Genomic DNA, 144,179 nt, shown 5'->3' on the forward strand with positions numbered 1-144,179 from the left:
CCGCGGCTTTTGCAGCTGGACCCGCCAAGCAGAAACCGCCGTGTGAACTAACCGTAATAGCGCAAGCCATATGATAGATTTGGTGCATCTGGTTAGACACTTTCTTACGTCACCTCATGGCTGGCGTACTTTACACCAGTATATTGCGCAAAACAAAATGGTGTAAACCGTATATCAAAATCTTAGAACTCCTCTTAGCCATGCCCCGTTTTTCTAGAAACTTTACAACAAAAATAAAAATACTACGGAGGAAGGTGCAAAAAAGGTCTAAAATGCTAAATTTGGTGCACAGAACCTACACCATGTTTTTTGGTGCAATTTGTGACAGTAAATCCCCCACTGAGTCCTGCTTTTTCGGTAGGACCTGCCCACAATTTATGTACGCAGTCAGGACAACCACAGTCCCCACAGACTGTGGCTCCTGCAGACTTCTCAACACTTTACTAGATCCAAATAAACAGACCAGACTTTGGGAAGTTTCCTGGATTTTGGCTCTACAAATAGTGGATATAAAAAGTCTACACACCCCTGATAAAATGCTAGGTTTTTGTCATGTTACAAAGTCAGTACAAGATTAATCGTTTCAGAACTTTTTCCCTCTTTAACCCTTAAGGACACGGCCAATTTTGGCCTTGAGGACAAGAGCAATTTTTTTTACATTTCCCTCTTTGCATCCCGACGCTCATAATGCTTTTATTTTTTGTACGACGTAGTTGTATGAGACTTTGTTTTTTGCGGGACGAGTTGTACTTTATGTAGGTACCATTTTTTGGTACAAATACATTATCGTTTAATTTCTATAAATTTTTAATTAGATTAAAATGCAGAAAAAAAGCAGTTGTGCAGCAGTTTTAATATTATTTTTTTTACACCATACACCGATCATAATAAATAATGTTATCCATGTCTTGTACAGGTTGTTACGGTCGTGGCGATACCAAATATGTCTATATTATTTCAGGTTTTGGGACTTATATTTGAATAAGTTTATTTATTATAAAAAATTAGTATTTCTGTGTATTTTATTTACTTTTTATTTATTTATTTACCATTATTTTTTTTTTACAATCATTTAACTTTTTTTTTTAATCCCATAAAGGGATTTATCATTTTGATTTTTATTTTGTAACTGTGATGTACGGGCATAGATCTATATGCCAGTACATTAGCCTGTTACTGATCGTACACAGGCAGTTGTTAGGGCATACCTCAGTATGCCCTAACAACAGGAAATATGTTCAGACAGCCCTGGGGTCCTTCACTGGACCCTGGGCTGTCTGGCCATACGAGTTGTGGGCTTTGATCGCGTCACAGTTATTTTCTGTGACGCGATCAATGTGCAGTCCCCTCTCCTTGAACGCCGCGATCAGCTGTCATCGCGGCGTTCAAAGGGTTAACAGCGGAGAGAAGATGTTTCTCTCCTTTCCGCTGTCAGAGCGGGGCCGTGGCTGTGTATTACAGCCGTTGCCCCGCTCTCGATCGCGCGCACAGACGCGCGTAGGGACGGCTGTCACACAGGACGAGTATGCTCGTCCTAATGCGCGAAGTGCTCGCCGATCAGGACGAGCATACTCGTCCTGTGTCGGCAACCAGTTAATGTGACCCATAATCTGTACAATTGTATTGAAAAACAAACTGAAATCATTTGGGGTGTAAAAATACAAATAAACAAAAATAATGTGGTTGCATAAATCTGCACACCCTCTAACTAATACTTTGTTGAATTACCCTTTGACTTTATGAAGCATTCAGCCTCTTTGGGTAGAAGTCTATCAGCGTGGCACATCTTGACTTGGCAATTGTTGCCCACTCTACCTTGCAAAAGCTCCAAATCTGTCAGATTGCGGGGGCATCTCCTGTGTACGGCCTCTTCAGGTCACCCCACAGATTGTCAATGGGATTCTGGTCTGAGCTTTGGCTGATCTTTTGTTGCTTTGGGTCGTTGTCATGCTGAAAGGTGAAACTCCTCTTCATATTCTGCTTTTTAGCAGAGGCTGCAGGTTTTGTGCCAATATTGACTGATATTTGGAACTGTTCATAATTCCCTCCACCTTAACTAAATCCCCAGTTCCAGCTGCAGAAAAACAGCCCCAAAGCATAATGCTGCCTCCACCGTGCCCCATAATGCTGCCTCCACCGTGCCCCATAATGCTGCCTCCACCGTGCTCCATAATGCTGCCTCCACCGTGCTCCATAATGCTGCCTCCACCGTGCTCCATAATGCTGCCTCCACCGTGCTCCATAATGCTGCCTCCACCGTGCTCCATAATGCTGCCTCCACCGTGCTCCATAATGCTGCCTCCACCGTGCTCCATAATGCTGCCTCCACCGTGCCCCATAATGCTGCCTCCACCGTGCTCCATAATGCTGCCCCCCCATGCTCCATAATGCTGCCTCCACCGTGCTCCATAATGCTGCCTCCACCGTGCCCCATAATGCTGCCTCCACCGTGCCCCATAATGCTGCCACCACCGTGCTCCATAACGCTGCCTCCGCCGTGCTCCATAACGCTGCCACCGCCGTGCTCCATAACGCTGCCACCGCCGTGCTCCATAACGCTGCCTCCGCCGTGCTTCATAACGCTGCCTCCGCCGTGCTCCATAACGCTGCCTCCGCCGTGCTTCATAACGCTGCCTCCGCCGTGCTTCATAACGCTGCCTCCGCCGTGCTCCATAACGCTGGCTCCGCCGTGCTACATAATGCTGCCTCCACCGTGCCCCATAATGCTGCCTCCACCGTGCTTCATAATGCTGCATCCACCGTGCTCCATAATGCTGCCTCCACCGTGCTTCATAATGCTGCCTCCACCGTGCTACATAATGCTGCCTCCGCCGTGCTTTATAATGCTGCCCCCGCCGTGCTCCATAATGCTGCCTCCGCCGTGCCCCATAATGCTGCCTTCGCCGCGCTCCATAATGCTGCCTCCGCCGCGCTCCATAATGCTGCCTCCGCCGCGCTCCATAATGCGGCCTCCACCGCGCTCCATAATGCTGCCTCCGCCGCGCTCCATAATGCTGCCTCCTCCGCGCCCCATAATGCTGCCTCCGCCATGCTCCATAAGGCTGCCTCCAGCTTGCTCTATAATGCTGCCTCCGCCGTGCTTAATAATGCTGCCTCCGCCGTGCTCCATAATGCTGCCTCCACCACGCTCCGTAATTATGCCTCCGCCGTGCTTCATAATGCTGCCTCCCCCGTGCTCCATAATGCTGCCTCTACCGTGCTCCATAATGCAGCCTCTACCGTGCTCCATAATGCTGCCTCCACCGTGCTCCATAATGCTGCCTCCACCGTGCTCCATAATGCTGCCTCCACCGTGCTCCATAATGCTGCCTCCACCGTGCTCCATAATGCTGCCTCCACCGTGCTCCATAATGCAGCCTCCACCGTGCTCCATAATGCTGCCTCCACCACGCTCCGTAATGCTGCCTCCGCCGTGCTTTATAATGCTGCCTCCACCGTGCTCCATAATGCTGCCTCCACCAAGCTCCATAATGCAGCCTCCGCCGTGCTTCATAATGCTGCTTCCGCCGTGCCCCATAATGCTGCCTCCACCGTGCTTCATAATGCTGCCTCCACCGTGCTCCATAATGCTGCCTCCACCGTGCTTCATAATGCTGCCTCCACCGTGCTACATAATGCTGCCTCCACCGTGCTACATAATGCTGCCTCCGCCGTGCTTTATAATGCTGCCCCCGCCGTGCTCCATAATGCTGCCTCCGCCGTGCCCCATAATGCTGCCTCCGCCGCGCTCCATAATGCTGCCTCCGCCGCGCTCCATAATGCTGCCTCCGCCGCGCTCCATAATGCGGCCTCCACCGCGCTCCATAATGCTGCCTCCGCCGCGCTCCATAATGCTGCCTCCTCCGCGCTCCATAATGCTGCCTCCGCCGTGACCCATAACGCTGCCTCCGCCGTGACCCATAACGCTGCCTCCGCCGTGACCCATAACGCTGCCTCCTCCGTGCTCCATAACGCTGCCACCACCGTGCTCCATAACGCTGCCTCCACCGTGCCCCATAACGCTGCCTCCACCGTGCCCCATAACGCTGCCTCCACCGTGCCCCATAACGCTGCCTCCACCGTGCCCCATAACGCTGCATCCACCGTGCTCCATAATGCTGCCTCCGCCGTGCTTCATAATGCTGCTTCCGCCGTGCTCCATAATGCTGCCTCCGCCGTGCTCCATAATGCTGCCTCCGCCGTGCCCCATAATGCTGCCTCCGCCGCGCTCCATAATGCTGCCTCCGCCGCGCTCCATAATGCTGCCTCCGCCGCGCTCCATAAGGCTGCCTCCGCCGCGCTCCATAAGGCTGCCTCCTCCGCGCCCCATAATGCTGCCTCCTCCGCGCCCCATAATGCTGCCTCCGCCATGCTCCATAAGCCTGCCTCCAGCTTGCTCTATAATGCTGCCTCCGCCGTGCTCCATAATGCTGGCTCCGCCGTGCTCCATAATGCTGCCTCCACCGTGCCCCATAATGCTGCCTCCACCATGCTTAATAATGCTGCCTCCGCCGTGCTCCATAATGCTGCCTCCTCCGCGCCCCATAATGCTGCCTCCGCCATGCTCCATAAGGCTGCCTCCAGCTTGCTCCATAATGCTGCCTCCGCCGTGCTCCATAATGCTGCCTCCGCCGTGCTCCATAATGCTGCCTCCGCCGTGCTCCATAATGCTGCCTCCGCCGTGCTCCATAACGCTGCCACCACCGTGCTCCATAACGCTGCCTCCGCCGTGCTCCATAACGCTGCCTCCGCCGTGCTCCATAACGCTGCCACCGCCGTGCTCCATAACGCTGCCTCCGCCGTGCTTCATAACGCTGCCACCGCCGGGCTCCGTAATGCTGCCTCCACCACGCTCCGTAATGCTGCCCCCGCCGTGCTCCATAATGCTGCCTCCGCCGCGCTCCATAATGCTGCCTCCGCCGCGCTCCATAATGCTGCCTCCGTCGCGCTCCATAATGCGGCCTCCGCCGCGCTCCATAATGCGGCCTCCGCCGCGCTCCATAATGCTGCCTCCGCCGTGCTCCATAATGCAGCCTCCACCGTGCTCCATAATGCTGCCTCCACCGTGCCCCATAATGCTGCCTCCACCGTGCTCCATAATGCTGGCTCCGCCGTGCTCCATAATGCTGCCTCCACCGTGCCCCATAATGCTGCCTCCACCATGCTTAATAATGCTGCCTCCGCCGTGCTCCATAATGCTGCCTCCTCCGCGCCCCATAATGCTGCCTCCGCCATGCTCCATAAGGCTGCCTCCAGCTTGCTCTATAATGCTGCCTCCTCCGTGCTCCATAACGCTGCCACCGCCGTGCTCGATAACGCTGCCTCCGCCGTGCTCCATAACGCTGCCTCCGCCGTGCTCCATAACGCTGCCACCGCCGTGCTCCATAACGCTGCCTCCGCCGTGCTTCATAACGCTGCCTCCGCCGTGCTCCATAACGCTGCCTCCACCACGCTCCGTAATGCTGTCCCCGCCGTGCTCCATAATGCTGCCTCCGCCGCGCTCCATAATGCTGCCTCCGTCGCGCTCCATAATGCGGCCTCCGCCGCGCTCCATAATGCTGCCTCCACCACGCTCCGTAATGCTGCCCCCGCCGCGCTCCATAATGCTGCCTCCGCCGCGCTCCATAATGCTGCCTCCGCCGCGCTCCATAATGCTGCCTCCGTCGCGCTCCATAATGCGGCCTCCGCCGCGCTCCATAATGCTGCCTCCGCCGCGCTCCATAATGCTGCCTCCGCCATGCTCCATAAGGCTGCCTCCAGCTTGCTCTATAATGCTGCCTCCGCCGTGCTCCATAATGCTGCCTCCACCATGCTTAATAATGCTGCCTCCGCCGTGCTCCATAATGCTGCCTCCACCACGCTCCGTAATTATGCCTCCGCCGTGCTTCATAATGCTGCCTCCCCCGTGCTCCATAATGCTGCCTCTACCGTGCTCCATAATGCAGCCTCTACCGTGCTCCATAATGCTGCCTCCACCGTGCTCCATAATGCTGCCTCCACCGTGCTCCATAATGCTGCCTCCACCGTGCTCCATAATGCTGCCTCCACCGTGCTCCATAATGCTGCCTCCACCGTGCTCCATAATGCTGCCTCCACCGTGCTCCATAATGCAGCCTCCACCGTGCTCCATAATGCTGCCTCCACCGTGCTCCATAATGCTGCCTCCACCGTGCTTAATAATGCTGCCTCCACCACGCTCCGTAATGCTGCCTCCGCCGTGCTTTATAATGCTGCCTCCACCGTGCTCCATAATGCTGCCTCCACCAAGCTCCATAATGCAGCCTCCGCCGTGCTTCATAATGCTGCTTCCGCCGTGCTCCATAATGCTGCCTCCACCGTGCTTAATAATGCTGCCTCCACCACGCTCCGTAATGCTGCCTCCGCCGCGCTCCATAATGCTGCCTCCGCCGCGCTCCATAATGCGGCCTCCGCCGCGCTCCATAATGCTGCCTCCGCCGCGCTCCATAATGCTGCCTCCTCCGCGCTCCATAATGCTGCCTCCTCCGCGCCCCATAATGCTGCCTCCGCCATGCTCCATAAGGCTGCCTCCAGCTTGCTCTATAATGCTGCCTCCGCCGTGCTTCATAATGCTGCCTCCGCCGTGCTCCATAATGCTGGCTCCGCCGTGCTCCATAATGCTGCCTCCACCATGCTTAATAATGCTGCCTCCGCCGTGCTCCATAATGCTGCCTCCACCACGCTCCGTAATTATGCCTCCGCCGTGCTTCATAATGCTGCCTCTACCGTGCTCCATAATGCAGCCTCCACCACGCTCCGTAATTATGCCTCCGCCGTGCTTCATAATGCTGCCTCCCCCGTGCTCCATAATGCTGCCTCTACCGTGCTCCATAATGCAGCCTCCACCGTGCTCCATAATGCTGCCTCCACCGTGCTCCATAATGCTGCCTCCACCGTGCTCCATAATGCTGCCTCCACCGTGCTCCATAATGCAGCCTCCACCGTGCTCCATAATGCAGCCTCCACCGTGCTCCATAATGCAGCCTCCACCGTGCTCCATAATGCTGCCTCCACCGTGCTTAATAATGCTGCCTCCACCACGCTCCGTAATGCTGCCTCCACCGTGCTCCATAATGCTGCCTCCACCAAGCTCCATAATGCAGCCTCTACCGTGCTCCGTAATGCTGCCTCCACCGTGCTCCGTAATTATGCCTCCGCCGTGCTACGTAATGCTGCCTCCACCGTGCTCCATAATGCAGCCTCCACCGCGCTCCGTAATGCTGCCTCCACCATGCTCCGTAATTATGCCTCCGCCGTGCTACGTAATGCTGCCTCCACCGTGCTCCATAATGCTGCCTCCACCGTGCTCCATAATGCTGCCTCCACCCTGCTCCGTAATGCTGCCTCCGCCACGCTCCGTAATGCTGCCCCCGCCGCGCTCCGTAATGCTGCCCCCGCCGTGCTTCGTAATGCTGCCTCCCCCGTGCGCCATAATGCTGCCTCCCCCGTGCGCCATAATGCTGCCTCCCCCGTGCGCCATAATGCTGCCTCCGCCGTGCTCCATAATGCTGCCTCCACCGTGCTTAATAATGCTGCCTCCACCACGCTCCGTAATGCTGCCTCCGCCACGCTCCATAATGCTGCCTCCGCCGCGCTCCATAATGCGGCCTCCGCCGCGCTCCATAATGCGGCCTCCGCCGCGCTCCATAATGCTGCCTCCTCCGCGCTCCATAATGCTGCCTCCTCCGCGCCCCATAATGCTGCCTCCGCCATGCTCCATAAGGCTGCCTCCAGCTTGCTCTATAATGCTGCCTCCGCCGTGCTTCATAATGCTGCCTCCGCCGTGCTCCATAATGCTGGCTCCGCCGTGCTCCATAATGCTGCCTCCGCCGTGCTTAATAATGCTGCCTCCGCCGTGCTCCGTAATGCTGCCTCCACCACGCTCCGTAATTATGCCTCCGCCGTGCTTCATAATGCTGCCTCTACCGTGCTCCATAATGCAGCCTCCACCACGCTCCGTAATTATGCCTCCGCCGTGCTTCATAATGCTGCCTCCCCCGTGCTCCATAATGCTGCCTCCCCCGTGCTCCATAATGCTGCCTCCACCGTGCTCCATAATGCTGCCTCCACCGTGCTCCATAATGCTGCCTCCACCGTGCTCCATAATGCAGCCTCCACCGTGCTCCATAATGCAGCCTCCACCGTGCTCCATAATGCTGCCTCCCCCGTGCTCCATAATGCTGCCTCCACCGTGCTCCATAATGCTGCCTCCACCGTGCTCCATAATGCTGCCTCCACCGTGCTCCATAATGCAGCCTCCACCGTGCTCCATAATGCAGCCTCCACCGTGCTTAATAATGCTGCCTCCACCACGCTCCGTAATGCTGCCCCCGCCGTGCGCCGTAATGCTGCCTCCCCCGTGCGCCATAATGCTGCCTCCCCCGTGCGCCATAATGCTGCCTCCAGCTTGCTCCATAATGCTGCCTCCGCCGTGCTCCATAATGCTGCCTCCGCCGTGCTCCATAATGCTGCCTCCGCCGTGCTCCATAATGCTGCCTCCGCCGTGCTCCATAATGCTGCCTCCGCCGTGCTCCATAATGCTGCCTCCGCCGTGCTCCATAATGCTGCCTCCGCCGTGCTCCATAATGCTGCCTCCGCCGTGCTCCATAATGCTGCCTCCGCCGTGCTCCATAATGCTGCCTCCGCCGTTTCAAATGGGAAAAACGGCGTTCTGTTCCGACAGGCCGTTTTTTTTTTTTCAAGACTGCCGCGTTCAATAAAAAAAAAAACACGAAAAAGTGCATGTCACTTCTTGAGCCGTTTTTCATTGAGGCCGGGTTCACACGACCATGTTACGTCCGTAATGTACGGAACGTATTTCGGCCGCAAATCCCGGGCCGAACACAGTGCAGGGAGCCGGGCTCCTAGCATCATAGTTATGTACGATGCTAGGAGTCCCTGCCTCGCTGCAGGACAACTGTCCCGTACTGTAATCATGTTTTCAGTACGGGGCAGTAGTTCCACGCAGAGGCAGGGACTCCTAGCATCGTACATAACTATGATGCTAGAAGCCCGGCTCCCTGCAGTGTGTTCGGTCCGGGTCTTCAGGCCGAAATACGTTCCGTACATTACGGACGTAACATGGTCGCGTGAACCCAGCCTGACTATAGAAAGACAGCTCAAAATACAGCCACGAAAACAACGAGTTGCTTAAAAAAACGGCTGAAAATCAGGAGCCGTTTTCCCTTGAAAACAGCTCCGTATTTTGCCAAGCCGTGTGAACAGAGCCTAAGAGTTCACGCACATTGCACTCTATTTTTACGCCTCCATAAAAAATTAAGATGTAATATATGGACTTGCCCATGAGCTCTAGCCACGTGGAGCAATCATTTCTACAGATCTTTTTTCCTCTTCCTTTGGCTGCATAGCACCGACACATTCTGTAGCACTGTAGATGGACCATAATCAGTTGTCGGGAGGCTCCCAATCTAGTGTCCCCTGCACAAAAACTGAAGGGCCAATTCCATAGAAATCAAATGAACCTAACCTTATATTTTTGGGTTGAGAGGACACCCGCACAGGGAAAACATACAAACTGCATGCAGATGTTCCCCCTTTTCAGATTTGAACCGCTAAGCCAAAAAAAAATGTTACCCAAATCGGAGTCTCCTTCACTATTCAGTTCTATCGTGGACCCATTGAGTCATAAGGGGCCTTTTTTCTAAAAAAAAATAAAATATTTGGGTGTCCACATTTACGAGTTGGTGAGGTTGTGTCGATCATCCGTCAGTGACTCTTTCCTTTAGATGCTTGCAGGACTGACCACACCCTCTATGATGTCATACCCCACAACTACTGAGGTCACTGTATATAGAAAAGTAATAAAAGCTTGTAAGAGAATAATAGAAGAGAAGACCCGAACTACGAAGATGATCGTAGTTGTAAAACAGGAATCATTTGACAACATCTCGATTTTGTACTTCCGATACTGGAGTATTCATGTATTTGGTCTTTGCCGTTTTTTTTTTTTTTTATAGAACGATGAACGTACAAGAGATCAGATGTTCAGTCGAATTTTATTTATTTGTCTTCAAGTGCTTAAAAACATAGTAACCGTTCATGAACATTCTTTAATAAACATAAGCAACACTTATAAAATATAGATATACATATTTGGTAGAGCACTATATATACTTGGACTTTAGAACAGGACGTACTCAGTCGATAGTTGACCCCAAAAATTTAAAAAAAAACAGGAGCAGCACATAAGAGTGCGAATACTGGCAGAAAGTATTTTGTTTTTTGTAGTTTTTGATCTCTCGTTAGAAGACCCCCCCCAATAACGCATGGCAAAGAGCGGTATATGAAGAGGAGGATGCGCCGCTGATCTTCCGTTACAGTAGCGGCATAGACTCGCTGCCACTCACAGGAGGACAATGGTGCGTGATTGTGTAGGGTGGTTGATACGCAACTCCGTCTCGTACCTTAGGCTCGGTCACATCAGGTTTCTCATCTACGTTTGGCATATGCACTAGGAAAGCCCTTTACGTGTACTCTAAAGATATATAGGCCCCCGTTTATCAGACGAATGCCGAAAAAAAAGTGTCCTTTTGGCATCCACCTGGCCGGTGCGAGTCTACACGCCTTTGTTTTAACCGTTTAGGGAAAACATTGGTGGTTTACGTCAGGGAAAATGTGAACAGAGCCTTTACACCCAAGTCTTAGCAGTCCCCCTTCAGGATTGGGTATTACCAGAACGCCAACCCAGCTCAGCTCCAGTTTGGCAACGAGCTGGATACTTGCTAACCTGAGACAGACTGGTTGCTATGGACAACCCCATAAAAGGCTGTAGTGGTTAGTCATTCCATAGCAACCAGTCTTTCCTAAACGACTTTACCGTTTCCTGCGCTGCCAACAGAAAGGGGACAAAGTTGCATGGAGAGCATCTTCGATATAAGTTTCCGTGAGCCTCGTTATATGCAGTGTATTTACAGTCATATCGAAGAAAACAAATCCACAACTTTGACAGGTCACAAAAATATCGTAAGGGTTTCAAAAAGGCGCCCAAAGGCTTATCCCAGAGTAGATTTCAATGCTCCGAAGGAAAAAAGTAAAGATGCAACCGGAGAATGTCTGAACTGACGAAGAGGAATCAATTTTGCAAAAATGTTACAATTCGACATCGAAGATATCGCTACGTTCAGAAACATGCCGATAACAGACCTGACGACTTTGTACATTCATTCAACAGCAAGAACATTAAAAATAAAGCTGGCCAGAAGTTGAGCACGTTGTACAGTGGGTCTAATATAACGGGTGTGCTGCACCAAGTAACACCCTGCTGACTATGCTACGCACGAGTTCCGTAAAGCAGTCAAATGCCTCAGGATTGCACCCACGTTGCGACGTGAACCCAGGAGAGCTTATAGGACAACTCTGGCATTACCCCTCAAGTGATATAAATTCTCTATATTGCTTTCTGTCCACAGACTTGAGAAGACCTCTACTCTTCTCTCCATGACTTTTACACCATATATCCAGCCTTACAAGTCCAGAAGCCCAAACTCTCTTCTACCTCTAAGGGTGGCCACAGAAAGGTAGATTATGGAAGGACGGTAGGACCACCCAAAATCTCCATCGTTCGCTTTCCTATGAGCGCAATGGTATTTGAGCACCATGAAGGAGATCCTTCCGTGAAGGAGGCACCGAAGAGTTCTGGAAGTTTTACCAAGCCTCAATACAACCAATGTTCTTACTCTCTGGTCTTCGAGATAGTATAAAGTTCTGAGAGATAATTCATGGTCATTCAAAAACCTAAACCCAACTCAAAGCGGAGAGGACGTTCGAAGCCACAAGTAACAGGCCATAAACCAAATCTCAACAACCCTTTATATTGGTTGTCTCCATTCACAAAGTTACTCTGAAAGGTTAAAAGGAGGGAAGAAAGACACTGGTGGTTTCCATAAACAATATTCATGAAGATCTATGTCGAATATCCAAGAGGGACCTGAGTAGATTATGGAGACCTCTGAGTAAGAGAGCACCTCAAGACAGAACCACTGCCGAAAAGTATGTAAGAAACTCCACAAATGAAGACTCATGTGGATCTATCATCACCATCCAAAAAACCATCGGAGGCCATGACTGAGGCCGTACGGCACACAACAGTAATTCACCCCATGGGAGCTACTAGGATTACCTTTTCTTCGCACCCCGTCGACAGGGCGCATGAAATAAAATCCTGACTATAATATTGGTGGATGCGGCAAGTGGGTTGTATCACTACTGTGCAAGCATATCCTCGTGGTGACCGCGTGGCACAGCCCGAGACTAAATGGACAGGACAACTTTTTGACCTAAATTCAACTTACGCAAAAAGAACCCCCATCGGCCTTGGCATAGGTTTTCATTTTCATGGTTTACTTTGGCATATTTTCCCCCCATACACGGGGGCTCTGCACCAAACATATAATCACATATGACCTAAAACATAACCGTGGGAACAAAAATTCTATTTATTGCTAAGCAGAGCTTCCTAAAAATCAGATGAAGGAAAGTAAACTTGTAGAAAAGCTGGAAAAAAAAAACAAAACGTCAACACCGGGGTAAGAAGAGCTCAGGAGACATGACCGTCGCTTTAAGAAATGACAGATGGCTATCAATTTATAACAGAGAACATGTAATATATACCCCCTCCCCCCTATATATTGCAGTCACAATGTTAACAGCGTTTTAACGCAACCATCTACACACTTCATGCTGCGTCCCTCACCGTTCTCCAGAACGATTTTGATTAACTTCCAGTATAGTCACATCCAGAGCTGAATTCTCAATTCTGCCGGCGTCTGCTTAGAATCTGTCAGCACTATGCTGACAGACACGCCCCTAACCGCTGAGCTGGGATCAAACAATGTAGTGCACTCAGTCTGGAAGAGAAAGGTTCGCTATATCATCCAACTGTAAACCTGTATAAGAAGTACGGCTCCTAGAAAGCCCCCCGTAGAGTACGCATCGTACCGGCAGATGGCGGAGAGCCAACAGAGAACCAACGGAATAGTGATTGCAGCTTTGGATGTGACTGAAGTATAAACCTGAAGTAACTTGGGATCAGTGCCAGATAAATAAAGCAAATTATCTGCAAGACGACCAAATGTTGGAGCCACGCTTAGAAACCTGGTCATAGTCAGATCCCCAGGGTACAAGTTAGTGGGCTTTGAGGACCCCCCCCCATACCAAAAACAGACTTCTTGTTGATGGCTTCAAGGATAACTGAGGTTTTGCTTATTAATGCATTGAAGATACCGTAGCCTAAGAAATCTCCTATGTACTGATTGCAAATGGCTTTAAAGAGGCTCTGTCACCAGATTTTGCAACCCCTATCTGCTATTGCAGCAGATAGGCGCTGCAATGTAGATTACAGTAACGTTTTTATTTTTTAAAAACGAGCATTTTTGGCCAAGTTATGACCATTTTTGTAATTATGCAAATGAGGCTTGCAAAAGTCCAAGTGGGTGTGTTTAAAAGTAAAAGTCCAAGTGGGCGTGTATTATGTGCGTACATCGGGGCGTGTTTACTACTTTTACTAGCTGGGCGCTCTGACGAGAAGTATCATCCACTTCTCTTCAGAACGCCCAGCTTCTGCCAGATCACGCTGTGACGTCACTCACAGGTCCTGCATCGTGTCAGACGAGCGAGGACAGATCGGCACCAGAGGCTACAGTTGATTCTGCAGCAGCATCGGCGTTTGCAGGTAAGTAGCTACATCGACTTACCTGCTAACGCCGATGCTGCTGCAGAATCAACTGAAGCCTCTGGTGCCGATGTGGCCGTCACGATGCAGGACCTGTGAGTGACGTCACAGATTTGCACTGTCAGAAGCTGGGCGTTCTGAAGAGAAGTGGATGATACTTCTCTTCAGAGCGCCCAGCTAGTAAAAGTATTAAAAACGCCCCGATGTACGCACATAATACACGCCCCGATGTACGCACATAATACACGCCCACTTGGACTTTTACTTTTAAACACGCCCAGTTGTACTTTTGCAAGCCTCATTTGCATAACTACAAAAATGGTCATAACTTGGCCAAAAATGCTCGTTTTTTAAAAATAAAAACGTTACTGTAATCTACATTGCAGCGCCGATCACATGCAATAGCAGATAGGGGTTGCAAAATCTGGTGACAGAGCCTCTTTAAGCTGGTGAAACCTTCGGTCCAGGTCTCTGTAGGACAGATGGTGGAGACGAGAGGCATGTTGGAAAATTTAGACTGTGCTCTACCGAAAGCATGAGACTCTGGGGCGACAGCATCCGGAAGAGTCACTTGTGATGTCATTAGGGGCACAGGGTAAGGCCCCATGCACACGACCGTAAAAAAAATCTCTAATTACGGACCCACCTGGTTCTATTGGGCACGGACACCTTTCTGTATCGCTATGGATAGGTGTCCGTGCCATAGAACCGTGCCGGGAATTATGGAGCATGTCCTACTTTGTATAGGAGCACGGCCCAAAAATGCGACCCGCGGCCGTGCTCGCAATCGCGGGCCGGGAGTTCAGGCACGGCCGTGTGCATGAGGCCTAACTACTGATTCCATGTAAAATATACCCCCGTAACCATAAAACTACTGACTGCAGTTGTCTCCGTAGGTTCCCCAGCCCGACACATGAGCAGAAAACAGTGATCATATCAGAATACATAAAGCTGTAAGACGAGGCACGAAAAGCTTGCAGCACAAGCGGGAGGACGACGCCCTGGGGTCAGGTGCGCACGCACACACCACGAAGTACGGAAGTCATCCAAGATGGCTGCCCTTTGTTATATCGCATTTCCAGTATTATCTATCAACCCCCGGTATTTACTACAGCGCAGAATATTTATCCAAGTAACAGAGAAAACTGTGAGAAGCGTTGACACTCTTGACAGTACAACAAGTCTGAACTCCCTGGACCGAATCCCAGACGACAACGTCGCACTTGAGAAAGTTACTGCGAACACAAAGGATGATCTGAGAGGAGGAGGAGGAGAGCAGCAACGAAACGCAGACATGGAAATGTGGAGCGCGTCGCCTTCCCACCTTCACCACCAGAGAGAAGTTTCCATGGTCTTGGTGTTCTTTACGACGAGAGTTGTGGATAATGAGGAGACGTTGGGATCACGAGTGGTGGTAGATTTCATCCACCGCGAGTCATTCCTTGAAGCTTCAACCGTCACGTTCAACAAAGGATGCCCGATACCGGTGGAAGAAGAGTTAAGACGTACGTTGAGAAGGGTCCGTGCCAAGACTAGAGAGCCATCTGTCCAGTCTGTACACAATAGATCCAGGACGAGGTCCCCGACTGCCCCACCAGGAGCTCGGACCACTGGTGGCCAACAATGGGTCTACTTCTTGGTTTCCAGTGGGGCTTGGAGCAGAGCGGGGGCCTGGTCCATTATCCGCACCAGCAGCTTATCGATGTAGTTTTCTAACTCCTGTACGTGGTCCTGGTTTCTGGACAACTCGGCCTCACGTTGGAGCAGCATCTGGATCAGCTCATCGTGGGTAAGGTGGTAATACTTGGCCGCCTGGTCGTGTAGACCGAGATCCTGAAGAGAAGACAACAGAAGAACGTGAAAAAACAAAGAGAATTCTGCCTGATCTCTCGATCGCCGGCCACTGATTTAGGATGAAATTTACTCCTGCGATCAAACGTTACCGTCTCTTACTTCTGTCGGATACTGAGAAGTTTGGGTAAAAACCAATATGGCCTCCTGTAAGTAACTGGGAGGAGGGAGTATCACCTGAAAGTGCGGTGACCGCCCCCTCTGGGACCTGGAGCAGTGGCCATAATTTGTGTCCCCCAGATCTCACGGCAATCAATAGCGGTATTAGGCGCCATGCACACGACCGTAGTTTTCATCCGCGGACCCGTTCATTTCTATTGGCCCCGGACAACCTTTCTGTATATTTACGGATGTGTGTTCAGGCCGTAGAAATGATCCGCAACATATATAACGTGTCCTATTCCGGTCCGCAACCGTGGCACAGACTCGCCCATAGAAGTCTATGGGCGATTCTGCAATTGCGGACGGCTACGGAGGTGCGTCCATATTTGCGGACAGTAAAAACCATTACGGTCGTGTGCACGAGGCTTTACTAAGTATCGCCAGCACATTATCATAAAGGGGGTCACGATTGGGTGCGGCTTGTGCGTAGGTGGTCCGATCCTTCCCTTTTCTATGGGCGGGGGCGGGACATTGCACAGGACGAATACAAATGGAAAATACAACAAAACCTCATCTATAGGTATATACACATCTAAGGTGCACAGATTTAGGAGATGATCGTTTAGACCACGACTTGCCGCCCTCCTCATGGTCTTTTCACAATTTCTACACTGAATCATTGTGCTATACAGAGGCAGCAGAGCCGAATCTGCTAATAGAACTATAGACTATAGTTCATCGAAGTATCAAGAGGTGTAGAAAAAAAAAAAAGTTTATGTGACAAATTCAGCACTGCTACATCTATAAAAATGTACAAGGAACAGACCTGGAAAACAGGAACACGTTGCATTGCAAATATGGCTGGGACCTAAAATTCTGCTTATAGTGGGGGCAGATCCAGAGCAATGCTATGGGCGCCAAGACTTATGCAACATCGATGACCAAATAAATAAAAGGAGACTAAATCTTTGCTGGTTCTCAGCTCAGAGAATATAAAGCTTTATTGGTTGTCCTCCCTTATGTAACGCAGTCACTGCTGTATATAGAGGATGAATTACTCCGTCACCAGGGGAGGTGCGGGACCCCCCCACACAGAAATCCCCGGAGATCAGCAGTTTAACCCGACGCTCTGCGGGGACCCCTGTATTCTGCAGTGTGAGCCGGTGCTCATTAGGACTGTCACTATCTAGGACCACCAGCGGGGCACCCGGGACCAGCAGCCCCTCACCCGGGGATTGCACAGAACTCACTTTGTTAGGAGTCTTTTGGAGGGGGGGGGGGCAGAGGACACACGAGTCTTTACACAGAGGAGTAGAATGTAGTGCAGACACTGGTTACGCTCACAAGCCTAAAAAGGCTGATAACAGAGAGCAAAAATTATATTCAATTACACGGCAAATAGACTACAGTGCGTGTCTCGTTTACCTTGGGTGACCAATGGCTTGAAAGGAAAGTCCCAAAACAAAACCGCCAAAAAAAACGAAAACAAAATTACCAAAAAGAACAGACGTGCTAGGCCCAGCTCAGAGTTTTTGGGCACGGTGTTTGACGCGGAAACAGCGCCAAAAACATCTGAAATCGGAGGGTTTTTTTTCCCGCGAGTGGAAAAAACGCTTGCGGGAGAAAAAGAGAAACGTGCCCTTTCGTCAGGGTTTTCCATCTCTGACAGTGAGAAGCGGAGAAGGGTTTTCACTGTCTTTTGCCTGTGGCGCCCAATGGCCTCGGCCGAAAAAAACGCCGTGTGAACAGATCATGGTTGATATGGAGGGGGGGGGGGGGTCTATATGTAGTAGAGTGACAACACACATTTGGCCTCTGCTATATTGTAGGATGCAGAAAGTTCCCTGCCCGATGATCACTCATTTATATCACATACACAGAACATCCATGCGTGACGGACATCCTCGTATAGCGCTGCACGCCCATCAGCTGGGGGTATAAGAGGACAATGCCACTTTAACTACCTGCACCCAGCCGTATACCGCGGGACGCGACCCGCACCCAGCCGTATACCACGGGACGCAACACGCACCCAGCCGTATACCGCGGGACGCGACCCGCACCCAGCCGTATTCCACGGGACGCGACCCGCACCCAGCCGTATACCGCGGGACGCGACCCGCACCCAGCCGTATACCACAGGACGTAACAGGTCAGTAGTGCCCACCTTCAGTCGCTCCTGCTCTTGCTTCTTGTGTATGGCGCTCTGTCCACCGGTCACGGATTTGAACATCTCCAGGCCGCTGCTCAGTGCGGTGGTGATCGCCGGTCGATGCGTCTTCTTTTCGGAGGTTGAATCGGACAGCGTCGCACTGATGGGTTTCACCGGGTGAGGACTGAGAGAAGATGGAAGAAAAGGTTAATACCATTTTCTATAGAGACAATGTGATGTCACAAATCCATACGTCTCCTATACTTACTTCTATAGGTGATGACAGAATTGCTAATGAACACGACTCATAACTTTCCCATCATCCGTAACACACACAAAACACACACACCACACACAAAACACACACACAACTAAAGGGCAATTACAAGTTTAACAAAATTTAAAAATGGACAGAAGTTGAGAACATTTGCAAGTAGTTTGTTTTACGGTTTGCGTTATTTCAGGTCTTTTTCTGCATTTACAGCCAGAGCTGCTTTCAAAATTCTGCCCGTTCTGGGAAACAGACAGCGGTTTAACTCCACCCCTTGGTCAGTCATGTGACTTTACAGCAGAGCTCTGTGTAACGGTCATATAGGAGCTCCCACATTACACCGCATTCTGGTAACAAACCAGCAGAATTGTGAACACAGCTCTGGAAGGGACTGGAGTAGAAGACGTGATATAACTCAAGGTCAGTACAAGGTCAATACTAAAAGTAGTCAACGGTTTATGCAGAGTTTATCTGGGAAACGTTGCAGGACATGTCCCTTCAGGGAGCGCGCGCGCACGCACACACTATAACCCGGTCTAGCAACCTCCAGACACTATTGATACGACGCGTTGTGCCGCTATTCTGCTGTCGGAATGATCCCGGCGATCGTACGCTCTTGGATAATTAGATCAGGTAATTGTGGGTATTGAAAATGAACGCAGAAACAGCGCCTCTCTGTGGTGGCCGCTCTTGATTTTGTCTGCATTATAGTGAGAATATGAGATTCTGATCTTGAAACCCCTGACATATCCCCAAGGACTTATTTATAATTACACACAGAGATGTAGCAGAGCTGAATTTGCCATTGATGTTGCTTTCCTGGAAGTGAAGATACTGGAGCAGGTGCTGTGTAAAGTTATAGACAATGATTTGTGACATCACAGAACTTTATAGCAAATAACAAAACTAGCTCTGCTACATCAGTATCACTATTACAACAGATCATCATTATCTTTAGGTTATTCTAAAAATAATTATTTTTCATCGGTGATCATCGTCCAGCACAACTTTGCTGCGGTTTGTATGGCGTCAGGATGTGCTCCTATACAAACCCATGTGTCGCCGTGGTATCAGACTACAAACAGACCCGGTGTAGTCTGATCCTGCAGTCGTGCATTAATCCACTCCGTTTACTTGATAATCTACAGACTGTAGGAGAGAGCCAATGGAGTAACGCGTGACCGCAGGATGGACACAAATAGGTCTGCATACGAGCTGCAGACACAAAACGGCAGGAGATTTTTAAATCAAAACTATTTACGAACAATCTTTATTTACATCCAGAAACCAAGCACTTGCACTAACCGAATACTACCCACAGCTGAGGGTTTGTTACAGATCTATCCAGTGTAAACCAAAATAAACTTCAGACTGCTTCCCGATTACCTGAACTGATACATTGTAGCAAATAGGACAGAAGAAGAGAGATCCGTGCAGCTGATGTATTGAGCTCATAGAGGATTCTCTAGACTGGATATAATTGTAGCAAACCCTCCGCTGAGAGCAGGACTAGGTCTGTACATGTTTTCAGCCTCTGAATGTAAACAAGGATGTTCTGTTCACTGACAGCAAGCAGAGAGCTTGAAAAGGAAGAGGAAGTGAAACAAAGATCAACGTGGGGTTTTTGTTTAAAAAAGTAATAATAATTGAAGGGCCTCAGAAGAAGCCGGAAGTGGAGATTGTCTGGGCGCCTCTCGTAGTTTAGAATTCAGACGACTATTTTTATCTTTGATCCTTTTTGATTGCACCGCCGCAACACTTCTCCTGATCAGCGGCTCATAGCAGGAGAACTGCCCCGCGCTGACGATCCTCACCCGGCAGCGAGGATCATCCTGATGGAAACGACCATCAGATCCTCATTACACAACCTGTGTAGAGACCGCGAGTCTCCTTATGCAAATTATGGATTACAGCGATGAGCGGTCATTAACCATTAGATTACAGTTACCGGTGAGGACAAGCAAGACGCAAAACTAGGTCCTCACTGCTGCACGGAGGGTCAGACAAAAACAAACATCCTAAATGTTACATAATGACACACACTTCATAATTCTGCCTGCTGCTATAGGAAACCGTTAACAAGTCACAACCCAAAGAGCTCATCTTAGTGTCAGAAAAAGACGTACCCCCTGCCTGCATTGTAGATTGCAGTACATTACCTGTTCGGGACACTTCCCAGAATGCAAATTACAAGAGCAAGCTCTTCAGACACTGAACAAGCACGGAATGCTGGGAGATTTAAGCTCGGAGGTCTGCATTATTGTGAATGCAACTCTCTAGCATAATGCAGGATGTATGTCAGGATCAGTACAGGATAAGTAATGCATGTACACAGTGACTCCACCGGCAGAATAGTGAGTGCAGCTCTGGAGTATAATACAGGATATAACTCAGGATCAGTACAGGATAAGTAATATAATGTATGTACACAGTGACTCCACCAGCAGAATAGTGAGTGCAGCTCTGGAGTAGAATACAGGATGTAACTCAGGATCAGTACAGGATAAGTAATGTATGTACACAGTGACTACACCAGCAGAATAGTGAGTGCAGCTCTGGAGTATAATACAGGATGTAACTCAGGATCAGTACAGGATAAGTAATGTAATGTATGTACACAGTGACTCCACCAGCAGAATAGTGAGTGCAGCTCTGGAGTAGAATACAGGGTGTAACTCAGGATCAGTACAGGATAAGTAATGTAATGTATGTACACAGTGACTCCACCAGCAGAATAGTGAGTGCAGCTCTGGAGTATAATACAGGATATAACTCAGGATCAGTACAGGAGAAGTAATGTAATGTATGTACACAGTGACTCCACCAGCAGAATAGTGAGTGCAGCTCTGGAGTATAATACAGGATGTAACTCAGGATCAGTACAGGATAAGTAATGTAATGCATGTACACAGTGACTCCACCAGCAGAATAGTGAGTGCAGCTCTGGAGTATAATACAGGATGTAACTCAGGATCAGTACAGGAGAAGTAATGTAATGTATGTACACAGTGACTCCACCAGCAGAATAGTGAGTGCAGCTCTGGAGTATAATACAGGATGTAACTCAGGATCAGTACAGGATAAGTAATGTATGTACACAGTGACTCCACCAGCAGAATAGCGAGTGCAGCTCTGGAGTAGAATACAGGATGTAACTCAGGATCAAGATACTAGGGAAAATACATGCAGAGGGAGCCATTAGTGGAAGAATGAAGAAGGTGAAGCGGCTGTCCTGCTCCATTGAAGAATTCTAAAAGACAAACTGTGCATGGAGCCTGTACGGAGTCTTACACGATACCTTGGTATGCTTTTGTATAGAAATCAGGGAGGTCCAGAAGGGCTTTCCATATTACTAATCCATACAACCCATGAAGTCTAATAAGTGTTTGGAACGTCAGAACCACCACAAAAGTAAAAAAAAAAGAGCATAGGTGTATATATATATCTCTCTATCTGTAATAGGGCCTATGCTCGCTTTCTATTCATATAGCGGAAAACTGGTGTCACATCTTCAAGTCGTACATAAATGTGAAGTCATCCCCCGTTTCCGAGCTCCTCTTCACATTTTTGTAACGTGCGTGGCACCCAACGTTGACAGTCAAGTTTTATCTGCTTCGATATTGCTAGGGCAGAATAAAAAAAATTAATTAAAATTAGGGACATTTGATGGCCACCTTGCGGAGTTCATGGGCCAGTGGCCCTAAAATAAAAAAGCTCAAATGTACATTTTGGACGGTGAGAGTGCAGGTCACTCAACATTTTGAGCAATGGACACCCGAAATGACCGACATGCAATCTTTGTGACACCAGATTGACCAAACTAATGTGGACCGATCATCGAAGGACAAAGGAACATCTATACATCTTCAAGTGATTCCTGTCTAAGACTACTTTGCATGTTGTCCACATATTAAGCCACACTCCACGTCACACGCACCACCATCATCCACACATCACACGCACCGCCATCCACACATCACCATCCACACATCACACGCACCACCATCATCATCATCATCCACACATCACACACCACCATCCACACGCACCGCCATCATCCACACCGCCATCATCCACACATCACACGCACCACCATCATCATCATCATCCACACATCACACACCACCATCCACACGCACCGCCATCATCCACACATCACACGCACCGCCATCATCCACACATCACACGCACCGCCATCCACACGCACCGCCATCATCTACACATCACACGCACCGCCATCATCCACACATCACCATCCACACATCACCATCATCCACACATCACACACCACCATCCACACGCACAGCCATCATCCACACATCACACACACCGCCATCATCCACACATGACACGCACCGCCATCATCTACACATCACACGCACCGCCATCCACACGCACCGCCATCATCCACACATCACACGCACCGCCATTCACACGCACCGCCATCATCCATACACCACACGCACCGCCATCCACACGCACCGCCATCCACCACACATCACACGCACCACCATCATCCACACATCACACGCACCGCCATCATCCACACATCACACGCACCACCATCATCCACACATCACACGCACCGCCATCCACACATCACACGCACCGCCATCCAGCCTTTTCCAGAAAGCTCACCTGGTCTTCAATGGCATATATGGATGGTCAGCTGTCTGTGTCTCCAGAGGCAGAATCGAAGGGACAGTTGTTGTCACACCACCGACCACAGGAGAATGCAAGCCCGACAGAGTTGTTGTGTGGGTATTTGTTGTCGTAGTGGTACCAGGGGTTGTCAGAAGCATGATTGGAGAAGGGAAGTTTGATGGTTGAGGGTTTGGGGCAGTTGCTAGTGAAGGAGTGGAGAAGGCCAGAGGTTGGCTGCCATGCAGGTAAGGAACTTTTACATCAGTCGGAGGAACAGCAGATGGAAATTGTATTAAAGCCGCACTTGTGTGAAGGTCTTTGAAGCTCAGGTCTTCTTGTAGTGAAGACTCGGAACTCGGATTACTTTGAGAGCGCTCAATGACGAATGGGTTTTTCTGACTTATAGGATTTCGGTCAACTGGAGTAAAGGGATTTCCTGGGGATGGCAAACTTGGGATGTGATTTTGGTCTAGCTGGTCAGAATCTGTTCTCCAGAAGTCCTCATTCTTAAAGTCTACAATGATATCTGCTGACCAAGACGATTGTTGGCTCAAAGCAAAACCAGATTGGTTCTCCTTTCTTAAAGTTTTGGCATCGGACTCCCGGTTATCTTCTCGTAACAAATTAGGTGGTGGACTAGCGGGTTCTTCTCCCAGTCTGACCAGTACATTTTCATTTCTATTCTTTTTTGGCTCTGATCTTTGTTCATTACGGCAATCTCGTAGAACGCTGCTACACTGACTTTTTGGCAAATTTTTGGTATCTACTTCTGCACTCGAAGACACTCGCTCCTCTAGAGCAGACCAAAATACAAAGTCAGACTGGTCACCTTTCCTAGACAGGCTAGATAATTCAGATCTGCTTCCCTTCTGCATTTTTGACAACGGCATTGGTTTTTGGAAGTTAAAGTCATCAGGACTCGGTTTGCTGCCCCCCGACACGTTGAGCGATTTGGATGGACCGCGGTTCATCATTTCAGATTTATCAGAGCCTTCATGAAGACTCGAAAGGTCTAGTGAGACAGTCGATGGGCAAGTCCTGAACTGCTCGGTCACCGTTACCTCATTTACATCTAACAGGTGTTCCCCATTAAGGGCACCCAGCTTTGAAAAATTATTATTTTCTTCCACCACTGAGGGTTTTTTGACTAATTTAATGGATTGGGTGTCCTCGGTAAAAGCTTCTAACACTGGTCTCCTTATCTCAATTACAGGACAACAGGCCACTGGAGAGACGGGTTGTTTGCTAACCCCCATGGTTTGCTCTTGCATACGTTCCTCTGGGTTCTCTATTTGTTTTTCAGTGGTGTCCTTATGGCTTGTTTGTTTGTAATTATAATCTTCCGACTCGATCTGTTCAAAGGAAGACGACAGCATGAGCCGAGGAGGCTTGGATGGCGCTACAGACCCTACATCGACACTAATAGCCTGTTCTTTAATTACCTCCTCAACCTTTTCTTCAAGCTTGACTTCTTGCTCAACATCTATCCTTTCGGGATTGTGTTCGGTTGAGACTTGTTCTACTGACTCTTTGGACACCTGCGTGTTATGTAGGTCAATACCACTCCCTACCACTTCTAGTGTACGTTCATCTACGGGAGCCATGGAAATAGTGTTCGGTGCTCGGATTGGGGAATCTTGCCCAGTTACCTCTACCACGCTACCCACGTTCTGTTCGGTTACTACAAGTGGTTGGACGGTTACGATCCTGTTCCCGGTCGCATGGTCTAATGTATTCTGTTCTTTAAATGTATTTGTAGACAAATTAACCAATGACTTAAGACCTGTAGACCCGGGGGATGCCGTATATGTTGGAGAAAAGTTGGGCAAATGGCTTGATGGCAAGGGAGATATTTCATCAGACTTTCTTGCGTCGTTATTAAAAATTTCCGGCCAACCGGCGTCTGCGTTAGAGTTACTTGATTGAGGGTTATGCAATTCATCCCCGTTGTGAGGTGTTCTAAATAGGTCAGTCACAGATTCCTTTGTGCCGTATGGAGAAGACAATGGATACTTCTCCGAGTCACTTGAGACATTTTGGTCTTCAGGTTCTGGTGACCATTGGTAATTATTGGATACAGGTTGCAAACGACTTGAAGCAAAGGCATCAAATTGCTCTTCCCATCCTGAGGAGACCACTGGAGGTTCTGCCGAAGAGCTTCGGGTCAGATGCGAATCAAGACGATCCAAGTAACCACGTTCTCCTTGGTACGAGTAGATCTGATCATCTGTAGAGCAAGTGGTGGCCAATGGACTGTGTTCCTCCACAAGAGAAGAGCCCCTTTCAGCAGCTTCTGAGGTAGCAATAGACCCAGAGGGAAAACTAGAGAAAAAGTGAGTAGGTGAAGAAGTATTTAGTAACCGGTCAGAAAGGAAGTCCTCAAAGAAAGGGTTGTTCTGTAGGGAGTTGAGAAATGGGTTGCTGGTAGACAGGCTCCCAAAGACACCACTAGGAGAAGCTCTATGGAGGTTAGTTCTAGGCAAAACAGAAGCATCTACTAAAGATGTAGGTGAGGAAAAAAGGCATGGGGAGTAGTGGGAAGAAGCAGAGGAGCTGGTTTCTACCTGAGGAGACACATCCAGGCTGTGGAGGAAGACAAAACAGTCCTCCGGGTTAGTGCCAAACAACGACATGAACTATGTTACACTCACACAAACTCAGGACTGATTGGAAGAACATCAAATGTTCTGAAGAGAAAAGTGAGTGATGTCGGGGGCTCTGAAAATGAGTGATTGGTGTACAGTGAAAAGCGATTAGAGGAGGGGGGTCTCATTCTTCTCATTCTAACAAACATGGCGTCAAGTATAGAAATTATTTCACATTCTACTAAAAGGCAAATCATAATTAAAACATAAAAATCATACACAAGAAAGATCAACATAATACACCACGGTAACATGGTCTTCAAAGCCTAACTGTGATAGGTCAGAGGCCAATGTACGACAAGAGCCCATCCTATAGAAATCAGTGGCTACATTGGGTCCTCGCTGCATACCAAGCTAAATTTAGGAAATGTGTACAATTCCCCATCAAAAATAAAGTGGTGGATATAATGGCACCTACTATACAACCTCCAATGGTGCCAATCAGGGAACCAGCAGGGAGTCCTTCAAACCACCCCACCAAGGAAATACGCCGAAACCTGACAGACCCCAATGCGCATTAATGGGACTCGTCGGGCCCTGGTAGTATCCATCATACAATGGATCCGGCAGAGCATCACGGCTTCTGTTCTGTTGTAGACTCCATTAATGATGGTCACCAGGACAAGCCCTCTTAGATCCGTACAATGCCCCCAACTAGTGTGAGCAAATGTGCCCATCCAAGTGGCCACTGGCCGGTAAGTTGCGACACGTGAGAATTCTTGGTCTGCTAAGCACTATTTTCCAACCAATAACTGGTAAAGTGAAGTGCCATTACTCCCCTACTAGGGAATTACCTAAAGGTCTATTCCTAGTGAGCGCTTCCCATTAAATTAAGGAGTTCCGTTACATTTTTATATTATTTTTCTCCGCCGTTGTGCCAAACTTCCACTGAAAAGCTCAGTAATTCACTGCGCTTCCTTCTGCAACTAGGGGCAGGAAGTTACATTCACAGGCAGCCATTTTGGATTCTACGGAAAACTTTTTTTGTCACCATGTCACAGAAGCAACATAGTTTTTTTTTTCCACACAAATCTCCCTTATCTTTACATGATGGTCAGTCTTTGTATGCTACTCCCTTAGCCTCACCCCTGCGCCTACCTGCAACAGTACACCAAGGTAAGACACCCCAATATTAAGATAGGAAGCCCACGTGCTCCCTGGGAGAAGGCTGTAATATTGTAAGACATTCAACACAACTAGAAATCTGAAATAAAACTTAATTTAGTATATGGACTGATATGCACAGACCTCACGAACCCTGGGTTTGAAATTCTCTAATTGGTTTGCAAAAATGAAAAATTCTACTTTACAAATATCTACTCTGCATGATGGCAAGCAGAGGTCTTGAAAACCGTGAGGTACTGATAAAGAAACTATATTAGGCAATTGTACAAACTTCCATAATACAAAAAATATATATATTTTGCAAAAAAAAAACGGAATACCCCTTTAAGGATCCAGTTCTGACCTATTCAAATCTGCACTTCTAACTTTGACAATGTTCGTTAAAGGAACCTAGCCCTAAAATAATTCCAATATTGCGGATTAAAGAGGAGGTCTGGATTACAAAACCCATTTTGAAATACCCAGTTGGGGAATTAATAGGAGGTGGGGTTCCCCCATTCAGGACCCTCATCTTTAAGCAAAAACAGAGCAGCTAGAAAAATCATCTCTCTCTGGAGGATCTGGCATTTCCATTCATTACATCGACAGCCCATTGAGGTTAATGGTTCGTATGTAATGCCTTATTTCGCCTGTGGTGGCACTGCAGGGTAAGCCAACACTTGCAGCTACATTAAAGGGTTTTTCCCACAAAAGAGCCGACGATCGACCCCCGCTCCAATCAAACTTCTCCGAGACCCCCGTTCTAGTGATGATACATTTATCACTTGTTCTGTGGATAGGTTTAGGCCACAGATTTTAACACAAAATACTTATTTTTAGGAGGATCTAATTAATACAGATATTAAATTGGGCAGGAATCATGCCAGTCCTGGTCTCTTTCCTCATCTATGCTGGCACTACAAGGAGCTGAATAGTGGAGTAATTGAGACAGACTGGTTGCTAGGGATACCCTGCCTAACTACCACAGCCTGTCCCTAGTAACCAGTCCGTTTCAGAATATGAATCAGATCTAACAATGACTCCGATGAGTGAATGGGGTTTTTTAATTTAGTTTCCCCGGCCGTGCTGCCCCCAGTCCTATCTGCTTACAAAATATGCTATGATGTCACCATGGGTTAAAGGTAAAGCTGGGCAATTAAATCGAAAAAAATCCAAATCTAAGTTCAGCGCAATTAATAGACGTCATCTTGCGAATTTCGGTTTTATCAATTATTTTCTCCCAGTTTAAACTGTATCTGCATCTTCAGGACGCAGATACAGTTCAATACAATGGTAGAGCAGGGGAGTAGTGTCCGACTCTACCATTCACTATGTATCGCTGGACGCGAGGCAGCGACGTCATCGCGCTGCACGGACCAGAGGAGAGAGAGAGAGAGCTCCTCCACCCGTCATTGGAATGGGGTTAGGCAGTATGTATGTTATTAATTTTATCAGGCACTATTGGGGGCAGTTATGGGGGGTATTAAACTGCATGGAAGTCAGTTATGGGGGCATTATACTGCGGGGAGGGCAGTTATGGGGGCATTATACTGCGTGGAGGGCAGTTATGGGGGGCATTATACTGCGTGGAGGGCAGTTATGGGGGGCATTATACTGCGTGGAGGGCAGTTATGGGGGGCATTATACTGCGTGGAGGGCAGTTATGGGGGGCATTATACTGCGTGGAGGGCAGTTATGGGGGCATTATACTGCGTGGAGGGCAGTTATGGGGGCATTATACTGCGTGGAGGGCAGTTATGGGGGCATTATACTGCGTGGAGGGCAGTTATGGGGGGCATTATACTGCGTGGAGGGCAGTTATGGGGGGCATTATACTGCGTGGAGGGCAGTTATGGGGGGCATTATACTGCGTGGAGGGCAGTTATGGGGGGCATTATACTGCGTGGAGGGCAGTTATGGGGGCATTATACTGCGTGGAGGGCAGTTATGGGGGGCATTATACTGCGTGGAGGGCAGTTATGGGGGGCATTATACTGCGTGGAGGGCAGTTATGGGGGCATTATACTGCGTGGAGGGCAGTTATGGGGGGCATTATACTGCGTGGAGGGCAGTTATGGGGCCATTATACTGCGTGGAGGGCAGTTATGGGGGCATTATACTGCGTGGAGGGCAGTTATGGGGGCATTATACTGCGTGGAGGGCAGTTATGGGGGCATTATACTGCGTGGAGGGCAGTTATGGGGTCATTATACTGCGTGGAGGGCAGTTATGGGGGCATTATACTGCGTGGAGGGCAGTTATGGGGGGCATTATACTGCGGGGAGGGCAGTTATGGGGGCATTATACTGCGTGGAGGGCAGTTATGGGGGCATTATACTGCGTGGAGGGCAGTTATGGGGGCATTATACTGCGTGGAGGGCAGTTATGGGGGCATTATACTGCGTGGAGGGCAGTTATGGGGGCATTATACTGCGTGGAGGGCAGTTATGGGGGCATTATACTGCGTGGAGGGAAGTTATGGGGGCATTATACTGCGTGGAGGGCAGTTATGGGGGCATTATACTGCGTGGAGGGCAGTTATGGGGGCATTATACTGCGTGGAGGGCAGTTATGGGGCATTATACTGCGGGGAGGGCAGTTATGGGGCATTATACTGCGTGGAGGGCAGTTATGGGGGCATTATACTGCGTGGAGGGCAGTTATGGGGGCATTATACTGCGTGGAGGGCAGTTATGGGGGCATTATACTGCGTGGAGGGCAGTTATAGGGGCATTATACTGCGTGGAGGGCAGTTATGGGGGGCATTATACTGCGTGGAGGGCAGTTATGGGGGGCATTATACTGCGTGGAGGGCAGTTATGGGGGGCATTATACTGCGTGGAGGGCAGTTATGGGGGGCATTATACTGCGTGGAGGGCAGTTATGGGGGCATTATACTGCGTGGAGGGCAGTTATGGGGGCATTATACTGCGTGGAGGGCAGTTATGGGGGCATTATACTGCGTGGAGGGCAGTTATGGGGGGCATTATACTGCGTGGAGGGCAGTTATGGGGGGCATTATACTGCGTGGAGGGCAGTTATGGGGGCATTATACTGCGTGGAGGGCAGTTATGGGGGGCATTATACTGCGTGGAGGGCAGTTATGGGGGCATTATACTGCGTGGAGGGCAGTTATGGGGGGCATTATACTGCGTGGAGGGCAGTTATGGGGGCATTATACTGCGTGGAGGGCAGTTATGGGGGGCATTATACTGCGTGGAGGGCAGTTATGGGGCCATTATACTGCGTGGAGGGCAGTTATGGGGGCATTATACTGCGTGGAGGGCAGTTATGGGGGCATTATACTGCGTGGAGGGCAGTTATGGGGGCATTATACTGCGTGGAGGGCAGTTATGGGGTCATTATACTGCGTGGAGGGCAGTTATGGGGTCATTATACTGCGTGGAGGGCAGTTATGGGGGCATTATACTGCGTGGAGGGCAGTTATGGGGGGCATTATACTGCGGGGAGGGCAGTTATGGGGGCATTATACTGCGTGGGCAGTTATGGGGGGCATTATACTGCGTGGAGGGCAGTTATGGGGGCATTATACTGCGTGGAGGGCAGTTATGGGGGCATTATACTGCGTGGAGGGCAGTTATGGGGGCATTATACTGCGTGGAGGGCAGTTATGGGGGCATTATACTGCGTGGAGGGCAGTTATGGGGGCATTATACTGCGTGGAGGGAAGTTATGGGGGCATTATACTGCGTGGAGGGCAGTTATGGGGGCATTATACTGCGTGGAGGGCAGTTATGGGGGCATTATACTGCGGGGAGGGCAGTTATGGGGCATTATACTGCGGGGAGGGCAGTTATGGGGCATTATACTGCGTGGAGGGCAGTTATGGGGGCATTATACTGCGTGGAGGGCAGTTATGGGGGCATTATACTGCGTGGAGGGCAGTTATGGGGGCATTATACTGCGTGGAGGGCAGTTATAGGGGCATTATACTGCGTGGAGGGCAGTTATGGGGGGCATTATACTGCGGGGAGGGCAGTTATGGGGGCATTATACTGCGGGGAGGGCAGTTATGGGGGCATTATACTGCGTGGAGGGCAGTTATGGGGGCATTATACTGCGTGGAGGGCAGTTATGGGGGCATTATACTGCGTGGAGGGCAGTTATGGGGGCATTATACTGCGTGGAGGGCAGTTATGGGGGCATTATACTGCGTGGAGGGCAGTTATGGGGGCATTATACTGCGTGGAGGGCAGTTATGGGGGCATTATACTGCGTGGAGGGCAGTTATGGGGCATTATACTGCGTGGAGGGCAGTTATGGGGCATTATACTGCGTGGAGGGCAGTTATGGGGGGCATTATACTGCGTGGAGGGCAGTTATGGGGGGCATTATACTGCGTGGAGGGCAGTTATGGGGGCATTATACTGCGTGGAGGGCAGTTATGGGGGGCATTATACTGCGGGGAGGGCAGTTATGGGGGCATTATACTGCGTGGAGGGCAGTTATGGGGGCATTATACTGCGTGGGCAGTTATGGGGGCATTATACTGCGTGGGCAGTTATGGGGGCATTATACTGCGTGGGCAGTTATGGGGGCATTATACTGGGGGGAGGGCAGTTATGGGGGCATTATACTGGGGGGAGGGCAGTTATGGGGGCATTATACTGTGTGGAGGGCAGTTATGGGGCCATTATACTGTGTGGAGGGCAGTTATGGGGCCATTATACTGTGTGGAGGGCAGTTATGGGGGCATTATACTGTGTGGAGGGCAGTTATGGGGGCATTATACTGTGTGGAGGGCAGTTATGGGGACATTATACTGGGGGGATGGCAGTTATGGGGGCATTATACTGGGTGGAGGGCAGTTATGGGGGCATTATACTGGGGGGAGGGCAGTTATGGGGGCATTATACTGGGGGGAGGGCAGTTATGGGGGCATTATACTGGGGGGAGGGCAGTTATGAGGGCATTATACTGCGTGGAGGGCAGTTATGAGGGCATTATACTGCGTGGAGGGCAGTTATGGGGGCATTATACTGGGGGGAGGGCAGTTATGGGGGCATTATACTGGGGGGAGGGCAGTTATGGGGGCATTATACTGGGGGGAGGGCAGTTATGGGGGCATTATACTGGGGGGAGGGCAGTTATGGGGGCATTATACTGGGGAGAGGGCAGTTATGGGGGCATTATACTGGGGGGAGGGCAGTTATGGGGCCATTATACTGTGTGGAGGGCAGTTATGGGGGCATTATACTGGGGGGAGGGCAGTTATGGGGGCATTATACTGGGGGGAGGGCAGTTATGGGGGCATTATACTGGGGGGAGGGCAGTTATGGGGGCATTATACTGGGGGGAGGGCAGTTATGGGGGCATTATACTGGGGGGAGGGCAGTTATGGGGGCATTATACTGGGGGGAGGGCAGTTATGGGGGCATTATACTGGGGGGAGGGCAGTTATGGGGGCATTATACTGGGGGGAGGGCAGTTATGGGGGCATTATACTGCGTGTGGGCAGTGTCAGGGGTATAATATATACAGTAGTAAACAGCAGGCTCAGGGGAGCATTCAAATAGGGGGCGTGGCATGCAAAAGAGGTGTGGCCTAAATAGTAATCGAAGTTACATGGTCAATTAATTGTGATTTTGATCACAATTGCCCAGCCGTAGTTAACGGTCTCCGTGAAGGCGACTGCCTGCCGTGATCATGTGATGTTACATGGCGGTCGCATCATATATTCTGTAAGCATAGGAGGATCCGGAAGGGTGGACAGGCCTGAGATCTAAAAATAAATATATATATATATATATATATATATGGAAAACGCTTTCTCTGCCTCCCATTGGTTGCAATGGGAGGTCCGAGAGAGCTGCGGGAAGAAAGAGAATGTCGCTTTTATATCTTCCCTGCAAGAGTTTTTCTGTTCGTGGAAAAAACGCATCCGCCTCGAATTTAGATAAATGGAAGGCGAAATTTGATGTATTTTGGCGTGGTTTCCGCCTCAAAACCAGCGCCAAAAATCTATCCCAATAGAGGATTTCTTATAACCAGGACCCCCCCCCCCCTTAACATAATAAACAATGTGTAATAGTGAAGCTTATTACATGTAAATCATTCCTGTTCGCCGATGTACGGGCCGGACAATCACATCAGCGTCCTGCAGCCGCGCTCACCCGGTCAATAAGCTGCACGCTCAGCAGAGGCGTTTATGTAATGATTTCAGCTTATGTAGAATCAATGCGCTGATGTTTGAGGTCACTAAGGCGCATAAGCGGCTAATGATCTGGAGTAATGATGGGGAAGTGACAGAACTCTGAATATCGTCATTACTATACTTGAGAGTCGTGGTAACAGACCGGTAAGAGGGTCCGAACAGAACAAGCGCAGAAATGAAAATCCCCCCAAAAAAATTACTCATCATTAGCAGATAGAGGACAGTGGTCTATAGTACAACACCTTAAAGAAAATCTGACAGCTTGGTAAACACCTGCAGTCCCCATGACATAACAAGTCTGCACCAGAATTATTTGCGGTGTTGTTCCTCCATTATCCCTCCTGGAAATGTAGGAATAAATTGACAATGGTGCGTTATTCACCTAGTCATTAAGGTGCCTCTCTGATTGGACACGGTCAGACTGTAGATACACCCCTCAATGACAAGGGGAACGTAATACCCAGTTGGAAATGTATCAATAAATTGACAGGAGGAATAACAGAGGAACACCCCCACGCAAAGTTGGGGAATGTAAGCATTTACTAAATCAGACCCGTCAGGGGAGCAGATGGGGCTGGTTTAAAGTAGAGTGTCCCTATCTATATAGACAGAAGGATCCCAAACTCAACACCCTGATCCTTCGAGAGCCGTCTAACGGATTATGGATACTGGGAAATCTCTGCCAAAAATACCAAACAATTAGAAAATAAACCCATCTCTCTCTCTCATATGAATATTATTTATAGAATTCAACCTTTAGATATCTCCTCACATGGAGGGAAGGTCCTGAGCTAGGGACCACCACCGGTCCTCAGAAGAGAGGGTCTGCAATACTTCCATAGTCCTAGAATTGTGAAAATATTCAACCAATGACCATGGGGTACTGAAGCTTATAAAAAAAAACGGTACAACTCTTCTGTTAAAGGAGCGGGAGGACATCCTAACACAAGGACCTCCTGTGTGTGAACATCTCAGCTGTCAGGAGACCAGTGAGAAGAGGACTAAAAGGTGGAAACCCCCTTAATATCGGATTGGACAATTTAAAAGGAGAACGCAAAAGAAAATATAAACAACCCACCTTGGTTTCTGTGGAGTCTCCTTAGCATCTTTGGAACCAAACCAGGAGCCGCCCTTCCCCCTCTCCTCAGCATTTGCCAGTGTATGAGGTTTTGGCTCTACAAGACTCTTGTTACCAGGATCGGTCTTTCCGGTTCCATGGTGAGGGACTATCTTGGGTTTCTCTTCTTTGGTCTTCAGTTCTTGACTTTTATTCTTGGACACATCCTCGGTAAACACCATAGGGGATGTGATTTGAACAGGTTTGGTCTCCACTCGCGCTGGGTCGTTGGTTGGCTTAGGTTGCGCCGTTGGTTTCGAGGCGGCATGGTCTTCTTCAGGACCCGTTGGTTTACGGTCCGGTTTCTCTGAACTATGGCTTGGTCCTTTGACGACTTCTGTAACCTCCTCGGCTTTCTTTGCAATATTCTGAAATGACCTGGAGGCAGGTGAGGATTTCTCTAGGGTAGGGATTGGCTTTGGAGCAGGCACTTCCGTGTAGACATGGCTTCCGTTGATACATACAGAAGACTTGGAGATGGGGCTGCCCTTTGGCTTTAGGTTCTGCACCATCTTTGGCTCCGGGAGCAGCTTTAGTTGGCTGACCTCGTCGCTGAACGCTCTCTTGTGCGTCATCCGGGGCGACGCTTCGTGGTCTTTAACTAAGAAGACACAAGGCACCAGGACGATTAACACATTGGCTACATGTAGAGAGTTTATAGGTTTCAAACCGAGACCTTCATTTGTGTACTTTAAAGGGGAACTCCTCTATAGACCGTCAAGGACGGAGCATCAAGTAGTCACAATTCTTTATAGGTTCCGTCCACCTTTGCAACCAATTTTTTTTTATCGTCCCAATGAAAATAAATAAAAAATGGAGTTAAATTTGCTATAGGTACTAATTTAAAAAATTCCCATCGTTTTGGGTTCACAGCTTTTAGGATGGCGTATGCGTCTGCATGGTAACAAAGTTGATCGTCTGATCCTGTGGTCACAATCTCTTCCATCTGTCCCCTACTTCTTGCTAACAAACATTTCGGTAGGACAGATAGAAGGCAGATGTGACTGCAGAATCAGACTACAGTTTGTTTGTGGTCTGTTACCATGGAGACAGATCTGTATAAAAGCTAGGCTTAACGCAGTGTATCCGCTCTGAATACGTTGTGTGCGTTCCTACCCGTAATCAGATTTTCCTACAAATACTTTTTAGAGAAGAATCTCAGGCTCCATGCACACGGCCGTGCCCATAATCGCGGCACGATCAGCCACTTACATTTTCAGCCCGCGCTCCCACACAAAGTATGGGAGCGCGGCCTGTAAAAAAAGCAAAAAAGGACAGACATGTTCCATAATTTACGGTACACTTCTAGGACCCGGACACCTTCCCGCAAATACACAGGAAGGTGTCCGTGGTCAATAGAAGTGAATGGGTCCATAATGGTGGGTGATTTTTACGGTCGTGTGCAGTGGGCCTTGGTCCGTAAACCCTACATAGAAGTCATTTTACCAGTAGGTTCGGTGGAAAGGCTGCCGTTTCTGGACGCAGGTTTCTTGCCAACATCTGGCAGAACGATGGAGATTCCAGCACTGGTAGGAATGGTGCCACTTGTGGAGGAGATGGTGCTATCGGACCCCAGAGACGTATTGGACCTGGTTAGGGAGCTTTTCCTTAGACGTCCCTTAAAGAAAGCAGCCGCCTTGGACTTTGGCTTCTTCTCATCTTCGTCGTCACTGTCCAGACGGCCGATGCTGCTCGGCACGATGGCGGAGGACGACTCCATTTGGGAGAGTTTCTTGACTTTCAGCTTGTCCTTCAGCTTCCCGAAAGGAGTCTTAGGCTTGTCCTTGACTGAGAGGTCAAACATGCTGGCTGTCAGATTGTTCCTGGTGAACTGAATGGAAACTTGGATCTCTCCGCGCTCCTTCTCTTTTTTCCCAGCCTTTGAATGGAGCTTGTACCATCTGCAATACAATGAAAATTTAAAAAAAAACAAAAAAAAACTGGTTAATGGTAGGAAGGAACACATTCTCTTGGAACACTCAGATCTCTGCTTACAGTCAGTGAATGGGAACACCCAGAGGCTGAAAAACATGTAGAGAGCTAATACTTCTAATAGCGGAGAGTTTGGTGCACTTGTATCCAGTCTTGACCTGGACTCTAGGCGGATACAATGTATCAGGGTATGTAAAATGTAGCAATTAGGACAGAGATTTGCGTTACTTATAGCTTTATCTCACAGAGGCTCGTCTAGACTGGATAAGAAAAAAATAATAATAATTGTAACAAACCCTCAGCTGTGAGAAGTATTAGGTCTGTACAGGTTTTCAGCCAATAATGTCCCCATTCACTGACTGCAAGCAGAAACCCTGAAAATCGTGAGAAATTTAGATTTGATCCATGCGACCACGATGCTGTACTTAAGGTAATCCTTTTAGAGAAAACATTAACAGTACAAGGCAGCGCTACAGTAAATCAGAGTTAAAATACTTTAGAAGTTAATTTCGGAAAAAACGGTTATGTGTGCGTTGTATTTTTTTTTTTTTCCCAAAAACATTTGGCTGCAAGAGAAAATGGGAAGACTTGTGTAGAACGTGCGCACCATTTCACGCTTACATCGCTTTACATCCTGGTTGCTTCTCGTGCCGGATGTCTATAGGGTATATCTCATAGGTACAGGCCCACCCAGCAGCCACGCTCACTAAAATTCACACATGCCATTTGGAGCGCAGGAAAATAAAGACAACCCCCCCCCCCCTCCCATTAAAGGAGAGTCTAACCTCGACAGCCACTTTTAGGACTAAGGCAGACTCACGGCTTGGGGTCCATGTTCTCAAACCCCTGGTGATCGACTGGGTTGGTCAGGTATACACTTCTCCTGCAGTGGCCACTGCAGGAGAAATGTAGTATTACATAACTGCCTTTCAAGTAAATGTTACTCCATATAAAACAAGGATAGACGTTGATACTTAGCAGCCATCTTCTCTGGCTCATAGAGGGGAGGGAGGGTGCCAAGAGGCCTATAGGCTCTAATAGGCCGTAACGACAGGGGTGGTCTTGAAGCAACACCCTTGGAATGGCCTATGCGTTAAAAAATATACGTCTACTTCGCCTATTGATGTCAATGGGAAAGAATAATGTGACAAACCGAACCATGGACCTCGTTTTTACAGAACAATTACTTAGAACTACTCCTATAGAAGAAAAAAAAAGGAAAAAAAATTAATTAAAAAAAATTACCCCACAGTTGGGACACCAGCCTCCACATTAGTGTAAGGAATACATACGTGTGTGTCAGTCAAGAGGTGAAACTGGGGGGCACCGGATTACACCAGACCCAGAGCTCAGTGTGTTTGAGGGTCTTATAGGATCATACACATTTGACCACAAATGTTTGACCCCAAACTACAGCAGACCCGCATAGAGAGTATAGGGCAGCCATTTATAAGTCTGGTATTAGATCAGTCACACACACTGGATGTTTAAACTCACTCCCTCTTTCCCCAAATCTATAGATTAATAACATACATCTCAAGCCAATAGAGAGCTCCGGCCTCGGATCCGGTGGCTGCGGAGTTAGACCCAGATTTCAGGAACACCCGTATTTGCTCTAGTCTGTGGCTTAGTCTTTAAAGCCTTTCAATGTCGAGCCAAGACAAGCACAAGAATATCCTGGTAAACAGGGACACGTATCAAACAGCAGGTCGTCTCCCGGCGTATTGGACGTTCCATCCAGGAGAGGGTTAATCTGGGAGATTACAAAGAAAACTATTACGGGGTTAAGTAGAACTGCGTATTATCTGGTTTTGGCTCGCTTATTTAACAAGGTTTTCAATTCTATCAACGTGGCATTAGGAGATCCTGAGGGATCGGAGGCGATCACGGGCCCAGTCAGGGGGATGAATAAGGGGTGCCCTACCTGGGACTCAGCCGTCTACCTTGTCAGAAAGAGGGGACTGCCCTCTGATACCCCACTTATTTGATCAACAAGATTACACACAAAGCATTCCTTTCAGGCTGTCAGGTGACAGCCGATCCTTCTGTCAGGTGACAGCCGATCCTTCTGTCAGGTGACAGCCGATCCTTCTGTCAGGTGACAGCCGATCCTTCTGTCAGGTGACAGCCGATCCTTCTGTCAGGTGACAGCCGATCCTTCTGTCAGGTGACAGCCGATCCTTCTGTCAGGTGACAGCCGATCCTTCATAGGAAAAAAAAAAAAAAAAAAAATCACAGAAAACACAAACCGACACGTGGAAGTTAGAGACGTGGCAGCGAGCGAACGGTATATTAGAAGAGCTATAGGATTGGTTGATACGGGCAACATCACTATGAAAATTACTGCTAGCACTGAGCTATGGATGAAAAATGGTTCATATTTTTATCTATTTCAAAATAACCTGGATGACAGATCAGTCACACTTGTAGCCACAACTGCTGACTGCACAAGAGATAACACCACGACTTCCGATAATGACTGTATTGCTGATTCAGCGCTGCCCGTATTGTGAACTGCAGCTACGGGACTGATAACGTGAAGGCCGGGGGGGGAGGGGGGGCGATATAGAAGAGGACATCGAAGCATACAATATTATATAACACTCAGATTACATCGTCCATGAGGTTACGGTGAGGAGGGCCAGTTAATATGCAGAAGGTCATGAGGACCCTTACAATGTGGCATTGAACAGGACAGGAAGTGTTGTCATAGGAACGCTGAAGGCTTCAGGTCTGCCATAAAGAACAAAAGTAATACATAGGTTTTTCCACATAGTTGTTGGTCGACCTGACGAATACTTGTTCCTGGCTCAGATCACTGGTTTTTTTCAGCCTCCGAGCTCTCCGTGGTGTTCTGGTCGGTATCCTGGATGTTTTAATGGAATCCTCGCCCCCTCAGTGTGATCCCCACCCTGACAACCAGTATCCCGCACTCCCACACTGCTCCCGCCTTGTTAGATCTGGTCATGTACTGCTGCCATATATCTCCTCCATACACTGTGGTAGACGCTCCAGTCTCGCAAGACTCTTCTACTGGGATGAGCTCCCCGGATAAGATATTCTAGGATTTAAGGCTGGTGTCAGCACCAGGTAAATCTGAGCAGATGGCAGAACCACTGGGATTAGGGGGTGCTCGTCACGCAAGGAAGACGCAGACCGGACGCCCACTGTGACGGTCACCCTCCGACCCACCTACACCCGGTACCAGCCCCGAGCGTTGTTTTGGACATTGACCATAGGACTCTGGATGCAGTTTATTATACACTTTCCCTGTGACTTGCTGTAGCAATAGTCCAAGCTCACAGAACTCTCGAGCAGGCGTCCAATGAAAGAGATGGAGAGAAGGAAGGGGGGGGGGGGCGAAACGTAGGACGAACGCACTGGCGCCAGTTGTGACATTCAATCCACCTTTACGCAAAAACATCCAACGAGCCGTGCCCCTTCTAAAAGGCAAGATAAAAAAATAAATCTATCTTGGGCGTCATTGGCTTTCAAAAATGGAGCCCAACATCTAGGTAACGTGAAAGGAAAGCCTATAGACAAATACTGAAGACCCTATGCAGAGCTGCAGTCAATCTAGACCAACTACACAACGAGACCCTCAACATCGATCATATGCTCTCCCACGATGCTGAACCTTCTCCATAAGACTTGACCTCCCCGATCTGGACGCACAGTCATTGCCGTCCTTCACCCTTCTCCGATTAGGACTGAATTCTTGCCACCCGGGTTGCGGTCACCAAAGGGCTGAATGAACGTCCATGGATTTTAAACGGCTCCTTGTGATACTCTTTAGAATAATTCCATCACCATAAATCAGAAGAGCCAGCAAGACTTCAACGTCAATCGCTTCATGAGAGAAGATAGAATATAAGACCGGGCTGGAAGGAATGGAGAACATGTCTGAAGAGATATTGGCCTGGTTTTCAGTCTAACCCCCTTCCCCTCCTGTCTGTATGCTACTTCCATACCCCTCCCTTCCTATATTTTAAAAGAAAAAAAGTTAAATAATTCCTAGGACCAAGTGATTGCCAGCCATAAATTACCCATCATTCATTACTTGATTAGTTATCACCCTCAATGCCATCCGTCAGTAAATCTAGACTAAACCGTTACTTCCTCTTGGGGTCAGACATTCCATAGTTCGACTGCTCTAACTGTAAAGAACCCTATAGAGAATCTCATAAACCCCATCGTGGAATCACGGTGGAAGAAATGTTCTACACTGCCTGCCGGTCATCCCATTAAATAACACTACAGTCTCTCTCTCTCCAGCCTGGAATGGCTGATCACAGGGAACACTAGAGGACAGTTGCACAGCAAAGGGCGTTCAGACAAACATTAGGTTTTAATATCGAAGCAAATTGTGGGGTCTCAGCAAAGTTGAATTTGGCAAGGACTGAGCGCGCACGACATGACGGCGCGGGCGCTGTATCTGGGTCACACAGCTTGCACTTGTGGTCAGGGCCTGGCATTACACACTTCCTGCACGGTGATATAACCCAGCGCACGATTACTCAACTATCAATGACCAAGCACAGGAAACCCTGCAAGAGGTGGCGACCGACGTGTCATCAGTGTGAGGAGCGGGTCGTCCTACAAAACCGCTGTAAGGTATTCATATTCTTCATTACCGTATCTATCCGCACTCCCACCAGATGATCAGATATCCTTGGAAGATACCCTGCAGCTTTACATCCACATAGGAAACCTTCCAAGTCTACCCAACATCCACAAAGACCCGTCCTCTAATCCATGCTCAAGTGTTCTTTACTGGTTACATTGAAAGCGGATTGGTCTCCATAGTACAGAGTTTAGGGGCAGCATATTATCAGGGCAGACCCATTATACTAGTAGCCAAAAATTTTTAAAAAAATTATATATATATATATATATATATTATCCGTTGCGTAAAAAACTCACGACATGTCCTATATTTGTGCGTTTTTCATGCATCACGCACCCATTGAAGTCAATGGGTGCGTGAAAATCCACGCGCACCACACGGAAGCACTTCCGTGGGACGCGCGTGATTCGCGCAACAGCAGTTAAAAGTATGTTTGCAAACAGAAAAGCACCACGTGCTACAAACATCCAAACGGAGTGTCATAATGATGGCGGCTGCGCGAAAATAACGTAGCCACACATCCTATGTGATGACACACAGAGCTGTTAAGTGCCTTTTGCGCACGCAAAACGCTGCGTTTTTTGCGCGCGCAAAACGCACACGCTCGTGTAAATCCGCCCTCATAGTGGAGTCCGTGGACCTGCCCCCATACTATGCTGCCCTTAAAGGGGGTAGTCTCCTGAAGAAGACGTTTTTTTCCAAAAAGAAGCTGGCGAGGCAATCAGCCGATCGCTGCGGGTCCAGGTTCTCACCCCTGGTGATCAGCTGTAAATCGCTGGGGAAGCCGCGACCGGTCACATATCTCCGCTGCAGCAGCTTACATGAATGGCCGTACAAGTAACGCATGGATGTGCCGGGTCTACCGAAGAGAGAGCCACTATTACAGAGCCGTTCTCCATTCTAGGATAACCCCCTTTAAAAAGGGCAGCAAAGTAGGTTGACAGATCCGCTATAAGCCGGCTATATACACCCAACAACTTTTTCACCCGACTCCACCATAAAACATGCAGACTGGGCCGAGCAGGCTTATTTCAACCCCTCTGGCAGCGGCTTATTGAAACCTCCCCGATCCTTTTTTCCCCTGACGCTTGCCCTCAGGGGACAATCGGGAGCGGGATCATTTTATGTGTATGGCCATCCATGGCCGGAAATGCCTCAGTATTCCCAGTATATACACATTTAATGTAACCAACAAGTGGTGACTAGCTTTTCGGTCTTCCCCGATTCTTGGATGTTTTGGGCCTTGCTGTAAAGTGAGAAGCGCTGTGAACCAATTTAGAATTTTTTTTAGATTTTCCAAATAATTAGAATTTTTGAAAATTTTGAAGGACTTTTCCCCAGTGAGGCAATATGAAGAACAGTTCTATTAAATATACCGAGGCTTCCTTTTCCTCCATGAACCTTCTCTGGTAATTGGCAGAGCAGATCCAAGAAGGGTCCAGTCTCCCGGTAAAGTCAGTGATGTCACTGCCGTCAAATACAACATATTCTGTTATGTCACCCGAGTCACAAACTTCATAAAAAAGGGACGTACAATGGTTGGTGAAGGTCACGAACCAGGATACGAGGGTCATCGCTTACATAAAAATGTATATTACACTACTCCCATCATGTTACTACGCTGCCCCCGTCATATCAAAATTCAGATATGGTTCTCATTCGACTTGATCTAAATTTTATAGGAGGAAATTCCGTAAAAACGCAAGATTTCCCATTGCAATTATTACCACGCTGTCCTTTAGGTTAATGCTGTTGCTTAGCAACAAAGGAGGCCACTCCTGAGTGACAATGGGCGGCCCTACGCTCTAGTGGAGATCTAGGGTAGTCACTCACATTCGCGCTACCAGCACTTCTGGTCTTTAATGTGTGTATTTTTGGACAATTAAAAAAAATTCAGAGTACGGCCTACAACAATACGGTTAGGAAACTGTATGCCGTTGATTAGAACAATTATGGGTTAATACCGAGCATTGCATCGAAAATCAGAATTGTGCGCTGTGATGGAACGATCCTCAACATGGAAATATTTTCCGCCGGTTGCGATTAACGTATTACGTGTGCCCATTCGTCAACCAGCGTCCCAAAAATCCTGAAAGTATCCAGCCCTGGTGAAAGAGACGAAGGTCTCCTAATCCACGGTCCTGTACGTGACTGATGTTTATATATCGTGTAGTCGCTTCCTCCGGCCGTCTGAAACAGGAAGATTCACAAGCTAAATATAAGTTCCTAGAGAGACAGTGGGCGGATTTGCATTCTGGATATACCGATCTACTTATAAAGTGACCAAACAAAAAAAAAAAATATATATATATTTTTTTTTTTTTTTTTACGTGCCATTAAAGCCTATCACGGGTAAACTTCTTTAAAAGGGGCTCTCTGTTTTGGAAAACAGCTTTTTCTTAGACGGGTCCCCCAACAATAAGCGGATCATAGGGTGTACTGAAGCGGAGACCAACAGCGATCACGATCAAGGGATCGATTTGCCTCTAGCGCCACCACAGTGGAAATGAAGAATTACAGTTTAATTACATCAATGGTCTGTCCATGAAATGCAGGACTTTCTGGGTCCTCCATAGAGACGTAGTTTATAGCCCGTCTCCGACTAATAGATGATGGTCCTGAACTAGGTCCCAAACATGGTGGTCAGAGTATACATCAGAAGTCAATAGATTTTCAGAATTAAGATTCCCATTTCTGGAGGTGCAGATGTATCTGAAGGCTCATTGTGCCATACTGCAACAGGAGATCTAAAGAGGTAGAGCCATTCTGCCAGGGCGGCACCTCCACGTCTCTTTGAAGTTCAGAACAATGACCCACGGCAGCTGCCACCCCCCAATTATCACTGGGCGTCTAACTGTATTCAACGAAGGAGAGTGTTTGCTTTACACCTCAAAAGTCAGTGGCACCAAATATATTTATTTTGGCAGACACTCCAGTGATCAGGAACATGGCGATTTGTCCTCGTTGGGCGACCCTTCGCCATGCCCTGAAAATGTATGGTATACTGCCCCATAGGGAGCCATGATGGGACTTCTAGTCCAAAATTATTACAAATATCATATCACTATCACCATATACACACACACAAAAAAAAAAAAAAGTATATATAGACAGATTGCACAGCCTGGCACATATGGCACTTGGTCTATGGTGCCTCATGTAAGGGGTGCGGACTGGGCTCTGGATGAAAGAAGAGACACACTGGGGAATCCCTAATCTCCCATTAGAAAGCTTCAACATCTGTGCTGAACATACTGCACCGCACCTTATAGGGAAGGCACGAACATATGGGGAAGCCAGAAGGATATAGGATGTCACATGGCGTCTATTTATTCCTGTATTCTGCGCTTACACAATATTTCCAACCGTTTTTTAGGGACGTCATTGATCTAGATGGAGCTGTGGACCAGCAGATATATATATACTGTATACCATCAATCCACCATTACACAGAACCAAATAGTGGCATACATGACTATTATATAGGAGCACATCCTTGGCTGATAGAATAGCCTGAACGGGTCCTGGACTAATCAACCCTGACAGCGTGGACGTATTCGTGTCCTACTGACCACCCCCTCCAGAGACCTTCTGTAGGATGAAAGGTAATGCCCACCATTTATCACCAGGTCCTACATCCTGGTTTCTTAATATATCTTTATAGAAGTCAGAGCCCTATTTTTCCTGATACAGAGCTCCAAATCCGCTGCATAGACAGTTACAGTATTCTGCTGCCTGCAGCCACCACTAGGGGGAGCTTACTGCATACAGAGTTATTAAAGATGACCTGCAATTATATAGAGTAAGATTTTTCAAAATACTTATTTTTCTGTATAACTAGTTAGTGGCTTCTGCATAGAAGCAAACAGCGGCCGCGGTCCGTGCTGCTCATAGCTGATCGGTTCCACATTACCTACTGTCGAGTACGCCCATCGAACGCATGCCCAGGTCTAACCGTCAAGTCTTCGGTACGACCTACTTTCTTCTTGGTTTTTCCATTTTCCTTAAAAAGGGGTTCGCCGCTTCATACAATCCCTACTTGACAAAAAGCAGTTCACAAAGTGTTCCCCTGCTTGGACCCCCGGCGATCACGTTATCTGTGGGGAAACCTGGCAGTAAGTGTTCAATTTCCCTGCAGCACCACCACAGGAGAAACGGAGCACTACACAGTGCCAATTCACATCAATGTGTTATCTGGAGTACCTGTCCTGCATTACACAGAGCACAAAGATGCAGCATTGTAAACATTGGGCACCTGGATGCAGAACGTAAAATGGTTTCAATCAAGAGCTGGTGGAGATTTAGACCCCCTCACATTCAACATCCGTACATACACAACTCAGAACAGTCCTGAGAGTCAGGAGCGGGGGATATGGACGGTTACGGTGGGCCGTTGTCTGAGGGTTAGGCCTGGGAACCTCGGTGACACGTCCCGCCAATCACAGCCACTTTATACCCGTGTTAGGGCGGATTTACACGGGCCGGTTTTGTGTGTGGGTGGGTTTTATTAAGCAAATGTGCAAAAATGCATTGCAAAAATAAATAAATGGCACATGTAAATACACCCTAAACCTGGCCAGGGATTTTGGGTAGAAAAGTGGGCAACCCTACCAATCACATAGGAGCGCTATACAGGACTACGCATCTAGCGCCATCTACTGCACCGATTCCCTTCCGCAAACTCCTGAAAATAAATGACCCCTCCTGAAGAACCCCTATAATTACCCCCTCAGTACTGCAGAAGGCACAGCTATGGAGGCTGCGGTCGTCCAGAGAACCTCTTATTCAGTTTTCAAGGGACCATCATATATAGTAACCCCCTCCCCCCCCCGCTGTTCATCTACACGCCGGCTATGGGCCCCACCAGGCATCGAGGGGTCTCCATTGCACGGTTTGTGCCTCCCTCATGCTAGATCAGCCCCCCCAAATGCAAGAAAGACAGTTGAAAAACCGCAGCTTATAGCTCGGACATGCAGTGTGAACAGACTCCGAGTCGTATGCACAGGGGTTGTACTGATGAACTCACCAATACTCCCAATTTTAGCAGGAACCGGACCACAAAGGGTGCAGAGTTTATGCTAATTTCTATTAAAAGGCCGTTTTGTGGGCGTTCCCAGAAGTGTTAATAAGAGTGACGGGACATATAAAACATTCTATTCAGCCGTTTTAGTTCTATCCAATCCTGGGAAAGCTGGGTGACTATATGGGCGTCATACCCAGCTTTTCTAGACAGGAGAGTTTTTTTTATTTTTTACATCTCATACGATAAAGCCGCTGACGCTCCCATACGAGGCCGTACAAAGTAATTAACCCCTCGATGTACACCCCCCCCCCCCCCCCGCTGCTTAGTCATATTCTGCGTGAATCCTGGAGGGGGAAGTTCTCGGTTCATTATATGTAATATTAGAGGCAATTCCTCCCCCCTCAGAGGTCATGCATTTCACGTTAATCCCATATTTTGGTGGAGGATGCGGGCACAATCAATCATCAGGGTTGAGATGAAACCAAACCCACTGCATTACAGGAAGGTTATGAGGTCTCATCTATTTCCACAGAATTAACCCTCCTCCCCACCATTTCCAAGATCCCTGCTTACTGTCAGTGAAAGGGAACATATGACCCAGTTCTTCTTACAGCTGATGGTTTGTTACAATTCTATCCAGTCTAGACAACCCTCTGAACTAAAACACAACAGCACAGATGCGGAGGTAGAAGCGATCAGACATTGTATGCAAATATACTTTGTTTTACCATCCAGCACCATTTTTTTCTCCAATATCCATGTTTGCTGTCAGTGAATGGAAACAGGTACTTTTAAAAAAAAAATACAATTAAAAAAAAAAAAAAAAAAAAAAAAAGAGGATACCGTCCTGACCTTGTCCTGCATACACAGCTGATGAGCTTGTTACATTGTACAGAATACAAATCGAGCTCTGTCAAAAAGCGATTACAGAAAGGGTTACCAATCTGTTTTTTTTTTTACTGACGGACATTATCATCATGCTCACAGGTAAGACCCCTTTGTTTACCATACTGTGTACATCGGGGGGGGGAGCAGAAACTTGGGTTTCCTAATTCCTCCTCACGTTTTCCCCCAGTAGACACAATGTTATCAGTGGTGATCTTGCTGGGTGTACAGCGCTGCGGCTGAGTCACATCCCCCTCCCCTCACCCAGTGGCCTTACTGTCAGCACAATGTGATGTGCCAGAACGTATTTTTTTTTTGCACTATGCTACGCTCGAACAAAAGGTTTTCATGATTGTCAGTGCCAGCATTTCTGAAGCACAAGGTTAAAAAAATAAAAATAAATCCTAACACCTCAGCAAAGTCAATGACTAGGAAAAGCAACAAAACGGCATCTTTGGGGTCTCAACAGCGGCTCCCATATTAAAGGGGGTTATCTGTGCTGTGACAACCCTCTAAAAAGGAGAACTTCTGCCCCCCCACTTATGCCAAGGACAACGAGCCTTACTAGAATCTGCAGTTCTTGAGCTTGCCCTTTTGTACATCACTCAGGCTCTGTTCACACACAAACTCAAAAAAGTCTGAAAATACAGAGCCGGTTTCAAGGGAAAACCATTTCTGATTTTCAAGACGGCCGCGTAAAAAAAACGGCCCGTCGGTACAGAACGCAGTTTTTCCCATTGAAATCAATGGGCAGATGCTTGGAGGCGTTCTGCTTCCGATTTTTCGGCCGTTTACGGCCTGAAAAACGGCCGAAAATAGGCCGTGTGAACATACCCTCACTCTGAACAAGCAGAGCTGCAGTGTAAAGCATGGGGAAGGGACAGAGCAGCAACCATAGTCCTTGATGAGACAGGAGGTGGGATTTAGACTACCGCAAACTCCGACCGACAGTGCAGATCAGCTGGAGTCACTAATAAGACCACAGACCAGGACTTTACAAACATCTTCTCTGCTACAATTTGGTCCCTAAGTGATGATCCCGAGGTCCGTGGCTGGGTGCGAGAGGGGTGGGGGGGGGATTGTTTGCTTACATTCATCTCCATGGACACGTAACATCTTTGAAAGATACATTGCTGCAGTCACAATTATTCTGGTTTCCCGTTACCAAAGAGCAATGAATTGTGTTACCAAAAAGCAACTAGCAAAACTTTGAGAGCAGCTCTGGATGTGAATGGAGGAAAACCTAAAATCAGCCAAAAACCAGTACAAAAGAAAAAAAACAAAAAAAAAAGTAAAAGCAAAAGTTACTCCACATTTGTGAAATAACGCGCAGACTGTCCGCGCCGGCTCGTGTGTGTGCGCAGATTAGAGCACTGATACGGAGGACTCCCTTTTACTGGGGAACAGAAATGCCGGATTACCAGCTAGATTGCTGCAACTCTGGTATAAAACTAATTTTATGCCGTATTAGCAGGATTTCCAGACCATCGGATTAAAGACGACCTCACCTGACCGGTCCGTTTACTTGTATTACCAAAGAAACAACAATTCCGAGGCATTTTTTCTTAGAACTCTGAATTGTACCGTTCCTCTATTATTCCTCCTGGAAATGTGTGAATAAAGTAACAACTCTGCGTTAGCTTTCCCCATGTCAATGGGGTCCGTCCCTACACAATCTGAGCACTTAAAATCGACTACTTTCACCCCCACCGTTTAAGATCTCTGCTTGCTGTCAGTGCGCCCTCAGATTTGAAGCATCTGTGTATTCCTGTGCATTAAACACAGAGAGATTCTATTCTGAACCCTGCTGCCCACCCCCCAAATCAGACCACCACTATAGTCGGCAGCCTTGCTCTAACGGCTATGAGTGCAGATCTTGAAGGGCATGCTTAGACTTGTAGTTCCACAGAATGCCTGAAGTAAAAATAAACCTTGTGGAATTCCTCCCAAAAGGAGACGACCTTTCTGACAGTTGTTTTTTTGCACTTGCACCACGTGGTCAAACCAGCTCTATACCCCCCCCCCCTGCAGCGAGCCGATGCTTAAAGGGCAGCTCCACCCACAATGTATCATTTCACTTCTACTCCGGTCTATTTACTTTATTTTTTTACAGGTGTTCATGACATTTGCACACTTTATTCTATAGTTACAGGGTGGTGAGGATGTGAGAAGTTGTCACAGCCCCGCCCACAGACACCACTTGTGTAATTATATGCACAACACTGAGGGCTTATCCACACGTAACGGAATTGCGGCGTATTTTCTGTTCGGAATTGCGGATGTAAAATACACACGCTGCGTAAATTGACCTGCGGTGCGTAGTTTTTCGGACTGCATCGTGTCAATTCCTGCTGCGGAAAGTGGACTGAATTGCTGCGGTCTTGAAAGGAGATGTCACCGTCCCCCCAATATTGTGAAGAATGCAGCAAAATACGCACCATTTTCTGCAGTAAAAAAAAAAAAAAAAAAAAAAAAAAAAAAAAACAACACGCAGGAAACGGTGCGGTTTTTCCGCAGCAGAATGTCTGCTAGTTTCGACGTAAACGCTGCAGAAATTCTCCGCAGCAATCCCGTCACGTGCGGACAAGCCCCTGCAATTAAAGGATAAATCCACATATGAAAAGAAAAAAAAAACAGCAAAACTCTATTGGAACCTATAACTATAAGAAGCCTTTGTCTACGCATCATTAGGACATATGGTTGACAGGGTAGTGCCCAACTCCGGACCCCCTCAGACAGAACAGAGCGGACCCTGTATTACATGGACAGACTTTCATTTAAATGGCTGAGATGTAATGCTACATTTCTCCTGCAGGTGATGCTGTGGCTTTTCTTGGGGGTAGAGATGCCGATCGTGTTGTGATCACCCGATCGCTTTGCACTTTTTTTTTTTTTAAATGGGGTTGTCTTCATGAGACAGCACCAGCAGGACCCCACAGGTATTGTATTATCAGATTCCCAGAAACTTTTCTAGACTCCTGATTGGCAAATATGCAGCGATATGAGAACAGGGGGGTGGGGGTGAGAGGCAGATCTACCATCAGGAATCCTGGATGGCTGCATTACTGGATCGAGGACGTCCAATCACTGGGGACGTCGGGTGAAAACTAGTATCATTTTAATCCGGCATCCGATAGTCTGAAAATTCCTGAAATACTCATTTTATTTAGTTCAATTTTCCTGGAAACGGTCCAATAATCCAGAACCGGCCGGATGACTGGAATTGTACCCCACATATTTGTGAGTTTCTGCCTCCGGCTCTCCAGATTTTTTTCCTTCCGTGTTTTTAGGCCGAGATGAAATGTTTTCTTTGGCTGGTAGTTGATGGAAGGGGCCTGGGAACGGTTTACGAGCACTGACCATTATTCAGCAGCTGGAACCTAAATAGGAAAAACCTGCAGAGACAGCTGAAAAAGTAACTGCGCCCTCCTAACCTATCAGTACCCAACACCTGGCCATCCAGGAGGTGACGGCGGGCGGGGGCGCAGGAATTTTCCAGAAATTCCCACATTTCACATCGCAGCTGCCAGAAAGTAGCAGACAACAGAGATCCCAGATAATTCTACCGATCAGTGATCGGCAGCGGGGGAGGGGAGTCCGTCCAGATTTGCTGTATTTGTCGGAGTCACGTCAGGCGAGTCTCGTGGCCTGCAGCATGTAGGGGCGAGTACGGTGTCATTTTACCCCATATGACGTAGATCGGACTGCAGGATAAATCCCTTCCTTTATGTACTTAAAGATGCGTACAGATGTAGCAGAGCCGAGTTCGGAGTTGGTCATTAAACTGCTTCAATAGCTCATTGAGTTGCAGTGATTTTATTTGCAATCCTACAAATAACACATGGTGGTGATCTCCGAGTGCAAATAACGCATTAGTAGTTTTAAAACGACAAACTCAGCTCTGCTACATCTGTACACATGTATTAATCACATCCGAACGCAGGCCACACATCCTATTAACTAGGTGGACAGAAAGAGAAGGGGATGAGCGTCGCAACACAGAAAACGTGTAAAAGCTGCATGTACCTTGTGAATTTCTCTTGGATTAAAACTACTTTAATCTAATTTCACTGAACCGGACGGGTGTCAAAAAAAACCCGAAAAAAAATAAAATATTTTTTAGTAAGTTAAAGGGGTATTCCGTCCATTGCAATGCATGTCCGATAGGTGGGGGTCCTAATGGAGGTGCTTTAAAAAAAATAAAAAAAGTCAATTGTCGGAAACGATGCTGGATTATCGGACGCCGGATTATCAGACGCCGGATTATCAGACGCCGGATTATCAGACGCCGGATTATCAGACGCCGGATTATCAGACGCCGGATTATCAGACGCCGGATTATCAGACGCCGGATTATCAGACGCCGGATTAAGGGCTCCTGCGCATATTTTCTAGGTTTCAGGTAAACCGTCCTCGACTCAAACTCATTCCACAAACGAAAACCATTGCAGATTCCTTCCAGAAGTAACCTGGCCACCGGCGGCTGCGTAAAATCGTGAGGAAATGAGAAGGAAAAACGGAAACGTGGAGATCTGCGCGCGTATAATCACAGCATGAGGTATGAGGCACAGGGCACCATTGTATTTCTGAACGGACAACTAAAAAAAGCGGATACGCGGTGTGACGGAATTTTTAGGTCGGAACCACCGCCGCAGGATATTCGGTTCATGTCCCAGATCAGAATTCAGGCTGTGAGATGAACAGCTGACATTCCAGGGAGCACCAAACACCCCCGCCCCCTCCGCGACAATCCCACGGCGTGTCTTTACAGGTCGGGAACGGTATGTTTTTCGGAAGGCGCAGTCTAAATACTGAGAATGTGAGGCCAAAGGGAGAAGGCGCCGCACAAGAGGAAAATCTCGCAACACAGAGTGGAATTTCTCAGGAAGATGTCAATGGATATAAACTGGAAAATTCCAGCGAGCGAGCGGCCATGACGCATGCCGAAAGTCCCAGCTCTGACCGACCATGAAGAGGGGAGCGACTTTCTCCACCACTGTAGGAAAATGCTTAGATAACAGTCCCCTAATATATTATAATCAGAATAAAACGTCCCCATCGCTTGGTGCACATGATCTACACTGGAAGATGAGAGTAGTGATCCAGCCGGTGGCTTTGCTTTGGACAACTGGTCAAATTTTTCCAATTGCTCCGAGGTCACACTCGATAATACCAGTTGACCTAAATATTCTCCCTACAGAAGGGCGCAGTGGCCATCTTGGACTCTGCTGCTATATCAGAAATGTTGGTGGTGGGCATAGTCAAGCGCCACGTGTAGACCTGAACAGATCATGGCCTTCATTTCTACGTAATGATCCCGACTTATTGGAGAGTTTCCCCAGTTTCTCACAATTTTTTCAATCTCCTGTTGACCCAAAACTACGGAGGGGCTGGCCCATAGACACGTCAGAAGAGTTTCCACTAATTTCACCCATCAATGGAGTTTCCATGATATGTAGATTTCCAAACAAAGTCGGAGATTAATAAAGCTTAGTAGAGCGCTGTGGGACCCCTCATCATGACAATCTGTGAGGACCACCACCAACGGTAGACGCACGGCCAATAAAAGTGCCATAGACTTCAAAGAACCTTCTGTCAATGGAGTTTCCAAGAGATGGAGATCTCAAAAAACACCCAAAGGCTCGTGCTGTCGGGCTCCCATTATTCGGACTAGCTAGGAGGACCTCCACCAATGCGATCTCCTCACCGACACTAGAAACTTGTCCAATGGACCTTCCATCGATGAAGTTTCCAAGATACGGAAACTTCGGAACAAAGTGGAAGGACGGCGTAGGGTCGGCAGAGTGCTGCGGGCGCCATCATCCTGACGGCCTGTGGAAACCTCCAGGGATAAAACCGGTTTAGGAAAACTATATCAACAGAAGGGAAAATACCACCATTTACGGTTACGGCAAAATTCCATCAATTCGGCATCAGATTTCTGATAGTTTGGCACAGAACTGAAGGATAATCAGGAATCTCTCAAGACCTGGAGCAGAAGACGGAGCAAAGGGAAGCGATTACGAGACTCCCCGCAAAAACTAACAGCGGGTTTTATGACCGAGCCGTCTTTCTGGATGTGGTTCTTTTTTTCCCCATGACCATCTGATAATCCAGAGGCGCCATTGATGCCGGTTTAAAGCAATGTTACTGCAGTACTGGAAATATATAATTCACAGTAGATGAGCCTTAACCCCTCCTTCACCAAACAACTGGTTGTACCGCTTTCATGTGGTTGTAGCCCGACTTCAGCTGAGTAAATGAAGAAAAGATTTAGAGGTGAAGATGAGAAAACAGACGAGCGCTTCTACCACCTCGAGCGTAAAACTAGCAGCAGGTTAAGATGAAAGAGCGTTCTACAGCAGACGAGAAAATCCTCCCAAAGCCCAGCACTAATGAGACGCGCCAAGATCAAACACTCACCGCAGAACACTCCTCCTGTAAACTCCAGATACAAGGGTGTCCTACATGTACAGGCATCCTCCAAACCCTGAAAATATTATCAAGGAAACCGGAATCACGCAGACTAGATAGTAAGGAGTAACAGAGTCTGCTGAATACTGCCCCCTATATACAAGAATATAACTACTATAATACTGCCCCCTATATACAAGAATATAACTACTATAATACTGCTCCTATATACAAGAATATAACTACTATACTACTGCTCCTATATACAAGAATATAACTACTATAATACTGCCCCCTGTATATACAAGAATATAACTACTATAATACTGCTCCTATATACAAGAATATAACTACTATAATACTGCCCCTTATATACAAGAATATAACTACTATAATACTGCTCCTATATACAAGAATATAACTACTATAATACTGCTCCTATATACAAGAATATAACTACTATATTACTGCCCCTTATATACAAGAATATAACTACTATAATACTGCTCCTATATACAAGAATATAACTACTATAATACTGTCTCCTATATACAAGAATATAACTACTATAATACTGCCTCCTATATACAGGAATATAACTACTATAATACTGCCCCCTATATACAAGAATATAACTACTATAATACTGCTCCTATATACAAGAATATAACTACTATAATACTGCTCCTATATACAAGAATATAACTACTATAATACTGCCAGTATATACAAGAATATAACTACTATAATACTGCCCCTATATACAAGAATATAACTACTATAATACTGCCCCTATAGACAAGAATATAACTACTATAATACTGCCCCCTATATACAAGAATATAACTACTATAATACTGCCCCCTATATACAAGAATATAACTACTATAATACTGCTCCTATATACAAGAATATAACTACTATAATACAGCCCCCTATAGACAAGAATATAACTACTATAATACTGCCCCCTATAGACAAGAATATAACTACTATAATACTGCTCCTATGTACAAGAATATAACTACTATAATACTGCTACCTATATACAAGAATATAACTATTATAATACTGCCCCTATATACAAGAATATAACTACTATAATACTGCTCCTATATACAAGAATATAACTACTATAATACTGCTACCTATATACAAGAATATAACTACTATAATACTGCTCCCTATATACAAGAATATAACTACTATAATACTGCCCCCTATATACAAGAATATAACTACTATAATACTGCTCCTATATACAAGAATATAACTACTATATTACTGCCCCTATATACAAGAATATAACTACTATAATACTGCCCCTATATACAAGAACAGTGGCGTAACTACCGCGGTAGCAGCAGTGGCGGCTGCTACGGGGCCCGGGGCTTGAGGGGGCCCGGTGGCGCCGCTAGCAGCCGTTATGGCTACTACAGCGGTAGCGCCGCTACTGTGGGGCCCGCGACGCCGAGCCTTACACAGGCCCTCTCATGCCTGTAGGTGTCGCTAGCACCGGAGGGGGCCCCAGTGCTAGCGGCAGCCAAATACATGTATTAGCACTGAATGGCCGGGCATGTTCCGTGCCTGACCATCCAGTGCCTTACAATGACACTGATTGGCTAGCGGCGCGATGACATCATCGCGCCGCTTCCATGCTTGGAAGGTGCTGATTGGCGGGGCAAGTCATTCTGCCCCGCCAATCGGCGTCATTGGAGGACGCTCGTTCAGCTCCTGCAGACATGCTCAGAAGAGAGCATGTCTGCATCGCCAGTGAACAGCGTGGGAACCGGCGAATGTGAGTATGTCAAGTTTTTTTTTTTCCCCTCATAAAAATGTGAATGGCATTATCTATAGTGGGGGGGGGGGTCATCTTTATGTGGGCTATTATATATAGGGGGTCTATATGTGGGGCAGTAGCTACAGGGGGGTCTATATGTGGGGCAGTAGCTACAGGGGGGTCTATATGTGGGGTAGTAGCTACAGGGGGGTCTATATGTGGTTGTGTGGGCCATTATATACAGGGGGCTCTATATGTGGGCCATTATATACAGGGGGGTCTATATGTGGGGGTGGGGGCCACTATATACAGGGGGCTCTATATGTGGGCCATTATATACAGGGGGCTCTATATGTGGGCCACTATATACAGGTGGGGGTCTATATGTGGGCCACTATATACAGGGGGGTCTATATGTGGGCCACTATATACAGGGGGGTCTATATGTGGGACACTATATACAGGGGTGGGTTACCTGTGGGGCACTATATACAGGGGGGTCTATATGTGGAACACTATATACAGGGGTGGGTTACCTGTGGGGCACTAGCAACAGGGTGGCTATATGTAGTGCACAGTCTACAGGGGTGGGCTATATGTGGGACACTATATACAGGGGGAGCTATATGTGAGACACTATATACAGAGGTGGGCTATACGTGGAGCACTAACTATAGGGGAAGCTATATGTAGGGCAGCACGGTGGCTCAGTGGTTAGCACTATTGCCTTGCAGCTCTGGAGTCCATATGTGGGCACTATCTATAGGGGCTTCTATGTAGGTCACTATCTACAGGGGGCATGTTGTGTGTTTGTGACAGTTATATTTAGATGTGTTGAGAATTTTAACTTTGTTTATAGGAGCAGAAATGTTTTAAAAGTGAGAAGCTGAAGACATCTGAACGGAAAACTGCAGAAATGGGTCATGGCCGGGAGAAATCCATCATAGATGTCTGAACCGGAGGGAGAAGAAAAGAACTACAATCTGAGACGTCACCGGTGAGTCACTTAATGTAAATGTTTATTCTGCCTCTAATCAGTATTGTAGTCACTGTATGATCTGCAGCGAGATGATGGTGATAGGATTTTTTTTGTGAAACCGCATCTCCCAGCATATCCTTACCATTGTTCAGGCCATGCTGGGAGCTGTAGTTTTCCGCCGTACAAACCTATACGCAGTGGCGTAACTACCGCTATAGCAGCCGTAGCGACTTCTACAGAGCCTGCAGCATGAGGGGGCCCGTGCCACCCGCCGGCACGGCCCCCTCCCATGGCCGCAGGCTCCGCTAGCAGCCGCTATAGCTGCTACAGCGCGACGCCACTGAAGGGGTTGTTCCTACATAAGACATGTATCCCCTATCCACAGGATAGGGGATACATGTGTGATCGCTGGCAGGGATGAGGAGAACAGGGGACCAAAAGTCCCCCCTAAGTTCTCCATGACAAACCTCAGACTTCCGGGGTCTGTGTCGGCAGCTCCGTAGAAATGAATGGAGCGCCGGTCGCGCTTGTGCGCATGCGTGACTAGCGCTCCTTTCATTTTTATTGAACTGCGCAGACGCCGGAAGTCCGAGGTTAGTCATGGAGAACTTCGGGGGACTTTCGGTCCCCCGTTCTCCTTATCGCTGCCAGCGATCACACATGTATCCCCTATCCTGTGGATAGGGGATGCATGTCTTTTGTAGGACAAACTATAGGCCGTTTTTTTTGGGGGGGGGGGGGGGGGCTATATGGCGTTATCTACAGAGGGGTTCTGTATGGCGTTATCTACAGGGGGGGCTGTATGGCGTTATCTACAGGGGGGGCTGTATGGCGTTATCTACAGGGGGGGTCTGTATGGCGTTATCTACAGAGGGGGTCTGTATGGCGTTATCTACAGGGGGGCTGTATGGCGTTATCTGCAGGGGGCTGTGTATGGTGCTATCTATAGGGGGGCGCTGTGTGGTGGAATCTATAGGGAGGCACTATCTACAAGGGGGGGGGGTTGTGTGATTCCCAGCAGAGGGGGGGCCCCAGTCAAAAGTTTGCTATGGGGCCCAGTCTTTCCTAGTTACGCCCCTGTACAAGAATATAACTACTATATTACTGCCCCTATATACAAGAATATAACTACTATAATACTGCTCCAATATACAAGAATATAACTACTATAATACTGCTCCTATATACAAGAATATAACTACTATAATACTGCTCCTATATACAAGAATATAACTACTATAATACTGCCCCTATATACAATAATATAACTACTATAATACTGCCCCCTATATACAAGAATATAACTACTATAATACTGCTCTTATATACAAGAATATAACTACTATATTACTGCTCCTATATACAAGAATATAACTACTATAATACTGCTCCCTATATACAAGAATATAACTACTATAATACTGCCCCTATTTACAAGAATATCACTACTATAATACTGCCCCTATATACAAGAATATAACTACTATAATACTGCTCGCTATATACAAGAATATAACTACTATAATACTGCCCCTATTTACAAGAATATCACTACTATAATACTGCCCCTATATACAAGAATATAACTACTATAATACTGCCCCCTATATACAAGAATATAACTACTATAATACTGCCCCCTATATACAAGAATATAACTACTATAATACTGCCCCCTATATACAAGAATATAACTACTATAATACTGCTCCTATATACAAGAATATCACTACTATAATACTGCCCCTATATACAAGAATATAACTACTATAATACTGCCCCCTATATACAAGAATATAACTACTATAATACTGCTCATATATACAAGAATATAACTACTATAATACTGCCCCTATATACAATAATATAACTACTATAATACTGCCCCCCTATATACAAGAATATAACTACTATAATACTGCTCCCTATATACAAGAATATAACTACTATAATACTGCTCCTATATACAAGAATATAACTACTATAATACTGCCCCCTATATACAAGAATATAACTACTATAATACTGCCTCTATATACAAGAATATAACTACTATAATACTGCCCCTATATACAAGAATATAACTACTATAATACTGCCCCCTATATACAAGAATATAACTACTATAATACTGCCCCCTATATACAAGAATATAACTACTATAATACTGCTCCTATATACAAGAATATAACTACTATAATACTGCTCCCTATATACAAGAATATAAATACTATAATACTGCCCCTATATACAAGAATATAACTACTATAATACTGCCCCCTATATACAAGAATATAACTACTATAATACTGCCCTCTATATACAAGGATATAACTACTATAATACTGCTCCTATATACAAGAATATAACTACTATAATACTGCCCCCTATATACAAGAACAGGATTGCTGGTAATGGAAGGGGAACCAGAAGAAATCAAGTTTTTCTCTTAATTTTTTTTTAATCGTTTTATTCCCCGCGACCTCAGAGGTAAAAGCGTTGGCATTACGCAGATCACATTAGGTAATTCGGTTAGTACTAAACAGACAAGTGATTGTTCGGTGCAGATTATTTCTGTATGTGTCATAAGAACGGCTGGTAACGGACCGCACTATAATAAAACCTAAGTGTGTCCCTGAGGAAAGCAGGATCAGACGAGGGGGTTTATAAGCGATCAGCTGACTTCGGAGCAAGACTTCTAGAACAAGACGGCACAAACCGTAACTCACGGCAACCAGACGTTGGGCTGTAGTAGCACAGCGCTAGACTTCTGCCATGTCGGGGGTCGCACACCGCAGGCTAGCGTTACTGCACGTGAGTCAACGTGGAGGCCGCAACGTCGTGGTAGATGGTGATCTGCACGGTCACACTATCGAGGTCTGCGGAAATGGTGCGCGACTGATGGTCACATGACATTTCCAACGCTTTTAATAGAAATAAAAGATGGAATACGTGACATGCGACACCTTTTGGCGGAGTTCGGACGTGGCGCCATTTTGCACCGCCAATCAACTGTACACAAATATGCAGAAAAATCTGCCACGTCTGAACTCAGCCTTCAGGTATAAGTAAACATAGACCTCTCCCTGAGGCCCCAAGCACACGACCGTAAAATTGTCCGTAATTACGGGCTCATTAATTTCTACGGCTGACTGACACCTTCCCGTATACTTACGGAAGGTGTCCGTGCCGTAGAAAGTTTCAGTAACAAATAGGACATGTCCTATTTTTTTATGTTACGGACTGCGCTCCCATACTTTATAATGGGAGCAGGCACGTAAAAGCGGACGGCTGGCCGTGGCACGGGTCGTAATTACGGGCACGGTCGTGTGCATGGTGCCTTAAGTCGTCTTCTCCTGCCGCTACTATGTGTTTCTGGGAATTTAGCCGCCATTACAGCTGTGACAGGACCGGTCGCCCAACTTTCCTGGAAAAAAACCTACCTAGCCTAGGAGATTTGAGGTTCCATATTGAAAAATCCTCGTTATCTGAATCATCCCAGTACGAGGAGCTGTAATAGCGTCTGTATTGGCCGTCACCCAGCTTTCCTAGATACAGATCGCGCTTAGCACTGAGCAGGAACATAGGGGTCGGTCTTGTGAGCGAGTTGGCTCAGGCCTGGCAGGAGACGCATTCCTGGCCGCATACTGCGCCCTGTCCTAATAAATAACCCAGACCAAAATAGACCGCGCAGCTTCTTGGCGTTTCCTCCCCGGGGCACATTACACAGGCCAAAGAAAAAAGTAAACATGGCGCAGGCGGCGCAACGAACTGACACCAGGAAAATAAAGACTCCGTTATCTCCAGGTTCCTCAAAACTTTCCCAAAACAGCCGCCTGCCGATAAATAACCCCTAGGCCTGGCTGTGACCATGAGGGAGCGGGCCAACCCTGAGCAAAGGATTCTGGGATGAAGAGTCGGAACCTTCCCTTAAAACAAAACATGCAATCAAAGAATAAAATATCGTAATATATAATAAAGAGTAAGGCTCTGTTCACACTTGCAAAGCCGAATCAAACGCGTGACATACGACCAGCGCACGTCAGACACAATTAGATTACAAAGGGGTCCGTCGGGTTTTGCGGAGGTTTTGACAGGAAAACGAGCGCAGCTCACAGCACTATTATTCCCATCAATTACGACGGAGTTTACCACAGAGACTCCGAACGGCGCCTCCGACGCATATGTGAACAGAGCCTAAAAAAAATAAAATAAATGAAAAACATAAAATAATGGAGAAACAATAATATTATAGAAGGGGCCCCTACACCTAGTGATAGCGAGCGGCGTAATTCATATATAAATACCAAAAAATGCACCGAAAAACTTCAGCAATGCTCGTTAAAACCGCGTGCAGTTTTGCTGTTCGAGGATAGGTCACGTGGCACGCTAGGTGTACGGGCACCTTCACATAATAATGACGACCGCGATTAATCAGGTCATCAAAATGGTCTCTTAAAAGGAAAATTCCAGGTAAAACTGTTAGGGCTCATTCGGACGAGCGTAAAACTCGTCCGTGTGATGCGCGTGAAAATCCCGCACGGCACACTGACCCATTGATTTCAATGGGGCCGTTGCGTAAAACTCACTGCATGTCCTATGTTGGTGCGTTTTTCACGCACCTATCGCCCATTGAAGTCAATGGGTGCGTGAAAATCACGCGCAGCACACGGACGCACAACCTTGTGCCGTGCGTGATTTACGCATCAATTCAATTGAAAATAAAAAAAATGATGTGCTTTGCGAGCGCGTGAAGAACGCCTGCCCCTCGCAAAGCACACTGATGCAGAACGGACCATAAAACGCGCGTGAATCGGATACGCTCGTGTGAACGTAGCCTTAGACATACGCAGGACCTGAAGGGGTGGAGCATGACTATTTTTGGTGTTCTTTGAGTCATGCTCCGCCCCCTAAGGTCCTGTACTAGATACACTGGAGAGATCAAAACCGTGTAAGAGGGAGGAAAAAAAAAAAAAAAAAAAAAAAAAAAAAAAAAGGGCCTGGTTGCTCATAGCAACCAATCAGAGCTCAGCTTTCATTTCTGAAACGGCTTTAGGAAAATTAAATCTGCATTGTGATTGGTTGCTACAGGCAACAAGGCCATATTTTCTGTTTGATAAGCGAGACCCATGTTCCCTGCCCTCCTCTCTGCCCGGCCACCACCCCAGTGTCACCATTAAAAATAAAAAACTACGACAATGTAGTCCAGTATTTTGCACCGGGTTGTGCCCACCATCTTTCTGGGCACAAGCGCATGGAGATATGAAGTAGTCACCCTCCAACCACACTATCGTTATTTAGCAGTAGACGGAACATATTTGGGTTGATACTCCGCAAACAGCGCAGCGAATAAATTATTCATGGGGGGGGGGGGGGTGGTGACCGTTAGGAATAATTAAATATTGTATCTGGAGTTCCCCTTTAAGCTGGGGGTCATATAGTGACTTATTGCCGACAGCCCAGCGTGGGTAAAGAGTCCACTACTTATATGCAAATGAGACGCAAGTCCCAGTAGGAGAGAGGCGCCCATACAGCCTGTGGTCACCCCTGGTATAGCGACAAACTCAGCTCCACTACATCCCCAGTTAGATTATACTACTCGGATACAAACGATTATGTGTCTATACATCGCCCCTCCTTTACTGGAGAAGATTTAGCAATGAACAGCGGGCATGGCGACACGGATCACCGAAAATCAACCGCAATGATCTGCAGCGCACGTATATATGGAAACATCGCCAGTTGGGAAATCACCAATCTCTAAATAATCCAGCTAACCCGTCTGCATAAGAGTTTAAAGGGGAACTCCACCCAACCAAAATCTTCCAACTCACACGGGAGAACTTAGGGGTGCCAAGATCAATGTGGTCACCTCGAGAAGCGGTGGTGGTGGGTTTTGGGGATGCCCTACCAGCCTTTCCAGATGGTCAAAAGTCCTGCGAGATGGTTGGAGTATCAGGTAAGTACTCGTTACGGGTCCAACGTGGAAGAGGAAGGAGCCTGAAATCTGCACTAGTAGAGGGCAATAGGGTAATTTTTTTTAGGCCACACGGCTCAGGGTACCGCAATCTTGGTGGAACTACAAGGCTGGTTTTCTTTTGGGCATGACGTTGGCATTACAAGATTTTAGATACCATTTGGTAAAGAGCGCCATTAATGAACGCCCACTTACTGGTTCCTCTGCGAGCGGCCCTCCTGGTACATGTTCTGCAGCGGTACTCCGACCTGTCCTAGAAACTGGTCCAGGCCAATGAGGGCACGATGCATGACGATAAGCTGAAGCTCGCAATTCTCCCCTCTTTCCAGCGCTCCGGGGGACAGCTCGAAGGAACATTCCTCCTTCCATTCTGGAGATCCCGGGGTCTTCTCCACCACCGAGGTGCTGTACTTCTCCCGGCCGACCTGGATCAACGTGTAGGCATCGCTGGTGCCATGCTTTCCCTTGGCCCGCAGACTTCTGGCTTGTAGGATGGTGACCTGGACATGGGTGGGAATCCAGCCCAGTTCGGGTTCAGGCCGAAGAAACATCTGGAAGAGGGGGGCGTAACTGGCGCCAAGAACCACACGTATCTGTAACAGGAGAGGACAGAGGTAAAGAACACGACATGAGCAGATACGAGGGCAGACGGACCAGGAGATTCAACCATCGCCCCCTAAGTTATGGGAGTTTATGGAAAACGCATGGACCCGGATCATGGGAATCCCACCTTGTACTTTTATGGCCATTTGCAATTTATGATTATCGATCACTGTGGTAAAACCTTCTGAAAGTCTCACCATACCCAACCAGAGGAGCCCCCAACCCTGCCCAACCAGAGGAGCCCCCATCCCTGCCCAACCAGAGGAGCCCCCAACCCTGCCCAACCAGAGGAGCCCCCAACCAGAGCAGCCCCCATCCCTGCCCAACCAGAGGAGCCCCCAACCAGAGGAGCCCCCATCCCTGCCCAACCAGAGAAGCGCCCAGCCAGGGCAGCCCTCAACCCTGCCCCCACTCCCATGTCCAGCACTGCAGACTGCACCACCTACCTACTGTGTATAGCAGAGCTGAGTCCAGATCCCCCCACACTGAATGATGCAGCACTTATCCCAGCCAGCAGAGCAGGCAGCACCCTCACCACAATGCAGGCAGCACCCTCACCTCTCAGCTGATGAGCATTGTGCTGATATAATCCCAGGGGCTGCAGACATTCAGGGGTCCTCCGAGCCTGCAGCAGGGGGAGAGCAGAGCAGGCGGGTCCTGCAGCTCCTACTGCAAAGTAACTTTGTTGTGTGTCTGCTGCTCAAAGAGGAGGAGAGTGAGAGTGAGGGGAGGAGATCCTGCAGCAGAGGCAGCCGGGCACAGGGAAGAGCTCTGCAATGCTCTGCAGACATACTGAACAACACAGGGAAGAGCAGAGCAATGCTCTGCAGCCATACTGAACAACTCAGGGAAGAGCTCTGCAATGCTCTGCAGACATACTGAGCAACTCACAGGGAAGAGCTCTGCAATGCTCTGCAGACATACTGAGCAACTCACAGGGAAGAGCTCTGCAATGCTCTGCAGACATACTGAACAACTCGGAAAAGCTCTGCAATGCTCTGCAGACATACTGAGCAACTCACAGGGAAGAGCTCTGCAATGCTCTGCAGACACTGAGCAACTCACAGGGAAGAGCTCTGCAATGCTCTGCAGACATACTGAGCAACTCACAGGGAAGAGCTCTGCAATGCTCTGCAGACACTGAGCAACTCACAGGGAAGAGCTCTGCAATGCTCTGCAGACATACTGAACAACTCACAGGGAAGAGCTCTGCAATGCTCTGCAGACATACTGAGCAACTCACAGGGAAGAGCTCTGCAATGCTCTGCAGACATACTGAGCAACTCACAGGGAAGAGCTCTGCAGACATACTGAACAACTCACAGGGAAGAGCTCTGCAATGCTCTGCAGACATACTGAACAACTCACAGGGAAGAGCTCTGCAGACATACTGAGCAACTCACAGGGAAGAGCTCTGCAGACATACTGAGCAACTCACAGGGAAGAGCTCTGCAATGCTCTGCAGACATACTGAGCAACTCACAGGGAAGAGCTCTGCAATGCTCTGCATACATACTGAACAACTCACAGGGAAGAGCTCTGCAATGCTCTGCAGACATACTGAACAACTCACAGGGAAGAGCTCTGCAGACATACTGAACAACTCACAGGGAAGAGCTCTGCAGACATACTGAACAACTCACAGGGAAGAGCTCTGCAATGCTCTGCAGACATACTGAGCAACACAGGGAAGAGCTCTGCAATGCTCTGCAGACATACTGAGCAACACAGGGAAAAGCTCTGCAATGCTCTGCAGACATACTGAGCAACTCACAGGGAAGAGCTCTGCAGACATACTGAACAACTCACAGGGAAGAGCTCTGCAATGCTCTGCAGACATACTGAACAATTCACAGGGATGAGCTCTGCAATACTCTGCAGACATACTGAGCAACACAGGGAAAAGCTCTGCAATACACTGCAGACATACGGAACGACTCACAGGGAAAATGCTCTGCAGACATACTGAACAACTCACAGGGAAAGTGCTCTGCAGACATACTGAACAACTCATAGGGAAGAGCTCTGCAATGCTCTGCAGACATACTGAGCAACACAGGGAAGAGCTCTGCAATGCTCTGCAGACATACTGAGCAACACAGGGAAAAGCTCTGCAATGCTCTGCAGACATACTGAACAACTCACAGGGAAGAGCTCTGCAATGCTCTGCAGACATACTGAACAACTCACAGGGAAGAGCTCTGCAGACATACTGAACAGCTCACAGGGAAATTGCTCTGCAGACATACTGAACAACTCACAGGGAAAGTGCTCTGCAGACATACTGAACAACTCACAGGGAAGAGCTCTGCAATGCTCTGCAGACATACTGAACAACTAACAGGGAAGAGCTCTGCAATGCTCTGCAGACATACTGAACAACTCACCGGGAAAGTGCTCTGCAGACATACTGAACAACTCACAGGGCAGAGCTCTGCAGACATACTGAACAACTAACCGGGAAAATGCTCTGCAGACATACTGAACAACTCACAGGGAAAGTGCTCTGCAGACATACTGAACAACTCACAGGGAAGAGCTCTGCAATGCTCTGCAGACATACTGAACAACTAACAGGGAAAATGCTCTGCAGACACACTGAACAACTAACAGGGAAATGCTCTGCAGACATACTGAACAACTCACAGGGTAAGTGCTCTGCAGACATACTGAACAACTCACAGGGAAATTGCTCTGCAGACATACTGAACAACTCACAGGGAAAGTGCTCTGCAGACATACTGAACAACTCACAGGGAAGAGCTCTGCAATGCTCTGCAGACATACTGAACAACTCAGGGAAAATGCTCTGCAGACACACTGAACAACTAACAGGGAAGAGCTCTGCAATGCTCTGCAGACATACTGAACAACTCACAGGGAAAGTACTCTGCAGACGTACTGAACAACTCACAGGGAAATGGCTCTGCAGACGTACTGAGCAACTCACAGGGAAAGTGCTCAGCAGACGTACTGAGCAACTCACAGGGAAGCGCTCCGCAATGCTCTGCAGACATACTGAACAACTCAGGGAAAGTGCTTTGCAGACATACTGAACAACTCACAGGGAAGAGCTCTGCAATGCTCCGCAGGCATACTGAACAACTCACAGGGAAAATGCTCTGCAGACATACTGAACAACTCACAGGGAAAGTGCTCTGCAGACATACTGAACAACTCACAGGGAAGAGCTCTGCAATGCTCTGCAGACATACTGAACAACTAACAGGGAAAGTGCTCTGCAGACATACTGAACAACTCACAGGGAAGAGCTTTGCAATGCTCTGCAGGCATACTGAACAACTCACAGGGAAAATGCTCTGCAGACATACTGAACAACTCATAGGGAAGAGCTCTGCAATGCTCTGCATACATACTATATGACTCACAGGGAAGAGCTCTGCATACATATTACACAACTATCTGTGCAAAAGCTCTTCAATGCTCTGCATACTTAGTATACCACTTACAGGGAAAAGTGCTCTGCAGTGATCTGCATACATACTATACGTTCTACTCTCCTTACTACTTTCCTCCCTGTACGCCCAGTCATTGCATCTGTCCTCATTGTACCCCCAGTCACTGCACCTCTTCTAATTGTACCCCCAGTCACTGCATTAGTCCTCCTTGTGACCCTAGTCACTTCATCTGTGTTCTCTGTTCCCCCAGTCACTTTATCTGTTTTCCCTGTACCCCCAGTCACTTTATCTGTTTTCCCTGTACCCCCAATCATTGCATCTGTTCTCTTACCCCCAGTCATTGCATCTGTCCTCTTACCCCCAGTCATTTCATCTGTCCTTTTACCCCCAGTCATTGCATCTGTCCTCTTACCCCCAGTCATTGCATCTGTCCTCTTACCCCCAGTCTTTTCATCTGTCCTTTTACCCCCAGTCATTGCATCTGTCCTCTTACCCCCAGTCATTGCATCTGTCCTCTTACCCCCAGTCATTGCATCTGTCCTTTTACCCCAAGTCATTGCATCTGTCCTCTTACCCCCAGTCACTGCATCTGTCCTCTTACCCCAAGTTATTGCCTCTGTCCTCCCTGTACCCCCAGTCGCTGCATCTCTCCTCCTCGTACACAAAGTTATTGCATCTGAACTCCCCGTACCCCCAGTCGCTGCATCTGTCCTCTCCATACCCCCAATTCACTGTATCTGTGCTCTGTTCCCCCAGTCACTGTATCTGTCCTCCCTGTGACCCTAGTCACTGCATCTGTTTTCTCGGTACGCCCAGTCACTCCATCTGTTCTCCCTGTACCCCTGGTCACTGCATCTGTCCTCCCTGTGATCCTAGTCACTGCATCTGTCCTCCCTGTGATCCTAGTCACTGCATCTGTCCTCCCTGTGATCCTAGTCACTGCATCTGTCCTCCCTGTGATCCTAGTCACTGCATCTGTCCTCCCTGTGATCCTAGTCACTGCATCTGTCCTCCCTGTGACCCTAGTCACTGCATCTGTCCTCCCTTTACCCCTTGTCACTGCATCTGTCCTCCCTGTGACCCTAGTCACTGCATCTGTCCTCCCTGTGACCCTAGTCACTGCATCTGTCCTCCATGTAGCCCTAGTCACTGCATCTGTCCTCCATGTGACCCTAGTCACTGCATCTGTCCTCCATGTAGCCCTAGTCACTGCATCAGTTCTCCCTTTACCCCTAGTCACTTCATCTGTCCTCCCTGTACCCCTTGTCACTGCATTTGTCCTCCCTGTGACCCTAGTCACTGCATCTGTCCTCCCTGTGACCCTAGTCACTGCATCTGACCTCCCTATGACCCTAGTCACTGCATCTGTCTTCCATGTAGCCCTAGTCACTGCATCTGTCCTCCATGTGACCCTAGTCACGGCATCTGTTCTCCCTTTACCCCTAGTCACTGCATCTGTCCTCCCTTTACCCCTAGTCACTGCATCTGTCCTCCCTGTGACCCTAGTCACTGCATCTGTCCTCCCTGTGACCCTAGTCACTGCATCTGTTCTCCCTGTACCCCCAGCCCTTGCATCTGTCCTCCCTGTACCCCAGTCCCTGCATATGATCTCCCTGTACCACCAGCCCTTGCATCTGTACCCCCAGTCCCTGCATATGATCTCCCTGTACCCCCAGTCCCTGCACCCCTTCTTCCAGCACACAGATCAGGAGTAGTGGTAATGTGTGGTGCCTTTAGAAGTAAGGGTATGTGCACACACAAAATCAAAAAAGTCATAAAATACGGAGAGGTTTTCAAGGGAAAACAGCTCCTGAATTTCAGAAGTTTTTTAAGCCACTCGCGTTTTTCGCTGCGTTTTTCACGGCCGTTTTTGGAGCTGTTTTTCTATAGAGTCAATGAAAAACGGCTCCAAAAACGGTTCAAGAAGTGACATGCACTTCTTTTTCGCGGGCGTCTTTTTACGTGCCGTTTTTTGAAAATGAGGCGTAAAAAAACCACCGTCGGAGCAGAACGCCGTATTTCAATGGGCAGATGTTTGTAGGCGTTCTGCTTTAGTTTTTTCAGGCGTTTTTCAAGGCTCAAACGCCCAGAAATACGCCTGAAAACACTATGTGTGCACATACACTACCGTTCAAAAGTTTGGGGTCACCCAGACAATTTTGTGTTTTCCATGAAAACTCACACTTATATTTATCAAATGAGTTGCAAAATGACTAGAAAATATAGTCAAGACATTGACAAGGTTAGAAATAATGATTTTTATTTGAAATAATAATTTTCTCCTTCAGACTTTGCTTTGGTCTTGGAATGCTCCATTTGCAGCAATTCCAGCATTGCAGACCTTTGGCGTTCTAGCTGTTAATTTGCTGAGGTAATCGGGAGAAATTTCACCCCATGCTTCCAGAAGCCCCTCCCACAAGTTGGATTGGCTTGATGGGCACTTCTGGCGTACCATACGGTCAAGCTGCTCCCACAACAGCTCTATGGGGTTGAGATCTGGTGACTGCGCTGGCCACTCCATTACAGATAGAATACCAGCTGCCGGCTTCTTCCCTAAATAGTTCTTGCATCATTTGGAGGTGTGCTTTGGGTCATTGTCCTGTTGTAGGATGAAATTGGCTCAAATCAAGCGCTGTCCACAGGGTATGGCATGGCGTTGCAAAATGGAGTGATAGCCTTCCTTATTCAAAATCCCTTTTACCTTGTACAAATCTCCCACTTTACCAGCACCAAAGCAACCCCAGACCATCACATGACCTCCACCATGCTTGACAGATGGCGTCAGGCACTCTTCCAGCATCTTTTCAGTTGTTCTGCATCTCACAAATGTTCTTCTGTGTGATCCAAACACCTCAAACTTCGATTCGTCTGTCCATAAAACTTTTTTCCAATCTTCCTCTGTCCAATGTCTGTGTGCTTTTGCCCATATTAATCTTTTCCTTTTATTAGCCAGTCTCAGATATGGCTTTTTCTTTGCCACTCTGCCCTGAAGGCCAGCATCCCGGAGTCGCCTCTTCACTGTAGACGTTGACACTGGCGTTTTGCGTGTACTATTTAATGAAGCTGCCAGTTGAGGACCTGTGAGGCGTCTATTTCTCAAACTAGAGACTCTAATGTACTTGTCTTGTTGCTCAGTTGTGCAGCGGGGCCTCCCACTTCTCTTTCTACTCTGGTTAGAGCCTGTGTGTGCTGTCCTCTGAAGGGAGTAGTACACACCGTTGTAGGAAATCTTCAGTTTCTTGGCAATTTCTCGCATGGAATAGCCTTCATTTCTAAGAACAAGAATAGACTGTCGAGTTTCACATGAAAGCTCTCTTTTTCTAGCCATTTTGAGAGTTTAATCGAACCCACAAATGTAATGCTCCAGATTCTCAACTAGCTCAAAGGAATGTCAGTTTTATAGCTCCTCTAAACAGAAAAACTGTTTACAGCGGTGCTAACATAATTGCACAAGGGTTTTCAAGTGTTTTCTAATCATCCATTAGCCTTCTAACACAGTTAGTAAACACAATGTGCCATTAGAACACTGGAGTGATGGTTGCTGGAAATGGGCCTCTATACACCTATGTAGATATTGCATTAAAAACCAGACGTTTGCAGCTAGAATAGTCATTTAGCACATTAACAATGTATAGAGTGTATAACTGATTAATTTAATGTTATCTTCATTGAAAAAAACTGTGCTTTTCTTTCAAAAATAAGGAAATTTCTAAGTGACCCTAAACTTTTGAACGGTAGTGTACTCTAAGGGGTTCCTTATAAATAAATATCTTCGTCCCTTTTCCAACATGATACATTATATGCCTCTGTAATACATTATATGCGTCTGTGATACATTATATGCGTCTGTAATACATTATATGCCTCTGTAATACATTATATGCGTCTGTGATACATTATATGCGTCTGTAATACATTATATGCCTCTGTAATACATTATATGCGTCTGTGATACATTATATGCCTCTGTAATACATTATATGCGTCTGTGATACATTATATGCGTCTGTGATACATTATATGTCTCTGTAATACATTATATGCGTCTGTAATACATTATATGCGTCTGTAATACATTATATGCGTCTGTGATACATTATATGCCTCTGTAATACATTATATGCCTCTGTGATACATTATATGCGTCTGTGATACATTATATGTGTCTGTAATATGTTATATGCGTCTGTAATATGTTATATGCCTCTGTAATACATTATATGCATCTGTAATATGTTAAATGCGTCTGTAATACATTATATGCGTCTGTAATACATTATATGCCTCTGTGATACATTATATGCGTCTGTGATACATTATATGCATCTGTAATACATTATATGCGTCTGTTATACGTTATATGCGTCTGTGATACGTTATATGTCTCTGTAATACATTATATGCGTCTGTAATACATTATATGCATCTGTGATACATTATATGCCTCTGTAATACATTATATGCGTCTGTAATACATTATATGCGTCTGTAATACATTATATGCGTCTGTGATACATTATATGCGTCTGTAATACATTATATGCCTCTGTAATACATTATATGCGTCTGTGATACATTATATGCGTCTGTAATACATTATATGCCTCTGTAATACATTATATGCGTCTGTGATACATTATATGCCTCTGTAATACATTATATGCGTCTGTGATACATTATATGCGTCTGTGATACATTATATGTCTCTGTAATACATTATATGCGTCTGTAATACATTATATGCGTCTGTAATACATTATATGCGTCTGTGATACATTATATGCCTCTGTAATACATTATATGCCTCTGTGATACATTATATGCGTCTGTGATACATTATATGTGTCTGTAATATGTTATATGCGTCTGTAATATGTTATATGCCTCTGTAATACATTATATGCATCTGTAATATGTTAAATGCGTCTGTAATACATTATATGCGTCTGTAATACATTATATGCCTCTGTGATACATTATATGCGTCTGTGATACATTATATGCATCTGTAATACATTATATGCGTCTGTTATACGTTATATGCGTCTGTGATACGTTATATGTCTCTGTAATACATTATATGCGTCTGTAATACATTATATGCATCTGTGATACATTATATGCCTCTGTTATACATTGTATGCGTCTGTAATACATTATATGTGTCTGTAATACATTATATGCCTCTGTGATATGTTATATGCGTCTGTGATACATTATATGCGTCTGTGATACATTATATGTGTCTGTAATACATTATATGCGTCTATTACGTTATATGCGTCTGTGATACATTATATGCCTCTGTAATACATTATATGCGTCTGTGATACATTATATGCCTCTGTAATACATTATATGCCTCTGTAATACATTATATGCGTCTGTGATACATTATATGCGTCTGTAATACATTATATGAGTCTGTGATAAATTATATGCGTCTGTAATACATTATATGTGTCTGTAATACATTATATGCGTCTATTACGTTATATGGCTCTGTGATACATTATATGCCTCTGTTATACATTATCTTCGTCTGTGATACATTATATGCCTCTGTAATACATTATATGTGTCTGTAATACATTATATGCCTCTGTGATACATTATATGCGTCTGTAATACATTATATGTGTCTGTAATACATTATATGCCTCTGTGATACATTATATGCCTCTGTAATACATTATATGTGTCTGTAATACATTATATGCCTCTGTGATACATTATATGCGTCTATTACGTTATATGGCTCTGTGATACATTATATGCCTCTGTTATACATTATCTTCGTCTGTGATACATTATATGCGTCTGTAATACATTATATGTGTCTGTAATACATTATATGCCTCTGTGATACATTATATGCGTCTGTGATACATTATATGTCTCTGTAATACATTATATGCGTCTGTAATACATTATATGCATCTGTGATACATTATATGCCTCTGTTATACATTGTATGCGTCTGTAATACATTATATGTGTCTGTAATACATTATATGCGTCTGTAATATGTTATATGCGTCTGTAATACATTATATGCGTCTGTAATACATTATATGCGTCTGTGATACATTATATGCGTCTGTGATACATTATATGCCTTGTTATACATTATATGCGTCTGTGATACATTATATGCGTCTGTGATACATTATATGCCTCTGTAATACATTATATGCGTCTGTAATACATTATATGCGTCTGTAATACATTATATGGCTCTGTGATACGTTATATGTGTCTGTGATACATTATATGCCTCTGTAATACATTATATGCCTCTGTTATACATTATATGCGTCTGTAATACATTATATGGCTCTGTTATACATTATTTGTGTCTGTAATACATTATATGCGTCTGTAATACATTATATGCGTCTGTAATACATTATATGCGTCTGTGATACGTTATATGTGTCTGTGATACATTATATGCCTCTGTAATACATTATATGCCTCTGTTATACATTATATGCCTCTGTTATACATTATATGCGTCTGTAATACATTATATGTCTCTGTTATACATTATTTGTGTCTGTAATACATTATATGCGTCTGTAATACATTATATGCGTCTGTAATACATTATATGCGTCTGTGATACATTATATGCGTCTGTGATACATTATATGTGTCTGTGATACATTATATGCGTCTGTGATACATTATATGCGTCTGTAATACATTATATGTGTCTGTGATACATTATATGCGTCTGTAATACATTATATGTGTCTGTAATACATTATATGTGTCTGTAATACATTATATGAGTCTGTAATACATTATATGCCTCTGTGATACATTATATGCGTCTGTAATACATTATATGTATCTGTTATACATTATATGCGTCTGTAATACATTATATGTGTCTGTGATACATTATATGCGTCTGTGATACATTATATGCGTCTGTGATACATTATATGCGTCTGTAATACATTATATGAATCTGTGATACATTATATGCGTCTGTAATACATTATATGTGTCTGATACATTATATGTGTCTGTGATACATTATATGCGTCTGTAATACATTATATGCCTCTGTGATACATTATATGCGTCTGTGATACATTATATGTGTCTGTAATATGTTATATGCGTCTGTAATATGTTATATGCGTCTGTAATACATTATATGCATCTGTAATATGTTAAATGCGTCTGTAATACATTATATGCGTCTGTAATACATTATATGCCTCTGTGATACATTATATGCGTCTGTGATACATTATATGCATCTGTAATACATTATATGCGTCTGTTATACGTTATATGCGTCTGTGATACGTTATATGTCTCTGTAATACATTATATGCGTCTGTAATACATTATATGCGTCTGTGATACATTATATGCCTCTGTAATACATTATATGCGTCTGTGATACATTATATGCCTCTGTAATACATTATATGCCTCTGTAATACATTATATGCGTCTGTGATACATTATATGCGTCTGTAATACATTATATGAGTCTGTGATACATTATATGCGTCTGTAATACATTATATGTGTCTGTAATACATTATATGCGTCTATTACGTTATATGGCTCTGTGATACATTATATGCCTCTGTTATACATTATCTTCATCTGTGATACATTATATGCGTCTGTAATACATTATATGTGTCTGTAATACATTATATGCCTCTGTGATACATTATATGCGTCTGTGATACATTATATGTCTCTGTAATACATTATATGCGTCTGTAATACATTATATGCATCTGTGATACATTGTATGCGTCTGTAATACATTATATGTGTCTGTAATACATTATATGCGTCTGTAATATGTTATATGCGTCTGTAATACATTATATGCGTCTGTAATACATTATATGCGTCTGTGATACATTATATGCGTCTGTGATACATTATATGCCTTGTTATACATTATATGCGTCTGTGATACATTATATGCGTCTGTGATACATTATATGCCTCTGTAATACATTATATGCGTCTGTAATACATTATATGCGTCTGTAATACATTATATGGCTCTGTGATACGTTATATGTGTCTGTGATACATTATATGCCTCTGTAATACATTATATGCCTCTGTTATACATTATATGCGTCTGTAATACATTATATGGCTCTGTTATACATTATTTGTGTCTGTAATACATTATATGCGTCTGTGATACGTTATATGCCTCTGTTATACATTATATGCCTCTGTTATACATTATATGCCTCTGTTATACATTATATGCGTCTGTAATACATTATATGTCTCTGTTATACATTATTTGTGTCTGTAATACATTATATGCGTCTGTAATACATTATATGCGTCTGTAATACATTATATGCGTCTGTGATACATTATATGCCTCTGTGATACATTATATGCCTCTGTAATACATTATATGCCTCTGTGATACATTATATGCGTCTGTAATACATTATATGTATCTGTTATACATTATATGCATCTGTAATACATTATATGTGTCTGTGATACATTATATGCCTCTGTAATACATTATATGCCTCTGTGATACATTATATGCGTCTGTGATACATTATATGCCTCTGTGATACATTATATGCCTCTGTAATACATTATATGCCTCTGTGATACATTATATGCGTCTGTAATACATTATATGTATCTGTTATACATTATATGCATCTGTAATACATTATATGCGTCTGTAATACATTATATGCCTCTGTGATACATTATATGCGTCTGTGATACATTATATGCGTCTGTGATACATTATATGCGTCTGTAATACATTATATGCGTCTGTGATACATTATATGCGTCTGTAATACATTATATGTGTCTGTGATACATTATATGCGTCTGTAATACATTATATGCCTCTGTGATACATTATATGCGTCTGTGATACATTATATGTGTCTGTAATATGTTATATGCGTCTGTAATATGTTATATGCGTCTGTAATACATTATATGCATCTGTAATATGTTAAATGCGTCTGTAATACATTATATGCGTCTGTAATACATTATATGCCTCTGTGATACATTATATGCGTCTGTGATACATTATATGCATCTGTAATACATTATATGCGTCTGTGATACGTTATATGCGTCTGTGATACGTTATATGTCTCTGTAATACATTATATGCGTCTGTAATACATTATATGCATCTGTGATACATTATATGCCTCTGTTATACATTGTATGCGTCTGTAATACATTATATGTGTCTGTAATACATTATATGCCTCTGTAATATGTTATATGCGTCTGTGATACATTATATGCGTCTGTGATACATTATATGTGTCTGTAATACATTATATGCGTCTATTACGTTATATGCGTCTGTGATACATTATATGCCTCTGTAATACATTATATGCGTCTGTGATACATTATATGCCTCTGTAATACATTATATGCCTCTGTAATACATTATATGCGTCTGTGATACATTATATGCGTCTGTAATACATTATATGAGTCTGTGATACATTATATGCGTCTGTAATACATTATATGTGTCTGTAATACATTATATGCGTCTATTACGTTATATGGCTCTGTGATACATTATATGCCTCTGTTATACATTATCTTCGTCTGTGATACATTATATGCGTTTGTAATACATTATATGTGTCTGTAATACATTATATGCCTCTGTGATACATTATATGCGTCTGTGATACATTATATGTCTCTGTAATACATTATATGCGTCTGTAATACATTATATGCATCTGTGATAAATTATATGCCTCTGTTATACATTGTATGCGTCTGTAATACATTATATGTGTCTGTAATACATTATATGAGTCTGTAATATGTTATATGCGTCTGTAATACATTATATGCGTCTGTAATACATTATATGCGTCTGTGATACATTATATGCGTCTGTGATACATTATATGCCTCTGTTATACATTGTATGCGTCTGTAATACATTATATGCGTCTGTAATACATTATATGCGTCTGTGATACATTATATGCGTCTTTAATACATTATATGCGTCTGTAATACATTATATGGCTCTGTGATACGTTATATGTGTCTGTGATACATTATATGCCTCTGTAATACATTATATGCCTCTGTTATACATTATATGCGTCTGTAATACATTATATGGCTCTGTTATACATTATTTGTGTCTGTGATACATTACTTGTGTCTGTAATACATTATATGCGTCTATTACGTTATATGCGTCTGTGATACATTATATGCCTCTGTAATACATTATATGCGTCTGTGATACATTATATGCCTCTGTAATACATTATATGCATCTGTGATACATTATATGCGTCTGTAATACATTATATGAGTCTGTGATATATTATATGCGTCTGTAATACATTATATGTGTCTGTAATACATTATATGCGTCTATTACGTTATATGGCTCTGTGATACATTATATGCCTCTGTTATACATTATATGCGTCTGTGATACATTATATGCGTCTGTAATACATTATATGTGTCTGTAATACATTATATGCCTCTGTGATACATTATATGCGTCTGTGATACATTATATGTCTCTGTAATACATTATATGCGTCTGTAATACATTATATGCATCTGTGATACATTATATGCCTCTGTTATACATTGTATGCGTCTGTAATACATTATATGTGTCTGTAATACATTATATGCGTCTGTAATATGTTATATGCGTCTGTAATACATTATATGCGTCTGTAATACATTATATGCGTCTGTGATACATTATATGCGTCTGTGATACATTATATGCCTTGTTATACATTATATGCGTCTGTGATACATTATATGCGTCTGTGATACATTATATGCCTCTGTAATACATTATATGCGTCTGTAATACATTATATGCGTCTGTAATACATTATATGGCTCTGTGATACGTTATATGCGTCTGTGATACGTTATATGTGTCTGTGATACATTATATGCCTCTTTAATACATTATATGCCTCTGTTATACATTATATGCGTCTGTAATAAATTATATGGCTCTGTTATACATTATTTGTGTCTGTAATACATTATATGCGTCTGTAATACATTATATGCGTCTGTGATACATTATATGCCTCTGTGATACATTATATGCCTCTGTAATACATGATATGCCTCTGTTATACATTATATGCCTCTGTTATACATTATATGCGTCTGTAATACATTATATGCCTCTGTAATACATTATATGCGTCTGTAATACATTATATGCGTCTGTAATACATTATATGCCTCTGTAATACATTATATGTGTCTGTGATACATTATATGCCTCTGTAATACATTATATGTGTCTGTTATACATTATATGCGTCTGTGATACATTATATGTGTCTGTAATACATTATATGTGTCTGTAATACATTATATGAGTCTGTAATACATTATATGCCTCTGTGATACATTATATGCGTCTGTAATACATTATATGCATCTGTTATACATTATATGCGTCTGTGATACATTATATGCGTCTGTAATACATTATATGCATCTGTTATACATTATATGCCTCTGTGATACATTATATGCGTCTGTAATACATTATATGCATCTGTTATACATTATATGAGTCTGTAATACATTATATGCGTCTGTAATACATTATATGCGTCTGTGATACATTATATGCGTCTGTAATACATTATATGCGTCTGTAATACATTATATGCGTCTGTGATACATTATATGCCTCTGTAATACATTATATGCGTCTGTGATACATTATATGCGTCTGTAATACATTATATGCGTCTGTAATACATTATATGCGTCTGTGATACATTATATGCCTCTGTAATACATTATATGTGTCTGTGATACATTATATGCCTCTGTAATATGTTATATGCGTCTGTAATACATTATATGCGTCTGTGATACATTATATGTGTCTGTAATACATTATATGTGTCTGTAATACATTATATGAGTCTGTAATACATTATATGCCTCTGTGATACATTATATGCGTCTGTGATACATTATATGCGTCTGTGATACATTATATGCGTCTGTAATACATTATATGCGTCTGTGATACATTATATGCGTCTGTAATACATTATATGTGTCTGTGATACATTATATGCGTCTGTAATACATTATATGCCTCTGTGATACATTATATGCGTCTGTGATACATTATATGTGTCTGTAATATGTTATATGCGTCTGTAATATGTTATATGCGTCTGTAATACATTATATGCATCTGTAATATGTTAAATGCGTCTGTAATACATTATATGCGTCTGTAATACATTATATGCCTCTGTGATACATTATATGCGTCTGTGATACATTATATGCATCTGTAATACATTATATGCGTCTGTGATACGTTATATGCGTCTGTGATACGTTATATGTCTCTGTAATACATTATATGCGTCTGTAATACATTATATGCATCTGTGATACATTATATGCCTCTGTTATACATTGTATGCGTCTGTAATACATTATATGTGTCTGTAATACATTATATGCCTCTGTAATATGTTATATGCGTCTGTGATACATTATATGCGTCTGTGATACATTATATGTGTCTGTAATACATTATATGCGTCTATTACGTTATATGCGTCTGTGATACATTATATGCCTCTGTAATACATTATATGCGTCTGTGATACATTATATGCCTCTGTAATACATTATATGCCTCTGTAATACATTATATGCGTCTGTGATACATTATATGCGTCTGTAATACATTATATGAGTCTGTGATACATTATATGCGTCTGTAATACATTATATGTGTCTGTAATACATTATATGCGTCTATTACGTTATATGGCTCTGTGATACATTATATGCCTCTGTTATACATTATCTTCGTCTGTGATACATTATATTCGTTTGTAATACATTATATGTGTCTGTAATACATTATATGCCTCTGTGATACATTATATGCGTCTGTGATACATTATATGTCTCTGTAATACATTATATGCGTCTGTAATACATTATATGCATCTGTGATACATTATATGCCTCTGTTATACATTGTATGCGTCTGTAATACATTATATGTGTCTGTAATACATTATATGCGTCTGTAATATGTTATATGCGTCTGTAATACATTATATGCGTCTGTAATACATTATATGCGTCTGTGATACATTATATGCGTCTGTGATACATTATATGCCTCTGTTATACATTGTATGCGTCTGTAATACATTATATGCGTCTGTAATACATTATATGCGTCTGTGATACATTATATGCGTCTGTAATACATTATATGCATCTGTAATACATTATATGGCTCTGTGATACGTTATATGTGTCTGTGATACATTATATGCCTCTGTAATACATTATATGCCTCTGTTATACATTATATGCGTCTGTAATACATTATATGGCTCTGTTATACATTATTTGTGTCTGTAATACATTATATGCGTCTGTAATACATTATATGCGTCTGTAATACATTATATGCGTCTGTGATACGTTATATGTGTCTGTGATACATTATATGCCTCTGTAATACATTATATGCCTCTGTTATACATTATATGCCTCTGTTATACATTATATGCGTCTGTAATACATTATATGTCTCTGTTATACATTATTTGTGTCTGTAATACATTATATGCGTTTGTAATACATTATATGCGTCTGTAATACATTATATGCATCTGTGATACATTATATGCCTCTGTGATACATTATATGCCTCTGTAATACATTATATGCCTCTGTGATACATTATATGCGTCTGTAATACATTATATGTATCTGTTATACATTATATGCATCTGTAATACATTATATGTGTCTGTGATACATTATATGCGTCTGTGATACATTATATGCGTCTGTGATACATTATATGCGTCTGTAATACATTATATGCGTCTGTGATACATTATATGCGTCTGTAATACATTATATGTGTCTGTGATACATTATATGCGTCTGTAATACATTATATGCCTCTGTGATACATTATATGCGTCTGTGATACATTATATGCATCTGTAATACATTATATGCGTCTGTGATACGTTATATGCGTCTGTGATACGTTATATGTCTCTGTAATACATTATATGCGTCTGTAATACATTATATGCATCTGTGATACATTATATGCCTCTGTTATACATTGTATGCGTCTGTAATACATTATATGTGTCTGTAATACATTATATGCCTCTGTAATATGTTATATGCGTCTGTGATACATTATATGCGTCTGTGATACATTATATGTGTCTGTAATACATTATATGCGTCTATTACGTTATATGCGTCTGTGATACATTATATGCCTCTGTAATACATTATATGCGTCTGTGATACATTATATGCCTCTGTAATACATTATATGCGTCTGTGATACATTATATGCGTCTGTAATACATTATATGAGTCTGTGATATATTATATGCGTCTGTAATACATTATATGTGTCTGTAATACATTATATGCGTCTATTACGTTATATGGCTCTGTGATACATTATATGCCTCTGTTATACATTATATGCGTCTGTGATACATTATATGCATCTGTAATACATTATATGTGTCTGTAATACATTATATGCCTCTGTGATACATTATATGCGTCTGTGATACATTATATGTCTCTGTAATACATTATATGCGTCTGTAATACATTATATGCATCTGTGATACATTATATGCCTCTGTTATACATTGTTTGCGTCTGTAATACATTATATGTGTCTGTAATACATTATATGCGTCTGTAATATGTTATATGCGTCTGTAATACATTATATGCGTCTGTAATACATTATATGCGTCTGTGATACATTATATGCGTCTGTGATACATTATATGCCTTGTTATACATTATATGCGTCTGTGATACATTATATGCGTCTGTGATACATTATATGCCTCTGTAATACATTATATGCGTCTGTAATACATTATATGCGTCTGTAATACATTATATGGCTCTGTGATACGTTATATGCGTCTGTGATACGTTATATGTGTCTGTGATACATTATATGCCTCTTTAATACATTATATGCCTCTGTTATACATTATATGCGTCTGTAATAAATTATATGGCTCTGTTATACATTATTTGTGTCTGTAATACATTATATGCGTCTGTAATACATTATATGCGTCTGTAATACATTATATGCGTCTGTGATACATTATATGCCTCTGTGATACATTATATGCCTCTGTAATACATGATATGCCTCTGTTATACATTATATGCCTCTGTTATACATTATATGCGTCTGTAATACATTATATGCCTCTGTGATACATTATATGCCTCTGTGATACATTATATGTCTCTGTAATACATTATATGCGTCTGTAATACATTATATGCGTCTGTAATACATTATATGCCTCTGTAATACATTATATGTGTCTGTGATACATTATATGCCTCTGTAATACATTATATGTGTCTGTTATACATTATATGCGTCTGTGATACATTATATGTGTCTGTAATACATTATATGTGTCTGTAATACATTATATGAGTCTGTAATACATTATATGCCTCTGTGATACATTATATGCGTCTGTAATACATTATATGCATCTGGTATACATTATATGCGTCTGTGATACATTATATGCGTCTGTAATACATTATATGCATCTGTTATACATTATATGCCTCTGTGATACATTATATGCGTCTGTGTCATGGGGTTCGTTACGTTAATACACGATCAACAGAGCCAGTGACGACAGGGTAACTCCAACAGGGTTTATTGCATCCAATGTTGACAGAACAAGTCACGTTCAATGCAGGAACAACACACAGTCCACAAAATAAGTAATCCCAGGAATATCTTCAGAGTGCTGGCCTCAGCTTCAGCTCTCCTTCAGGTCTAAATCCAGAAGATCTCCATCCTCCCCAAGACAAGCCCTTATATCTCCCCAGGGGGAGGAACATCTTGGCAGTTTCTAGTCACCATCATTATAATGGCTTTAGTTTCTATATCTACTGTCTGTAAGTGAGTTATGGTCCTTTGTTCTATCATGTGTATTGCCACAGCCGGGATGAGGACACAATGGGGAAGATAATTCGATCACCTTTGTTTGCTGGTCTGCACCTGAGCTGAATATAACTGTGGTGTCTCCTGATGACCCCCTGTGGAGCCCAGACAATGAGAACACTTTATGTCTTGTGGACTTCACCTCTGACTCGTCTGATTGTCCATAGGCTGGAGACACGACCTATAGTACCTCAATACAGAGTCATCCCTCTCTGCTGAGGACTCACAATAATCCACACATAATGCACCATCACAGTCTGTAATACATTATATGCATCTGTTATACATTATATGTGTCTGTAATACATTATATGCATCTGTTATACATTATATGCCTCTGTGATACATTATATGCGTCTGTAATACATTATATGCATCTGTTATACATTATATGTGTCTGTTATACATTATATGCATCTGTTATACATTATATGCGTCTGTGATACATTATATGTGTCTGTAATACATTATATGTGTCTGTGATACATTATATGTGTCTGTGATACATCATATGTCTCTGTAATACATTATATGAGTCTGTAATACATTATATGCGTCTGTAATACATTATATGCGTCTGTGATACATTATATGCGTCTGTAATACATTATATGCGTCTGTAATACATTATATGCGTCTGTGATGCATTATATGCCTCTGTAATACATTATATGCGTCTGTGATACATTATATGCGTCTGTAATACATTATATGCGTCTGTAATACATTATATGCGTCTGTGATACATTATATGCCTCTGTAATACATTATATGTGTCTGTGATACATTATATGCCTCTGTAATATGTTATATGCGTCTGTAATACATTATATGCGTCTGTGATACATTATATGTGTCTGTAATACATTATATGTGTCTGTAATACATTATATGAGTCTGTAATACATTATATGCCTCTGTGATACATTATATGCGTCTGTAATACATTATATGTATCTGTTATACATTATATGCGTCTGTAATACATTATATGTGTCTGTAATACATTATATGCGTCTGTGATACATTATATGCGTCTGTGATACATTATATGCGTCTGTAATACATTATATGCGTCTGTGATACATTATATGCGTCTGTAATACATTATATGTGTCTGTGATACATCATATGTGTCTGTGATACATTATATGCGTCTGTAATACATTATATGCCTCTGTGATACATTATATGCGTCTGTGATACATTATATGTGTCTGTAATATGTTATATGCGTCTGTAATATGTTATATGCGTCTGTAATACATTATATGCATCTGTAATATGTTAAATGCGTCTGTAATACATTATATGCGTCTGTAATACATTATATGCCTCTGTGATACATTATATGCGTCTGTGATACATTATATGCATCTGTAATACATTATATGCGTCTGTGATACGTTATATGCGTCTGTGATACGTTATATGTCTCTGAAATACATTATATGCGTCTGTAATACATTATATGCATCTGTGATACATTATATGCCTCTGTTATACATTGTATGCGTCTGTAATACATTATATGTGTCTGTAATACATTATATGCCTCTGTAATATGTTATATGCGTCTGTGATACAATATATGCGTCTGTGATACATTATATGTGTCTGTAATACATTATATGCGTCTATTACGTTATATGCGTCTGTGATACATTATATGCCTCTGTAATACATTATATTCGTCTGTGATACATTATATGCCTCTGTAATACATTACATGCCTCTGTAATACATTATATGCGTCTGTGATACATTATATGCGTCTGTAATACATTATATGAGTCTGTGATACATTATATGCGTCTGTAATACATTATATGTGTCTGTAATACATTATATGCGTCTATTACGTTATATGGCTCTGTGATACATTATATGCCTCTGTTATACATTATATGCGTCTGTGATACATTATATGCGTCTGTAATACATTATATGTGTCTGTAATACATTATATGCCTCTGTGATACATTATATGCGTCTGTGATACATTATATGTCTCTGTAATACATTATATGCGTCTGTAATACATTATATGCATCTGTGATACATTATATGCCTCTGTTATACATTGTATGCGTCTGTAATACATTATATGTGTCTGTAATACATTATATGCGTCTGTAATACATTATATGCGTCTGTAATATGTTATATGCGTCTGTAATACATTATATGCGTCTGTAATACATTATATGCGTCTGTGATACATTATATGCGTCTGTGATACATTATATGCCTTGTTATACATTATATGCGTCTGTGATACATTATATGCATCTGTGATACATTATATGCCTCTGTAATACATTATATGCCTCTGTGATACATTATATGCGTCTGTGATACATTATATGTGTCTGTAATATGTTATATGCGTCTGTAATATGTTATATGCGTCTGTAATACATTATATGCATCTGTAATATGTTAAATGCGTCTGGAATACATTATATGCGTCTGTAATACATTATATGCCTCTGTGATACATTATATGCGTCTGTGATACATTATATGCATCTGTAATACATTATATGCGTCTGTGATACGTTATATGCGTCTGTGATACGTTATATGTCTCTGAAATACATTATATGCGTCTGTAATACATTATATGCATCTGTGATACATTATATGCCTCTGTTATACATTGTATGCGTCTGTAATACATTATATGTGTCTGTAATACATTATATGCCTCTGTAATATGTTATATGCGTCTGTGATACATTATATGCGTCTGTGATACATTATATGTGTCTGTAATACATTATATGCGTCTATTACGTTATATGCGTCTGTGATACATTATATGCCTCTGTAATACATTATATTCGTCTGTGATACATTATATGCCTCTGTAATACATTATATGCCTCTGTAATACATTATATGCGTCTGTGATACATTATATGCGTCTGTAATACATTATATGAGTCTGTGATACATTATATGCGTCTGTAATACATTATATGTGTCTGTAATACATTATATGCGTCTATTACGTTATATGGCTCTGTGATACATTATATGCCTCTGTTATACATTATATGCGTCTGTGATACATTATATGCGTCTGTAATACATTATATGTGTCTGTAATACATTATATGCCTCTGTGATACATTATATGCGTCTGTGATACATTATATGTCTCTGTAATACATTATATGCGTCTGTAATACATTATATGCCTCTGTTATACATTGTATGCGTCTGTAATACATTATATGTGTCTGTAATACATTATATGCGTCTGTAATATGTTATATGCGTCTGTAATACATTATATGCGTCTGTAATACATTATATGCGTCTGTGATACATTATATGCGTCTGTGATACATTATATGCCTTGTTATACATTATATGCGTCTGTGATACATTATATGCGTCTGTGATACATTATATGCCTCTGTAATACATTATATGCGTCTGTAATACATTATATGCCTCTGTAATACATTATATGCGTCTGTAATACATTATATGCGTCTGTAATACATTATATGACTCTGTGATACGTTATATGCGTCTGTGATACGTTATATGTGTCTGTGATACATTATATGCCTCTGTAATACATTATATGCCTCTGTTATACATTATATGCGTCTGTAATACATTATATGGCTCTGTTATACATTATTTGTGTCTGTAATACATTATATGCGTCTGTAATACATTATATGCGTCTGTAATACATTATATGCGTCTGTGATACATTATATGCCTCTGTGATACATTATATGCCTCTGTAATACATTATATGCCTCTGTTATACATTATATGCCTCTGTTATACATTATATACGTCTGTAATACATTATAGGCCTCTGATACATTATATGCGTCTGTGATACATTATATGTCTCTGTAATACATTATATGCGTCTGTAATACATTATATGCATCTGTGATACATTATATGCCTCTGTTATACATTATATGCGTCTGTGATACATTATATGCGTCTGTAATACATTATATGTGTCTGTAATACATTATATGCGTCCGTAATATGTTATATGCGTCTGTAATACATTATATGCGTCTGTAATACATTATATGCGTCTGTGATACATTATATGCGTCTGTGATACATTATATGTGTCTAATACATTATATGCGTCTGTGATACATTATATGTGTCTGTGATACATTATATGCCTCTGTAATACATTATATGCGTCTGTGATACATTATATGTGTCTGTAATACATTATATGTGTCTGTAATACATTATATGCCTCTGTTATACATTATATGCGTCTGTGATACATTATATGCGTCTGTGATACATTATATGCCTCTGTAATACATTATATGCCTCTTTAATACATTATATGCGTCTGTAATACATTATATGGCTCTGTGATACGTTATATGCGTCTGTGATACGTTATATGTGTCTGTGATACATTATATGCCTCTGTAATACATTATATGCCTCTGTTATACATTATATGCGTCTGTAATACATTATATGGCTCTGTTATACATTATATGCCTCTGTTATACATTATTTGTGTCTGTAATACATTATATGCGTCTGTAATACATTATATGCCTCTGTGAAACATTATATGCCTCTGTAATACATTATATGCCTCTGTTATACATTATATGCCTCTGTTATACATTATATGCGTCTGTAATACATTATATGGCTCTGTTATACATTATATGCCTCTGTTATACATTATATGTGTCTGTAATACATTATATGCGTCTGTAATACATTATATGCGTCTGTAATACATTATATGCCTCTGTAATACATTATATGCCTCTGTTATACATTATATGCGTCTGTAATACATTATATGGCTCTGTTATACATGATATGCCTCTGTTATACATTATTTGTGTCTGTAATACATTATATGCGTCTGTGATACATTATATGCCTCTGTTATACATTATATGCGTCTGTGATACATTATATGCCTCTGTTATACATTATATGCGTCTGTAATACATTATATGCGTCTGTAATACATTATATGGCTCTGTGATACGTTATATGCGTCTGTGATACGTTATATGTGTCTGTGACACATTATATGCCTCTGTTATACATTATATGCCTCTGTAATACATTATATGTGTCTGTGATACATTATATGCCTCTGTTATACATTATATGCCTCTGTAATACATTATTTGTGTCTGTGATACATTATATGCCTCTGTTATACATTATATGCCTCTGTAATACATTATTTGTGTCTGTAATACATTATATGGCTATGTTATACATTATATGTGTCTGTAATATATTATATGCCTCTGTTATACATTATATGCCTCTGTAATACATTATTTGTGTCTGTAATACATTATATGGCTCTGTTATACATTATATGCCTCTGTAATACATTATTTGTGTCTGTAATACATTATATGGCTCTGTTATACATTATATGCCTCTGTAATACATTATTTGTGTCTGTAATACATTATATGGCTCTGTTATACATTATATGTGTCTGTAATACATTATATGGCTCTGTTATACATTATATGCCTCTGTAATACATTATTTGTGTCTGTAATACATTATATGCCTCTGTTATACATTATATGTGTCTGTAATACATTATATGGCTCTGTGATACGTTATATGCCTCTGTAATACATTATATGGCTCTGTGATACGTTATATGCCTCTGTAATACATTATATGGCTCTGTGATACGTTATATGCCTCTGTAATACATTATATGGCTCTGTGATACGTTATATGTCTCTGTAATACATTATATGGCTCTGTTATACATTATATGCCTCTGTAATACATTATATGGCTCTGTGATACGTTATATGGCTCTGTGATACGTTATATGTCTCTGTAATACATTATATGGCTCTGTTATACATTATATGCCTCTGTAATATGGTGACCATACAATCTTTGTGCCTATAGTTATGAGCCTCAAATTTTCTAAAGACGCACATATGTGTGTTTTTTTTCTCTAGGTTTTCATGAACATTTGTGACAAATAATTAATGGCGTGCTCCATCACGTGTCGTATTACAGAGTTCTTCTCCCTAGAAGCATGATGGTGGTGAACCCAAAAAACTGCAGCAATAAATAAAAATGTATATTAACCAAGAAATAGGTGAACTCAGTGCAGGGGAGCAGGGGCGGCCATCTTCAGACAACGCTATGTCACCCACAGGACAAGGCCGGTGCTGACCAGTAAATACTGAGGATAAAGATTTATCAAAACTGTCCTTGTTACCCATAGCAACCAATCACAGCTCAGCTTTCCTTTTCCCAGGGTAGTTTAAGCAATGAAAGCTCATCTCTGATTGGTTGCTATGAGCAACAAGGCCGGTTTTACTCTTAGACAGTTCTGATAGATGAGGCCTAATGATTATGATTATATAACTTATGCCAAAATTTGTTGCGCCCCCTGTCACTTCTACCCATGCCCTCACATCCCCACCCTGGAAACTGCCAATCAAACCTTCTAAAGCTCTCGATTTGACAGACCTCCATGAACAATTGAAGCTCCGCCCACCGTTTACAACCCCAAACAGCAACCAACAGGCACCTCCTTGTGCCTCATGGGCAGTAAATGCTGCCAACTCACTGCCCACGAGGCCCAGGGAAATGCATCTTATTATATGCACAACAAACACTATGGGTCTTGTGGTCCGTCAGTTTGCCAGCAGAGCAACAAGTCTGTTCCACACTGGCGGGATGTGTAATTTCATGTGACCACTTTAGTGTTATTACACCCCAGTTTACATATATACAGAATGATAACATACCCTTCACGTGTCCCGATTGTGGCAGTAAAGTACCAAATCTCTACAGTGTCTAACAAAGAAGGGATCACAATTTTCTGATATGTGTTCAAGCCTTGAAATTGCCTTCATTGAGGGGGTGAAACGTATGTACAGAATAATACAGATACTGAGAATTACACCCAGTATACAGGACAGGAGAAGTGGTACTGTGCAGTGTACATATATACAGAATATTACAGATACTGAGAATTACACCCAGTATACAGGACAGGAGAAGTGGTACTGTGCAGTGTATATATACAGAATAATACAGATACTGAGAATTACACCCAGTATACAGGACAGGAGAAGTGGTACTGTGCAGTGTACATATATACAGAATAATACAGATACTGAGAATTACACCCAGCATACAGGACAGGAGGAGTGGTACTGTGCAGTGTCCATATATACAGAATAACACAGATACTGAGAATTACACCCAGTATACAGGACAGGAGGAGCGGGTGTGTGCTGTCTGTGTGTTGGAGGAAGCTCTTTCCGGGTGTCGGCTCTTTCCTCTCCAGGGAGAGAGTTTGCTGCTTGGGATGAGAGGAAGTTCTTCCCAGCCAAGTGCTTCTCAGCCTCCTGTTACCCGGTCTAGGCCGGCGGGTAGCGGGAGCGTTCAGCAACCGGCCGAAGTTGTGGGGGTGAGAAGATCTAGTCGGGGTCACAGCGATGTGGCCCCGATCCTGCCCCCGCCTGAAACCAGGACAGAAAGCCAGGAAAGCCGCAAGGTTCCTGGTGTTGCAGCCAGCAGGATCGCTCCTGGAGATGTGCAGCAGAGCATGCATGATGGTGTGGAGGCAAATTGGGGTGAACTACGTGCCACGGAGTCAACAACCACCTTTAGCTCCCGTGTTGCGGAGTGCCTCCGTGGGTATGAGGACGCCGGGAAGGCCATTCGGAAGCTCCAGGAGGAGCTGAAAGCAGCCCGGGTTCGGTCGCACGTCACTTCTGGAGCAAAGAGGTTGGTAGTAATGGCGACTATCAGGGATCTCAAATCTGAGGTGGATGCCCTGAAAGAAAAGCGCAAGTTTATTTTGGAGAATAGTGGACCTTTCAAGGAGAAACTCCTTAATGATGATCGGTTCCGGGCAATGAAGGGTGTCTGTGACCCTGGAAAGCAGACGGATGATGAGGGTGAGGAGGAGGAAATGTGTCCGGGTGCGTCTGGTCAGCGGAGTACGTGCAGCGAGCTGCCTGCAGAGCAAGTGGCTTTACCCATGGACTCCAGCTCAGCTGGTGAGGGGGACACCTGTGACCAGGACATCAGCAGCAGCAATTCAGGTGGGAGGCTGATGGCGGAAATACGGCAGCTCCAGTCTCCGGTGAGCCTGCAGCATTTTTCTTTTGGCGCGGACTTGGGTCCAGAGGAGAAAGTTAATGCCAAGCGCACAGCAAAGCGCAAAGCCCGGCGGCGACTAAAATCAAGAAAGGCTGGAAAAATCGTGGAGGAACAGGTCCGTTTTAAGTTTGTTCCCCACCCAGTGCTACCCAAGCTGGCCGCAGGGTCAGCTTGCTGCACAAGCCCCGTGATCCAGCCTAGCCCGGGCCCTGAAGTGGGTCCGGTGCAGGAAAGCGGGGAGATTAATGATGGCGTAATAATGGAGGCTGATGTCCCTGCTTGTCGTAGTAGCGGTGGCGTTTTTGGTGGCGTTTTTAAGGCGGCAATAGCGCCAGATAATGTTGGTGGCCCAGCGTTGGGTGCAGAACAAAGCTCTGGTGCTCAGGTTTCCTCCTCAGTAATGGGGGGCGGCTCGACACCAGAGCTGGCAGCGAATATTCCAGTGTCCCTGGAACCCGTTGGTGCTACTGAGCGGCGGCAGCATGAAGGGGCTGCTGGGACTGACGGCACGGTTGAATGTCCCCCCAAGCTTGCGGTCATTGGGTGCGGTGGCGCAGTCACTAGTATTCCTTTGGTGGCTGCGTCACATGAATCCCAAGCCCGGGAGCCAGCTTTGCCAGGGGTGAGGGCGAGTCTGGGCATTGCTGGCTCTAAGAAGGAAGGATTGTCTCAAGTAAATAAATGTCACGCTAATGAGGTGGAGGGGAAACCTGATGACACCAAGGCGATAACATCCGGCCCAGAAACACTTTTTACTGCTGGTCCAGAGGGTGAGGGTATGAATGGTGCCGGTACAAGTGCTGTTAATAATGGTGAGGGTATGAATGGTGCCGGTACGAGTGCTGTTAATAATGGTGAGGGTATGAATGGTGCAGGTACGAGTGATATTGATAATGGTCCCTCTCCTGTGTCTGGGGCCGGGGTGAGTGGTGGGAATGTTACTGCCAGGGGTATGAGGTCTAGTGAGGCCGGTCCATCTGCCCCCCCAGGGGTGACTACTCGCAGTTATGCCAGTGTCACTGCTGGGGCCTCCTCCTCATCTTCAGGCTCTGGGGACGGTATTTTACAGCGGCGCCTCCTGGAGGCCCTTAAAAAGGGTGAGAGAACAATAATGGTAGAGGGCCGAGCGGTTGATCTGTCCTTCTGGATAGACAGGCATGGCCTGACTGCTTTCCGAGAAGAAAGGGAAGGGGAAACTGTGTGGACCCTTCCGACAGCCGGGCCTGGGGGGGCTCGTAGGAATGTTGTTCGTCTTCGCTGGAGAGGCAATGATACGTGCCCACCTAGGGCAAAAATAGTTGAGCTTCTCTTGAAGATGAATTTCAGGGCGATCGACATCTTTGCCCTGATACATCCCTATGGCACCCCAGTATTTGACATCAGCTTTGTTCGGCCGGAGGGCCTGGAGCTCTTTTGGTCAAATTATGAGCTGGTGAAGAATGAACCCGGCTGGCGAGGCTTCGCTGTACAAGCGTTGTCTCGTCAGAGCGAAATCAAGAAGGTGACCGTCCTAACTTGCAATGAGTGTCTTTCTTGTATGGACATTATGACCTGGCTCAGCAGGTACGGGGAGGTAACGGAGGTCCCCAAAAAAAACAGGGATGAATTTGGCATCTGGTCAGGGGCCTGGACCTTTATGGTTAAATTAAAGCGTTCAGGAAGTACTGTCACCCACATCCCTTCCTCAGCCTTTTTAGGAAGGGACCGAATCCTGGCCTTTTACCAGGGGCAGCCGAAGCTCTGCCACAGGTGTGGTGACCCCACGCACTTCAGTGCCCACTGCAGAGTGCAGAAGTGTGCGTTGTGCGGGGGGATAGGTCATCTTGCCGCATCCTGTGGGGATATTCGGTGTCATCTGTGTGGGGATCTAGGTCACCCATTCAGTCGCTGCCCTCGTTCCTTTGCCAACGCCATGGCGGGACCAGCGGGAGAAAGCCGAGAGGTTGCTCCTGCCGTGGTTGGCACTGGTGGAGGTGAAGGGGCTGAGGGGCCAGGGAAGAAAGGCAAGTCACCCTCCAAGTTAAGGCGATTGGAGAACCGTCGAAGGAGTAGGGAGCTCGGGGAGCCCCAGGCAACTGGGGTAACCCTTGGCCCTGCTCCGGGGGCGAGTGTCATTGCTACTGAGGCCCTGGGGGAACAGGACTTGAATGAAGAGGTCAGGAGGTTGGAGAGGGAGGAGGAAGCCGCTTCTTCATGTTCCTCGCTATATGAAAGTATGGATGAGGACAGTAGACGGTGGCTAGATGAAAAGCGCAAGCAGGGTGCTAAAAAGAAAAAAAAGGGAGATAAGAAATCTTCTCCTCCCCTGGTCCAGGTGCCTAAGGAAAGCCCAACCGACTCACCTCTTGTTGTTCTCTCAAACCGCTTTCAAACCCTCAGGGACATCTCCTCTTCAGATGAGGAGGGTGGGGGTGAGGATGTGGGGAAAGTGACGAGGGGGTCTGTGGGGGGCGTCCAGCTTCTTGCCTCAGGGCATGCGGAACCCTCAGGGAGAAGCGCTGTCCCAGAGACTGGAGGTCAGGTTGATAGTGGTGCTGGTGAGGAGGTGGAGGAAGGGAAGGATATGGACACATCAGCATCCCTCAAAAGGGCCCTCGGCTCTTCATCAGACAGTGATAAAAACCAGGGGAAGGGCAAGGGGAAGGGGAAAAAGGTCATCTAATTCAATCACCCAGGATGGCGGCACCCACCCCGTTGACGCTGGCATCTATTAATGTCGCCAGCATTAAATCTGACAAGGCTAGATTTGCGGCCTTTGATTTTCTCGGCCGAATTGAGGCCGACATTTTATTTTTGCAAGAGACCAGGCTGACAGACTTGGCAGCCATACATAAAGCGAAAAAGGAGTGGAGGCGTGGACCATCTTATTGGTCTCTTGCGGCCGAGCCGGGTAGCGGGGTGGCGGTTCTTTTCACCGCATCGGTAGAATGCAGACGGGTTATTGAATTAGAAATGGGGAGGTGCCTGATCTTGGATGTCCTCATGAAGGGACAGGAGCTCAGGCTCATTAACATCTATGGTCCCCAAACCAGCTGGGACCGGAAAAGTCTCTTTATGAGGATCAAGCCCTATCTTTTTACGAGTCGGCAGGTGGTCTTTGGAGGGGACTTCAATGCTGCCACGAGGTCCCAAGATAGGGGAGGTTCCAGAGACAGGCTGACTTATGACTGTGTGGCCCTAAATAGGATAGCTAGTGAGGCTCGCCTGGTGGATGTCCACATCCGGCACACCCCAGGCCACGCGGGATTCACCTTTTATCGAGGTAGTTGTAGGTCTAGAATAGATAGGTTTTATTTAAAGGAGGATGCCATCTCTTCGGCAGTGTCCGTCGTTGAGGTGGAGTTCTCCGACCACTGTTTAATTTTATTTTCTCTGAATGTTGCAGAGACCCCCCGGATGGGAAGAGGCTTTTGGAGGCTCAATTCGTCTCTCTTGGAAGAAGCGGAGATAAGACGGTCCTTTGAGGATTTCTTTCAGAGCCAGGTACCATTACTGGATCTTTGTAGCAGTAAGTCGGAGTGGTGGGAGATGTTCAAAAAAAGGGTGGCGAGTTTCTTCCGCCAGCTCTCGAGCCTCAGGAGCCTGGACAGGTATCGCCTGTATCAGGGCCTGAGGAGGAAACTCGAGCATCTTGTCTCGACTGGAGGTGACCGCGAGGACATTTCCAGAGTGAAATCTTTGCTTAAGAGTTGCCAGTATGATAGACACGCATCTTTAGTTTTTGAGAGGGATTTTGGGAAGTACCGCTCGCCCGACCCCTACAAGAACTGCAAGATGTCAGTAAATAGTAAAGTGGTTTCAGGACTGATGGACAGTACAGGATCCCTGAAAAGGTCCAGATCAGGGATCTTGGAGGTCGTCAGATCCTTTTACTCGCACCTCTTGGGAAAGATGGATCTTGATCGGGATGCGATGTCGGCTTTCCTGGCTGAAACTGTCCCCGAACCAGGAGTAGACCCCTCTCTTGGTGTCTTGGCAGAGGCGATCAGGGAAGAGGAAGTGAGACTGGCGATTGAAGGGCTTGCCCTCAAGAAGTCGCCGGGTCCAGATGGCTTAACGTCTGAATTTTACAAGACCTTTAAGGACATTTTAGTTCCCCTGTTGACTGAGGTGTTGAATGAGTGTCTTTCCTCGGGCACTTTGCCGAAGTCAATGAGGAGGTCGGCCCTGATCATCCTGTCAAAGGGTAAAGACCCATCGCACATTGAGAATTGGCGTCCCATAGCGCTACTCAATGTGGACAGAAAGGTTCTGGCAAAGGTGCTGTTTAATCGGCTGGTGAAATTTGCACCCCGGCTCCTTTCGGGGGCTCAGCATTGCTCTGTTCCAGGCCGCAGCGCGTTTAGCGCTGTACTCGGTGTCCGAGAGGCAGTGGAGCAGAGTAGGGCGGGCCGTTGGAAGGGGTACTTGCTGTCCTTGGATCAGGCAAAAGCGTTTGATCGGGTTGATCACGAGTATCTCTGGTCGGTCCTTCTGAGGTATGGTCTGCCGGGGGGGTTTGTTGATTGGCTTAAGATCTTGTATGCAGGGGCAGAGAGTTTTCCGCTTGTGAACGGTTGGATTGGCCGCTCTTTTGAGGTTGGGTCTGGGGTTCGCCAGGGTTGCCCGCTGAGCCCGCTTTTATACGTGTTCGCGATTGACCCCTTCCTTAGGAGGGTAGATCGTGGACCGTTGGTGGGAGTCAGCATGGACTTGGCAGCCTCGGAAGCCACTCTGAGAGTGGTGGCGTATGCGGATGACGTCACCGTCTTTGTGTCCTCGAGAGGGGAGGCAGAGTGGGTGATGTCTGAAGTTGACCGCTACTCGGAGGCATCCGGGTCCATGATCAACCAGGATAAGTGTAACAGTCTCTGGCTGGGAGGGGGAGATCCTACCTTTGATCTCTCGGACACTCTTCCAGGGCCTCAGGAGTTTGTAAAAATTCTCGGCATCGAATTTGGCCAGGGGGATTACCCCAAACAAAATTGGGACAGCAGGCTAAAGATCGCCGCTCAGAAGGTCGACCAGTGGAAGGGTTGGTCTTTGACCCTCAGGGAAAGGGTCAACTTGATCAAAACTTACCTGCTCCCTTTGTTAATCTATTTGGGCAGTGTCTGCATCTTGCCAGAACCTCTCTGGACTCGGGTCTACAGCTTGTTCTTCCAGATGTTATGGGGGAATAAGCTGAACCTAGTCAAGAGGGAGGTGACATACCGTACGAGGAGACTAGGGGGGTTGTGTATGGTCAACCCTGTGGTATTCCTGGTTAATACCTTTGTAAAGATCAACATGTCAAACCTCTGGCAAGAGAGGGCTCCTCCGTGGGTAGTCTCCTGCAGGGGGTGGTTTCGGCCTTTCTTCCAGGAATGGGAGACAGGAGGGCAAGTGAAGGACCTTCGCACGCCGCATGGGCATCTTCCGGCTTACGCTACCGTGGTTCTGAAAACAATTCGCCGGTGGGGTCTGGGGATGTGGGAGATCAGGACTCTGTCAGGGAGGCTCCTTGACAACAGAGTTCTGTTGACCCATTTCCAGAAGCCCCTGGCGCTCAGGGACTGCCCAAGTCGGGATCTGGAGGTTGGTTTGAGGGTTTTAAATTCTAGTAGGATCCCTTTAAAGTTTTGGGACTTGGCTTGGCGTTGCTTCCATGGGAAACTGTATGTGAGGGACAACTTGAAACACAGGAACCCTGAGGAAAGGGGTTGTCCCCGGGAGGAGTGTGGCGGCGTGCTGGAAAGCATGGAGCACTTCCTGCTTCATTGTCCCCTCAATACAGGGGTCTACAGCAGGGTGGGTGCCTCCATTGGTTGGCCTGGTCTGACCGGTCTCTCCTATGCGGAATGGGCCTATGGAACATTCAGACACCTGGGTGGTCGAGATCGGGGCACTTTATTCTTAGTCAGCTTAGCGGTCAGGTACGGCACGTGGAACGCACGGTGTTTTGTATCAACCAGACAAAAAACCCTCCCGGAGGAAGAGGTGGTGAGGAACATTCTCGGTGACCTGGGGAAGGTTCGTTCTTTGGAGTTCGAGAGACTGGGCACGAGTAGGGCCTCCATGCTTTGGAGGGGTTTTTCCTTCAGCGTGCCCTAGTCTAGTCGTCTCTATTCCTGGTGGGGGGCTAATGCTGTCACTGTAGCTTTTTGTTTTCTTTATAGTTGATGACGGATATAGGGCTTGCAGGTACCGAACCAGGGCCTTGTGGGTAGGATTTGTTAAGGATGTGTTATGTGTTATGTCAGGTAATGTATGCCATTGTACAGGCTGAGTCTTTACTTACTATATCTTGTAGAGTGTAGTATTTTTGTATAGATGTGAGGGGGTTAGGTGTTAGGTGGGGAGGGGGGAAAGGGGGGGAGGGGTGGTACAAATAATAAGAAAAAGCCGGGCCCGATCAAAGAGACATTGAAGGATGGACGATGGTGTCGGTCGGAGCTTAAAGGTACGGACTTTGGACTGGACATTGGTCTTGAATTGGGTATAATGTAGATATTATATATATATGTATGTTCAGTATTGTTTTGTATATATTGTATATATTGGTTACTAATTGGTATTCATATTGCGGATTTGTGGTTAAGAAAAAGGGTGGAGGGAAAAAAAAAATAAATAAAAAAAAAAAAAAATGTAAAAATGTAAAAAAAAAAAAAAAAATAATAAAAAAAAAAAATGTAAAAATGTAAAAAACAAAAAAAAATTATAAAAAAAAAAAAAAAAAAAAAAGGGGGGGTTATTTGCCGATTAGGCTCATGTTGTGTTTTCTCATGTAGGAATTTCTCATTTTTCCTTGGTAATATATTTTGATGGGCACATGGACCGGTTAGGGTCAGTTTTTGGTTTTATTGTGGTTTAACAATTTTATTTATTTTATTTTTTAGACTGTTACTGATTTTGTTCTTTTGAGGCGTCTGGATTGATGTTGTGACTATGAGTTTTGTGTATTTGTATTTATACTGATGTGAGTGACGTGTGGATGATGAGAGTGATGTGTGGATGATGTGAGTTATAATACAGAAGACTGAGTGCTGGTAGGAATGTGATCTGGACCAGAGAGGAGACGGCCGAGATTCATAATGTGTTTAGAACTTGTTCGTTTTGTGTTGGTTTATGACCCGTGTATTGTATGTGCGGATTTATGGCATGTGTATGTTTAACATTTATTAAAAAGATGAGAAGTGGTACTGTGCAGTGTATATATACAGAATAATACAGATACTGAGAATTACACCCAGTATACAGGACAGGAGAAGTTGTACTGTGCAGTGTGAAGGTAGCAGGTCTAGTTGGGGTAGGCCCTGGTCGTATCTTTATAGTTTTATCTTCTCAGTTCATGGTAATCCTCATTTGTCGGCGCACTGACCTTCATCGGCGTCACGTGTGAAACAGAACACAGGCACAGCTGTTTGCTGACTGAACACAGCAGCCCCTTCCGTCTTATACTGTACATGCTGCAGATCTTGGCTTTGGCTAACCTAGATCTAAAGAGGGAGACTCTTCCCCATGCGTACATTTCAGACCATATAGGGTTGACTACAATAGAAACCCCCCTTTGAAACAGATTAACAAGCCCCATTTTAAAAATGGTCTTCGCTGTTCGTGCTAGATTTATAAAAGTTACGATTACATTATTTCATATTTTGCACATAACCTGCTCTGTATTTTCCGTAACAGTTGCGTCAGTCCAGCCCAGGAGTGGAAAGACTGAAAAGCCATATAGAAATAACTTGAGGTCCAGTTTACCACCATTAGTACAGTGGAGATGTCCCTACTGGTGCCCAGTGCGTGATTCTCCCTCGGACCAGGATCATGTGGCAGCCGTCAGATTTCATAGCACTGCCCGTTATTCGCCCACATGTGACTATGTGGAAATATTGCGCCAACAACAACCGATACCCAGCAATCATCTGCTGAAAATTGATTCATATTGAATTTCACAGAGCGTATATTTGACGCATATTTTGGCGCATTTTACGCACCAAAAAACGCGTCAACAATCCCTTGATTAATCTTCCTACGCAAATCTATGGAAAAACGCCCCGTTATTACATACAACCATTTGTTTTTTAGGCAAACGTTGTTAAAAAATGCGTTGCATAAAAAAAAGCATCAGGTCAATTCATTGGCGCGTAAAACGCGTCAAAAACACCCCAAATGTTTCCATAGTCAATGGGAGTCCTAACTACGCAAAATATATGCTTTCTGTCAGTGAATGAAAACATTCTAGTTTACTTTCGGAGGCTGTACAGACCTGATGCTTCTTACAGCTGAGGGTTTGTTACAATTGTATCCAGTGTAGACAATCCTCTCTCTTGTCCTGATAGTTTGCTGCGACATCTCAATCACTAATGGTTTTAGGGGGTGATAAGCTGGGTTATAGATCAGGGTCACCTTTTCTTAGTGGACAAAACTAAAACCACCCATTATTATAAGGCCATGTTCACACGGAGGAAAATTCGCATGAATTTCAATGCGTTTTCCTCATCGGAGTTTGAAAGAACTCCGCTTGTAAAATGCCTCCTATTGTTTTCAATGGGAAACCGCCCCTGATAGGGTGGAATTTTCAGTGCTCGAAATTCAAAACCGCTTAGCTGGAAAGTATAATTTGGATGCTAAATATTATTTGGGCACTGTATGATGGTATTATGTGGGGTGTATATGGCACTATTGTATTGAATCCATATGGTGGTATTATATGGGGTGTATATGGCAGTAGTCTATTGAATCTATATGGTGGTATTATATGGGATGTATATAGCAGTAGTCTATTGAATCTATATGGTGCTATTATGTGGAGTGTATATTGAATTATTGTATTGAATCTATATAGCGATATTATATGGGCTGTATATGGCAGTAGTCTATTGAATCTATATAGCGATATTATATGGGCTGTATATGGCAGTAGTCTATTGAATCTATATAGCGATGTTATATGGGCTGTATATGGCAGTATTGTATTGAATCTATATGGCGGTCGTTTTTGGCCTGTTTATGGCAGTATTGTATTGAATCTATATGGCGGTAGTATTTGGACTGTATATGGCAGTATTGTATTAAATGTATTGAATTTATATGGCGGTATTATATGGGCTGTAAATGGCTGTATTGTATTGAATGTATTGAATTTATATGGTGGTATTATTTGGGCTGTATATGGCAGTATTGTATTGAATCTATATGGCGGTATTATGTGTGGTTTATATGGCACTATTGTATTGAATCTGTATCGCAGGATTATTGTATATGGGATGTATATAGCAGTAGTGTATTGAATCTATATGGCGGTATTATGTGGAGTGTATATTGAAGTATTGTATTGAATCTATATGGCGGTATTATATGGGGTGTACATGGCAGTGTTGTATTGCATCTATATGGCGGTATTATATGGGGTGTACATGGCAGTGTTGTATTGCATCTATATGGCGGTATTATATGGGGTGTATATGGCTGTATTGTATTGAATCTATATGGCGGTATATATGGGTGTATATGGCAGTAGTGTATTGAATCTATATGGCGGTATTATATGGGGTGTATATGGCAGTAGTGTATTGAATCTATATGGCGGTATTATATGGGGTGTATATGGCAGTAGTCTATTGAATCTATATAGCACTGTTATGTAGACTAAACTTATGAGAAACACTGTGTTACAATGGCATGAAGAGGGGCCCTACTTCTTCTGTTACCCATAGCCCCATTTTCTATAAAACTGTCCCTGGTATAAGTACCTGTAAATTGTATCAATCTGACTATCAGGCTGTTTAGCTCACTGGTTCCAATTGCAACAAACTCAAGCCAGGTTTTCCGGCGCTGGATAAAAACAAGAGTGTTACCATTTACTGACAGCAAGCATGGATCTTGAAAATGGTGAGAAATGTAAGCATAAAAAAGTTGCAGAACAAAAAAGCATTTAATCATGGACAAAGAAAGCAGGTCGAGTTTTTCAAAGAAGATCAATATGACCAATATACCGAAAACGCTGCCTATGTGGCGGCACACGTTACTCAATAGCGGTTTTCTTCTTCCCGTAAACGCGTGCGTTTACTATCTATGTTTCCTATACCTCCTCCCAACAGCTTGAAAACAGCCCCAAACAAATCTGTCGGCTCAGTTCGAGGTAATTCGAGGTGATGGAGACAGAAGTTTGTGATGAAGTTCTCGGCGCGCGCTCCCCCTCTTATTACTCGCATTATTTGTATTCCTTCCTTCCAGAAGATGAGTATTTAGCCAATAATCTACTGTAATGAAGAGAGTTATTTCATTAATATGGGTGGAGTGCACATAAAGCAGATGGCTCTGTAGACTTGACACATTCTCTCAGTTATAAGTGTGTAGGAAACACAATCAAGGAAATGATCGGCGGTTTCGTCACCTCTTTATCGTCAGGCCTGGAGACGGTGGGGTAACGTCACGGGAGGGTTTGTATGTGACCCCCACATGGCAGATTATCCACCACACAAGATAGAACCAGAAGAGACAGAAAAGCGTCCTGTAACTTTAAGAGGGTCCTTTTTAGGGTGTGTTCAGCTATTAGGGGGTCTTCATGAAGCTGCTGGCAGGGAGACGTGTAAGTAACTGTATTTGGTGACCATATGGGGCAGTACATTATTCGTTTAGGTTTCATCAGTTGGACCATTGAGGAATATCACAGCAAGAAAACAGAGAAAGTTATAAACATTTCCCAAGAATAGCGGGCGAGGACTACCCAGGCAATGTGACGACTGCAAACATCTAGTGCTGATGTAGAGCTGTGGAGCTGGAACTATAGAACTAAGGAGCAAGGACTGTAGGAACTATGGAGCAAGGACTGTAGAACTATGGAGCAAGGACTGTAGAACTATGGAGCAAGGACTGTAGAACTAAGGAGCAAGGACTGTAGAACTATGGAGCAAGGACTGTAGAACTATGGAGCAAGGACTGTAGAACTATGGAGCAAGGACTGTAGAACTATGGAGCAAGGACTGTAGAACTATGGAGCAAGGACTGTAGAACTATGGAGCAAGGACTGTAGAACTATGGAGCAAGGACTGTAGAACTAAGGAGCAAGGACTGTAGGACTATGGTGCAAGGACTGTAGGACTATGGAGCAAGGACTGTAGAACTATGGTGCAAGGACTGTAGGACTATGGTGCAAGGACTGTAGGACTATGGAGCAAGGACTGTAGAACTATGGAGCAAGGACTGTAGAACTATGGTGCAAGGACTGTAGAACTATGGTGCAAGGACTGTAGAACTATGGAGCAAGGACTGTAGAACTTTGGAGCAAGGACTGTAGAACTATGGAGCAAGGACTGTAGAACTATGGAGCAAGGACTGTAGGACTATGGAGCAAGGACTGTAGGACTATGGAGCAAGGACTGTAGGGCTATGGAGCAAGGACTGTAGGGCTATGGAGCAAGGACTGTAGAACTATGGAGCAAGGACTGTAGAACTATGGAGCAAGGACTGTAGAACTATGGAGCAAGGACTGTAGGACTATGGTGCAAGGACTGTAGGACTATGGAGCAAGGACTGTAGAACTATGGTGCAAGGACTGTAGAACTATGGAGCAAGGACTGAAGAACTATGGAGCAAGGACTGTAGAACTATGGAGCAAGGACTGAAGAACTATGGAGCAAGGACTGTAGGGCTATCGAGCAAGGACTGTAGGGCTATGGAGCAAGGACTGTAGAACTATGGAGCAAGGACTGTAGAACTATGGAGCAAGGACTGTAGAACTATGGAGCAAGGACTGTAGGACTATGGTGCAAGAACTGTAGGACTATGGAGCAAGGACTGTAGAACTATGGTGCAAGGACTGTAGAACTATGGAGCAAGGACTGTAGGGCTATGGAGCAAGGACTGTAGGGCTATGGAGCAAGGACTGAAGAACTATGGAGCAAGGACTGTAGGACTATGGTGCAAGGACTGTAGGACTATGGAGCAAGGACTGTAGAACTATGGTGCAAGGACTGTAGAACTATGGAGCAAGGACTGTAGAACTATGGAGCAAGGACTGTAGAACTATGGAGCAAGGACTGTAGAACTATTGAGCAAGGACTGTAGAACTATGGAGCAAGGACTGTAGGGCTATGGAGCAAGGACTGTAGGGCTATGGAGCAAGGACTGTAGAACTATGGAGCAAGGACTGTAGAACTATGGAGCAAGGACTGTAGGACTATGGTGCAAGGACTGTAGGACTATGGAGCAAGGACTGTAGGACTATGGTGCAAGGACTGTAGAACTATGGAGCAAGGACTGTAGAACTATGGAGCAAGGACTGTAGGGCTATGGAGCAAGGACTGTAGAACTATGGAGCAAGGACTGTAAGACTATGGAGCAAGGACTGTAGGACTATGGAGCAAGGACTGTAGGACTATGGTGCAAGGACTGTAGGACTATGGAGCAAGGACTGTAGAACTATGGTGCAAGGACTGTAGAACTATGGAGCAAGGACTGTAGAACTATGGAGCAAGGACTGTAGAGCTATGGAACAAGGACTGTAGGGCTATGGAGCAAGGACTGTAGGGCTATGGAGCAAGGACTGTAGGGCTATGGAGCAAGGACTGTAGAACTATGGAGCAAGGACTGTAGGACTATGGTGCAAGGACTGTAGGACTATGGAGCAAGGACTGTAGAACTATGGTGCAAGGACTGTAGGACTATGGTGCAAGGACTGTAGGACTATGGAGCAAGGACTGTAGAACTATGGTGCAAGGACTGTAGAACTATGGTGCAAGGACTGTAGAACTATGGAGCAAGGACTGTAGAACTTTGGAGCAAGGACTGTAAGACTATGGAGCAAGGACTGTAGGACTATGGAGCAAGGACTGTAGGACTATGGTGCAAGGACTGTAGGACTATGGAGCAAGGACTGTAGAACTATGGTGGAAGGACTGTAGAACTATGGAGCAAGGACTGTAGAACTATGAAGCAAGGACTGTAGAACTATGGAGCAAGGACTGTAGAACTATGGAGCAAGGACTGAAGAACTATGGAGCAAGGACTGTAGGGCTATGGAGCAAGGACTGTAGGGCTATGGAGCAAGGACTGTAGAACTATGGAGCAAGGACTGTAGAACTATAGAGCAAGGACTGTAGAACTATGGTGCAAGGACTGTAGGACTATGGTGCAAGGACTGTAGGACTATGGAGCAAGGACTGTAGAACTATGGTGGAAGGACTGTAGAACTATGGAGCAAGGACTGTAGAACTATGGAGCAAGGACTGTAGGACTATGGTGCAAGGACTGTAGAACTATGGAGCAAGGACTGTAGAACTATGAAGCAAGGACTGTAGAACTATGGAGCAAGGACTGTAGAACTATGGAGCAAGGACTGAAGAACTATGGAGCAAGGACTGTAGGGCTATGGAGCAAGGACTGTAGGGCTATGGAGCAAGGACTGTAGAACTATGGAGCAAGGACTGTAGAACTATGGAGCAAGGACTGAAGAACTATGGAGCAAGGACTGTAGGGCTATCGAGCAAGGACTGTAGGGCTATGGAGCAAGGACTGTAGAACTATGGAGCAAGGACTGTAGAACTATGGAGCAAGGACTGTAGAACTATGGAGCAAGGACTGTAGGACTATGGTGCAAGGACTGTAGGACTATGGAGCAAGGACTGTAGAACTATGGTGCAAGGACTGTAGAACTATGGAGCAAGGACTGTAGGGCTATGGAGCAAGGACTGTAGGGCTATGGAGCAAGGACTGTAGAACTATGGAGCAAGGACTGAAGAACTATGGAGCAAGGACTGTAGGACTATGGTGCAAGGACTGTAGGACTATGGAGCAAGGACTAGAACTATGGTGCAAGGACTGTAGAACTATGGAGCAAGGACTGTAGAACTATGGAGCAAGGACTGTAGAACTATTGAGCAAGGACTGTAGAACTATGGAGCAAGGACTGTAGGGCTATGGAGCAAGGACTGTAGGGCTATGGAGCAAGGACTGTAGAACTATGGAGCAAGGACTGTAGAACTGTGGAGCAAGGACTGTAGGACTATGGTGCAAGGACTGTAGGACTATGGAGCAAGGACTGTAGGACTATGGTGCAAGGACTGTAGAACTATGGAGCAAGGACTGTAGAGCTATGGAGCAAGGACTGTAGGGCTATGGAGCAAGGACTGTAGAACTATGGAGCAAGGACTGTAAAACTATGGAGCAAGGACTGTAGGACTATGGAGCAAGGACTGTAGGACTATGGAGCAAGGACTGTAGAACTATGGTGCAAGGACTGTAGAACTATGGAGCAAGGACTGTAGAGCTATGGAGCAAGGACTGTAGAGCTATGGAGCAAGGACTGTAGGGCTATGGAGCAAGGACTGTAGGGCTATGGAGCAAGGACTGTAGGGCTATGGAGCAAGGACTGTAGAACTATGGAGCAAGGACTGTAGGACTATGGTGCATGGACTGTAGGACTATGGAGCAAGGACTGTAGGACTATGGTGCAAGGACTGTAGGACTATGGAGCAAGGACTGTAGAACTATGGTGCAAGGACTGTAGAACTATGGAGCAAGGACTGTAGAACTATGGAGCAAGGACTGTAGAGCTATGGAACAAGGACTGTAGGGCTATGGAGCAAGGACTGTAGGGCTATGGAGCAAGGACTGTAGGGCTATGGAGCAAGGACTGTAGAACTATGGAGCAAGGACTGTAGGACTATGGTGCAAGGACTGTAGGACTATGGAGCAAGGACTGTAGAACTATGGTGCAAGGACTGTAGGACTATGGTGCAAGGACTGTAGGACTATGGAGCAAGGACTGTAGAACTATGGTGCAAGGACTGTAGAACTATGGTGCAAGGACTGTAGAACTATGGAGCAAGGACTGTAGAACTTTGGAGCAAGGACTGTAGGACTATGGAGCAAGGACTGTAGGACTATGGAGCAAGGACTGTAGGACTATGGTGCAAGGACTGTAGGACTATGGAGCAAGGACTGTAGAACTATGGTGGAAGGACTGTAGAACTATGGAGCAAGGACTGTAGAACTATGGAGCAAGGACTGTAGGACTATGGTGCAAGGACTGTAGAACTATGGAGCAAGGACTGTAGAACTATGAAGCAAGGACTGTAGAACTATGGAGCAAGGACTGTAGAACTATGGAGCAAGGACTGAAGAACTATGGAGCAAGGACTGTAGGGCTATGGAGCAAGGACTGTAGGGCTATGGAGCAAGGACTGTAGAACTATGGAGCAAGGACTGTAGAACTATAGAGCAAGGACTGTAGAACTATGGTGCAAGGACTGTAGGACTATGGTGCAAGGACTGTAGGACTATGGAGCAAGGACTGTAGAACTATGGTGGAAGGACTGTAGAACTATGGAGCAAGGACTGTAGAACTATGGAGCAAGGACTGTAGGACTATGGTGCAAGGACTGTAGAACTATGGAGCAAGGACTGTAGAACTATGAAGCAAGGACTGTAGAACTATGGAGCAAGGACTGTAGAACTATGGAGCAAGGACTGAAGAACTATGGAGCAAGGACTGTAGGGCTATGGAGCAAGGACTGTAGGGCTATGGAGCAAGGACTGTAGAACTATGGAGCAAGGACTGTAGAACTATAGAGCAAGGACTGTAGAACTATGGTGCAAGGACTGTAGGACTATGGTGCAAGGACTGTAGGACTATGGAGCAAGGACTGTAGAACTATGGTGCAAGGACTGTAGAACTATGGAGCAAGGACTGTAGAACTATGAAGCAAGGACTGTAGAACTATGGAGCAAGGACTGTAGAACTATGGAGCAAGGACTGTAGAACTATGGAGCAAGGACTGTAGAACTATGGAGCAAGGACTGTAGGGCTATGGAGCAAGGACTGTAGGGCTATGGAGCAAGGACTGTAGAACTATGGAGCAAGGACTGTAGAACTATGGAGCAAGGACTGTAGAACTATGGAGCAAGGACTGTAGGACTATGGTGCAAGGACTGTAGGACTATGGAGCAAGGACTGTAGAACTATGGTGCAAGGACTGTAGAACTATGGAGCAAGGACTGAAGAACTATGGAGCAAGGACTGTAGAACTATGGAGCAAGGACTGAAGAACTATGGAGCAAGGACTGTAGGGCTATGGAGCAAGGACTGTAGAACTATGGAGCAAGGACTGTAGAACTATGGAGCAAGGACTGTAGAACTATGGAGCAAGGACTGTAGGACTATGGTGCAAGGACTGTAGGACTATGGTGCAAGGACTGTAGGACTATGGAGCAAGGACTGTAGAACTATGGTGCAAGGACTGTAGAACTATGGAGCAAGGACTGTAGGGCTATGGAGCAAGGACTGTAGGGCTATGGAGCAAGGACTGTAGAACTATGGAGCAAGGACTGAAGAACTATGGAGCAAGGACTGTAGGACTATGGTGCAAGGACTGTAGGACTATGGAGCAAGGACTGTAGAACTATGGTGCAAGGACTGTAGAACTATGGAGCAAGGACTGTAGAACTATGGAGCAAGGACTGTAGGGCTATGGAGCAAGGACTGTAGAGCTATGGAGCAAGGACTGTAAAACTATGGAGCAAGGACTGTAGGACTATGGAGCAAGGACTGTAGGACTATGGTGCAAGGACTGTAGGACTATGGAGCAAGGACTGTAGAACTATGGTGCAAGGACTGTAGAACTATGGAGCAAGGACTGTAGAACTATGGAGCAAGGACTGTAGAGCTATGGAGCAAGGACTGTAGGGCTATGGAGCAAGGACTGTAGGGCTATGGAGCAAGGACTGTAGGGCTATGGAGCAAGGACTGTAGAACTATGGAGCAAGGACTGTAGGACTATGGTGCATGGACTGTAGGACTATGGAGCAAGGACTGTAGAACTATGGTGCAAGGACTGTAGAACTATGGAGCAAGGACTGTAGAACTATGGAGCAAGGACTGTAGAACTATGGAGCAAGGACTGTAGAACTATGGAGCAAGGACTGTAGAACTATGGAGCAAGGACTGTAGGGCTATGGAGCAAGGACTGTAGGGCTATGGAGCAAGGACTGTAGGGCTATGGAGCAAGGACTGTAGAACTATGGAGCAAGGACTGTAGGACTATGGAGCAAGGACTGTAAGACTATGGTGCAAGGACTGTAGGACTATGGAGCAAGGACTGTAGAACTATGGTGCAAGGACTGTAGAACTATGGAGCAAGGACTGTAGAACTATGGAGCAAGGACTGTAGAACTATGGAGCACGGACTGTAGAACTATGGAGCAAGGACTGTAGGACTATGGAGCAAGGACTGTAGAACTATGGAGCTTGTACAGTAGAGCTGTGGACATGAGATGGCAGAACTGTGGGGCTGGGACTGTAGAGATGTGGAGATGAGACTGTAGAGTTGTGGAGCAGGGACTATAGATATGTGATGCAGGGACTGTAGAACTGTAGAGATTAGACTGTAGAACTATGAAGAAGGGACTATAGATCAGTAGAGCTGGGACTGTAGAGTTGTGGCGCAGGGACTGTTTAGCTGTGGTGGAGCAGGGACTGTAGAGATGTGGAGCAGGGACTGTGGAATTGTGGTGGAGCAGGGACTGTGGAGCTGTATTGGAGCATGGATTGTGGAGCTGTGGTGGAGCAGAGACTGTAGAGATGTGGAGCAGGGACTATAGAGCTGTGGAGCAGGGACTGTAGAGCTGTAGAGCAGGTACTGTAGAGAAGTAAGCAGGGACTGTGGTATTGTGGTGGAGCAGGGACTGTGGAGCTGTATTGGAGCATGGACTGTGGAGCTGTGGTGAAGCAGAGACTGTAGATATGTGGAGCAGGGACTATAGAGCTGTAGTGGAGCAAGGACTATAGAGCTGTGGTGGAGCAGGGACTGTAGAGCTGTGGTGGAGCAGGGACTGAAGAGATGTGGAGCAGGGACTATGGAGCTGTGGTGGAGGAGGGACTGTAGAGCTGTGGTGGAGCAGGGACTGTAGAGATGTGGAGGAGGGAGTATAGAGCTGTGGTGGAGCAGGGACTATGGAGCTGTGGTGGAGCAGGGACTGTAGAGCTGTGGTGGAGCAGGGACTGTAGAGATGTGGAGGAGGGACTATAGAGCTGTGGTGGAGCAGGGACTGTAGAGATTAATGAGCGGTACAACTGTGCCCCAGTGGGGTTGTAATCTTAGGACTGTTGTACAATACATCAAAGGGACTGTAAGTCTCTGCTACTGTGCATCAATAGGACTTTGCAGCAGTTGGACTGTGCATTACTGGGACTGTAGGGCGGTTGTACTATGAGATACAGCGGGATGCAGTGACACATTTGTGGCTGTAATTCACCAGCGCTGTACAGGAAGGGCATAACAGAGCTGGAGAGCTATATAGTCCTAGACTGTACACTATTTGGCCTGCATAGCTGTGGAACTATGCACCAGTAAATAGCGCCTCACTATTTTCTAGATCTCTGCTTGTTGTCAGTGAATACAAATCTGTATAGTCCTAATATTTCTCACAGCGAGAGTTTGCAGCAGTTGTACTGTCTATACCCTCTGTTGTGAGCTAAACAGTCTGAACTCCATGATGATACATTTTACCTACACTAAAGGGGTATTCCCATCTGAAATATTTATGGCACAGCCACAAGATATACCAGGAAATCGTAATCGATGCGGGTCCCACGTCTGGGGGGCCTTCACCTATCAAGAGGATGGGAGTCCCGTGAGCAGATGAGAAGCTGTGAGAAGTATTAGGTCTGTACAGGTTTTGAGCTTATGATGCAAAGAAGAATGTTTTAATTCTGTGAGTGAGCAAGCAGAGATCTTGAAAATGTTTTTTTTTTTTTTTACTAGACAACCCCTTTTGTTCTATGTGATTAGTTATGTACATGGTGTACTGGGTAGATTTCTGCATTGTCATCAGGTTATGAGCTGTTGGGTTTTGTCTCGTGTCCGCGCACGCCTACATTCCTCCTCAGCCGTCTAAACCTGAAAATGATGAATATTCCTCTGCCGACCCACAGTCACGGAAGTGCAGTATTTGGCAGGAGGGTGAATGTTCACATTTGGAGAAATTATTATTCAATCTTTGGTAGACTGGTACCAGTAGTGTAAACTGGCAACGACTGAGCCACATGAGGCCACGGGGCAGCAAGTTCAGTACAACTGGCAAGTAGTCCGGGCTCCTATCTAGGACTCAATAACACCAGAAGTTCTGTTATAAGATGAATAACGTTTAGGCCGGGTTCACAAGTCACCATCAAAATATCAAGATGTAATGAAACAGACAAGTGAGCCCTAATCTACCCGCCACTCAGTCCCTACCTACTTGCAACGACCTGCCCTAGGCGACGGGGTACAACTGGGCGACGGTCCCTACACTCAGTAAGTGCACGACAGACAAACAGACAAGGGTACACAGAAGCTAAGAGAAATGGGGCAGTTGCCCACGGCAACACCGTGAGCAACGAGAGTGGTGAACGAGCCGAGTCAAACCAGGAGTGTACGAAGTACCAGACGCAGAGCAGGAGAGTAGTGAACAAGCCGAGTCAAACGAGGAGTGTACGAGGTACCAAACGCAGAGCAGGAGAGTAGTCAGTAAGCCAGGGTCAGTATGAAGCAGGGTCAAATAGTTCAGAAGCTGCAGCAGGGCCAGGAAACCAAACGAGAAGAATCACAATCAAGGAGGAACAGGAAAGGCAGGTATAAATAGACAGAGGGCGGGAGCTAGCTCCGTCTGGCCAGGCTGTGATAGGCTCTCCCACTCCTAAGCCTGCCATCCTGAGTGGTGGAAGATGGAGTCAGTTTCACAGACATATAAGCAGGTGCAGACTGATTACCTATGGGCGTTGACACAGAAACTGTGCCTGGCAGATCCTTTACAGTACCCCCCTTTTATGAGGGGCCACCGGACCCTTTCTAGGTGGACCTAGTTTATTGGGGAAACGAAGGTGGAACCTCCTGACCAATACCCCAGCGTGAACATCCCGGGCGCGTACCCAAGTCCTCTCCTCAGGCCCGTATCCTCTCCAATGGACCAGGTACTGGAGGGAGCCTTGGACCATCTTGCTGTCCACAATCTTGGCCACCTCGAATTCCACCCCCTCAGGGGTGAGAACGGGGACAGGAGGTTTCCTCGAGGGAGCCAAGGACGGGGAGCAGCGTTTACGGAGGGAGGCATGAAACACGTCGTGTACTCGAAAAGATGGGGGCAACTCCAGTCGGAAGGAGACAGGATTGAGGACTTCAATGACCTTGTACGGCCCTATAAACCGGGGAGCAAACTTCTTGGACGGGACCTTAAGGCGCAAGTTCTTAGACGATAGCCACACCAGATCCCCGACCATAAACAAGGGGTTAGCAGAACGTCTTCTATCTGCCTGAGCTTTTTGTATGCCCTGGGACGCCTCTAGGTTCTTCTGAACCTGGGCCCAAACTGTGCACAGTTCCCGATGAACGACATCTACCTCGGGATTGTTGGAACTACCAGGTGAAACGGAGGAGAACCGTGGATTAAACCCAAAATTACAGAAAAAGGGGGAGACCCCTGACGAGTTACTGACCCGGTTATTAAGGGAAAATTCGGCGAGGGGAATGAATGAGACCCAATCATATTGACAGTCAGAGATAAAACACCTTAAATATTGTTCTAGAGACTGATTAGTCCTCTCAGTTTGGCCATTAGTTTCAGTATGGAAGGCAGAGGAGAAGGACAGATCAATCTCCAACTTTTTACAGAAGGCTCTCCAAAACAATGAAACAAATTGTACCCCTCTGTCCGAAACAATATTGACAGGGACCCCATGGAGACGCAGGATGTGTTTGACAAACAAGGTAGCTAACGTCTTAGCATTGGGTAGTTTCTTGAGGGGCACAAAGTGGCACATCTTACTGAAGCGGTCTACTACCACCCACACCACCGACTTGCCTTGAGATGGAGGCAAATCGGTGATAAAATCCATGGAGATATGGGTCCAAGGTCTCTGGGGAATGGGCAAAGAACATAGTAAGCCCGCTGATCGGGACCTGGGAGTCTTGGACCTAGCACAAACCTCACAAGCGGCGACGTAGGCCTTAACATCTTTAGGCAACCCAGGCCACCAATAGTTTCTGGCAATGAGGTGCTTGGTACCCAGGATGCCTGGATGACCAGATAGTCAGGAGTCATGATTTTCCCTAAGTACCCTTAGCCGGAAATTGCAGGGGAACAAACAGCTTGTTCTCAGGAAGGTTCCCGGGAGCTGAACCTTGATCAGCCGCAATTTCAGAGACTAAATCAGAATCAATAGAGGAAATGATTATACCTGGAGGCAAAATACAAGCAGGATCTTCCGCCGAAGGAGGGCTGGCCATGAAGCTACGCGACAGTGCATCAGCCTTAATATTTTTAGACCCAGCCCTATAGGTAACCAAAAAGTTGAATCTGGTAAAAAAATAACGCCCATCGAGCTTGTCTCGGGTTTAGCCTCCGGGCAGATTCTAGGAAAACCTGATTCTTGTGGTCGGTAAGGACCGTTACCTGGTGCCTAGCCCCCTCCAGGAAGTGGTGCCACTCTTCAAATGCCCATTTCATTTAATGGCTAAGAGTTCGCGGTTGCCAATATCATAGTTACTCTTAGTGGGTGAAAACTTCCTGGAGAAGTAGGCACAGGGACGGAGATGGGTGAGGGACCTGGTACTCTGGGACAAGACAGCCCCCACTCCCACCTCGGAAGCGTCAACCTCCACGATAAATGGCTCCATTTGGTTGGGCTGAACCAGCACCGGGGCCGAGATAAAGCACTTCTTAAGGACCTCAAAAGCCTGGACAGCCTCAGGAGGCCAGTGGAGGAGATCAGCACCTTTGCGAGTGAGGTCCGTAAGAGGCTTAGCGATGACCGAGAAGTTAGCAATAAATCTCCTGTAGTAATTAGCGAACCCCAAGAAGCACTGTAACGCCTTCAGGGAGGCAGGTTGGACCCATTCCGCCACAGCCTGGACCTTGGCGGGGTCCATGTGGAATTCATGAGGAGTGAGGATTTGACCCAAAAATGGTATCTCCTGCACCCCAAACACACATTTTTCAGTCTTCGCAAACAGTTTGTTTTCCCGAAGGACCTGGAGCACCTTCCTGACATGCCCAATGTGGGAGGACCAGTCCTTGGAAAACACAAGTATGTCATCAAGGTACACTACAAGAAATACCCCCAGGTAGTCTCTTAAAATCTCATTTATGAAATTCTGGAAGACCGCGGGAGCATTACACAACCCAAAGGGCATGACGAGGTATTCTAAATGACCTTCGGGCGTGTTAAACGCAGTCTTCCACTCATCCCCCTCTTTGATGCGGATAAGGTTATACGCCCCCCGTAGATCAAACTTAGAGAACCATTGGGCCCCCTGAACCTGATTAAAGAGATCAGGAATCAGAGGAAGGGGATACTGGTTCCTTACAGTGACCTTATTCAAGCTTCGGTAGTCAATGCATGGCCTAAGACCACCATCCTTCTTCCCTACGAAGAAGAAGCCAGCACCTACCGGAGAAGTAGAGGGGCGAATGTAACCCTTGGCCAGGCATTCCTGGATATACTCTCTCATGGCTTCACGTTCGGGACAAGAGAGATTAAATATCCTACCCTTAGGGAGCTTAGCTCCTGGTACCAAATCGATAGCGCAATCGTATTCTCTATGAGGAGGTAACACTTCGGAGGCCTCCCTAGAGAAAACATCAGCGAAGTCCTGAACAAACTCAGGTAGCGTGTTCACCACCTCAGGGGGAGAAATAGAATTAACAGAAAAACATGACGTCATGAATTCATTACCCCATTTGGTAAGATCCCCAGTGTTCCAGTCAAACGTGGGATTATGCATCTGCAACCAGGGAAGGCCTAAAACCAAATCGGACGATAATCCCTGCATTAACAGTACAGAGCACTGCTCCAAATGCATGGAGCCAACAAGGAGTTAAAAAACAGGGGTATGCTGTGTAAAATAACCATTAGCAAGAGGAGTGGAGTCGATTCCCACTACCGGGACAGGTTTAGGCAAATCAATCAAAGGCATAGCTAGAGACATAGCAAATTCCACAGACATGATATTAGTAGAAGACCCTGAATCCACGAAGGCACTGCCGGTAGCAGACCTACCACCAAAAGAGACCTGAAAGGGAAGCAAGATTTTATTACGTTTCATATTTACGGGAAATACCTGTGCGCCCAAGTGACCTCCCCGATGATCACTTAGGCGCGGAAGTTCTCCGGCTGCATTCTTATGCTTAGGACAGTTGTTCACTTGATGCTTGTCATCCCTACAGTAGAAGCTGAGACCATTCTTCCTGCGGAAATCTCTACGTTGTTGGGGGGGACACGGAGGCCCCGAGTTGCATAGGTACTTCCGAGTCTTCCGGGGAGGAACGAAGCAACGGAACCTCGGGAGGCATCATGGGGGAGTCAGAGGAGAAAACATCAAGACGTTCAAGTCGTCGTTCCCTGAGACGTCGGTCAAGTCGTACCGCTAAAGCCATAACCTGGTCTAGGGAGTCAGAAGAGGGATAACTAACTAGCAGATCTTTCAGGGCGTTCGTCAGACCCAACCTAAACTGGCACATTAAGGCAGGGTCATTCCACCGAGAAGCTACCCACCACTTCCTAAAGTCAGAGCAATACTCCTCAACAGGTCTCTTACCCTGACGTAAGGTCACCAGCTGACTCTCGGCAAAAGCAGTCTTGTCAGTCTCGTCATAGATGAGTCCGAGAGCAGAAAAAAAAAAATCAACGGAGGAAAGTTCAGGGACGTCAGGAGCCAAGGAGAAGGCCCATTCTTGGGGCCCTTCCTGGAGCCGGGACATAATTATACCCACCCGCTGGCTCTCAGAACCTGAGGAGTGGGGCTTTAAATGAAAATAGAGCCTAAAACTCTACCGAAAGGAGAGAAAAGTCTTCCGGTCCCCTGAGAACCGGTCGGGCAACTTGAGGTGGGGTTCAAGAGGTGAGGTGAGGGGGACTACCATGGTAGCATCAGGCTGGTTGACCCTCTGAGCCAGGGCCTGGACCTGTAGGGAGAGACCCTGCATTTGCTGAGCCAGGGTCTCAAGGGGGTCCATAGTGGTGTCAGGGACCAGGATAGACTAGGTATGGGCTTGTGATTATGTAATGACGGGGGTGAGGAGACAGACAACTGAGCCCTAATCTACCCACCACTCAGTCCCTGCCTACTTGCAACGACCCGCCCTAGGCGACAGGGTACAACTGGGCGACGGTCCCTACGCTCAATAAGTGCATGACAGACAAACAGACAAGGGTACACAGAGCTAGGGGGAGAAAGGGGCAGTTGCCCACGGCAACACCGTGAGCAACAAGAGAAGTGAACAAGCCGAGTCAAACCAGGAGTGTACGAGGTACCAAACGCAGAGCAGGAGAGTAGTCAGCAAGCCGGGGTCAATATGAAGCAAGGACAATGGTACAAGAAGCTGCAGCAGGGCCAGGAAACCAAACGAGAAGAATCACAAGCAAAGGAGGAACAGGAAAGGCAGGTATAAATAGACAGAGGGCGGGAGCTAGCTCCGTCTGGCCAGGCTGTGATAGGTTCTCCCACTCCTAAGCCTGCCACCCTGAGTGGTGGAAGATGGAGTCAGTCTCACAGACATAGAAGCAGGTGCAGACTGATTATCTATGGGCGTTAACCCAGAAGCTGTGCCTGGAAGATCCTTTACACAGCTATACAAAATTCAGTGTCTACTACTCCATAGACAGAATATAGGCTGCTTTACAACATCTAGTGTCTACTGCTCCATAGACAGAATACAGGCTGCTGTACAACATCTAGTGTCTACTGCTCCATAGACAGAATACAGGCTGCTATACAACATCCAGTGTCTACTGCTCCATAGACAGAATGCAGGCAGCTATACCAAATTCAGTGTCTACTACTCCATAGACAGAATATAGGCTACTATAAAACATCCAGTGTCTACTGTTCCATGGACAGAATACAGGCTATTGTACAACCCCTGGTGTCTACTGCTTCATGAACACAATACAGGCTGCTTCATAACATCCAGTATCTACTGTTCCATGGACAGAATACAGGCTGCTATACAACATCCAGTGTCTACTGTTCCATGGACAGAATACAGGCTACTATACCACACCTGGTTTCTACTATTTCATAGACAGAATACAGGCTGCTATACAACATCCAGTGTCTACTGCTCCATAGACAGAATACAGGCTGCTCTACAACATCCAGTGTCTACTGCTGCATAGACAGAATACAGGCTGCTATACAACATCCAGTGTCTACTGTTCCATGGACAGAATACAGGCTACTGTAGAACCCCTGGAGTCTACTGCTTCATAAACACAATACAGGCTGCTTTATAACATCCAGTGTCTACTGCTCCATAGGCAGAATACAGGCTGCTGTCCAACATTCGGTGTTTACTGCTTCATAGGCAGAATACAGGCTGCTGTGCAACACCTGGTTTCTACTGCTCCATAGACATAATACAGAAATCGAAACAACGTTCAGCTTCTACTCCATGGACAGAATATAGGCTAACACTTGGTTTCTACTGCTTCATAGACAGAATACAGGCTACTATACAACAACCAGTGTCTACTGCTCCATAGACAGAATACAGGCTGCTATACAACATCCAGTGTCTACTGCTCCATAGACAGAATACAGGCGGCTGTACAACATTCAGTGTCTACTGCTCCATAGACAGAATACAGGCTGCTATACAACATCCAGTGTCTACTGCTCCATAGACAGAATACAGGCTGCTGTACAACATCTAGTGTCTACTGCTTCATAGGCAGAATACAGGCTGCTATACAACATCCAGTGTCTACTGCTCCATAGACAGAATACAGGCTGCTATACAACATACAGTGTCTACTGTTCCATAGACAGAATGCAGGCAGCTATACAATATCCGGTGTCTACTGCTCCATAGACAGAATACAGGCTGCTATACAAAATTCAGTGTTTACTACTCCATAGACAGAATATAGGCTACTATACAACATCCAGTGTCTACTGTTCCATGGACAGAATAGAGGCTATTGTACAACCCCTGGTGTCTACTGCTTCATAAACACAATACAGGCTGCTTCATAACATCCAGTATCTACTGTTCCATAGACAGAATACAGGCTGCTATACAACATCCAGTGTTTACTGTTCCGTGGACAGAATACAGGCTGCTGTACAACATCCAGTGTCTACTGTTCCATGGACAGAATACAGGCTACTGTACCACACCTGGTTTCTACTATTTCATAGACAGAATACAGGCTGCTATACAACATCCAGTGTCTACTGCTCCATAGACAAAATAAAGGCTGCTCTACAACATCCAGTGTCTACTGCTGCATAGACAGAATACAGGCTGCTATACAACATCCAGTGTCTACTGTTCCATGGACAGAATACAGGCTACTGTAGAACCCCTGGTGTCTACTGCTTCATAAACACAATACAGGCTGCTTTATAACATCCAGTGTCTACTGCTCCATAGACAGAATACAAGCTGCTGTCCAACATTCGGTGTTTACTGCTTCATAGGCAGAATACAGGCTGCTGTGCAACACCTGGTTTCTACTGCTCCATAGACATAATACAGAAATCGAAACAACGTTCAGCTTCTACTCCATGGACAGAATACAGGCTAACACTTGGTTTCTACTGCTTCATAGACAGAATACAGGCTACTATACAACAACCAGTGTCTACTGCTCCATAGACAGAATACAGGCGGCTGTACAACATTCAGTGTCTACTGCTCCATAGACAGAATACAGGCTGCTATACAACATCCAGTGTCTACTGCTCCATAGACAGAATACAGGCTGCTGTACAACATCTAGTGTCTACTGCTTCATAGGCAGAATACAGGCTGCTATACAACATCCAGTGTCTACTGCTCCATAGACAGAATACAGGCTGCTATACAACATACAGTGTCTACTGTTCCATAGACAGAATGCAGGCAGCTATACAATATCCGGTGTCTACTGCTCCATAGACAGAATACAGGCTGCTATACAAAATTCAGTGTTTACTACTCCATAGACAGAATATAGGCTACTATACAACATCCAGTGTCTACTGTTCCATGGACAGAATAGAGGCTATTGTACAACCCCTGGTGTCTACTGCTTCATAAACACAATACAGGCTGCTTCATAACATCCAGTATCTACTGTTCCATAGACAGAATACAGGCTGCTATACAACATCCAGTGTTTACTGTTCCGTGGACAGAATACAGGCTGCTGTACAACATCCAGTGTCTACTGTTCCATGGACAGAATACAGGCTACTGTACCACACCTGGTTTCTACTATTTCATAGACAGAATACAGGCTGCTATACAACATCCAGTGTCTACTGCTCCATAGACAAAATAAAGGCTGCTCTACAACATCCAGTGTCTACTGCTGCATAGACAGAATACAGGCTGCTATACAACATCCAGTGTCTACTGTTCCATGGACAGAATACAGGCTACTGTAGAACCCCTGGTGTCTACTGCTTCATAAACACAATACAGGCTGCTTTATAACATCCAGTGTCTACTGCTCCATAGACAGAATACAAGCTGCTGTCCAACATTCGGTGTTTACGGCTTCATAGGCAGAATACAGGCTGCTGTGCAACACCTGGTTTCTACTGCTCCATAGACATAATACAGAAATCGAAACAACGTTCAGCTTCTACTCCATGGACAGAATACAGGCTAACACTTGGTTTCTACTGCTTCATAGACAGAATACAGGCTACTATACAACAACCAGTGTCTACTGCTCCATAGACAGAATACAGGCTGCTATACAACATCCAGTGTCTACTGCTCCATAGACAGAATACAGGCGGCTGTACAACATTCAGTGTCTACTGCTCCATAGACAGAATACAGGCTGCTATACAACATCCAGTGTCTACTGCTCCATAGACAGAATACAGGCTGCTGTACAACATCTAGTGTCTACTGCTTCATAGGCAGAATACAGGCTGCTATACAACATCCAGTGTCTACTGCTCCATAGACAGAATACAGGCTGCTATACAACATCCAGTGTCTACTGCTCCATAGACAGAATACAGACTGCTATACAACATCCAGTGTCTACTGCTCCATAAACAGAATGCAGGCAGCTATACAATATCCGGTGTCTACTGCTCCATAGACAGAATATAGGCTACTATACAACATCCAGTGTCTACTGTTCCATGGACAGAATACATGCTATTGTACAACCCCTGGTGTCTACTGCTTCATAAACACAATACAGGCTGCTTCATAACATCCAGTATCTACTGTTCCATAGACAGAATACAGACTGCTATACAACATCCAGTGTCTACTGCTCGATACACCGAATACAGGCTGCTATACAACATCCAGTGTCTACTGCTCCATAGACAGAATGCAGGCAGCTATACAAAATTCAGTGTCTACTACTCCATAGACAGAATATAGGCTAACACTTGGTTTCTACTGCTTCATAGACAGAATACAGGCTACTATACAACAACCAGTGTCTACTGCTCCTTAGACAGAATACAGGCTGCTCTACAACATCCAGTGTCTACTGCTGCATAGACAGAATACAGGCTGCTATACAACATCCAGTGTCTACTGTTCCATGGACAGAATACAGGCTACGGTAGAACCCCTGGTGTCTACTGCTCCATAAACACAATACAGGCTGCTTTATAACATCCAGTGTCTACTACTCCATAGACAGAATACAGGCTGCTGTCCAACATTCGGTGTTTACTGCTTCATAGGCAGAATACAGGCTGCTGTGCAACACCTGGTTTCTACTGCTTCATAGACAGAATACAGGCTACTATACAACAACCAGTGTCTACTGCTCCATAGACAGAATACAGGCTGCTATACAACATCCAGTGTCTACTGCTCCATAGACAGAATACAGGCGGCTGTACAACATTCAGTGTCTACTGCTCCATAGACAGAATACAGGCTGCTATACAACATCCAGTGTCTACTGCTCCATAGACAGAATACAGGCTGCTGTACAACATCTAGTGTCTACTGCTTCATAGGCAGAATACAGGCTGCTATACAACATCCAGTGTCTACTGCTCCATAGACAGAATACAGACTGCTATACAACATCCAGTGTCTACTGCTCCATAGACAGAATGCAGGCAGCTATACAATAGTCGGTGTCTACTGCTCCATAGACAGAATACAGGCTGCTATACAAAATTCAGTGGTTACTACTCCATAGACAGAATACAGGCTACTATACAACATCCAGTGTCTACTGCTCCATAGACAGAATACAGGCGGCTGTACAACATTCAGTGTCTACTGCTCCATAGACAGAATACAGGCTGCTATACAACATCCAGTGTCTACTGCTCCATAGACAGAATACAGGCTGCTGTACAACATCTAGTGTCTACTGCTTCATAGGCAGAATACAGGCTGCTATACAACATCCAGTGTCTACTGCTCCATAGACAGAATACAGACTGCTATACAACATCCAGTGTCTACTGCTCCATAGACAGAATACAGGCTGCTATACAAAATTCAGTGTCTACTACTCCATAGACAGAATATAGGCTACTATACAACATCCAGTGTCTACTGTTCCATGGACAGAATACAGGCTATTGTACAACCCCTGGTGTCTACTGCTTCATAAACACAATACAGGCTGCTTCATAACATCCAGTATCTACTGTTCCATGGACAGAATACAGGCTGCTATACAACATCCAGTGTCTACTGCTCGATAGACCGAATACAGGCTGCTATACAACATCCAGTGTCTACTGTTCCATGGACAGAATACAAGCTGCTGTCCAACATTCGGTGTTTACTGCTTCATAGGCAGAATACAGGCTGCTGTGCAACACCTGGTTTCTACTGCTCCATAGACATAATACAGAAATCGAAACAACGTTCAGCTTCTACTCCATGGACAGAATACAGGCTAACACTTGGTTTCTACTGCTTCATAGACAGAATACAGGCTACTATACAACAACCAGTGTCTACTGCTCCATAGACAGAATACAGGCGGCTGTACAACATTCAGTGTCTACTGCTCCATAGACAGAATACAGGCTGCTATACAACATCCAGTGTCTACTGCTCCATAGACAGAATACAGGCTGCTGTACAACATCTAGTGTCTACTGCTTCATAGGCAGAATACAGGCTGCTATACAACATCCAGTGTCTACTGCTCCATAGACAGAATACAGGCTGCTATACAACATACAGTGTCTACTGTTCCATAGACAGAATGCAGGCAGCTATACAATATCCGGTGTCTACTGCTCCATAGACAGAATACAGGCTGCTATACAAAATTCAGTGTTTACTACTCCATAGACAGAATATAGGCTACTATACAACATCCAGTGTCTACTGTTTCATGGACAGAATAGAGGCTATTGTACAACCCCTGGTGTCTACTGCTTCATAAACACAATACAGGCTGCTTCATAACATCCAGTATCTACTGTTCCATAGACAGAATACAGGCTGCTATACAACATCCAGTGTTTACTGTTCCGTGGACAGAATACAGGCTGCTGTACAACATCCAGTGTCTACTGTTCCATGGACAGAATACAGGCTACTGTACCACACCTGGTTTCTACTATTTCATAGACAGAATACAGGCTGCTATACAACATCCAGTGTCTACTGCTCCATAGACAAAATAAAGGCTGCTCTACAACATCCAGTGTCTACTGCTGCATAGACAGAATACAGGCTGCTATACAACATCCAGTGTCTACTGTTCCATGGACAGAATACAGGCTACTGTAGAACCCCTGGTGTCTACTGCTTCATAAACACAATACAGGCTGCTTTATAACATCCAGTGTCTACTGCTCCATAGACAGAATACAAGCTGCTGTCCAACATTCGGTGTTTACTGCTTCATAGACAGAATACAGGCTGCTGTGCAACACCTGGTTTCTACTGCTCCATAGACATAATACAGAAATCGAAACAACGTTCAGCTTCTACTCCATGGACAGAATACAGGCTAACACTTGGTTTCTACTGCTTCATAGACAGAATACAGGCTACTATACAACAACCAGTGTCTACTGCTCCATAGACAGAATACAGGCTGCTATACAACATCCAGTGTCTGCTGCTCCATAGACAGAATACAGGCGGCTGTACAACATTCAGTGTCTACTGCTCCATAGACAGAATACAGGCTGCTATACAACATCCAGTGTCTACTGCTCCATAGACAGAATACAGGCTGCTGTACAACATCTAGTGTCTACTGCTTCATAGGCAGAATACAGGCTGCTATACAACATCCAGTGTCTACTGCTCCATAGACAGAATACAGGCTGCTATACAACATCCAGTGTCTACTGCTCCATAGACAGAATACAGACTGCTATACAACATCCAGTGTCTACTGCTCCATAAACAGAATGCAGGCAGCTATACAATATCCGGTGTCTACTGCTCCATAGACAGAATATAGGCTACTATACAACATCCAGTGTCTACTGTTCCATGGACAGAATACATGCTATTGTACAACCCCTGGTGTCTACTGCTTCATAAACACAATACAGGCTGCTTCATAACATCCAGTATCTACTGTTCCATAGACAGAATACAGACTGCTATACAACATCCAGTGTCTACTGCTCGATACACCGAATACAGGCTGCTATACAACAACCAGTGTCTACTGCTCCTTAGACAGAATACAGGCTGCTCTACAACATCCAGTGTCTACTGCTGCATAGACAGAATACAGGCTGCTATACAACATCCAGTGTCTACTGTTCCATGGACAGAATACAGGCTACGGTAGAACCCCTGGTGTCTACTGCTTCATAAACACAATACAGGCTGCTTTATAACATCCAGTGTCTACTACTCCATAGACAGAATACAGGCTGCTGTCCAACATTCGGTGTTTACTGCTTCATAGGCAGAATACAGGCTGCTGTGCAACACCTGGTTTCTACTGCTCCATAGACATAATACAGAAATCGAAACAACGTTCAGCTTCTACTCCATGGACAGAATACAGGCTAACACTTGGTTTCTACTGCTTCATAGACAGAATACAGGCTACTATACAACAACCAGTGTCTACTGCTCCATAGACAGAATACAGGCGGCTGTACAACATTCAGTGTCTACTGCTCCATAGACAGAATACAGGCTGCTATACAACATCCAGTGTCTACTGCTCCATAGACAGAATACAGGCTGCTGTACAACATCTAGTGTCTACTGCTTCATAGGCAGAATACAGGCTGCTATACAACATCCAGTGTCTACTGCTCCATAGACAGAATACAGGCTGCTATACAACATACAGTGTCTACTGTTCCATAGACAGAATGCAGGCAGCTATACAATATCCGGTGTCTACTGCTCCATAGACAGAATACAGGCTGCTATACAAAATTCAGTGTTTACTACTCCATAGACAGAATATAGGCTACTATACAACATCCAGTGTCTACTGTTTCATGGACAGAATAGAGGCTATTGTACAACCCCTGGTGTCTACTGCTTCATAAACACAATACAGGCTGCTTCATAACATCCAGTATCTACTGTTCCATAGACAGAATACAGGCTGCTATACAACATCCAGTGTTTACTGTTCCGTGGACAGAATACAGGCTGCTGTACAACATCCAGTGTCTACTGTTCCATGGACAGAATACAGGCTACTGTACCACACCTGGTTTCTACTATTTCATAGACAGAATACAGGCTGCTATACAACATCCAGTGTCTACTGCTCCATAGACAAAATAAAGGCTGCTCTACAACATCCAGTGTCTACTGCTGCATAGACAGAATACAGGCTGCTATACAACATCCAGTGTCTACTGTTCCATGGACAGAATACAGGCTACTGTAGAACCCCTGGTGTCTACTGCTTCATAAACACAATACAGGCTGCTTTATAACATCCAGTGTCTACTGCTCCATAGACAGAATACAAGCTGCTGTCCAACATTCGGTGTTTACTGCTTCATAGGCAGAATACAGGCTGCTGTGCAACACCTGGTTTCTACTGCTCCATAGACATAATACAGAAATCGAAACAACGTTCAGCTTCTACTCCATGGACAGAATACAGGCTAACACTTGGTTTCTACTGCTTCATAGACAGAATACAGGCTACTATACAACAACCAGTGTCTACTGCTCCATAGACAGAATACAGGCTGCTATACAACATCCAGTGTCTGCTGCTCCATAGACAGAATACAGGCGGCTGTACAACATTCAGTGTCTACTGCTCCATAGACAGAATACAGGCTGCTATACAACATCCAGTGTCTACTGCTCCATAGACAGAATACAGGCTGCTGTACAACATCTAGTGTCTACTGCTTCATAGGCAGAATACAGGCTGCTATACAACATCCAGTGTCTACTGCTCCATAGACAGAATACAGGCTGCTATACAACATCCAGTGTCTACTGCTCCATAGACAGAATACAGACTGCTATACAACATCCAGTGTCTACTGCTCCATAAACAGAATGCAGGCAGCTATACAATATCCGGTGTCTACTGCTCCATAGACAGAATATAGGCTACTATACAACATCCAGTGTCTACTGTTCCATGGACAGAATACATGCTATTGTACAACCCCTGGTGTCTACTGCTTCATAAACACAATACAGGCTGCTTCATAACATCCAGTATCTACTGTTCCATAGACAGAATACAGACTGCTATACAACATCCAGTGTCTACTGCTCGATACACCGAATACAGGCTGCTATACAACAACCAGTGTCTACTGCTCCTTAGACAGAATACAGGCTGCTCTACAACATCCAGTGTCTACTGCTGCATAGACAGAATACAGGCTGCTATACAACATCCAGTGTCTACTGTTCCATGGACAGAATACAGGCTACGGTAGAACCCCTGGTGTCTACTGCTTCATAAACACAATACAGGCTGCTTTATAACATCCAGTGTCTACTACTCCATAGACAGAATACAGGCTGCTGTCCAACATTCGGTGTTTACTGCTTCATAGGCAGAATACAGGCTGCTGTGCAACACCTGGTTTCTACTGCTTCATAGACAGAATACAGGCTACTATACAACAACCAGTGTCTACTGCTCCATAGACAGAATACAGGCTGCTATACAACATCCAGTGTCTACTGCTCCATAGACAGAATACAGGCGGCTGTACAACATTCAGTGTCTACTGCTCCATAGACAGAATACAGGCTGCTATACAACATCCAGTGTCTACTGCTCCATAGACAGAATACAGGCTGCTGTACAACATCTAGTGTCTACTGCTTCATAGGCAGAATACAGGCTGCTATACAACATCCAGTGTCTACTGCTCCATAGACAGAATACAGGCTGCTATACAACATCCAGTGTCTACTGCTCCATAGACAGAATGCAGGCAGCTATACAATAGTCGGTGTCTACTGCTCCATAGACAGAATACAGGCTGCTATACAAAATTCAGTGGTTACTACTCCATAGACAGAATACAGGCTACTATACAACATCCAGTGTCTACTGCTCCATAGACAGAATACAGGCGGCTGTACAACATTCAGTGTCTACTGCTCCATAGACAGAATACAGGCTGCTATACAACATCCAGTGTCTACTGCTCCATAGACAGAATACAGGCTGCTGTACAACATCTAGTGTCTACTGCTTCATGGGCAGAATACAGGCTGCTATACAACATCCAGTGTCTACTGCTCCATAGACAGAATACAGACTGCTATACAACATCCAGTGTCTACTGCTCCATAGACAGAATACAGGCTGCTATACAAAATTCAGTGTCTACTACTCCATAGACAGAATATAGGCTACTATACAACATCCAGTGTCTACTGTTCCATGGACAGAATACAGGCTATTGTACAACCCCTGGTGTCTACTGCTTCATAAACACAATACAGGCTGCTTCATAACATCCAGTATCTACTGTTCCATGGACAGAATACAGGCTGCTATACAACATCCAGTGTCTACTGCTCGATAGACCGAATACAGGCTGCTATACAACATCCAGTGTCTACTGTTCCATGGACAGAATACAGGCTACTATACCACACCTGGTTTCTACTATTTCATAGACAGAATACAGGCTGCTATACAGCATCCAGTGTCTACTGCTTCATAGACAGAATACAGGCTGCTCTACAACATCCAGTGTCTACTGCTGCATAGATAGAATACAGGCTGCTATACAACATCCAGTGTCTACTGTTCCATGGACAGAATACAGGCTACTGTAGAACCCCTGGTGTCTACTGCATCATAAACACAATATAAGCTGCTTTATAACATCCAGTGTCTACTGCTCCATAGGCAGAATTCAGGCTGCTGTCCAACATTCGGTGTTTACTGCTTCATAGGCAGAATACAGGCTGCTGTGCAACACCTGGTTTCTACTGCTCCATAGACATAATACAGAAATCGAAACAACGTTCAGCTTCTACTCCATGGACAGAATATAGGCTAACACTTGGTTTCTACTGCTTCATAGACAGAATACAGGCTACTATACAACAACCAGTGTCTACTGCTCCATAGACAGAATACAGGCTGCTATACAACATCCAGTGTTTACTGCTCCATAGACAGAATACAGGCGGCTGTACAACATTCAGTGTCTACTGCTCCATAGACAGAATACAGGCTACTATACAACAACCAGTGTCTACTGCTCCATAGACAGAATACAGGCTGCTATACAACATCCAGTGTCTACTGCTCCATAGACAGAATACAGGCGGCTGTACAACATTCAGTGTCTACTGCTCCATAGACAGAATACAGGCTGCTATACAACATCCAGTGTCTACTGCTCCATAGACAGAATACAGGCTGCTATACAACATCCAGTGTCTACTGCTCCATAGACAGAATGCAGGCAGCTATACAAAATTCAGTGTCTACTACTCCATAGACAGAATATAGGCTACTATACAACATCCAGTGTCTACTGCTCCATAGACAGAATACAGGCTGCTGTACAACATCCAGTGTCTACTGCTCCATAGACAGAATACAGGCTGCTATACAACATCCAGTGTCTATTGCTCCATAGACAGAATATAGGCTACTATACAACATCCAGTGTCTACTGTTCCATGGACAGAATACAGGCTATTGTACAACCCCTGGTGTCTACTGCTTCATAAACACAATACAGGCTGCTTCATAACATCCAGTATCTACTGTTCCATGGACAGAATACAGGCTGCTATACAACATCCAGTGTTTACTGTTCCGTGGACAGAATACAGGCTGCTGTACAACATCAAGTGTCTACTGTTCCATGGACAGAATACAGGCTACTGTACCACACCTGGTTTCTACTACTTCATAGACAGAATACAGGCTGCTATACAACATCCAGTGTCTACTGCTCCATAGACAGAATAAAGGCTGCTCTACAACATCCAGTGTCTACTGCTGCATAGACAGAATACAGGCTGCTATACAACATCCAGTGTCTACTGTTCCATGGACAGAATACATGCTACTGTAGAACCCCTGGTGTCTACTGCTTCATAAACACAATAAAGGCTGCTTTATAACATCCAGTGTCTACTGCTCCATAGACAGAATACAGGCTGCTGTCCAACATTCTGTGTTTACTGCTTCATAGGCAGAATACAGGCTGCTGTGCAACACCTGGTTTCTACTGCTCCATAGACATAATACAGAAATCGAAACAACGTTCAGCTTCTACTCCATGGACAGAATACAGGCTAACACTTGGTTTCTACTGCTTCATAGACAGAATACAGGCTACTATACAACATCCAGTGTCTACTGCTCCATACACAAAATACAGTCTGCTATACAACATCCAGTGTCTACTGCTCCATGGACAGAATACAGGCGGCTGTACAACATCTAGCTCCATGGACAGAATACAGGTTGTTGTACAACATCCAATGTCAACTGCTCCGTATACAGAATACAGGCTGCTGTACAACATGCAGTGTCTACTGTTCCATAGACAGAATGCAGGCTACTATGCAACATCAAGTGAATACTGCTCCATGGACCGAATACAAGCTGCTGTACAACTTCCAGTGTCTTCTTTTCCAAAGACAGAATACAGTCTGCTGTACAAAATCTGGTGTCTACTGCTCGATTAACAGAAAACAAGCTGCTGCACGACATCCAGTGTCTCTTGTTGTTTAGACGTAATACAGACTGCTGTACAACATAAAATGTCTACTGCTCCATAGACAGAATACAGGCTACTGTACAACACCTGGTGTCTACTCAATCATAGACAGAATACAGGCTGCTTAACAACATCCAGTGTCTACTGCTCCATAGACAGAATACAGGCTGCTGTACAACACCTGGTGTCTACTGCCCCATAGACATAATACAGGCGTCAAAACAACATTCAGCTTCTACTGCTCTATGGACAGAATACAGGCTACTTTATAAAATCTAATGTCTACTGCTCCATGCAGTGGCGTATCTACCGCTGCTACGGGGCCCATGGCCGGAGGCTCTGCTAGCAGCCACTATGGCTGCTACAGCGCGACCCCACTGAAGGGGTTGTTCCTACAAAAGACATGCATAGGGGATACATGTGGGATCGCTGGGACGCCCAGCGATAAGGAGAACGGGGGAACGAAAGTCCCTCGAAGTTCTCCATGACAGACCTCGGACTTCCGGAGTATGTCGGCAGCTCCATAGAAATGAATTGTTCACCGGTCGCGCTTGTGCGCATGCCTGACCAGCGCACCTTTCATTTCTATTGAACTGCGCAGACCCCGGAAGTCTGAGGTTTGTCATGGAAGAACTTCGGGGGACTTTCGGTCCCCCGTTCTCCCTATCGCTGCCAGCGATCACACATGTATCCCCTATCCTGTGGAGAGGGGATACATCTATTTTGTAGGACAAACTAGAGGCCGTTTTTTTTGGGAGTGGGGTTGGGGGCTGCATGGCATTATCTACAGGGGGGGTATAGGGCTGTATGGCGTTATCTCATCGTGGGTTTTGGGGCTGTATGACGTTATCTACAGGGGGGCTGTATGGTGTTATCTACAGGGGGAGGGCTGTATGGCGTTACCTACAGGGGGGGCTGTATGGCGTTATCTCAAGGGGGGGTTTGGGGCTGTATGACGTTATATACAGGGGGAGGGCTGTATGGCGTTATCTACAGGGGGAGGGCTGTATGGCGTTATCTACAGGGGGGGTTTAGGGCTCTATGGCGTTATATCAAGGGGGGGTTTGGGGCTGTATGACGTTATATACAGGGGCAGGGCTGTATGACGTTATATACAGGGGAGGGCTGTATGGCGTTATCTACAGCGGGCTGTATGGCGTTATCTACAGGGGGGCTGTATGGCGTTATCTACAGGGGGGTCTGTATGGCGTTATCTACAGGGGGGGTCTATATGGCGTTATCTACAGGGGGATGTATGGCGTTATCTACAGGGGGGCTGTATGGCGTTATCTACAGGGGGGCTGTATGGCGTTATCTACAGGGGGGCTGTATGGCGTTATCTGCAGGGGGGTCTGTATGGCGTTATCTACAGGGGGGTCTGTATGGCGTTATCTACAGGGGGTCTGTATGGCGTTATCTACAGCGGGCTGTATGGCGTTATCTACAGGGGGGCTGTATGATGTTATCTACAGGGGGGGCTGTATGGCGTTATCTACAGGGGGGTCTGTATAGCGTTATCTACAGGGGGCTGTATGACGTTATCTACAGGAGGACTGTATGGCGTTCTCTACAGGGGGGCTGTATGGCGTTATCTACAGGGGGAGGGCTGTATGGCGTTACCTACAGGGGGGGCTGTATGGCGTTATCTCAAGGGGGGGTTTGGGGCTGTATGACGTTATATACAGGGGGAGGGCTGTATGGCGTTATCTACAGGGGGAGGGCTGTATGGCGTTATCTACAGGGGGGGTTTAGGGCTCTATGGCGTTATATCAAGGGGGGGTTTGGGGCTGTATGACGTTATATACAGGGGCAGGGCTGTATGACGTTATATACAGGGGGAGGGCTGTATGGCGTTATCTACAGGGGGGGTTTAGGGCTCTATGGCGTTATATCAAGGGGGGGTTTGGGGCTGTATGACGTTATATACAGGGGCAGGGCTGTATGACGTTATATACAGGGGGAGGGCTGTATGGCATTATCTACAGCGGGCTGTATGCCGTTATCTACAGGGGGGCTGTATGGCGTTATCTACAGGGGGGTCTGTATGGCGTTATCTACAGGGGGGGTCTATATGGCGTTATCTACAGGGGGATGTATGGCGTTATCTACAGGGGGGTCTGTATGGCGTTATCTACAGGGGGGGTCTATATGGCGTTATCTACAGGGGGATGTATGGCGTTACCTACAGGGGGGTCTGTATGGCGTTATCTACAGGGGGTCTGTATGGCGTTATCTACAGGGGGTCTGTATGCCGTTATCTACAGGGGGGTCTGTATGGCGTTATCTACAGGGGGGCTGTATGGCGTTATCTACAGGGGGGGCTGTATGCCGTTATCTACAGGGGGGTCTGTATGGCGTTATCTACAGGGGGGCTGTATGGCGTTATCTACAGGGGGTCTGTATGCCGTTATCTACAGGGGGGGCTGTATGGCGTTCTCTACAGGGGGTCTGTATGCCGTTATCTACAGGGGGGTCTGTATGGCGTTATCTACAGGGGGTCTGTATGGCGTTATCTACAGGGGGTCTGTATGCCGTTATCTACAGGGGGGGCTGTATGGCGTTCTCTACAGGGGGGCTGTATGCCGTTATCTGCAGGGGGGTCTGTATGGCGTTATCTACAGGGGGGCTGTATGGCGTTATCTACAGCGGGCTGTATGGCGTTATCTACAGGGGGGGCTGTATGGCGTTATCTACAGGGGGGTCTGTATAGCGTTATCTACAGGGGGCTGTATGGTGTTATCTACAGGGGGGCTGTATGATGTTATCTACAGGGGGGGCTGTATGGCGTTATCTACAGGGGGCTGTATGATGTTATCTACAGGGGGGGCTGTATGGCGTTATCTACAGGGGGGTCTGTATGGGGTTATCTACAGGGGAGGGCTGTATGGCGTTATCTACAGGGGGTCTGTATGGGGTTATCTACAGGGGAGGGCTGTATGGGGTTATCTACAGGGGGTCTGTATGGGGTTATCTACAGGGGGGCTGTATGGGGTTATCTACAGGGGAGGGCTGTATGGCGTTATCTACAGGGGAGGGCTGTATGGCGTTATCTACAGGGGATGCTGTCTGGCGTTATCTACAGGGGGGTCTGTATGGCGTTATCTACAGGGAAGGGCTGTATGGCGTTATCTACAGGGGGGCTGTATAGCGTTATCTACATCGGGGTCTGTATGGCGTTATCTACAGGGGGGTCTGTATGATGTTATCTACAGGGGGGCTGTATGATGTTATCTACAAGGGGCTGTTGTATGGTGCTATCTATAGGGGGCGCTGTGTGGCGGAATCTATAGGGAGGCACTATCTACAAGGGGGGAGGGGTTGTTTGAAACCCAGGGGAGGGGGGGGCCCCAGTCAAAAGTTTGCTATGGGGCCCAGTCTTTCCTAGTTACGCCCCTGGCTCCATGGACAGAATACAGGCTGCTGTTCAACATCCAGTGTCTACTGCACCAAAGAAATAATACAGACTGCTGTGCAACATCTAGTTTCTACTACTCCATAGACAGAATACAGGCTGCTGTGCAACACCTGGTGTCTACTGCTTCATAGACAGAATACAGGCTGCTTTACAGCATCCAGTGTCCACTGCTCCATAGACAGAATATAGGCTGCTGTACAACACCTGTTGTCTACTGCTCCATAGACATAATACAGGCGTCAAAACAACGTTCAGCTTTTACTTTTCTATAGCGGAATACAGGCTGCTTTACAAAATCTATTGTCTACTGCTCCGAAGACATAATACAGGCAGTTCTATAACGTTTAGTCTCTACAGTGTCTACTGCTTAAGAGACAGAATACAGGCTGCTATACAACATCCAGTGTCTACTGCTTTAAAAACAGAATACAGGCTGCTATACAACATCCAGTGTCTACTGCTTAATAGACAGAATACAGGCTGCTTTACAACATCCAGTGTCTACTGCTTAATAGACAGAATGCAGACTGCTGCACAACATCCAGTGCCTACTGCTCCACAGACAGAATACAGGCTACTGTTCAACACTTTGTGACTACTGCTCTATTGACAGAATACAGGCTGCTGTACAACATCCATTGTCTACTGCTCCATAGCAGAATACAGGCTGCTGTACAACACCAAGTGTCTATTGCTCCATAGACAGACAGAACATTAAATTAGTGACTACATCTCCAAGCTCAGAATATATCCTGTTGTACAATGTGCAATGTCTACTGCTGCATAGACAGAATACAGGCTGCTGTACAACACTTGGTGAATAGTACTCCTTAGAGAGAATACTGGATGCTTTACAACATGTGGGCATTGTACAGCAGTCTGTATTCTGTCTCTGGAGAAGTAGCTAGCTACTTCTACTCTTCATGGCTTTGCAGCACATTTCTGCCTGCTCTGCTATGAGCCGACGTACATTTCTACTATAATTTACCCCAGTTTCTGGTGTAAATTGTAAATGTGTCAGGCCGTGGGTAGCCCCGCCCCATTCTGCTAAGCCCCACCCACTTTTTATGTGCCGTGAATGAAAAAAAAAAAGAAAAGGTTGCAAAATTTTTGCGCAAAATCCCATTTGTCTTCGATATTGTTTAATGACTCCCCCTAAATCTTGTTTACTGATTTACAAAGTAAAGGCTCTATCGGACTAAGGCTGCATTCACGCCAGCGTGACAGATTTACGCACGTAAAAAATGTGCGTTAAATCTGGTCGTGTGCGTTGCGTTTTTGCATCAGCGTGCTTGCGTGTGGCGTGTGTTTTTCCCGCGCTCGCAACCACTTTTTTTTTCAATGTAATCGATGCGTAAAACACGGACCGCACACGGCCGTGCGTCCGTGGGCTGTCCGTGGTTTTCACGCACCCGTTGACTTCAATTGGCGCGTAGGTGCGTGAAATACAGCAATATAGGACATGCAGTGAGTTTCACGCAACCGACTCTCGCTGCGTTAAAAACTCACGCATGTGTGAACAGCCCCATTGAAATCAATGAATCTGCGTGCTGTGTCTGTTCGGCTTTTTCCGGAAAGCCGATGTATCGGAGTACGGGCTCGGAGACTTTATATTGAGTCCGTCCTCCGATACATTTATTTCCGGAAATAGCCGAACACACACAAAACAGTTGAGCGTTCACACGAGACCTTCAGCTGTATGTGTAAATCCAATACTGTTTGAGACCTGTGCTTGCTGTTAGTGAATGGAAATATGCTTGCTTACATCTAGAGATTGAAAACCCCATATGACCTAATTACCTCTCACCTCTGAGGGTTTCCAGTCTAAACAATCCTCGGCAAGCTAAACACATCAGCAGCACAAATGTATTTGTATTTGTTACAATGTATCAGTGCAGGTAACGTATCAGTATGTAATCCAGAATGTTTATCTAGACTAGATCCAATGTAGCAAACGCTAAGCTGTGAGACATATTAGGTTGGTATAGATTCATATCCTGCAAGGGTATGTTCACACAGAACAGTAAACGCCCGAAAAATTGCAGAAAAATCGGAAGCAGAACGCCTCCAAACATCTGCCTATTGAAATCAGTGGGAAAAACAGCGTTCTGTTTTGATGGGCAGTTTTTATACGCGTCCGTTTTGAAAAACGTCCGCGTAAACAAAACGTCCGCCAAAAAGAAGTGCAGGACACTTCTTGGGACGTTTTTGGAGCTGTTTTTCATTGACTCTATTGAAAAAAGCACCAAAAATGGGTGTAAAAAATGCAGCGAAAATCGCGAGTGGCTTAAAAAACGTCTGAAAATGCTCATCCACTGACAGCAATCAGAGGTCATGAGATTGTTATTTGAATACAAAGTATATTCGAAAGTAGCAGAACTTTTAATTTTACAATAGTGAGTCTTTATTTACATAAAAAAACAACTAAAAAACTATTTAAGCATCTGTGAAGGACGTGCATACAGCAGCCTAAACCTCAGCTTCTTGGATTGTGTGATTCAAGGTCAAATTGACAAGCGAAAAAAGTTTTTTTTTTTTTACCTCATATGTGTTGCCTAAATTGGGAAATTCCTTATTGGAAAAGTTCTGTGATGGAGGAATCAGGGGCCGGAGAGACGTCTACCAGGACATTACTAGCAGTAGACTGACCCACGACAAGGAGCAATAGTGACAAATAGTGACGTCACATGCTGGTCCTGCTGACCACAATGGATAATACGGATGTGACAAGTGGGAAAAAGGTTGTCATTCTGCTGTGGAATCAGTACAGTAACATTTAGATGAAATGCAACGGCCACCAGGGGAATTGCCACTATTTAGAGACCTGCCCCACGTACATCAATGTGTCCTATTTTCTTCGGCCCATTTTCAAGGCTGTAGAAACCAACAAGGCAGTTTGTCCCGTGGGAGTCCCAATTCCCATTTCCCCACCTTTTTGGAGCAGGAAAGGTGCGTGACAAGAACATCCAATGCGTCTCTTGTTGCCGGAGTGTTAATGACCAAGGTGTCCACTCACATAAAGTATGGGCTGTCCTAAATGTAAGCGGAGCGATGTGCCCGTTGGTAAGCGCGTCTAAGTGAGGGAGTGAATTTAGGGGGCATGAGTCATAGTAAGCACGGACCGTGCTGGGGGACCCCCATTATGACATTTATATGCCCTCATAAGATAAATATGGACAGGGTGGCACATCCTGATGGTACATCCTCTTTTTTGGGTTTTCTTTCCTTAGGCACTATGACCTTGCCAATGAGAAGATCGGCCTTAATTCTTCTGTCAAATGGTAAAGATCCCCTGGTAATTCAGACCTGGAGTCCCATCACACTTCTCAGTACTGATAGGAAGATTCTGGCAAAACAAAAATGTTGGCAAATCTTTATTTTCCGCACGTCGGCTCTCTCTTTCTGAGCACCGCCATGTTCCAGGTTGAAGAACTTTTGGTGCTGTCCTTGGTGTCCAGGAGGTTGCGGGGCCAGGGAGTGGAAAGGTCGCTTGCTGTCACTGGATCATGCTAAGACTTTGGATTGAGGCAATCACTGGTACCTAACGTTCCTCCCGGAGAGATATGGTTTGTCCCGGAGTTTATTGACAGACTTCAAGTTTGGGATAAAGGGGCAGCTTCACCTTTAATGGCTGGATGTTCTTTTGAGGTTAGTTTTGATGTCAGCCAAGTGTAAAGGATCTGCCAGGCACAGCTTTGGGGTTAACGCCCATAGATAATCAGTCTGCACCTGCTTCTATGTCTGTGAGACTGACTCCATCTTCCACCACTCAGGATGGCAGGCTTAGGAGTGGAAGAACCTATCGCAGCCTGGCCAGACGGAGCTAGCTCCCACCCTCTGTCTATTTATACCTGCCTTTCCTGTTCCTCCTTTGCTTGTGATTCTTCTCGTGTGGTTTCCTGGCCCTGGTGCAGCTTCTTGTACTATTGTCCCTGCTTCATATTGACCCCGGCTTGCTGACTACTCTCCTGCTCTGCGTTTGGTACCTCGTACACTCCTGGTTTGACTCGGCTTGTTCACTACTCTCCTGCTCTGCGTTTGGCACCTCGTACTCTCCTGGTTTGACTCGGCTCGTTCACCACTCTTGTTGCTCATGGTGTTGCCGTGGGCAACTGCCCCTTTCTTCCCCTAGCTCTGTGTACCCTTGTCTGTTTGTCTGTCGTGCACTTATTGAGCGTAGGGACCGTCGCCCAGTTGTACCCCGTCGCCTAGGGCGGGTCGTTGCAAGTAGGCAGGGACTGAGTGGCGGGTAGATTAGGGCTCACTTGTCTGTCTCCCCACCCCCATCATTACATAATCACAAGCCCATACCTAGTTTACCCTGGTCCCTGACACCACTATGGACCCCCTTGAGACCCTGGCTCAGCAAATGCAGGGTCTCTCCCTACAGGTCCAGGCCCCGGCTCAGAGGGTCAACCAGCCTGATGCTACCATGGTAGTCCCCCTCACCTCACCTCTTGAACCCCACCTCAAGTTGCCCGACTGGTTCGCCAGGGACCGGAAGACTTTTCTCTCCTTTCGGGAGAGTTGTAGGCTCTATTTTCGTTTAAAGCCCCACTCCTCAGGTTCTGAGAGCCAGCGGGTGGGTATAATTATGTCTCGGCTCCAGGAAGGGCCCCAAGAATGGGCCTTCTCCTTGGCTCCTGACGCCCCTGAACTTTCCTCCGTTGATCTTTTCTTTTCTGCTCTCGGACTCATCTATGACGAGACTGTCAGGACTGCCTTTGCCGAGAGTCAGCTGGTGACCTTACGTCAGGGTAAGAGACCTGTTGAGGAGTATTGTTCTGACTTTAGGAAGTGGTGCGTAGCTTCTCGGTGGAATGACCCTGCCTTAAGGTGCCAGTTTAGGTTGGGTCTGTCGAACGCCCTGAAAGACCTGCTAGTTAGCTATCCCTCTTCTGACTCCCTAGACTAGGTTATGGCTTTAGCGGTACGACTTGACCGACGTCTCAGGGAACGACGACTTGAACGTCTTGATGTTTTCTCCTCTGACTCCCCCATGATGCCTCCCGAGGTTCCGTTACTTCGTTCCTCCCCGGAAGACTCGGAGGTACCTATGCAACTCGGGGCCTCCGTGTCCCCCCAACAACGTAGAGATTTCCACAGGAAGAATGGTCTCTGCTTCTACTGTGGGGACGACAAGCATCAAGTGAACAACTGTCCTAAGCGTAAGATTACAGCCAGAGAACTTCCGCGCCTAAGTGATCATCGGGGAGGTCACTTGGGCGCACAGGTATTTCCCGTAAATATGAAACGTAATAAAATTTTGCTTCCCTTTCAGGTCTCTTTTGGTGGTAGGTCTGCTACCGGCAGTGCCTTCGTGGATTCAGGGTCTTCTGCTAATATCATGTGTGGAATTTGCTATGTCTCTAGCTATGCCTTTGATTGATTTGCCTAAACCTGTCCCGGTAGTGGGTATCGACTCCACTCCTCTTGCTAATGGTTATTTTACACAGCATACCCCTGTTTTCGAACTCCTTGTTGACTCCATGCATTTGGAGCAGTGCTCTGTACTGTTAATGCAGGGATTATCGTCCGATTTGGTTTTAGGCCTTCCCTGGTTGCAGTTGCATAATCCCACTTATGACTGGAACACTGGGGATCTTACCAAATGGGGTAATGAATGTTTGACGTCATGTTTTTCTGTTAATTCTATTTCTCCCCCTGAGGAGGTGAACACGCTACCTGAGTTTGTTCAGGACTTCGCTGATGTTTTCTCTAAAGAGGCCTCCGAAGTGTTACCTCCTCATAGAGAATATGATTGCGCCATCGATTTGGTACCAGGAGCTAAGCTCCCTAAGGGTAGGATATTTAATCTCTCTTGTCCCGAACGTGAAGCAATGAGAGAGTATATCCAGGAATGCCTGGCCAAGGGTTACATTCGCCCCTCTACTTCTCCGGTAGGTGCTGGCTTCTTCTTCGTAGGGAAGAAGGATGGTGGTCTTAGGCCATGCATTGACTACCGTAACTTGAATAAGGTCACTGTAAGGAACCAGTATCCCCTTCCTTTGATTCCTGATCTCTTTAATCAGGTTCAGGGGGCCCAATGGTTCTCTAAGTTTAATCTACGGGGGGCTTATAACCTTATCCGCATCAAAGAGGGGGATGAGTGGAAGACTGCGTTTAACACGCCCGAAGGTCATTTCGAATACCTCGTCATGCCCTTTGGGTTGTGTAATGCTCCCGCGGTCTTCCAGAATTTCATAAATTAGATTTTAAGAGACTTCCTGGGGGTATTTCTTGTAGTGTACCTTGATGACATACTTGTGTTTTCCAAGGACTGGTCCTCCCACATTGAGCATGTCAGGAAGGTGCTCCAGGTCCTTCGGGAAAACAAACTGTTTGCGATACCGAAGAATGTGTGTTTGGGGTGCAGGAGATACCATTTTTGGGTCAAATCCTCACTCCTCATGAATTCCGCATGGACCCCGCCAAGGTGCAGGCTGTGGCGGAATGGGTCCAACCTGCCTCCCTGAAGGCGTTACAGTGCTTCCTGGGGTTCGCTAATTATTACAGGAGATTTATTGCTAACTTCTCGGTCATCGCTAAGCCTCTTACGGATCTCATTCGCAAAGGTGCTGACCTCCTCCACTGGCCTCCTGAGGCTGTCCAGGCTTTTGAGGTCCTTAAGAAGTGCTTTATCTCGGCCCCGGTGCTGGTTCAGCCCAACCAAATGGAGCCGTTTATCGTGGAGGTTGACGCGTCCGAGGTGGGAGTGGGGGCTGTCTTGTCCCAGGGTACCAGGTCCCTCACCCATCTCTGTCCCTGTGCCTACTTCTCCAGGAAGTTTTCGCCCACTGAGAGTAACTATGATATTGGCAACCACGAACTCTTAGCCATTAAATGGGCATTTGAAGAGTGGCGCCACTTCCTGGAGGGGGCTAGGCACCAGGTAACGGTCCTTACCGACCACAAGAATCTGGTTTTCCTAGAATAGGCCCGGAGGCTAAACCCGAGACAAGCTCGATGGGCGTTATTTTTTACCAGATTCAACTTTTTGGTTACCTATAGGGCTGGGTCTAAAAATATTAAGGCTGATGCACTGTCGCGTAGCTTCATGGCCAGCCCTCCTTCGGAGGAAGATCCTGCTTGTATTTTGCCTCCAAGTATAATCATTTCCTCTATTGATTCTGATTTAGTCTCTGAGATTGCGGCTGATCAAGGTTCAGCTCCCGGGAACCTTCCTGAGGACAAGCTGTTTGTTCCCCTGCAATTCCGGCTAAGGGTACTTAGGGAAAATCATGACTCCGCACTATCTGGTCATCCAGGCATCCTGGGTACCAAGCACCTCATTGCCAGAAACTATTGGTGGCCTGGGTTGCCTAAAGACGTTAAGGCCTACGTCGCCGCTTGTGAGGTTTGTGCTAGGTCCAAGACTCCCAGGTCCTGACCGGTGGGCTTACTATGTTCTTTGCCCATTCCCCAGAGACCTTGGACCCATATCTCCATGGATTTTTATCACCGATTTGCCTCCATCTCAAGGCAAGTCGGTGGTGTGGGTTGTAGTAGACCGCTTCAGTAAGATGTGCCACTTTGTGCCCCTCAAAAAACTACCCAATGCTAACACGTTAGCTACCCTGTTTGTCAAACACATCCTGCGTCTCCATGGGGTCCCTGTCAATATTGTTTCTGACAGAGGGGTACAATTTGTTTCATTTTTTTGGAGAGCCTTCTGTAAAAAGTTGGAGATTGATCTGTCCTTCTCCTCTGCCTTCCATCCTGAAACTAATGGCCAAACGGAGAGGACTAATCAGTCTCTAGAACAATATTTAAGGTGTTTTATCTCTGACTGTCAACATGATTGGGTCTCATTCATTCCCCTCGCCGAATTTTCCCTTAATAACCAGGTCAGTAACTCGTCAGGAGTCTCCCCCTTTTTCTGTAATTTTGGGTTTAATCCGCGGTTTTCCTCCGTTTCACCTGGTAGTTCCAACAATCCTAAGGTAGAGGTCGTTCATCGGGAACTGTGCACAGTCTTGGCCCAGGTTCAGAAGAACCTAGAGGCGTCCCAGGGCATACAAAAGACTCAGGCAGATAGAAAACGTTCTGCTAACCCCTTGTTTATGGTCGGGGATCTGGTGTGGCTATCGTCCAAAAATTTGCGCCTGAAAGTCCCGTCCAAGAAGTTTGCTCCCCGGTTTATAGGGCCGTACAAGGTCATTGAAGTCCTCAATCCTGTCTCCTTCCGACTGGAGTTGCCCCCATCTTTTCGAGTACACGACGTGTTTCATGCCTCCCTCCTTAAACGCTGCTCCCCGTCCTTGGCTCCCTCGAGGAAACCTCCGGTCCCTGTTCTCACCCCTGAGGGGGTAGAATTCGAGGTGGCCAAGATTGTGGACAGCAGGATGGTCCAAGGCTCCCTCCGGTACCTGGTCCATTGGAGAGGATATGGGCCTGAGGAGAGGACGTGGGTACCCGCCCGGGATGTTCACGCTGGGATATTGGTCAGGAGGTTCCACCTTCGTTTCCCCAATAAACCCAGGTCCACTTAGAAAGGGTCCGGTGGCCCCTCATAAAAGGGGGGGGGGGGTACTGTAAAGGATCTGCCAGGCACAGCTTCTTTATCAACGCCCATAGGTAATCAGTCTGCACCTGCTTCTATGTCTGTGAGACTGACTCCATTTTCCACCACTCAGGATGGCAGGCTTAGGAGTGGGAGAGCCTATCGCAGCCTGGCCAGACGAAGCTAGCTCCCACCCTCTGTCTATTTATACCTGCCTTTCTGTTCCTCCTTTGCTTGTGAATCTTCTCTGTTGGTTTCCGGGCCCTGCTGCAGCTTCTTGTACTATTTGTCCCTGTTTCGTATTGACCCTGGCTTACTGACTACTCTCCTGCTCTGCGTTTGGCACCTCGTACTCTCCTGGTTTGACTCGGCTCGTTTACTACTCTTGTTGCTCACGATGTTGCCATGGGCAACTGCCCCGTTTCCCTTAGGTTCTGTGTTCCCTTGTCTGTTTGTCTGTCGTTCACTTATTGAGTGTAGGGACCGTCGCCTAGTTGTACCCCGTCGCCTAGGGCGGGTCGTTGCAAGTAGGCAGGGACTGAGTGGCGGGTAGATTAGGGCTCACCTGTCTGTTTTCCCTACCCCCATCATTACAGTGGCTGTATCTGGAGCTATCTACAGGGGGGCTATGTGTGGAGCTATCTACATGGGGGGCTGCATCTGGCGCTATGTTCAGGGGGACTGTGTGTGGCGCTATCTAAAGGGGGCTGTGTCTGGAGCTATCTACAGGGGGCTGTGTGTGGAGCTATCTACAGGGGGGCTGTATCTGGGGCTGTGTCTGTTGCTATGTACAGGGGCTCTGTGTGTGGCGCTATCTACAGGGGGGCTGTGTGTGGAGCTATCTACAGGGGGCTGTGTGTGGAGCTATCTACAGGGGGCTGTATCTGGCGCTATGTACAGGGGGGTTGTGTGTGGAGCTATCTACAGGGGGCTGTGTCTGGAGCTATCTACAGGGGGCTGTATCTGGCGCTATGTACATGGGGGCTGTGTCTGGAGCTATCTACAGGGGGGCTGTATCTGGTGCTATGTACAGGGGGCTGTGTGTGCGCTATCTAAAGGGGGGCTGTGTCTGGAGCTATCTACAGAGGAGCTGAATCTAGCACTATGTACAGGGGGGCTGTGTGTGGCACTATCTACAGGGGGCTGTGTCTGGAGCTAGCTACAGGGGGGCTGTGTCTGGAGCTATGTACAGGGGGGCTTTGTCTGGCGCTATTTACAGGGGGCTGTGTGTGGAGCTATCTACAGGGGGGCTGTGTCTGGCGCTATGTAAAGGGGGGCTGTGTCTGGAGCTATCTACAGGGAGGCTGTATCTGGCGCTATGTACTGGGGGGCTGTGTGTGGAGCTATCTACAGGGGGGCTGTGTCTGGAGCTATCTACAGGGAGGCTGTATCTGGCGCTATGTACTGGGGGCTGTGTCTGGAGCTATCTACAGGGGGCTGTATCTGGCGCTATGTACTGGGGGGCTGTGTCTGGAGCTATCTACAGGGGGCAGTGTGTGGAGCTATCTACAGGGGGGCTGTGTCTGGAGCTATCTACAGGGGTGCTTTGTCTGGCGCTATGTACAGGGGGGCTGTGTCTGGCGCTATGTACAGGGGGGCTGTGTGTGGAGCTATCTACAGGGGGGCTGTGTCTGGCGCTATGTACAGGGGGGGCTGCGTCTGGCACTATGTACAGGGGGGCTGTGTCTGGAGCTATCTACAGGAAGGCTGTATCTGACGCTATGTACTGGGGGGCTGTGTGTGGAGCTATCTACAGGGGGGCTGTGTCTGGAGCTATCTACAGGGGGGCTGTATCTGGCGCTATGTACTGGGGGGCTGTGTGTGGAGCTATCTACAGGGGGGCTGTGTCTGGAGCTATCTTCAGGGGGGCTGTGTCTAGAGCTATCTACAGGGGGCTGTATCTGGAGCTATCTACAGGGGGGCTGTGTCTGGAGCTATCAACAGGGGGCTGTGTCTGGAGCTATCTACAGGGGGCTGTATCTGGCGCTATGTACAGGGGGGCTGTGTGTGGAGCTATCTACAGGGGGGCTGTGTGTGGAGCTATCTACAGGGGGGCTGTGTCTGGAGCTATCTACAGGGGGGCTGTGTCTGGAGCTATCTACAGGGGGCTGTGTATGGCGCTATCTACAGGGGGCTGTATCTGGCGCTATGTACATGGGGGCTGTGTCTGGAGCTATCTACAGGGGGCTGTGTCTGAGCTATCTACAGGGGGCTGTATCTGGCGCTATGTACATGGGGGCTGTGTCTGGAGCTATCTACAGGGGGGCTGTGTGGAGCGATCTACAGGGGGGCTGTGTGTGGAGCGATCTACAGGGGGACTGTGTGTGGCGCTATCTACAGGGGGCTGTGTGTGGAGCTATCTACAGGGGGGCTGTGTCTGGAGCTATCTACAGGGGGGCTGTGTCTGGAGCTATCTACAGGGGGGCTGTGTCTGGAGCTATCTACAGGGGGACTGTGTGTGTGGAGCTATCTACAGGGGGACTGTGTGTGGCGCTATCTACAGGGGGGCTGTGTGTGGAGCTATCTACAGGGGGCTGTGTGTGGAGCGATCTACAGGGGGGCTGTATCTGGAGCTATCTACAGGGGGGGCTGTGTCTGGAGCTATATACAGGGGGGCTGTGTCTGGAGCTATCTACAGGGGGGCTGTATCTGGAGCTATCTACAGGGGGGCTGTGTCTGGAGCTATCTACAGGGGGGCTGTGTGTGTGGAGCTATCTACAGGGGGACTGTGTGTGGCGCTATCTACAGGGGGGCTGTGTGTGGAGCTATCTACAGGGGGCTGTGTCTGGAGCTATCTACAGGGGGCTGTGTGTGTGGAGCTATCTACAGGGGGACTGTGTGTGGCGCTATCTACAGGGGGGCTGTGTGTGGAGCTATCTACAGGGGGGCTGTGTGTGGAGCGATCTACAGGGGGGCTGTATCTGGAGCTATCTACAGGGGGGCTGTGTCTGGAGCTATATACAGGGGGGCTGTGTGTGGAGCTATCTACAGGGGGACTGTGTGTGGCGCTATCTACAGGGGGGCTGTGTGTGGAGCGATCTACAGGGGGGCTGTGTGTGTGGAGCTATCTACAGGGGGCTGTGTCTGACGCTATCTACAGGGGGCTGTGTGTGGAGCAATCTACAGGGGGGCTCTGGTGGATGATTTTTCCATTGACTGGTAGCAGAGTTACACAACTGGAAAAAAAAAAATCCCCATCATGTAACTCTGCTACCTGTCAATTGAAAAGTCATCAACCACAGGGTCTCCCTCTTGACTTTCATTGTTCTCAGCCTTTTGGTTTGTCCTGCAGCTGCTGCCGCCGTGATGAGCAAATGTTCTACCCAAGATAGGAAAAGTAACACAAAGACGATATAACCGGATCCATAATATCTGTGATATCCAGACAGTCTAGAGATCCGCAGTGAGAACGTGCGCGCGTTATTTACAGAAGGATCTGGCTGCGATTTGATGTGTTTACGCCGGATATTGGGCGTAGTTAGGGGGCGTGGCTTAAAATGTCCCTCTTTTCCGAATTCAAAAGTTGGGAGGTATGCGTATCATAGGTGTGGATCTGGATTTGTCTATATAACTCCCATAGACAAATCCATGTGCGGCACCTCTCCTATATATACGGTAGCTGCTATAGAGGGTCAGGTGGGGTCCAGGTCCCAGTGGTGGAATTGGTGCCCCCACCAAATTCTTTGCCAGGGGCCCCCACCAAACTTAATCTGGCCATGAAATCCAACATGCCAACATGCCGATCCTTCTTCCCCCATTATTGGTAGGCCCCTGCAAACATTCGATTATTGGAGAAATTGGTGTGTTTTGTCTAATGTATATGGGCACGTGCTGGTGTGTGGGTCTGTATTATATAGATAGAGCTCCCTCTAGTGTGTCCCTGGTGGAACTCCAAGAAAACATTTATTCACAGTGTGACTTTATTCTGTGATACAATCGCATAGATCAAACCTACATGAACCATTGTGCATTATTGCTCGTATTTAGTTTCTATGGATTTTAAGTTATTAAACGTTTTTTTCTGTATTCACACCCGGAGCTGCTTTCAAAATTCTGCTGGAAACAAAGCTCAACACTAACTGTGTTATCTATCTATCTATCTATCTATCTATCTATCTATCTATCTATCTATCTATCTATCTATCTATCTATCTATCTATCTATCTATGTCATATCTATCTATCTATCTATCTATCTATCTATCTATCTATCTATCTATCTATCTATCTATCTATCTATCTGTCTGTCTGTCTGTCTATCTATCTGTCTGTCTGTCTATCTATCTATCTATCTATCTATCTATCTATCTATCTATCTATCTATCTATCTATCTATCTATCTATCTATCTATCTATCTATCTCATATCTATCTATCTCATATCTATCTATCTCATATCTATCTATCTCATATCTATCTATCTATCTATCTATCTATCTATCTATCTATCTATCTATCTATCTATCTATCTATCTATCTATCTATCTATCTCATATCTATCTATCTATCTATCTATCTATCTATCTATCTATCTATCTGTCTGTCTGTCTGTCTGTCTGTCTATCTATCTATCTATCTATCTATCATCTATCTATCTATCTATCTATCTATCTATCTATCTATCTATCTATCTCATATCTATCTATCTATCTATCTATCTATCTATCTATCTATCTATCTATCTCATATCTATCTATCTATCTATCTATCTATCTATCTATCTATCTATCTATCTATCTATCTATCTATCTATCTATCTATCTATCTATCTATCTCATATCTATCTATCTATCTATCTATCTATCTATCTATCTATCTATCTATCTATCTATCTATCTATCTATCTATCTATCTATCTCATATCTATCTATCTATCTATCTATCTATCTATCTATCTATCTATCTATCTCATATCTATCTATCTATCTATCTATCTATCTATCTATCTATCTATCTATCTATCTATCTATCTATCTATCTATCTCATATCTATCTATCTATCTATCTCATGTCTATCTATCTATCTATCTATCTATCTATCTATCTATCTATCTATCTATCTATCTATCTATCTATCTATCTATCTATCTATCTATCTATCTCATATCTATCTATCTGTCTATCAATCACCTATCCATCTACACAATCCAAGGTTCCACTTTCTTTAACTATGTGTTGTCACTGTAAGTCATGAGTTTTTATATATGCAACTTTCTTTGTGCTTCAGGAGTCATCATTATGGGCGACTGTCATTGTATACCACTAGCCATTATTATGCCACACTAGCCATCATAGCATTGTTTGCTTTCAGCTCTATCACATGCCTTGTGTTTGCCTGTTGACCCTCACCTCCCCCTCTTATTAAAGACTGGTAGTGCTCTCAGGACCCACATGTAGCCCCCTCTTCCCACTCTCATTTGCCAATTTGGCACCAGCCTCGCAGATGGTAGATTCAACTTTTACAAAGCAGTTGGTACAAATAATGAGAAGCTTCCAAAGTCTGAGGTGCTAAAAAATGATCAA

General features: G+C 45.5%; 1 protein-coding gene across 5 annotated transcripts; it reads right to left on the reverse strand.

The window, feature by feature from the left end:
- Positions 1–14,792: 14,792 nt before the first annotated feature.
- On the reverse strand, positions 14,793–87,719 carry RAB11FIP5 (RAB11 family interacting protein 5). Of its 5 annotated transcripts, none has more exons than XM_075855716.1 (7): positions 87,634–87,719; positions 61,582–61,979; positions 35,216–35,670; positions 33,731–34,370; positions 22,723–25,050; positions 17,829–17,997; positions 14,793–15,541 (listed from the first exon to the last, which is right to left on the reverse strand). In XM_075855716.1, the coding sequence occupies exons 2-7, from the start codon at positions 61,935–61,937 to the stop codon at positions 15,338–15,340; spliced, it is 4,152 nt and encodes a 1,383-aa protein (XP_075711831.1). In that variant the 5' UTR covers positions 61,938–61,979; positions 87,634–87,719; the 3' UTR covers positions 14,793–15,337. The 5 variants fall into 5 exon arrangements, with proteins under 5 accessions (XP_075711831.1, XP_075711813.1, XP_075711822.1 ...); XM_075855698.1 differs by lacking the exon at positions 87,634–87,719 and adding an exon at positions 62,548–62,685; XM_075855707.1 differs by lacking the exon at positions 87,634–87,719 and adding an exon at positions 62,436–62,522.
- Between the last annotated feature and the right edge of the window lie 56,460 nt (positions 87,720–144,179).

This window comes from Rhinoderma darwinii, chromosome 1 (assembly GCF_050947455.1).
Source record: "Rhinoderma darwinii isolate aRhiDar2 chromosome 1, aRhiDar2.hap1, whole genome shotgun sequence".
Classification (NCBI taxonomy): Eukaryota; Metazoa; Chordata; class Amphibia; order Anura; family Rhinodermatidae; genus Rhinoderma; species Rhinoderma darwinii.

Coding starts and splice junctions, on each gene's coding strand:
- RAB11FIP5 (XM_075855716.1), bottom strand. CDS start 61,937: ATGTTTCTTCGGCCTGAACCCGAACTGGGCTGGATTCCCACCCATGTC. Junction 34,371..35,215: donor CCTTTCCACCGAACCTACTG/GTAAAATGACTT, acceptor GTGTCTTCTTAG/TTAAAGACCACGAAGCGTCG. Junction 25,051..33,730: donor GAGACTCCACAGAAACCAAG/GTGGGTTGTTTA, acceptor CTTTTTCTCTAG/TTTTCCCTCTGGGTCTATTG.